The 105,000-nt window shown below is 47.8% G+C and overlaps 1 protein-coding gene and 1 pseudogene across 1 annotated transcript; one reads left to right on the top strand and one right to left on the bottom strand.

Annotated features, from left to right (window-relative positions):
* Positions 1–2,518, bottom strand: part of LOC132208409 (zinc finger CCCH domain-containing protein 13-like) — a 3,048-nt pseudogene extending 530 nt beyond the window's left edge.
* Positions 2,519–42,453: 39,935 nt separating this feature from the next.
* On the top strand, positions 42,454–102,499 carry LOC132208408 (bifunctional heparan sulfate N-deacetylase/N-sulfotransferase 2-like; the record flags this gene model as incomplete). The annotated part of the gene is made up of 5 exons (XM_059643996.1): positions 42,454–43,643; positions 69,089–69,176; positions 88,533–88,687; positions 99,636–99,821; positions 102,371–102,499. Coding segments are annotated over exons 1-5 (1,551 nt in total), but the record flags the coding sequence as incomplete, so codon positions are not given.
* Positions 102,500–105,000: the final 2,501 nt, after the last annotated feature.

Below are 105,000 nucleotides of genomic sequence, written 5' to 3'. Positions count from 1 at the left end.
CTCGCTCTCACGCTCGCGCTCTCACGCTCGCTCTCTCTCTCACGCTCGCTCTCTCTCTCACGCTCGCGCTCTCTCTCGCTCGCGTTCTGTCTCTCTCGCTCGCGCCTCTCTCTCTCGCGCTCTCTCTCTCGCGCGCGCTCTCTCGCGCGCGCTCTCTCGCGCGCGCTCTCTCCGCGCGCGCTCTCTCGCGCGCGCTCTCTCGCGCGCGCTCTCTCGCGTGCGCTCTCTCTCTCTCTCTCGCTCGCGCGCTCTCTCTCGCTCGCGCGCTCGCTCTCGCGCTCTGTCTCTTGCTTGTGCTCTCTCTCTCTCGCGCTCGCGCTCTCTCTCGCGCTCACGCTCTCTCTCTCGCGCTCTGTCTCTTGCTTGCGCTCTCTCTCCTCGCGCTCTGTCTCTTGCTTGCGCTGTCTCGCTCTCTCGCGCTCTCTCTCGCGCTCTCTCTCGCGCTCTCTCTTTCGCTCTCTCTTTCGCTCTCTCTTTCGCTCTCTCTTTCGCTCTCTCTTTCGCTTTCGCTCTCTTTCGCTCGCGCGCTCGCTCTCACTCTCTCTTGCTCGCACTCTCTCTCTCACACGCTCGCGCTCTCTCTCTTGCTCACTCTCTCGCTCTCTCTCTCGCTCTCTCAGTCTCTCTCACGCTCGCGCGCTCTCTCTCTCTGTCGCACGCGCTCTCTCTCTCGCTCTCTCGCTCGCTCTCTCTCGCTCGCTCGCTCGCTCTCTCGCTCGCTCGCTCTCTCTCGCGCTCTCTCTCTGTCGCGCTCTCTCTCTGTCGCGCTCTCTCTCTGTCGCACGCGCTCTCTCTCTCTCTGTCGCACGCGCTCTCTCACTCTCGCTCGCGCTCGCGCTCTCTCTCTCGCTCGCGCTCTCTCTCTCGCTCGCGCTCTCTCTCTCGCTCGCGCTCTCTCTCTCGCTCGCGCGCTCTCGCTCGCGCTCTCTCTCTCGCTCGTGCTCTCTCTCACGCTCGCGCTCGCGCTCTCTCTCTCTCTCTCGCGCTCGCGCACTCGCTCGCGCGCTCTGTCTCTCGCTCGCGCGCTCTCTGTCTCTCGCTCGCGCACAATCTCTCTCGCTCGCGCACGGTCTCAGTCGCGCTCTCTCTCTCTCGCTCGCGCTCTCTCTCGCTCGCGCTCTCTCTGTCTCTCTCGCTCGCGCTGTCTCTGTCTCTCTCGCTCGCGCGCTCTCTCTGTCTCTCTCGCTCACGCACTCTCTCTGTCTCTCTCGCTCGCGCACAATCTCTCTCGCTCGCGCACACTCTCGCTCGCGCACACTCTCGCTCGCGCACACTCTCGCTCGCGCACACTCTCGCTCGCGCTCTCTCTCTCTCGGTCGCGCTCTCTCTCTCTCGGTCGCGCTCTCTCTCTCTCGGTCGCGCTCAGTCTCGCTCGCGCTCTCTCTGTCTCTCTCGCTCGCGCACTCTCTGTCTCTCTCTCTCTCGCTGGCGCACACTCTCTCGCTCACGCGCTCTCTCTCTCTCTCGCTCACGCGCTCACTCTGTCTCTCTCACTCGCGCACACTCTCTCTCACTCGCGCACGCTCTCTCTCACTCGCGCACGCTGTCTCTCTCGCTCGCGCTCTCTCTCTCGCTCGCGCTGTCTCTCTCGCTCGCGCTCTCTCTGTCTCTCGCTCGCGCGCACACTCTCGCTCGCGCACACTCTCGCTCGCGCACACTCTCGCTCGCGCACACTCTCGCTCGCGCTCACACTCTCGCGCGCGCTCCGTCTCTCGCTCGCGCGCTCCGTCTCTCGCTCGCGCGCTCCGTCTCTCGCTCGCGCGCTCCGTCTCTCGCTCGCGCTCTCTCTGTCTCTCTCTCTCGCGCTCTCTCTCTCTCTCGCTGGCGCACACTCTCTCTCTCGCGCTCTCTCTCTCTCTCGCTGGCGCACACTCTCTCTCTCGCTGGCGCACACTCTCTCTCTCGCTGGCGCACACTCTCTCTCGCTCGCGCTCTCTCTGTCTCTCGCTCGCTCGCGCTCTCTCTGTCTCTCGCTCGCGCGCGCTCTCTCTGTCTCTCGCTCGCGCGCGCTCTCTCTGTCTCTCGCTCGCGCGCGCTCTCTCTGTCTCTCGCTCGCGCGCGCTCTCTCTGTCTCTCGCTCGCGCGCGCTCTCTCTGTCTCTCGCTCGCGCGCGCTCTCTCTGTCTCTCGCTCGCGCGCGCTCTCTCTGTCTCTCGCTCGCGCGCGCTCTCTCTGTCTCTGGCTCGCGCGCGCTCTCTCTGTCTCTCGCTCGCGCGCCGTCTCTCGCTCGCGCGCCCTCTCTCGCTCGCGCGCCCTCTCTCGCTCGCGCGCACTCTCTCGCTCGCGCGCACTCTCTCGCTCGCGCGCACTCTCTCGCTCGCGCGCACCCTCTCGCTCGCGCGCACCCTCTCGCTCTCGCTCTCTCTGTCGCTCGCGCTCTCGCTCACGCGCTCTCTCTCTCTCTCGCTCTCGCGCTCTCTCTCTCTCTCTCGCTCACGCGCTCTCTCTCTCTCTCGCTCACGTGCGCACTCTCTCTCTCGCTCGTGCTCACTCTCTCTCTCTCGCTCGTGCTCACTCTCTCTCTCTCACTCGCGCACACTCTCTCTCGCTCGCGCACACTCTCTCTCGCTCGCGCACACTTTCTCTCGCTCGCGCACACTTTCTCTCGCTCGCGCACACTCTCTCTCGCTCGCGCACTCTCTCTCTCGCGCACTCTCTCTCTCGCGCACTCTCTCTCGCTCGCGCACTCTCTCTCTCGCGCTCACTCTCTCTCGCTCGCGCTCACTCTCTCTCTCTCGCTCGCGCTCACTCTCTCTCTCTCGCTCGCGCTCACTCTCTCTCTCTCGCTCGCGCTCACTCTCTCTCTCTCGCTCGCGCTCACTCTCTCTCGCTCGCGCTCTCTCTCTCTCTCGCGCTCTCTCTCTCTCTCGCGCTCTCTCTCTCTCTCGCGCTCTCTCTCTCTCGCTCGCGCTCTCTGTCTCTCGCTCGCGCACACACTCTCGCTCGCGCACACACTCTCGCTCGCGCACACACTCTCGCTCGCGCACACACTCTCACTCGCGCTCTCCCTCTCTCTCTCGCTCGCGCGCTCTCTCTCTCTCGCTCGCGCGCTCTCTGTCTCTCGCTCGCGCGCTCTCTGTCTCTCGCTCGCGCGCTCTCTCTCTCGCTCGCTCTCTCTGTCTCTCTCGCTCGCGCACACTCTCTCTCTCTCTCCCTCGCGCGCTGTCTCCCTCGCGCGCTGTCTCCCTCGCGCGCTGTCTCCCTCGCGCGCTGTCTCCCTCGCGCGCTGTCTCCCTCGCGCGCTCTCTCCCTCGCGCGCTCTCTCCCTCGCGCGCTGTCTCCCTCGCGCGCTGTCTCCCTCGCGCGCTCTCTCCCTCGCGCGCTCTCTCCCTCGCGCGCTCTCTCCCTCGCGCGCTCTCTCCCTCGCGCGCTCTCTCCCTGGCTCGCGCTCTCTCTCTCTCGCTGTCTCTGTCTCTCTCGCACGTGCGCTCTCTCGGTCTCGCTCGCGCTCTGTCGCTCGCGCTCTCTCTGTCTCTCTCGCTCGCGCACTCTCTGTCTCTCTCGCTCGCGCTCTCTCTGTCTCTCTCGCTCGCGCACTCTCTGTCTCTCTCTCTCGCTGGCGCACACAATTTCTCTCGCTGGCGCACGCTCTCTCTCGCTCGCGCGCTCGGTCTCGCTCGCGCTCTCTCGCTTGTGCTCTCTCTGTCTCTCTCGCTCGCGCGCTCTCTCTTTCACTCGCGCTCTCTCTGTCGCGCTCTCTCTGTCACTCTCGCTCGCGCACTCTCTCTTTCTCTCGCTTGCGCACACTCTCTCTCGCTCGCGCGCTCGGTCTCGGTCGCTCTCTCTCTCGGTCGCGCTCTCTCTCTCTCTCTCGGTCGCGCTCTCTCTCTCTCTCTCGGTCGCGCTCTCTCTCTCTCGCTCGCGCTCGGTCTCGCTCGCGCTCTGTCGCTCGCGCACTCTCTCTCTCGCTGGCGCACACTCTCTCTCTCGCTCGCGCTCGGTCTCGCTCGCGCTCGGTCTCGCTCGCGCTCGGTCTCGCTCGCGCTCGGTCTCGCTCGCGCTCTCTCTCTCGCTTGTGCTCTCTCTGTCTCTCTCGCTCGCGCGCTCGCGCGCTCTCTCTCTCGCTCGCGCGCTCTCTCTCTCGCTCGCGCGCTCTCTCTCTCGCTCGCGCGCTCTCTCTCTCGCTCGCGCGCTCTCTCTGTCGCTCGCGCGCTCTCTCTGTCGCGCTCTCTCTGTCACTCTCGCTCGCGCACTCTCTCTCTCGCTTGCGCACACTCTCTCTCGCTCGCGCACTCCGTCTCGGTCGCGCGCTCTCTCTCTCGGTCGCGCTCTCTCTCTCTCTCGGTCGCGCTCTCTCTCTCTCTCGGTCGCGCTCGGTCTCGCTCGCGCTCTGTCGCTCGCGCACTCTCTCTCTCTCTCTCTCTCTCTCGCTGGCACACACTCTTTCTCTCGCTGGCGCACACTCTCTCTCGCTCGCGCGCTCGGTCTCGCTCGCGCGCTCGGTCTCGCTCGCGCGCTCGGTCTCGCTCGCGCGCTCGGTCTCGCTCGCGCTCTCTCTCTCGCTTGTGCTCTCTCTGTCTCTCTCGCTCGCGCGCTCGCGCGCTCTCTCGCGCTCTCTCTGTCTCTCTCGCTCGCGCACTCTCTCTTTCTCTCGCTTGCGCACACTCTCGCTCGCTCGCTCGCTCGGTCTCGGTCGCGCTCTCTCTCTCTCGGTCGCGCGCTCGGTCTCGCTCGTGCTCTCTCTCGCTCGTGCTCTCTCTCTCGCTCGTGCTCTCTCTCTCGCTCGCGCTCTCTCGCGCGCTCTCTTGCGCGCTCTCTTGCGCGCTCTCTCGCGCGCTCTCTTGCGCGCTCTCTCGCGCGCTCTCTCGCGCGCTCTCTCGCGCGCTCTCTCGCGCTCTCTCTCGCGCGCTCTCTCGCGCTCTCTCTCGCGCTCTCTATCGCGCTCTCGCTCGCGCTCTCTCTCGCGATGTCTCTCGCGCTCTCTCTCGTGCTCTCTCTCGCGCTGTCTCTCGCGCTTTCTCTCGCGCTGTCTCTCGCGCTCGCTCGCGCTCTCGCTCGCGCTCTCGCTCGCGCTCTCGCTCGCGCTCTCGCTCGCGCGCTCTCTCTCGCGCTCTCTCTCGCGCTCTCTCTCGCGCTCTCTCTCGCGCTCTCTCTCGCGCTCTCGCTTGCGCTCGTGTTCTCGCGCTCTCTCACGCTCTCTCTCTCTCCCTCGCGCTCATGTTCTCGCTCACTCTCGCTCGTGCTCGTGTTCTCGCTCACTCTCGCTCTCGCTCACTCTCGCTCTCGCTCACTCTCGCTCTCGCTCACTCTCGCTCTCGCTCACTCTCGCTCGCGCTCGTGTTCTCGCTCACTCTCGCTCGCGCTCGTGTTCTCGCTCACTCTCGCTCGCGCTCGTGTTCTCGCTCGCGCTCGTGTTCTCGCTCGCGCTCGTGTTCTCGCTCGCGCTCGTGTTCTCGCTCACTCTCGCGCTCTCTCTCTGGCTCGCGCTCTCTCTCGTGCTCTCTCTCGCTTGCTCGCGCTCTCTCTCCTGAACGCACTGGTGCTCTCTTGCTCTTTCTCTTGCTTTCTTGAACTACTTCACATGTTCTCTCGTTCTCTCTCTCATGCACTCTCTCTTGTTCTTTCTCTCACTTGCTTTCGCACGCCCTTGTTTTCTCTCGCGTTGCCTCTGTCTTGTTCCTTCTCCCTTCCTCTCGTGTTCTGTCCTTCGCTCTCACTCTTGCTCTTTCTCTCTCTCTCACTCACTTCAATTTACACCTATCTCTTTGGCTAGCTTTGACCGCCCAGCAGAGGTTGGGTTTGTTAGGAATACAGTCCAGGACAGCCCCCTGGGGTGGGAGCAGTATCAGTTACTTGAAGCTGTCATCACCATGGTGCAAATAGCACCTGAACGCAACCACACAGGGCATCCTTTAACACCCTCAGTCCCACCAGTACCATGCCACATTAGGGGCATTTAAACAGTCCATGGATAAGCAAATGGATGATGATGGGTTAGTGTAGTGGGAGGGGCTTAGATTAGTTCACAGGTCGGCGCAACATCGAGGGCCGAAGGGCCTGTTCTGCGCTGTATTTTTCTATGTTCTAAACTGAATTACTGACTGTCCTCCCTTTCATTGCTTTATCCCAATTTGCCCCACTCCAGCTAAGCTGGACAGCAGCCATCAAACCTGAGGTGAATTTAACCTGATAGGATGGGAAATGCTCACCAGCCTGGTTGGATATACCCCATGTAAAATGATTTGGTCTTCTCAGTTCCTCATATCTCTCTGGCTGTTTAGTCATAAGCTTGTGATGAATTGGGCACCATCTAGCTATCTCGATGCCAGAGATTGGAGGGGAATTTTGTTGAGGAAAGTCTACATTAAAAGTGAGACTGGTCCACTTTTCAGCTTGAAACTGACACAGGGTCAGTTTGGTAGAATTCAGGAATCTGTCTGTCTGACAATATGGACCTTACCTGGGAACCCTTTGTGCTAAGTGAAGTATTTGAAATGTGCAGCGTTTCACTCTCAGACATTAAACCCTCCCTCCCTGGGTACCTCCTTGCGTTTTCAAGAGTTGACTATCTTACATACTTGAATCCGTAGCTGTGCATTTCAGAAATGACAGGAAAAATTGGCTTTATGTTTGAAAGGTGGAAACATTTCATCAATTAGAACGTCTGGCTCAGAGCCTCACTTGAAAGCCGCTGAGATGTATCCATTCTGACATTATAGCTCTTGCTCTGACCTCTACTCCCATCTCGTGTTGACAGTCCTGCAGGATGTCTGAATTTCCATTTTTAAAAAAGACACCTGTACGTGCAGAGAGAGGCATGTGCACACTTGGGTGTGTGAAAACACTTGTGTACACATGCTTTTCCCTATATTTCGAGTACAGGTACTACCACCTCCGGAATTGTTAATCCTGGAGGCTAAAGTGATTCCACTGTATTATTACTCTAAGTCAGTAACCAACAAAGCCACAAGTCAGAGGTAAACATGAAAGGCAGAGATCATCAAACAGAGCTTGTTTGCCTGGACAATTGATCAATTCTGTCTGTATTTGATCTCTTTTTTTAAAAAAAACTGCTTTTCATTAAAATTTAAACTTGACTTTGTATTCCCTTCCCTCAGCCCTAATGCAAAGGCTTGACATTATCACCCCACTTTACTGATGGCTTGTTTACAATTTTTACTGTTCCTTTTATCTGACACAGCTCAGCTAGAGGCTTGTCACTCTAACCAGGCTGTAATCTTGTCAGCAGTTGGATGTTCAAGTAATGGTTCCTCGTGGTGGAATCCTGGTTCCTTGCAGTCTCTGTACAGTTTTCAACTTCACCCCCTTCTGCGCTGTCAAAATAATCATTGCCTCTTCGTCCATAACTAATTCTTAACCACCACCATACTCTTCCCCCCCCCCCCGCCCCCCACCCCCGACCCCCGCCCTAAATCGTTGCCCTGAGCTGTCGGGATGTGATGTCTTTCAAATACTTCGTCTTTGGGAAGGTGCAGACCCAGAGCTTTTCTTGTTCAGAATAACAGTTTGTAGTGGGTATGGGGAAAGTCGCTAATGTCCTTCCAGACGATGAGGCTGCTGTCGGGTCAGCAAGAGCAGAATGGTGGTTAAACCTGAAGTCTACCACATCTCAGGCCCAGAGCGAGAGAACCCTTGCAACTGGCATCACTCTGCCTCGTAGCTGTCCAGCCAACCGAACTAACTGATACAGGAGCGAGGAATTCTGTGGTGAATAACTCAGCTCCTGACTCCCCAAATCCCCCACCTGAAGTAGAAAATGTGAGGGGGTGGGAGCGGTCTCTCCTTGTCCGGATGGGTGCAGCTCCATTCAGGACAAAAATAAAAATCTGCTTGATCAGCGCTCCATTTGGCGTCTTCAGCATTCCCTCCCTCCATTACCAATGCGCAGCAGCAGCAGTGTGTACTGCCTACCCGACGCACTGCAGCGACATGCCAAGACTCCCCTGGCAGCCCCTTCCAAACGTGTGATCTGAAACACCTAAGAACCCTTGGAGCACCTTCAGGTGCAGGTTCTCCTCCACGTAGACTTAGAAACATGTTGTTGTGCTAGAACTCAACGCTGTAATTGCATGATGGGAGTCACCACGCAGAAAGGACTGCAGTGGTTTAAAAAGGCAACTCAGCACCACCCCCTCGAGGGAAAATCGGGAAGGGAAATGAACACTGGTTTTTCCAGTGATAACCACATACTGCAGATAAGGCAGTAAGTACAGATGAAGTGGATGCAGGAGCCTCCTCGCTCTTGTAATGTAAGATTTCCACGTTCCAAATGGTGAGAGACAGCCTTTGGAAGTGTCATGCTGCAGTCCAGTATTACAGCAAACTGTTCAATTTGCCTGAAATATTATCTTTTGCCTATGCTTCACGACACACAAACAAATCTCGAGTTTCATTCCCACGCAGGACCTATATTTCCCAATGATTCCTAGATGGCTGGATAAAATTTTAATATCGACCTTAACTTGGAACCAATCTACAAGCCAAAAGAAAATGTAAAATCGCATCATCTTCCAGAATTTTTGACAGAATTCTCCAATTAGTTCCTTGGTCCTGCAACATTCTTCACATCAAACATCCACTTCTTATTTTACGGTAACTAAAGTTATGACATGAGCCATGGGCATGATGGGCAAGGCGATAGGCATTTACTGCATGGGGTGCTGACAGGGAGGATTTTGACACTGCAGTGAGGAAGGAGCAGCGATGCAGTCCTGATTGACTGGGTGACTGAGCTTGATGGTGGTGGTCCTCCCATGTGCTTGCTCAGGGGAGGAGATAGCAGGTTTGGGAAGGGGCTGGCACAGCTGACCGGGTGAGTTCCACAGCACAGAGTCATGACTGGCAACTGTTCAATCTCGGGCTAGGACAGAGGTTGAGAATGAGAGTCCTTCATGGTAATCTCAGCTAATTGGACCCCTCACGCACAGTGGACAGGTCACAATAGTGGGTCGGTCATTCTCCTTCTTAATGGAGTCACAGAAGTTTTAATACTCATTACGAGGGCAGGATTTGATTAGTGACACTTGTGACAGGATTTTCAGGAATGCCTCTGAGTATGAGATTTTTCAGATCTGTTTTGCTTGTAACAGTTTTCCAGTAATTAAGCCAAAAATAAATGACTCGTGTATAATCACTGCCATTCTTTGCTCTTCAGTCAGTGTGGGTGTGTTTTCCAATCCAAATATTTAATAACCTTTTTAGAATCACATTGCCAAAATGATTTGAAATATTCAGCTGCAGTTTCTAATACGGTATTTTCCATGGAAATGAAAATGTCTTCATTACTTTAATTGTCCCGAACAAGCAAAGATCAGTCCCTTTCTTGTGGAGCCAATTGCTGTTTGTATGAAATTTGTGGCAGCCACAGTGAGGCAATGGTAGATTGATGAGCTAATTATTTGTGGGTCACATCCTGTCCCATTAAAAATGTCCGAGAGTCTCACGAGTTTAAAATTGGTTCTGCAGGATGACGTTTGCTGGTTGACATGTCACTAGAGCGCTGACAACACTGGCGTTGACCGACTGCCCATTGCCTTGTTACACTGAGATGATGAAAACGCAAAAACAAAACTGGGATTGATGGTTTTATCAAGGCAGGTCAATGGAGCTGAGCTTTAGATCAGTCCTGATCTAGATAAAAGACAGGACAGGCACCGGGGGTTGAGTGGTCTCCTCCTGCTCCTGTGAGGTGACCCTTTGCACATTGGTCACATACTTGAGATGTTCTCAGGGCTCATAATCTCAGCATTGTAATTTGTGTGCTAGTTTTCCAAAAAAGTGCTCTCTCTCCGATCCATCTAAGCCGAAATTGTAACTTCAGTATTTCATGGAGGAAATGTAATAAGGGACAGTAAATGTACAAGTCTAGCAAAACCCACATCCCATGAATTTTTCCAAACAAAGACCTTATACATATTCTCGTAAAGAAATATTGGGTAGGCTGGATACATTGTAGTGTATGTTCTTGTGTGTGTGATATGATAGTGTGGGACTGTGTAGTGATGATAACAAGGTGGACCTCCTACATTATGTGTTCCCTGATTGGGGCTGTTAACCTGGTCCAGTCAGCAAGCACTGGCTGACAGACATAAACAGGAGTGTCAGAGGTTCTGTTCACTCTTGAGTGCTGACCCTGAGGGAGCTGAACCAGTGTCAAGGACTCTCCGCGTGTAAGTAAAGGAGATTCGGTGGCAGGATACCAGCCTCTGTGGAGTTATTTCAGAATCTTTTAGCTGTGATGTTGTTACTTCATGAGTCTGGAGCAAGCTTGATAAAACAAGTAGCCTTTCCTGTTCTGATGACGGGTCACTGGGCCCAAAAGGTTACCTCTCTCTGTACAGTTGCTGCCAGACTTGCTGAGTCTCTAGCGCAATTTGTGTTTGTTTCAGATTTCCAGCATCCACAGTGTGCACCCTTTCCCCACCCGTGTGTTTGTACTTCCCAATTTGACTTTGCTTTTGCTGGTGCTCTGTGTTATGGGTCTCTCCTGTCTCTAGTGGAAGCAGTTTGGAGTGGGGGCGGTGATGGCAAGTAATGGAGACTGGGATGGAGGAAGACTGTAGCCAGAGGATTGTCAGATGCAAACCCGATCCTTCCTATTTGCTTATTCACACTTGTGCTTCTAACAGGAGCCGTAACACGTGATCCCCAAGTCCGATGGTTGCCATTACTTTCACTGATAAGCGTCCTCGTGATTCTAATCCCTAGTGCCCCAGAGCAAAACCTGAGCAGTAGGAGTCTCTTACTTTTCCACCGGAGGGAACCTGATGGGACTTTTGGGATTTGGAATCTCTGCGATGTTTGTTTCCTCCATCTGTTTCCCAGCTGTGTATTGATCAGACATTTCGCCCAATCAGCCCACATCAAAACATCTGCGGCATGAGAGATATTTCAGTAGATTTGAGCGAGCCGCTTTTCTCGTTGGCTTCAGTTAAGGTCTCTGTGGTTTCCAAGCACGTCCCTGCAGCTTGTGGTGAGAATTTGAGGTCATAGTTGGAAAGTGAAATGTAAGCAATTTTGAAACTTCTTCACACATGGATGTTGTGGTATCCAACTTCAAGGGTTAATGGTCAATGTTGTAATTATATCCAGACTGAAGAGGAGAAAGAGCTTGAATTTATTTCGTGACCCGAAGCCATTCAAGAGTGTGGCCACCGTTGTGGGCAACAGACTGCCAATTTGCACGCAGGAACCTTCAATTACCAGCACTGTGGAGATGGTGTTGGTTGAGGGACAACTACAAAGCAGGACACTAGAGAACGTGCACCATCTATTCTTTGATGTGGGGACCTTTCTCAGTCCAATGTGAGAGGGTGGATGGGGCCTCGGTATGACATCACATCAGGAGGAACAAATCCACAGCAGTGCCTCAGGGCTCCACTTGTGCTTCTGAATCAGTTAGTTGTAGGTTCAAGTCTCATTCTGGCCCATAGCCGAGGCTGATATTCGAGTGCAGTATTGAGCAAGTGCTGGTGGCTTGATGAAGTCTGTCTTTTAGACAATCTGTTAAACCACTGCCCCATCTATCATCTCGAGCCAATGTAACTCTGGCACTACCTCAATGAATACCAAAGGCGGGCGTTCACTGTGGTGCCCTGTCCAAAGTTTATCTGTCAACCAATGTCTCAAAAGCAGAAACCAAGCCACGCTAAGCACTACATCACGCACCCAACCAACTTGGCATCATTACCCCTTAATTGGCTACCACCCTAACCTCTCACTTTCTGTAGGAGCTGTCACAGTATCTGGTGGAACTGCTGGGCGTTTCTATCACAGAACGAGATGCACTTACTGCTGCAGGAGGAGGGGTAACTTCAACACCAGTGCCGTCGGCTGCTGGGTTTGCAGATTCCTGGACAGGTTCATAACAGGCGGCCTGCTACCTGGGAATCTTCGGCGCAGAAGTCATCTACAGTTAATGTATAAGTTTTAATCAGATAAGGGACAAATGGGGTTTTCCAACTCCAACCTGAATATCTGGGCACAGCTCCCGGATACAACAAGCAGCTGCCATGTTTCCAACTGAATACACTTGCAAAGTACTTCATTGGTTGTAAAGTGCTTTGGTACACCCAGAGGTTGTGAAAAACTCTTTGCAAATACAAAACTTTCTTTGTCCACCCCCACGATGCTGATGTTAATTTCAACATCGAAACTGAAACTTGTGATTCTCAAACTGCATGTAATTACAAATAGTTTGTTGTGTAATCCACAGTTAATTGTTCCCTTCTGAAGCAAACAAGTACTTTCTACTCCATTTGGACTGTAAGGGAAAAACAGGTGTCTTGTTGCAAAACAGCAGTGAATGCAATGATTCACATTGGATCTGTGAAAGTAGTCTTGTTTGAATACCCAGCAGAATATTTTGCCATTGTGCAGTGACAAAAGCATAGCTGGGTAGTGATTTGATATCATTGAGCACAGACTCTGCTTCAGGGACAAAGGCACTGTGTAAACTGAGTTCTAAAACACACTCAAGTTGGGTAAATTAATTTGAGGTGATCTTTAATATATCTGCAAACAGACATGATTTGCCTCCAGCTTCTCATGCTTTGTTGCGAGGAGGACAAACAAATTGCTCACTAAACAAAGTAATCAATTCAGTTTTGATCCTTATCACAAACTGTTTACTGAGACGGTCTATAAAATGTAGAACTCGGGGTATTTTTCAGAACAATGGTCTCTCACCAGCTCCTTAATTAATCCCAAATCACTCCAGTGATGCATCCGATTACAAGGTCAAAGGACAAGGCATGGCAAAGGAAATTAGGGTTTTCCAGTGTAATTGCCTCTTCATTGTTTGACTCAGTACCTGCATTAGTAAAATTACTATTTCCATGTTGTATCTGGTACATAGTATCAACTGTAATTCGGTCGGTGCTACGCTTGCTTCTGAATCACAAGATTCACAGTTCAAATCCCATTCCTGAATTTCAGGACAAGAACCTGAGTTGGAGGTTCCAATTTTCCAGTGAGACTTCAAACTGAGAGCCCTACTTGCTTTCTCCAGGGGATGCTAAAGCTCACATGATTATGTTCTAGGAAGAGCGGTGGAATTGTCTTCGGTGCCCACGTCCATCAGTCACCCCCCCCCCCCCCCAGCATCGAGGTGCTGACCACTCTTGATTGGCTATGAGGGGCTGGATATGTCGTCTCCATGACCGACGCAAGACTCTCCAGGCAGGCCCTCTAATCCCAACTCTGTAACAGCAGGCAAGCCCCAGGTGGACAGAGGAAGTGTTTCAGTGATACACTCAAGGCCTCACTGGGGAAGTGCGACATTCCCACAGGCACCTTGGAATCACTGGCCCAAGACCATCCAAAGTGGGGGAGGACTATCTGGGAAAGCGACAAGCACCTTAAGACTTGCCGTGGGGGAAGAAAGCAGAAGCCAGACAAAAGCAGCGCCAGAAGCGCACTGCCACACCCACGCCCCACCCACCCCTTCCTGGGATCACCACCTACCCCAAGTGTAACAGCCTGTGGTAGCTGGATCAGCCGGCACTGCTGCGTACTGATTCACCCTGGGAGTGGAAGCGAGTCATCTTCATCTGCAAGGAATGAGGCAACAGTGGCAGCCATTTCAAAATACTTCATTGTGAAGTCTTCTGAGCAATTGTGAAAGGTGGTTTATAAATGCTAGTCAATTTCTTAGAAAGCTTGAGGAGCATTTCCTTGCTCAGCTGGACCCATAATGGTCAGTGTGTCTTCATTTGTCTGGGCTTTAACTTTTGGAGTTCTCAACACAAATCTCACCAACTCTTTGCCCTCTCTGCCTAACTCATTATAGACACACTCATTAAAAACTACCTGTTAATTTGCCCTTTGAGACTTGCTTTTAAACCGTGTCTTTGACGTTCTCTTCCAATATCACCTTTGATGACTTGATGCGGATTTCAATTGGACCTACCCAGGAAATACGCGGGGGTATTTTATGTAATCCAGGCAGTATATAAAGGTAAGATGGTGTTGAAATAGAATTCTTCTAACACTGAACTTGCTTGCCTCTTGAACAAGAACAGCCAGGGACACTGAACACAAGTGATAACATGGGATTAGCTGTAGAGAAGGACTTGCATGTAAACATACTGAGTGGAACAGCCTCTTTCTGTGATTGTCAACAGTCAGTGATTTTACACTGATTCCTGGAATGTCAACACATGACAAGCAATGTTGACTGGAAAGTGAATGCACAGACAGTTTAGACAGATATTTCTACCGACTTGTCATTAGCTTTCTATACTTCAAGTCGTAGAACATGGAAACAGACCTGTCAGTCTAACTCATCCATGCTGACCAGATATCCTAAATTAATCTAGTCCCATTTGCCAGCATTTGGCCCATATTGCTCTAAACCCTTCCTATTCATGTACCCATCCGGATGCCTTTTAAATGTTGTAATTGTACCAGCCTCCACCACTTCCTCTGGCTGCTCATTCCATACATGCCTCCCCTCTGTATGAAAAAGTTGCCCCTTAGGTTACGTTTAAATCTTTCTCCTCTCACCTTACACCCATGCCTTCTCGTTTTGGTCTCTGCTACCCTGGGGAAAAGACCTTGTCAATTCACCCTATCCATGCTGCTCATGATTTTATAAACCTCTATAAGGTGACCCCTCAGCTTCTGATGCTCCAGGGAAAATAGCCCCAAACTCTTCAGCCTCTCCCTATAGCTCAAACCCTCCAACCCTGGCAACATCCTTCTGAATCTTTTCTGAACCCTTTCTACCCTAAAAGGTATCTGGATGGCTGTATGAATAGGAAGGATTTAGAGTGATATGGGCTAAATGCTGGCAAATGGGACTAATTTAGGATATCTGGCCCGCATGGACAAGTTAGACTGACAGGTCTGTTTTCATGTTCTATGACTTGAAGTATAGAAAGCTGATGACAAGTCGGTAGAAATATCTGTCTAAACTGTCTGTTCACAACATCTTTCCGACAGCAGGGAGACCAGTATTCCAAAAGTGGCCTGACCAATGTCAGCCTCAACTCCTATACTCAATGCAATGACCAATAAAAGCAAGCACAACAAATGCTTTATTCATTATCCTATCTACCTGTGACTCCACTTTCAAGGAACTATGAACCTGAACTCCAAGGTCTCTTTGTTCAGCGACACTCCCCAGGTCCTTAACTTTACTTGCTCTGATTTGCCTTTCCAAAATGCAGCACCTCACACCTATATAAATTATTGTCGAACTGTTACTCCTCGGCCCATCTGACTGAGGTCCTGTTGTACTCTGAGGTAACCTTCTTTGCTGTCCACTACACCTCCAATTTTGGTGACGCGTGCAAACTTACTCACCATGCCGCCTATGTTCACATCCAAATCATTCATATAAATGACGAAAAGCAGTGGACCCAGCACCGATCCTTACGGCACACCGCTGGGGATCACAAGCCTCCAGTCCGAAAAGCAACCCTCCATCCCCACTCCCTGTTTCCTACCCTGCAGCCAGTTCTCTATCCGAATGGCTAGTTCTCCCTTTATTCTGTGTGATCTAACCTTGCTAACCAGTCGGCCTTGTGGAGATTTTTTGATCGCTTGCTGACTTGCTGAAGCAGCAACTGCTTTCAGATAGCAATGAAATGGTTAGTTACTTGCTTCTTTCTCTCTAGGATTTTGGTGAAGTTGCTCAAAGGAAGAATGATGACCTAAATACCTTTAACAGCACAGCACTGCTTTGGTATACTCAGCTAAGCTGCAATAAATTATTGCCCAATTTCACCTCCGTCAAAGTTAATGAATTTTGGATGAGCTAAAATTCGACATTTTTGACACTGGACTAAAACACCAGGGGGTGCAATGTTCAAATTTCATCACACTAAGATTGGCCCACCATTCAAGGAAAAGGGTTGTATTCTTGCTTGGTTAATATTAACTAGAGTAGATTTGTAGCTCAGGTTGTGGATGCTGTGGTTGGTTCGTTAGTTCGCAGACGTTTCATTACCATGCTGGGTATCATCATCAGTGCAGCTTCCGATGAAGCGCTGTTGCGTTTTCCCATTTGTTATTTAAACACTGGGGTCTGTTGGAATTGGTTGCCTCGTTTCCGATCTTTCTTCGCAGTGGTGTACAGATAGGATCTAATTCCATGTGTGTATCGATGGCCTTCTTGGTGGAGAACCAGGACCTTAGAAATTCCGATGGACCCCAGAGTCTAAACACCAGGCAGAAAAACACAATGGTGCTTCATCAGAGGCCACACTGATGATGTTACCCAACAGGTAATGAAATGTCTGTGAACTAACGAACCAGCTCCGTGAGCCAACCAACCACAGAATATCAACTGTTGGTCATCTCAGTTTGGTTATAAGTCAGTTCTTTAGGAGATTGTGGCTGTTTCTCATCAATAATAGCACTTACAGCATCTACTTGCCTGGATGAGTGTAGCTCCAACAACACTCAATACTCCTCCTGGTACCATCCAGATCAAAGCAACTTGCAGGATTGGCACTCCATCCACGACTTTCAACATTTGCTGTCCTCACCATACAACAGTGGCAAGCAATGTGTAACTTCAACAAGATCCACTGCAGAAAATCACCAAGGCTCCTTACACAGCACCTTCCAAACCCACGACCACTACCCATCGAGAAGGACAAAGGTAGCAGATGCATGGGAACACCAAGTTCTCCTCTATGCCACTGAGCATTCTGACTTGGAAATAAATCAATGTTCTTTCCAGGGACCCGGGTTCAATTCCAGCCTTGGACAACTGTGTGCAGTTTGCACATTCTCCCCGTGTCTGCGTGGGTTTCCTCCGGGGGCTCCGGTTTCCTCCCACAGTCCAAAGATGTGCAGGCTAGGTGGATTGGCCATACTAAATTGCCCATAGTGTTCAGGGGTGTGTGGGTTATAGGGGGATGGGTCTGGGTGGGATGCTCCAAGAGGCGGTGTGGTCTTGTTGGGCCGAAGGGCCTGTTTCCACACTGTAGGGAATCTAATCTAATCTAATCTAATCTAATCAGTGTCAATGGGTCAAAATCCCGGAACCTCCCTCATAACGGTGCTGTCACGGCACCAATGAGGTGGTCAAATACACTTTCTTTAAGGAAACTAGGAATGGGCCATAAATGCTGGCCTAGCCAGTAACACCAACATCCCTTAGAACAGATCTAAAAAAAATCATTGGCAAGGGATTCCAAACTGGAGGAATCTTGAAAGAGATAATGGGAACTGCAGATGCTGGAGAATTCCAAGATAATAAAATGTGAGGCTAGATGAACACAGCAGGCCAAGCATGTGCTCCTGAGATGCTGTTTGGCCTGCTGTGTTCATCCAGCCTCACATTTTATTATCTTGGAATCTTGAAAGAAATCTGTTTCAGACAAAAATTCAATAAATGTGGAGCTTGACATACACAGCGGGCCAGGCAGCGTTGGAGGAGCAATATTTTACTGCTCCTGTTTGTGCCTTTCATAAAATTAAATTGAATATGGAATATTTAATAATTATCTTCTTTAATCTCTGCAACAAGTCTCTGGATAGCACCTTTAAAATCGGTGACAGATACTGTCATTGCAGAATAGCTACATATAATCAACTAGCTGTCTTCAACTGTTTTCTCCATCCCAAACACCTCAACAGTCAGTGAAATGTTATTGCATTAGGCAAAATAAGTTTTCTATTCACTTTCCAGTCAACATTGCTTGTCATGTGTTGACATTCCAGGAATGTAAAATCATTGACTGTTGACAATCACAGAAAGGCTGTTCCACTCAGTATGTTTACATGCAAGTCCTTCTCTACAGCTAATCCCATGTTATCACTTGTGTTCAGTGTCCCTGGCTGTTCTTGTTCAAGAGGCAAGCAAGTTCAGTGTTAGAAGAATTCTATTTCAACACTATCTTATCTTTATATACTGCCTGGATTACATAAAATACCCCCGCGTATTTCCTGGGTAGGTCCAACTGAAATCCGCATCAAGTCATCAAAGGTGATATTGGAAGAGAACGTCAAAGACACGGTTTAAAAGCAAGTCTTAAAGGGCAAATTAACAGGTAGTTTTTAATGAGTTTGCACATTCTCCCCATGCCTGCGTGGGTTTCCTTCACATGCTCCGATTTCCTCCCACAGTCCAAAGATGTGCAGGCTAGGTGGATCGGCCATGCTAAGTTGCCCGTAGTGTTCAGGGGTGTGTGGGTTATGGGGGATGGGTCTGGGTGGGATGCTTCAAGGGGCAGTGTGGACTTGTTGGGCCAAAGGTCCTGTTTCCATACTGTAGGGAATCAAATCTAATCTAATAACCTTAGGCATCCCTGTGATCTCCTAACACTTAATGTCTGGAGACTTCTGTTTGGATACCTTGTGATTGAATCAGTTGAGCCCTTTTCAGATTTATCATTGTGCATCCCCTATCTCCCAAGAACCTTTGCTGCATCCCTTCATGGCCTTTCTTCAGCTGCTCCCCTCAGCTGGCTAAAACCTCGAAAGTAGAGAAGCTTGGAATCTGTGAACGGGAGTAGGCCACTAGGTGAGAGATAATGGGAACTGCAGATGCTGGAGAATTCCAAGATAATAAAATGTGAGGCTGGATGAACACAGCAGGCCAAGCAGCATCTCAGGAGCACAAAAGCTGACGTTTCGGGCCTAGACCCTTCATCAGAGAGGGGGATGGGGAGAGGGAACTGGAATAAATCGGGAGAGAGGGGGAGGCGGACCGAAGATGGAGAGTAAAGAAGATAGGTGGAGAGGAGAGTATAGGTGGGGAGGTAGGGAGGGGATAGGTCAGTCCAGGGAAGACGGACAGGTCAAGGAGGTGGGATGAGGTTAGTAGGTAGCTGGGGGTGTGGCTTGGGGTGGGAGGAAGGGATGGGTGAGAGGAAGAACCGGTTAGGGAGGCAGAGACAGGTTGGACTGGTTTTGGGATGCAGTGGGTGGGGGGGGGAGAAGAGCTGGGCTGGTTGTGTGGTGCAGTGGGGGGAGGGGACGAACTGGGCTGGTTTAGGGATGCAGTAGGGGAAGGGGAGATTTTGAAACTGGTGAAGTCCACATTGATACCATTAGGCTGCAGGGTTCCCAGGCGGAATATGAGTCGCTGTTCTTGCAACCTTCGGGTGGCATCATTGTGGCAGTGCAGGAGGCCCATGATGGACATGTCATCTAGAGAATGGGAGGGGGAGTGGAAATGGTTTGCGACTGGGAGGTGCAGTTGTTTGTTGCGAGCTGAGCTGGGGAAACCAAGCGGAGGCTTGGGGACCGCTTTGCAGAACACCTCCGCTCAGCTCGCAACAAACAACTGCACCTCCCAGTCGCAAACCATTTCCACTCCCCCTCCCATTCTCTAGATGACATGTCCATCATGGGCCTCCTGCACTGCCACAATGATGCCACCCGAAGGTTGCAGGAACAGCGACTCATATTCCGCCTGGGAACACTGCAGCCTCATGGTATCAATGTGGACTTCACCAGTTTCAAAATCTCCCCTTCCCCTACTGCATCCCTAAACCAGCCCAGTTCGTCCCCTCCCCCCACTGCACCACACAACCAACCCAGCTCTTCCCCCCCCCCCCCACCCACTGCATCCCAAAACCAGTCCAACCTGTCTCTGCCTCCCTAACCGGTTCTTCCTCTCACCCATCCCTTCCTCCCACCCCAAGCCGCACCCCCAGCTACCTACTAACCTCATCCCACCTCCTTGACCTGTCCGTCTTCCCTGGACTGACCTATCCCCTCCCTACCTCCCCACCTATACTCTCCTCTCCACCTATCTTCTTTTCTCTCCATCTTCGGTCTGCCTCCCCCTCTCTCCCTATTTATTCCAGCTCCCTCACCCCATCCCCCTCTCTGATGAAGGGTCTAGGCCCGAAACGTCAGCTTTTGTGCTCCTGAGATGCTGCTTGGCCTGCTGTGTTCATCCAGCCTCACATTTTATTATCTAGGCCACTAGGTGCTTCAAACCTGTTCCATCCTTCAGGATGGTCTCGGCGGGTCAGTTAGCTGGACGGCTGTGTTTGTGATGCAGAGTGACGCCAACGTTGCGTGGGTTCCGTTCCCAGCCCGGCTGAGGAGGTTACCATGAAGGGCTCCCCTCCTCAACATCTTCTCCCTCCCCTGAGGCGTGATGAACCTCAGGCTAAGCCATCAATAGTTGTCTTTATCTCCTTAATGAGAGAGCAGCCCTGTGATCTGGCTGGACCTTTACCTTTGCTTATGTGGCTGAGTGACCCATTTTGTCTGATTTAATGCTTCAGTGAAAGACCTTGAAGCCCTTTTTTTAACTGGAAAGCTGAACAGAGAGTTGCTGTTTCCCTAATTGCTGTTGACCTCACCAGAACCTGGACGTTGTGAACAAAACAGGGAAGGCTACAGCTGAGAAGAGACTGGGATTTCTGTTTCCGTGGGACAGTTCAGGTTTCACACAGATGCCTGCGAGATTGGAGAATTTTCTTCTTGCACCAGCTCCTAGTAAATAGATCTCGTCGAGCAGATTGTCGCACAGCAATTTGATCCTGACATGTGTTCCTGGTTCTTTATAACAAATAAGACTTGTTTTGGTGCTCAACCCTGGAATGAATGGATCTATTGTCTTGGGAAAACACTGGGTGAATTCAGCAGGCCGATGGATTGTGGCCATATCCTCGGACTGAATATCGGATGGAAGCCGGCAGGTACAACAGAAGCTGGAATCAGTGACCCTGGCGTTCTATACTGTGCATTGGTGAGTCCGAGCTCCATTTCCGTTCCTTTGTGGGGCTGACACAAGGAGGAGGAAGGGATAAAGAAAGAGGGGGAGGTCAAACCTCAGATGGGCAGCGTGCTGAGTCGCCGAGGGGTGAGAGTTCAATTCCACTGTGCTGCAGTTCGATTTCAAGTTTTCTGTAAAGGCCCTTCTATTGCAAAAGACTGGCTGGCGTAAAAGGTAAGGCCCACAGTTTCCAAGAAAACAAATTCACGGGGATTGGAGCTTTCTTTGATCGAGGCAAAAAGTTGTTTGCCCCTGGCCTCACGGCAAAGAAAGAAGCACCTTGCGTGAAATTTGTATCTTGATTGAGCAGAGGAAGGAGCAAAGTGTTTCACAGGCAACAAAGCACTTTTTGAAGTATGGTTTCTGTTGTAAGCTAGAGAGACCAGCAGCCAGTTTGCAAACAGCAAGCTCCCGCGAACAACCCTGAGCGAATGACCAGACCATCTACTTTAGCAATGTGGATAACTGTGGACAGGAGACCGGGGCAGGGGGAAGCTCCCCAAATTTGCAATAGCGTGTTGGGATCTTTACAATTAGGTGTGCTCAAGTACAGAAGCACAGCGAGTGGGGATTCAGCCCTGGAGCAGCGAGTGCGAATCGAATCCTGGGAGAGGTGGGGGAGGCAGTCCTGGAACTTAGCTTGAAGCAGCTGAGCGACAGGATGGAGTGGGCTGGAGGCTTGGAGCGGGGACGAATCTCGGACTGTGGTTCGGCACAGGTGCTCAGATCATGTGCGGATGCCCTGCACTGAACTGCTGCAATGAAATGTTTGTTTGGAATTATTTTTCCCGACTGTAATGTCATTCTTTTAACTATATCTTACTTCTAACTTATTTTTTAAACTCTGTAAAGTAATGCAACTACTTTTTCTTTTTATGCCTCTTTTGTATCCAAGATTCTACCCAGGTACCTGTACCTAAGGTAGTGCCCTAAGAGGCAGACTTTAGAACATAGAACATAGAACATAGAACAGTACAGCACAGAACAGGCCCTTCAGCCCACAATGTTGTGCCGACCATTGATCCTCATGGATGCACCCTCAAATTTCTGTGACCATATGCATGTCCAGCAGTCTCTTAAATGACCCCAATGACCTTGCTTCCACAACTGCTGCTGGCAACTTTGTAAAAACTTTTCACTGTACTCCTACAATGGAGTACACATGACCATAAAAGGACCATATTCTAGAAGTGCAGTGAAAAGTATACACTGTCATTGCACATAACGTCATCTTAGGTACAAAGTATAAATTTAGTTACAAATCTTTGGTTCCAAAATATGTTAGGTACAAAAATAGAGAAATAAAGGGAAAAAGCTGAAAGTTCTATGTTACAGTTCTTAATAGTATAAGTTAAGAAAATTGGGAATTAAAGTTAAAAGATAAATATTATTGCACTCCCTGAGAGGACAGATAGATTTCATAGTTCAGCACATTGCCCAAAGGACAGTACCTTCAACTGTGCAGCATTCTCATTCTATTGCAGTCTGCTGTCATCATAGGTTGTATGCTCAAGGATCCGTGGACGCTAGTTGGTGTCCACTGGCATCCAGCACTGGTATCTCATTGTGGCAAACCATTGGCGAAGGTTTGGGCATGTTACCTGTCGATCTGCATGGGCGGCCTGTGCACTGAAAAGTGCAGGTGGTGAGCACTTTGATACTCGACACTTGTATGCGGGCCTAAGAGCTTGAAATGTGTTTATAGTGCCTTCAACAACTGGCGAATCTATTGTACCGGCAGATGTAAGGAATCCAGGCGTATTAATGTGATGGAGCGTATCGGACAGAGAAACATCAGACTCACCAAATTTGAAACATTGTAGGAGCAAATTATTGCCTGTGCTGGAATCTGTACAAAAACCAAATAATGCTGGAGATCAGAGCAGGTCAGGCGGCATCCATTGAGCTAATGCTTCGAGTCCAAATGACTGTTCATCAGGGCTGATGTGAAGTGTGGAGGGGGCAGCAGAAGATGTGAGAGTGAACTTTGTTGACTGCACAAATGTAGGCCCCTCCACACTTCACATCAGCTCTGATGAAGGGTCGTCTCAACTCGAAACCTTAGCTTGCAGTCTCTCCATGGATGCTGCCTGACCTGCTGTGATCTCCAGCATTTTTCTTTGTTTTTAATACATCAAGATGTATTGCTGAAGGATGGAATCAGTATTTCTAATAACGTAGCGACTGATCAGAGTGTGAGCACGACCAGTGAGAGACAAGGCAACTCGAGAACTGGAAAACCAACCAAAGTGCAAAATTATGTCACTAAGCGTGCACAATCGTAACCGAAAGATGGACATCGAATGCGCTTAACCCATGAGTTTTGACCCCCGAGTAAGGGAGTATGAGTGTTTCACACCGATGCTAAAAATTGTGTGGAGCAAATCAGATATCCGCGCCCCTGACGAGAGTGACATGGACTGAGACTTTAAGGAATCTCGCTCTGGGTGGCCCCTGATTCCTGGCTCAGTTTGTTTCTTCTTGTGAAGTTGGTTTGCACTAACGCCCTCAAGTTGCAACATGAATGAGCTATGAAGCAACTACAATTTGTCTATCTTTGGTGAGATGGTCATTTAATCACGGAAAAAGTAAGTCCACAATGTTACTTTGAATTGAAGAGCCTTCAGCTGTATTAATAAAAAAGGTGATCGTTCTTACCTTTTATGCCACCGATATGTTCCTCTGGCTGTGGTTGATGTATGTGGGCAGTACTGGAAATATTCCTGAATTTCCAGACGAGCTCCTTATCAGGGTTAAACAGACAGACATTGCTTGAAGACAAATGCCCAGTTTTAAGTTGTATCGAAACGGTTGCCTTATAAGAGCAAAATGCATTAGTTTTGAAACAAAAATTTGTGCCAACCCAGTGCAAGTGGAAAATAAGATATTGAAGTGGTGTAGCAATGCTGGACAAAAAGCAACATATTGAGAACACAGATTTATATTTATGCACTGTTTTGAAAAGTTGGAAGATGTGAAACTGGATTAAGAAGGATTTAGCACATGTTTTCTTGCAAATGAAATCAACAGTTCAATGTGTGTATTGTGGTTTACCCTGGTCTCTTAAAGAAAAGGCACGCAAATGCTTTTTAGGAGATAGGGGGGTTTTTGGCCTTGATACCTGGAAACCTGGCTTTAAGGAGAGTGTTGGGTCTTTGTGCTAAAAAAAAACCATAAGATGTAGGAGCAGAACTGGGTCATTCAGCCCAACAATCTGCTCCACCACTTGATAGTGGTTGATGTATTTCTCAATTCCATTTTCCCCATCTTCTCCCCATGATCTTTGATCCCTTACCTATCTATCCCTGTCTTAAATACACACAGTGACTTGGCCCCCACAGCCTTCTGTAGCAATGCATTCCACAGATTCACCACCCTCTGGCTAAAGAAATTCCTCTTCATGTCACTTCTAAAGTCCCTTCAATTCTGAGGTTGTGACCTCAATTGAAACATCCTTTCCATGTCTGCTTTATCTGGACTTTGCAACTCTTTCTGGAGAGTGTTTTCTGTTTCAGAGGCCTAATTAGTCATTAAAGATGAAATATCTCTCTCCCTGTAGAACTTTCTGGAAGCCTGATAAAGTTTCCATATTTCAGTATTTCTGACTACCTTCATAAACTCTGAACTGTGCCCATGTAGATACAGCTTGATGACAGTTTGAACTGCTGATATTCAATGGCTCTTGGCTATTCGATTTCACCAACAAGAAACCTGGTGGACCCGTGAGATTCATTAAATTCTGGCCTTCGTATGACCTAGTGGTATTATTGCTGGACTATAAATGCTGGAACTTGAGAAATCTTCTCAGGACCTGGGTTCAAATCCCACTGTGGGAGATGGTATATTTTGAATTAGAAGTCTGAAATTGAAAGCCTACTGATGAACACGGAAGCATTGTTCGAGAAAAAATCCATCTGGTTCATTAATGGCCTTTAGAGAAGGAAACTGCTCTCCTTACCTGGCCTGGCCTGCACGTGACTCCAGACCCACAGCAATGAAATTTGACTTTAAACTGCCCCCTGGGCAATTAAGGATGAGCAATAAATGCTGGCCCAGCCAGCAGAGCTTTGGTTTCATGAACAAATAAAAACAAATTGACCAAAAGAAATGTTTATGTTTGTCCCTTTTTCAAAAAAAAATTCTCCCTGTCTGTTGACTTTGAGCCGTATGAGTGCAGTAGTGTTTTGCATTAAGGGGATGGATTCAAATTCCTGATTGTAGTCGATACTTAAACCTGTGTTTGACATTTGTTTTAAGAATGAGATTGGTGTTATAATAAATAGGTTGGAAACAATGCAGAACTTAAGGAGAACTGAAACAAAATGCATTTTTTTTTAAGCTTTTCATCTTGCACTCTTCACGACAATTCATAAGAAGACCAATTCTCGGGCTGAAGTAGCATTTATACTGCATGAGAGGAGAGTGCTGATTGGTTAGTAAGTGGACTCTGGTAGAGAATGCACCTATCAATGCTATTTGCAATTTAACTGCCAAGCTATCTTTAAATTTTTAACCAGGCTGTTTGGTTTATTTCGTTGGTGTATTTCTGAGGGCAATGCACTGACTGATCAATGTCAACTTGCACGGTTTAAAATTGAAACAAAGATTGGCAGTTAACTGTCAGTTGTCATTAACTATTGAATTATGTATGGCAATGCCTCTCAGTCAGTATCTACTTGTCAACCTCCTCTAATATAGTTTAATGTTGCATTTCCCCTTGAATTGGTCTTCTAGTGAATTGCCCTGATGAGTGGCAGGAGAAAATGCTTTAACAAAATGCCCCTTTATCAGCAATATATAAATGAATTCTATAGAGTTTTTTTTCGGGAAGTGTTATGGACCAGACCAACTCCCTCAAGATATTCAGCAGATAGTCTAGACCCTAGCATTCTTTCATTTTAAAGGTAAATGTAAGGTGTTGTATTCCAGATGCAATTTGATTGGTCAAACTATTGGATATAAAGCAAAACCCACTTTGTTTATCCACTGTAGTTAAAATACAACAAAAGAAAGAAGGAATTGGAATAACATAACTCTATTGTCAATCTTAACAGAATAATGGAACGATTAATTAGTAATAGTTACTGTATCTAATATAGTAACACGCAGTAAACACACCCTTGGCAAAAGAAAAATTCAGAAAACAGATTGTCGCACATGTGACTCCAATAGCAGGGGAAAGAACCCCCAGATTTTGGCTGTAACCAAGAGGGAGAAAAAAATAGCTTGTACCTTTTCAAGACCCCAACAGCAACTGCTGAAAACGAAAATTACAAATGCTGGTTCTTGATCCCACCCATTCAGGCTGCTTCTGTTTTTCCAGCTTTCAAAAGAAACCCAAAGCGCCTCAAACTGTTTACTCGAGTGATTCTGATAGACTGCTTGTCTACCTCTGCCTTGCCTCCCTTTTAAAAAAAAGGCAAAAATAACATCTTAAAGCCACAGTGTCATGAGGAGTGTAAATGTTCCCTGAATCAGCCCTTGAGTCTGCTTACGTTCTCCCCCATAAATAGAAGATACCATTGGGAGCGCCAGATACAGTAGATCAGGTCCAACCTGCATGCACCAACAAATGCGACCTTCTGCTTGCTGTCCATTTTAATTCCCCCTCCCACTTCCCTGGTGACACATCCTTTCTTGGCCTCCTCAACTGTCAGAGTGAGACTTTGTCTTTTGCAAATTGGAGGAACAACAGCTGATATTTCGCCTTGGGAGCTTACAGCCCAATGGCTTCAATATTGACTTCATCTTCAAAATCTCTCCTCCCTTAACCTGTCCATCTTCTGACTCACCTACCTGTCCTACCCTTCCCACCGACCAAACACAATAACCCCCTACCTGCATCCACCCATCACCATCTCTTCTACCCTTCCCCAGGCCCTAACACCTCACTCTATATTTACTTCTGGACTCCCTCCCCAGACCTGACGAGGGTTTTTGTCCCGAAACGTTGACCTTCTTGCTCCTCGGATGCTGTGTGACCAGTTGTGCTTTTCCAGCTTCACATCTATTGACTCTGGCTTCCAGCATCTGCGGTTCTTACTGCCTCCACGGTACAAGATATATACCCTGATAGTTGTATTCATCAAGCAAAAATGCTGGCAGTGAAGGGAATGATGACTTGTGCCTAAGGCAATACAGCAATATTTTTGTCAAATGCAGCAAACAATTAATAGTGGAACTTGATGTATGACTGCCACAACACTAAACATGGGACCTGAACATTCTGTTCCTTCACAGTGAGAAAAGACTTTCAGAAATTAAAAACACACAGGCCAAGGCTTGAGCAATGAGAGGAGTGACGTCGCTAAAAGCAAACACACCTCTGGCCAAAACATTGACTGCGCAGTCGTCTGTCATGTTGGGTTCTCTCTTATTCTGGGGAAAAAGCCAATTTCACAAGGCTTTCAAACATTAGAGGTATGTGGGATATTTTTAGTCCATCATTGCAAGTAGTGGATTTGTGTGTTTGGGGCTCAATGGTTAACACTGCTGTCTCTCAGCGCCAGGGACCCGGGTTCGATTCCACCCTGTGTGGAGTTTGCACATTTTCCCCGTGTCCAACTGGGAATCCTCAGGATACTCCGGTTTCCTCCCACAGTCTAAAGATATGCAGGTTCAGTGGATTGGTCATGCTAAATTACCCCATCGTGCCCAGGGATGTGCAGGTTAGGTGGATTGTCCAAGGTAAATGCAGGCTTACAGGGATAGGGAAGGGGATGGGTCTGGGTGGGATGTTCTTTGGAAGGTCATTGTGGACTCGATGGGCCAAATGGCCTATTTCCACACTATAGGGATTCTGTGAGGTAGGACTTTCCAGTGGCTAGTTAAATGACAGGAGAAATTAAATACAAGTTTATTCTTTTGTGAAGTCAGGGATTGTGTTCCTTGAAGAGGTTTCAGTGAAGAAATCACAGCGAGGGTAGAAATGTCTCATTCTCTGTGAGCACCTTTTGTATGAAATGAGCAGTTAGCAGCATGAAATCCATTAATGGAGTCAGAATACTTAATGTCCCCTCTCCAGAAGATTATCAGGGAGTTTCTTCCAATAAATCGTCGTTTCTATAAGGTTTTGCATTTTGCTGGCTTTGCTACAGGAATATCTTTTAAAATAAGGAAGTATTCAGTGTTGAACAATTAATTTATGAATGTACATTGGCAAAAGATAGAACAGAAGACCAACATTGAAATAGTACCTTTAATGAACATGGAGGCCTCAAAATGTTTGATAATGGAGTAGCCGCTGTGTAATGTAAAAAATGCATTTGCAATTGATCTTGGAAGGGTTTGGCTTGAATTGCGAGCTCCTGAGATCGTCGTGAATTCAGTAACTAAGCCCTTAAACCCTTAAATTGCACCAAAACTAACAGGCCCACGCAAAGTGTGTAATTTTTAATATGTTGCAATAACTTTTATCTCCAAATGTCTCTTCTCTGTCCCGATGAAGACACATTTTAGTTTGTTGATAAAATTCTTGCTTTCTGATAAGACCCTCCGGTTCAGTGAGGTTGTAGGTGGGTATAAAAAGTATTTGAAGACCTGAGGAGCTCATCCTTACAAGCTGGCCAATACGTAACTCACGTTCTCTGTGACCAATTCCAGAAAAGGTATTAGCTGCGCATTGAATTTGTTGCTGTATGTGGGATCTTGCTGTGCTGTCTGCCAATGCATCCTACATTGCAAAAGTTTTTACATTTAAAAGTACTTTATTGGTTATAAAGCTCTGTGGGACATCCTGACATCAATGCAAGTCTTTATTTAGTCAACAAATAAAACATTGATGCACAAAATGGCTTCCATGTTTGCATACATTACTGTTGTGACCAAATCACAAAACTTACTCCCGTGGCCACATGGGACGTGCTGCGGATGTGAAAAATGCTATATAAATGTAACTGCTCTTACAGTCCTTTCTTTAATTTGCTGCCAGTTGCCTGGCCAGCCTCGACACGCCTTGAGCATAAATCAAGATTTGATGTCATGCCCTGTAACATTTGATGACTAACGTGGGCCTTATGAAAATATGAGATGTATCCAATAGTCTGAGCAATTACTGGACAGAATCCCACTGTTTGTTCCCCTATTGCATTACTGAAAGGTTTACTCGATCCTTAGGGCAAAGGCAGAGGCTGCTAAACCCTGGTGAATGGGAACCGGCCGTGGAAGCAGAAGTAGTTTTGAGGTAGTTTATATAGGTTTTATTCAGGTTTATACAGGCGCTTTAGAAATGCAAATATTCTTTCTCTTTATTTCTCTCTCTGGTACATTTTCACATTCTTTCTCTCTCTCTCTCTCTCTCATGCTTGCATTCTCGTTTCTCTTTTTAATTCGTGTGTGCGTCCTTTCACTCTCTCTTTTTCACTGTCTCTTATGTCTCACTCACTGTCATCTCTCTTTGTCACATCTTTCACCCTCTCGCTCTCACTCCCTCCCTCTCGCTCTCCCTCCCTCTCGCTCTCCCTCCCTCTCGCTCTCCCTCCCTCTCGCTCTCCCTCCCTCTCGCTCTCCCTCCCTCTCGCTCTCCCTCCCTCTCGCTCTCCCTCCCTCTCGCTCGCTCTCCCCTCTCGCTCTCTCTCCCCTCTCGCTCTCCCTCCCTCTCGCTCTCCCTCCCTCTCGCTCTCCCTCCCTCTCGCTCTCCCTCCCTCTCGCTCTCCCTCCCTCTCGCTCTCACTCTCACTCTGTGTCTCCCTCTCTGTCACTCTCCCTCTCATTCATTCACTTGTGCACACTCTCTCTTTTTCGCTCTCTCTCTGTCACTCTCTATCGCGCACTCGCTCTCAGCCAGTATTGGTTATCTGACTTTTCCCAATCATTGCTTTCGTGTAAGGTTACTTATATTGAAACATTCTACCCCAAACACTTCCACTCGACGATTCACATCTATAGTTAACTAGTAGATTTGGCAAAAATCAATGAGTTGTTGCTGCTCCTTGGTATCCTATTTTCTGCTTGAGTTTGAATAAGCTTGAGTTTATTTAGGACTCTGCAACCCGCATCTTGAGCTGTAGCAAATGCTAATCCCCTCTCAGCTCTCTGTTCTCACTGACCAGCGTTGGATCTTAAATTACAAATTCTCATCCTTGTTTTCAGATCCCATCAGGTCATCAGCCCTGTTTAAACCACGCCCACTCCCCACCCAGCGTCCTAGACGCCTGCATTCCTAGAATCTCATTTATAATTACTGCAACATTGGTGAATGTGTCTTGCCCAGCCCTAAGCCCTGCATTTGCCACCGCATACCTCACCACCTCGCTTTATTCCTGTAAGACATTCCCCAAGATCTGCATCTTGAATCAACCCCTTCTGACCTTTATATGTGACTCAGTATCATCCTTTGTTTTATAATGCTCCTTCAGCAACTTAGTATGTCTCAGTCAGTTGAAGGTCCAGTGTAACTAAGTTATTCTAGTTGCTGCGTTGCCTCCTTATTTAATCGAGGTATTCTCAGGTATGACAGCACCAGTACTTGCTGACGTCAGTGATGATGCTGCCAGGTTAGAGCCAAAGAAATTACTAATAGGTACAAATGGACGGAATTGCACTTGTAAGACGACAGTGTGTTATTGGTAAATGCTGACTTCATGGCCTTTGCAAACATAACAGACCTTGTGTAACAGTGTGTTCCAAAGCCTGTTGTGTAATGTGGGCTGGTAATAATGAATAAATGCTCATAATTAGACCCAATTCTCACTTAATTTCACAGCAGCAAAATATGAGAATGCAATCCAATGTGAATGAGAATCTTTCGGTGCGTTTAACATTTCGCATTCAGATGGTGTCATCCTTATCATCCAGAGGAGATCCTGACGTGTTCCTTTCAAAGACATTTGTTCCCCAACTGATATTCTAAAATTACTTTGTAATTTGTGTGACTATTGATGTTCTTGCAGCTGACAGGTTGATTAAAAATGTCTAGCTGTTCAGGGATGCTTGGACACCCCTCAGGAGCAAGAAGAACTTTAACTGGGGCCTCCAAGTTCAGAGGAAGGGACACTGCCACTGTGCCAGCAGAGCCATATGCAGCTGTCTGATATATTGATGAAAATATGTTGATCAGTTTTCTTCCATGAGCAGAGCAAGTCCACTCGACAAACCTTCGAACATCTACCCATCCAAATGAAAGTGTAATACTTTAGTCGTAAAGTATATCTGTGTCATAATTTCAAGTAATTTTCACTTTGTAACTTTGGTTTCCTTGGGCCAGTTTCCTTTACGCATGCTGAGGTAGTTCAAATTGTTAAGGCTTGTTCACCATTCCCTGTTTTGTTGAGTCATGGGACTAAATGTTTGGAACAGGCTGTTTGTGGTGCTTTGTTAGGAGGTAACTTTGAAACTGGAATATGAGGAGCTGTTGGAATCAGCCAGTTGTGATATACAAGTAGTTGCTCAGCAGTACAGAAGTTGAACATTGCCAAAAAAACAGAGGCACGTGGTCAAAACTTTTCATCATCAGGACAAATGCAAGAAGGCCAATTTTCAAATGATCACTGCAATTCAAACAGCAGGAAGAGAAGGTGTTGATTGGTTGGCAATTCAACTCTAATTGGCTGATGTTTTGCCATTGTGACTTTCCAAGTCTCCAAGTAACTCTTTCTTAAACTTTGGGCCCCATATTTGAGGAAGGATATACTGGCCCTGCAGTGGGTTCAGAGGAGATTCACGAGAATGGTGCCAGGAATGAAAAGCTTAACATATGAGGAACGTCTGAGGACTCTGGGACTATACTCATTGGAGTTCAGAAGGATGAGGGGGGATCTAATTGAAACCCTCCAAATATTGAATGGTCTGGATGGAGTGGATGTTAGAAAGATGCCTCCATTGGAGGGAGAGACTAGGACCCAAGGTACAGCCTTAGAGTAAAGGGAAGACCTTTTAGAATAGAGATAAGGCGCAATGTTTTTAGCCAGAGAGCGGTGAATCTATGGAATTCACTGCCACAAAAGGCTGTGCAGGCCGGGTCATTGAGTATATTTAAAACTGAGATAGATTAGGTTCTAGATTATCAAGGGTTTCAGGCAGAAAGCGGGAGAATGGGGTTGAGGAACTTAGAAGGAATGTTCGAAAGGCGGAACAGACACGATGGGCCAAATGGCCTAATTTCTGCTCCTGTGCCTTATGGTCTAAACTTGAAATATCCACAAGTGAGCACTTGGGTTGATTTCAACTTTATACCGTCTTAACTGGACTCAGGGTTGATTATCTCACAAAGCTAAAAGGCTGTGATTCTTTTTTAAAATCTACTGATAGCAACTAACATTTGCTCAGCATCTTTAAGTTGGCAAAATGTCTGAAGGCTTTTTGTGTAATTTTCACCATGAAAATTTGACTCCCAGCCACACAGAAGGTAAGAGACAGCTTGGCTGCCACAATAGGTAGGATTGAGAAAGGGGAGATGGAAATAGAAGGAAAAAAATACAAAGCACTTGCTTGAAATTGTAACAAAACACAGAAAATAGAGATGGTGGTCTGGTGGTATTGTCACTAGCAGAGAGGTGCAAGCTAAGGCTCTGGGTTCAAATCCCATCATCAAATTGAAGTTCACTAATGGTTCTGGAGTTGGAAACTGGCATCAGTAATTGTACCAACCAACTAAAACTCTTCTGGGTCACTACTAACCTTTCGGGAAAGCAATCTGTCATCCTCATTTGGTCTAACCTACATATGACTCCAGACCTAGTGAATCATAGAACCCCTGTGGAAAGAGGACATTCAGCCCATTGAGTCTGCTTGACCCTCAGAAGAGAATGCCATCCAGACCCATGCCCCCATCCTACCTCATAACCCTGCATTTCCCTTGGGGAAAACATGACACGGGGAGAACATGCAAACTCCACACAGACAGTCCCCCGAGGCTGGAATCGAACCCTGGTCCCTGGTGCTGTGAGGCAGTAGTGCTGGTCACTGAGCCACTGTGCCGCCCGAACTACATTGAGAGCAACAGTTTGGAAACAGCTTGCAATTACCTAGTTACACCTGACTAATATGAAATGATGAGCACTTGCCAGTTTGTTTGGGTGACAATCTGCACAGACCTGAGAGCCTTCATTCCTTTTCTCGTTGTTTATTCACTGGAGGCAATAATGAGGCTTGGTCTACCTGAACAAAATGTCCCGTTTTCCCAGACGCTGGCAGCTTTCCAAGCCCGAACAGGATTAGCAACCTTATTTATGTGGCAGATTAGGAGCGATAGTTTCAAATGCGGCCCACGTTTCGGGAAAAGTTTCCAACAGCTGCCCTCAAGAGATATTTGAATCTGCCTTATTGAATTTCAAAGCTGTTTGCTTCCTCCTTGCCCCTTACCAGGGTGTAGTACCATTGGCCATTATGTAACTCAATGGCGCTGCATGAGTGGTGTGCTGCACAGATCTGTGCGGGGGACCTCAACTAATTGCCCTGTTCATTAATGATTTAGATGGTGGAATACAAAGCAACATATCCAAGTTTGCCAGTGGCAGAAAGATAAGCAGCGTTGTTAGTATTGAGGGGAGCATAACATTACTACAGAAATAGCGATCCATTCAGTGAATGGGCAAAACTGTGAAAGATGGATCTTCATTTGGGCAGCTATGAGGGGGGTCCACTTTGAACATAAAAATGGCGAGAACAGGGTGCTTACTGAATGGTAACTCAGTGTGGAGCTGGGTGAACACAGCAGGCTAGGCAGCATCAGAGGAGCAGGAAAGCTGACATTTCGGGTCAGGACCCTTCTTCAGGACTGGGACATTTCCGAACCCAAAACGTCAGCTTTCCTCCACCTCTGATGCTTCCTGGCCTGCTGTGTTCCTCCAGGTCCACACGCAGACTCCAGCATTGGCAGATCTTACTATCTCCACTTACTGAGTGGGGCTGTGTTAAAAATGGCAGAGGTCTAAGGCGACTCCTGGGTCTTCTTACTGCAGGGCAGCCAGACACTGGCGACCAATGGAATTCAATGGAAACCGAAGCAGAGGAGCCAGTTCCCGGGAACTGATTGGTGCTGTTTTACAACAGCAAGAAAAAAAAGACTCTCCAAATTGAGCAGGTGTTTAAATTTCAAACTGCTATGTCCGTGATTCCAAAGCAAAAATTTCAGGCAAGGACAAGGCTGCAAGGTTGAACCAGTTTGTCTCCAACAGTGATGGACTCTCATTTATGCAGCGTTTGTCATAGCTATTGGACATCTTATGGCACTTTTCAAGATGGACCACCCTTTAAAAATATACTTCATTGACGGTGTTGGAGGAGATGTGGCAGTCAATTTGCACGTAGCAAGCTCCCACAAATAATGGTGGAATCTTTTACATTGACCAGAAGGAGCACAGAAGGATTTGGTTTGGCCTTTTGAATGAAAGTCACCACCCCCCCACCCCCCCCCCCCCAACCCCCCGACAGTGCGGCAGTACTACAGTGTGTTATTGACCTTGATGGTTGTGTTCGAGTCTCTGAGGTGGGGCGTGACCCTGCAGGGCTTTGATTCAGTGGTGAGTGGGTATGGAGGCATATCCTGAGCAAGATTAGACCCGACACTACAGTGGATTCACCCTCTGCCAGGACAACACTAGAATTAGCCACTGGCATAGACAAGGTGAAGTTGCCTATCGATTCCATCCTCTTGGAAATGCATGTGTGCAAGGGAAGCTTTGGAATTGTCTTTAATGGCAGCAGTCTGGCTGTTCTCCTGGACATTGGCCACCTTGAAATCTGAGCGCAATTTCCTCTCCTTCCAAGGTGAAACAAGCAGCAGTTCAATGTGACTAGAGATGCTCAGGCTTTTGAGGTATGGAAAGATCACGTGATCCATCTTCAGGGTTTGATTACAAGCAAGAAAAAATCGCATTCTGAAAGGTGCAAGCTTGTTTGTTGGCATTGGAAAGTGAAGCCAGCAGAGATTCGTAATGGCATGATTTATGAAGAAATCAGGAAATCCAGCTTTACCCCGTTTGAGTGAAACCAGCCAACGTGCACTCCTCTTGAAAATTCGTGAAACAGGTCCTCTGAGCAAACGGATTCTGGAAAATGCCCACAAAGCCCTGAGTGAGGAAATTCTCTGGTACCTCGGTCCAGATTAAACCATTCACGTTCATCACAGAGGATTAATTTAACCAATCAATGTGCAGGGGAGCTTGCTATGTGCAAATTAACTGCTACCTCTGCCCACAGAACAAGTTTTAAACAACAAATTGACATTTGTGAAGAAAGCGTATCACAAGTTGTTATCTGCAGTGCTGTGAACGATGGCAAACTAAGAATATTCAATGGTTTTCAGAGGAATCCAAATTGTATTGTGGGAATATCTAAAATGAGATGAAGAGCTGCAAGACAATACGGCATTGTGTAACAGTGGTTGATGTTCCTCCTGCATTACTGGTTCAAAAACATGTTTTAGAAATTGCGTCAAACTACACAATTTCAAGCAAGTTAGTGCCAAATCTATTTATTAGGTTTCTAAAGAAAAATTAATTATTAGTAAAGTGTAATTAGCTGTTTGACCTTCATAAGAGTATTGTTTCAAACTGTTTGCAAAGCCCAAACTCTGTACTGTGTGGTATTATTGTTGGGTGTATTTAGAAGCATTGTCAAAACGGCTCCATTTAATGTGGAAAATTGCTTTCTGAAACTGCAGTCTGACCAGCTGTAACAGTTTGGGTTTGCTGCTTACTGATGGATAGATCAGTCTATCTTTCTTATCCATTCACTCTTGGGATGAGGTCGTAGCCAGCTGGCCAGCATTTATTGCCTGTCCCTAGCTGCCCTTGAACTGAGTGCCTCGCTAAACCATTTCAGAGGGCGTGTGAGAGTCAACCACATTGCGGAGAATCTGGAGTCACGTGTAGGTTAGACCAGGTGAGGATGGCAGTTTCCTTCCTTGAAGGACGTTAGTGAATCAGATGGGATTTTCCCAACAGTTGACAATGGTTTCATAATCATTAGTAGGTTATAAATTCCAGATTTTCTTTTGTTGAATTCAAATTACATGACTTGCCTTGGCAGGATTCAAACCCGGTCCTCAGAAGGTTAGCTGAGTTTCTGGATTAATAGCTAGCGGTAATGCCTCTAGGCCATCGCCTCCCCTTTTCACCCTCTCCTTGGTATTGGAAGAAAAGGGATAGCACTTGTGTTGATATGGCGGCTGGAGCATGTTGCACCTGATTTTGCAGAGACAGCTTGAAGAAGACGATACTGAAGCAAAAGGAGGAGATACCCAGGAGACTTGGTGAACGAGGGTTGACAAGGAGTAGAGAACCCCCCTTCCTCCCCCAAACCGCTGAGGGGCCAGTGACAAAGGGAACCACTGTTCAGGATTGGGATGAAACCTGCAGGAGCTTGAGAGAATTAGAGACATGGGGAGGTTACAAGGGTGTGATCCTGAGGATGGGGAACGTGAAGAGCGATCACTGTGGGCCATTGAGTGAGCTTAGCACTGGCAGCAGAGCTGCGAATAGGCAGGTAGCCAGGAGAGCGGTTTAATATCGCAGTCTCTGTGTGGGTGTTTGAGCAGGTGAAATCTCCATCCCTCGCACAACTGCCATGACAATTTAGCCAAATCCTTCTGACTGTGCTGAAGCTGACTTTCCAAACCTTCAGATTCTATCGTGCTTTCAGTGCTGTTCCCCAAAGCTTGCCAAACTGCAGGGTTTGAGCGGTTTGCTGAACACATTGCATTTGGTTGAGATGTTAAATCAGGGCCTGTTCTGGTGGGCACTGCAGGTACCAAGATTCCTTCTGCAGTCCCAGCCAGCATTCCTGATTTCCCCAAAATCTTCCCAGAGCAAAGTAGATGAAGTGCTAATTGGGTGCTGGAGAGTGGGCTGCAGTGTCCAGCCATTGTACATCGCAGAGTCAGAAAGCATTTGAAATAACTCCCATATTAACAGCTTGCCTTGTAGTAAGTTATGAAAACTAAATGCCTGAACTTATTTTCATAATTCCAACTCCTCATGACCTGCTCAAAATACGTGATCCATACCAAATACAAAAATAATTCTTTATACAAAACAATTCAAAAATATTATTCTATCAAAATAATATTCCAAACAAACAATGCTAAAATATCCAAACTGAAAAAAGAAATACTCGATACAGTAACACTCTTTGATAAGAAGAGGAACATTGTCCAAAACTACATTCAAATGTCTGGTGCCTGTAATGTTTTCAACAACTGTTTTAAGTGAATTTGCTTTAAATGAATGCTTGTCTTGGAAACCATCTGTGGTTGGAACTGTCAATATTGGGGAAGCAACAGTAAAACTACAATATAGATAAGTCTACATTGTGGGGCTCAGGGAGAAGGGCAGGGGTTAGGACTAATTAGAAGACTAGTACAGTCATTAAGGGACAAATGACCTCAACTTGTGATGTGTGATTGGGAAGTTCCCCTCATTTGCTGTTCACATGAGTTTTAGTGTTCGGAAATGATTTGACTCAGTCCCTACAATACATTCTTTGAGATTGTAGGAAGTTGTGTTTCTGAGGGGTTAATGTTCATGTTACCCTGATTGCACCCTTGTCACTGATAATTCCCACAGTCTTGGAAGGGAGACGAGTTCTCTTTTAGCTTTCGGAGAGAGCAAATATATCTCAAATAGAGCTCACCACCTTTCCCAGGGCAGTTAAGGCTGCCCAGGTCCAGTAGCTATGCCTGACCAAATGTTGTTCTTTCTGCATCATGCAATAAACTGTTGTTTTTTAAGAGCAGCACTTCTTCTATATCATCATAGAATCCCTACAGTGTGGAGCCAGGCCCTTCACCCCAACAAGTCCACACCAACCCTCAGAGCAGCCCACCTCGACCCATCCCCATTACCCACCTAATCCACAAATCCCTGGAGACAATGGGGCAATTTAGCACCTAACCTGCACATCTTTGGACTGTGGGAGGAAACCGAAGCACCCGGAGGAATCCCGCGCAGACACGGGGAGAATGTGCACACACCACACAGACAGTCACCTGAGAGTGGAATCAAACCTGGAATTGAATTGAGGCAACAGTGCAAACCACAGAGCCACCGTTTCTGTAAATAGTCTACATTAGTGTAAGCTCTGCTACTAATTGTGAGATTAGAAGATTGAAGATGAAGCAAAGCTCAAAGTGGATTGATGGCAATGAACTGCCTCATACAACCCTTTCCCAGTGCCATATTTTGCCAGAATTATCAAGCAAAGTCATTTGGGAAAATGCCTCACTGATGTTGTGTCACTATAGTCTTACCAGACCATGACCCCACTTTTTCATTACAGAGAGATGACTGGTGCTGGTTTAATCTGAGGGTCACCCCACCTCAGACGAGGGCAGACATTGAGAAGGAGAGTCCTTCATGGTAACCGGTGAGGGGAATTGAACCCACAGTGTTGGCATCTCACTCAACCGTACAGCCAACTGAGCTAGACCAGCCCTGCTGCACTGATACAGTGCTTTTGAATTGCAGGGTCTATCTTTAGGTGTTATCAGCAATCATTCACAAATGGACCAAAAGTTATGAGCACTTCTAATTGTACTGCTTTAGAAAAAACTCTGAACATTAGTGGCAATGGAAACTGGAGAATGAGAGAAGATAATTGCAATTCCATAGCACCGTCTGCCACCTCAGGATATGTCGAAGAGCTTTACAGCCTGTGAATTTTTGTTTTTGAAATGCATTCATTGCTATAACGTGGGTCATGTGTGCAGCTAACTCCCGTAAACAGCACTGTGATAATGAATAGATGGTCTGCTTTGGAGATGCTGATAGAGGGTGAATATTGTCCAGGACTCGGAAGAACTTGTCAGTTCTTCGTCAAAATCGTGGCAGTGGGATCTTTGGCTGTAGCTGTGACCCCAGCTCAGTGTTTCATCAAACGACGGCACCTTCGATAATGCTGCAGTCCCTCAGCCCCTCGCTCCTTTGGCCCTTTGGCCCCCCACTCCCTCGGACCCGTACTGGAAGGAACAGGGGATGTGTGGTTACTGAACACACTTACACGACAGATAAGACCACTTAGGCAAATTACACAGACTGTTTGTTCTATATTTGTCCTCAAGAGAGCAAATTGTGGAGGGAAGAGTTTTATGATAGATACAAAAAGGAGCACTCTATGGGCTATGATACACGGGACTAGATGATTCTCATAATCTGACAAAATATTTTTGCTATGATGTTATCCCATGGTGGTAATGGTTTCACTGCCTCTCAAGGCCACAATTTAGAGAAGGACACATCTGGAGCAACACTTAGCAACTATCACCAGGCATTTATTGGATATAGTGTGAGACTGAATCGACAAGTACTGTTGATTATTTGGATCACCTTGTCTAGTAACGTCTCCAAGCCCCAGAATCAAAGCAGAAAATAGTGATCAGGTCAGGCAGCTTCTTTGGAGAGAGAAATCAGTTTCAGGTCAATGATTTTCTGTTCGAACTGGAAGGTGTGGATCGATGAACGACTTCCAGCTCTAAAGGCAGCTCACAGACGCGAACTATTGACTCTCTCTGTCTTTTGTGCATAGTGCTGAGTACTTCCCAACCTTTCCCATTTTAATTTCCTACTTCCCTAGTGATTCCTGCAGTGTTCTCCTCCCAGCAGTGTTGATGGTGAGGGCGATAGAGAAATCAGTAGGTCTGAGCGGGGCAGGAATAATTAAATGAGAAAAATGATTAGTAGTGAAAGTCAAAAGTAGGTGATAAGCCAAGTAAAATGACAAAAGATGCCTCCTGTGGAGTAAAAATGGCTTCAGCAGAACAGCATTTGTATGTATTATAGTTGACAATACAGGTTATGTTGTGACGGTGTTCCTTTGAGATGAGTCAGTTGACCTTTTGTGAGTCATCAGCCAGTGCTCATGGCTTTCTTCAGACTGGCTTTGAGCTCTACAGAGTGCACAGCTTCAGAATGAAACCTTCCTGCTGGGGGTTCAAGGGAAACAATGATTTTGCATGTTCTTTAGTTCTGAGTGGCCAGTACAGATCAAGCATGGGATTGTGCTCTTCTCCCTCTGTGTCTTATGAGCAAACAATGTCAACCACAACCAGTCCCCTCGCCCTGGCTGGGTCCACAAGAGCGGCACGGTGGCTCAGTGATTAGCACTGCTGCCTCACAGCACCAGGGATCTGGGTTCAATTCCACCCTCGGGCGACTGTGTGGAGTTTGCATATTCTCCCCGTGTCTGTGTGGGTTTGCTCTGGGTTCCTCCCACTGTCCAAAGATGCGTTGGCTAGGTGGATTGGTCGTGCTGAATTGCCCCATAGTGTCCAGGGATGTGTAGCTTCGGTCGGTTACAGGGTCTCGGTCTGGGTGGGCTGCTCTGAGGGTCACTGTAGACTTGTTGGGCTGAAGGGCCTGTTTCCACACTGTAGGGATTCTGTATCCAGCTGGTCGAGTGTATTTGAGGAATACTGTTGGGTGGAACAACAAGAGAAAGCCCTTGTCTGAAGCAAGATGTGTGTTATCGAATGATAGCAGTCAGGTCCACGATACACTGGTGCTGTAGACAATGCTACTTCAATGGTAGGTCTGTCTCCTTCAAGATGCAAAGCTGTTCTGCCTTTCCCAACCCAAGTCCTCATGATGGTTTCTGATTGGGTGGCGTTTGATGAAGCCATCGGAATTAACCCTTCATAACCATTACCTTACAGCTGCACTTACCGAAGAGCACATTGGCAGCAATATACCTTCCTTTGAAAACCAAGTGTGGAGCTGGATGAACACAGCAGGTCAAGCAGCATCTTAGCAGCACAAAAGCTGATGTTTTGGACCTAGACCCTTCTGTTATCTTGGATTCCCCACATCTGCAGTTCCCATTATCTCTACCTTCCTTTGATATTCTTTTGACCGTGCGGGGAATTGCACCTGCCCTCATTGAAGAAAAAGCTTTAGAATTGACCTTAAGGACTAACCCTCCATCTCAGCTGCTGCAATGGAGCTATCTCTGCCGTGCCCGTTGTGTGTTTGAGTATGATTTCAACTTGCTGTTGTCACGTGTTGCCTCAGCTGTTGAGTATTTACAGCAATGCCTGTAACTCGGATAAATATTCCCTACGCTGTTGCCAGCCCCGTCCCTCACAACCCCCCCCCACTCCGCTGCTCTTTGTGGTTTCGCGTTTGTGTGCCTTGCTGCGTTTGAGATAAAATGCCACTGTCTGAGGCCAGTGTTGTTTACACTGCTTTAAACTTTGGACCCTGGAATGTGGCCAGACAGGTGCCTGGGGTGTATGTCAGTGTGCTGAGAACACGTCAGCAGCCTGCTGCTTCTACAAGCCCTGAGTGCACAGAGCTCGTGCAAGAGTCAGCCTCTTAGAGCGGCCCAGTCCTTACTGCTAGGCATTGGCACGCAGATTGTACCAGGATGTGAGACACACGAGAGAAGAGGGGCACCAGCCCCGACATCAGGAGAGAGGCAGGGTGAGAACTGAAGACAAACAGCAATTCAAAATCACGCAGGTCTGGTTTTGCTGCGAGCACAGATGATTGACTTGGCTGGAGCTCAGTAAAACTGGTTAAAGTCAACGGAAGAAGATTTGTAAGGGACTTGAAAAAAGTTAACTCTGTTTTTCGCTCCACAGATGCTGCCAGATCTGCTGAGTTTTTCCAGCAATTTCTGTTTTTGTTTGTTTTAAAAACTGTTCCTGAACAAGTTAGCTGAGGCAGGTTAAAGCCAATGGTTAAAGCAACAGTTTGACATCACACATTTTGTTCCCATTATTCCATGTTATGTACTCACATGAAAAGGTCCCAACAGCAAAGGTTCCATCTCTTGAACCTTGCACTTCTTTTAAGATATTTAGGGTCTATGATAGAGCCTTTGATCTTAGGTCTGTATTTGCTAGTCACCCCTGAGAGATGCAGTGGGATGGTTTGCTCTTATGGTGTATTATAAATGCAATTGGTAATGTGTACATGCTCGACATGTGAGGCCAGTGAATTCAGAAATGGTTTCTACTGCCTCCTTCAGGTGGACTGTGGGTGGTACCCTGAGTGGCAAACCATTGGACTCAGCGCTCAACATGAGGCACAACGTTAAATTGTGTGTTGTATCCCCAATGGTGAAAGTGAGCTGGCATTAGCAACCCTAACGCTGGCCCTAACCCTGATCCTAACACACATCCTAAATGTAACACTAAACCTAATCCTACTACTAACCCTAATCCTATCCCTAAAGCTAACCCTAATGCTGAGCCTAACCCTAACCCTGAACCTAACCCTAATGCTGAGCCTAACCCTAACCCTGAACCTAACCCTAGTCCTAAATATAACACTGAACCTAATCCTATCCCTTAAGCCTGACCCTAACCCTATTGCTGACCCTAACCGTGTTGCCGAGCCTAACCCTAACCGTGTTGCTGAGCCTGAGCCTAACCCTAACCCTGTTGCTGAGCCTAACTCTAATGCAATCCCTGTTGCTAAACCTAACCCTAACCCTGAACCTAACCCTAATCCTAAATGTAACACTAAACCTAATCCTACTACTAACCCTAATCCTATCCCTAAAGCTAACCCTAATGCTGACCCTGAGCCCGACGCTATCGCTGAGCCTGACCCTGACCCTGACCCTAACACTGACCCTAACGCTAACCTGAGCCTTAATGCTATCTCATCAATCTGTTCATTTGTGCCTGTTTATTTGTGTGTTGCAGGTTCCTGCGGCGTAACCCCGGCGGAAATTGTCTGATGCTCTCAGCTGGCGAGGAACTCGAGTGGTCATCTTTTCAGGCAGGGCACCGCCTTCGGTTTTGCCAGGATGTCAGATGCCCCCTCGGGTGTGTGAGCTCCAGGCCAGTGCCGGTCGAAGCCTGAAAGTGGAGGGGCTGGAGGGGGGTGGTGGGGGGGGTGGTGGTGGTTTGGAAGCAGCGTGGGGGTTCGGTAAGGAGTGAGGACGAGAGCCAGCTGGAGAGCGATGGGATTGTTCTGCCATGGTCACATAGGATAAATGGCAGTTAATGAGGAGTGGATTACTGTTTGCTGCTGCTACTTATTGCTGCTGTTGTGCGGACCTCTCTCAGACTCGCTGCCCCCACTCTCCACGCCTCGAGCTGGCCAGCGCTCACGATGGTTAGCGTTTGGAAGTTTGTACGCAATTGCCGTCAGCTGGAGCTGCACCGTTTGATCTTGTTGCTGATTGCATTCAGTCTGATCTCTATGTGCTTCTTGGCCTACTACGTGACAAACAGCCCAAAGATTAAGGAGGCTCTGCCGCTGCCAATTAGCGATTGCAACAACCAGCACAGGACATCGCTGCCATCACAGTCTCTCAGGCGATTCGTGCCTGCAGTCGACACGTCAAGGACCGACCCCGTGGTCCTGGTTTTCGCTGAAAGTATTTATTCCCAACTAGGTCAAGAAATAGTGGCTATTTTGGAGTCTAGCCGCTTCAAATATAGGATAGAAATAGCCCCTGGGAAAGGGGATGTGCCAACCTTAACAGACAAAGATCGGGGTCGCTATGCCCTCATTGTTTATGAAAATGTACTCAAGTATGTGAACCTGGATGCCTGGAATAGGGAGCTGCTGGATAAATACTGTATAGAGTACAGCGTTGGAATCATTGGCTTCTTCAAGGCCAACGAGAACAGCTTGCTTAGCGCTCAGCTCAAGGGTTTCCCTCTGTACCTGCACTCCAACCTCGGACTAAAGGACTATCACATCAACCCCAACGCCCCGCTGCTTTATGTGACACGGGCCAATGAGGTGGAGCAGGGGCCATTGCCCGGAGACGACTGGACGGTCTTCCAGTCCAATCACAGCACCTACGAGCCAGTTCTCCTGGCCAGCACGAAGTCAGCAGAGTTTATCCCCCACCTGAGCACGCACAAAGCACTGCACGCAACCGTGGTCCAGGACCTCGGGTTGCACGATGGCATCCAGCGAGTCTTCTTTGGCAACAACCTCAACTTCTGGCTCCACAAGCTGATTTTCGTGGACGCGATTGCCTACCTTACAGGCAAGCGCCTGTGCTTGCCCCTGGACCGTTATCTCCTCGTGGACATTGACGACATCTTTGTGGGGAAGGAAGGGACCAGGATGAAAGTTGCGGATGTTGAGGTAAGCAACTGTGCTGTCTCTTCACGCGATCGAGGAGTGAGGTAACACAGGAGGAGGCCATTCAGCTCCCATCCCTGTGCTGGTTTTGCAAATGAGCTTTCAAAATTGTCTTCTCCTCATTGTCGTACCTGTAACTTTCTTCTTCAAATATTTGTCCAATCCTGTGTCCAAATGTTGTTGTTGGATTTGCCTCCAGCTTATTTTCATACAGTGTACTCCAGGTTGAAACAATTTGCTGAGATTTTAAAAAAGCATTCTCCTCTGATTTTGTGCATCTTTTGCCAACTACCTTTAATAGTTAAAACTGATTTTGAGTTGTCATTTGGTAGCACAGGGCTTGACCAATGCTGAGAAAGACACATTTTGTGGTGCACTTACAAATACTGGAAGCTACATGTATTAAAGGGCTTGTTTATGCTCACAAAAAGAATGTCCACAAAGTGTACCATTTTCAATTCAACAAAACAAGTGACAGTGATTCGTTAGTTCATTGCTCAGTGTAATACCCTATTCAGAGTCAACTTGCCCGGTTTGCAATTTAAACAAAGTCTGGCTGTTAACTGTCACTTGTCATTAACTTGTGCATTTTCCATGGCAGTGGCTCTCAAATTGGAGTTCACTTGTCATCCAATCAGCAATCTCCTCTCATTCGGTGTAAATGTTGTTTCAGTATTTCTTCTGAATTGAACTGACAAGCGTATGGAGAAAATCTCCATGTGAGTGCAACATTTTTATCAGCACTGCTTATTTCAGCTTCTTAGTCTGCTGAAATAGAATTTGTACTCTCGCTCTCATGGTATTGGCCAAAGAGCAATGCCAGTCAGGTTAGCAGACCCATTCTCGATATGGTTTGCAGGAATTTCCAAACTGTTGCTTTTTTTCAGGAATATGGAATTATACATTGAACACGTTTTAGATTCAGCTTAAGTTATTATGTTTATTGAAAATGTAACTCTGCGCATTAAAAACCTGTCATATTGTTATGTGATCATTTTAAATAAGTTTTTTGAAAGGAGATTCTTTGCAAGAGCATTGAGTGAGTGTGTATTATCTTCCTTTCAGTGGGCTGGCACGGTGGCCTTATTGGTTAGCACTGCTGCCTCACAGCACCAGAGACCTGGGTTCTAGCCTCAGGCAACTGAATGTGTGGAGTTGGCACATTCTCCCAGTGTCCGCATGGGTTTCCTCAGGGAGCTCTGGTTTCCTCCTACAGTCCAAAGATGTGCAGGGTAGGGTGGATTGGCCATGCTAAATTGTCCCGTAATGTCCAAGGATGTGCAGGCTTACATGGGTTATCCATGGGAAATGTAAGGTCACAGGGATAGCTTGGAGGGACTGAGTCTGAGTTGGATGTTCTTCAGAGGATTGGTGCCAACTTGACAGGCCAAAGGGCCTCTTTCTGCCCTGTGTAAGGATTCTAGCATGCTTAGTTTTTTAGAATTTGTGTTGCATTTAAGTTGATGGATGCAGATATACTTTGAATTGCAATGGTGCAGAAGGCAGGCTCATACCAAATGAACACTTCTTGCAGTCATTAGACTTAATATGGAAGAGTTCCTGTTACATAGCTTTTCTTCTCATAATGTCATGGTCAAAAATTGAAGGGAATTGATATCACGACAGTTGGCTTGGAATAACGTTCAGCTTGTCACCTGCCAATGTTCTCCTCCAACTCCTTGGTACCCTCTATAGACCTGAAGAATATTAACCCCTTAAATAATTGCAGAAAGTCCAGAACTGCTACAGGGAATGGAAAGGTTAACAAGATTGGCTTTTAGCAAATTATTTGTCATGGCTCGGTAGGAAGAGCCATCTGCAACTTAGACTATCGGCAGCCATCATTTTTAAATGTTTGATCTTGGGTTCATGCATTCCAATTGTAAGTAACAGTAGGAGTTGCTGGATCCTGAGAACCTTCAGTCACTCTTCAGTTGTGGACTTGTTCAGAGTTTGATGCATATGAGCCTGCTTACTGTTGTTGCCCACTGTGTTTGTTTGGCCAAGGTTCCAGAAAAGTAAACAAAGCTGTGAGAAGAGCTGGGGGCCAGGATTGCATCATGGAACAGGCCCTTTAAAACTTTGGGAATGAAATCTGCTACACACATAGGAAGTAGTGTCAGAGAGCTCTACAGACAGCTGTGATGCAAAATTTACATCTTTGAGACAGTGGCCAGTGATGGCCCTCAATGTGAGTGGCATTTTCTGAAGTGTGGACAGGCTGTCACAGTTCACAATATTGAGTACACACTAGTAGCTGACACTTTTATCCCAGTATTCTTGCATGTTTGTCTAAAATGGAAGCAATTCTCATTTGTCATAGAATTTTTTTTCAACATCCCATCTTTGTCGAACATAAAAGCAACCAGTGAAGTATTTCTCATTGGAAGAAGACATATTTTTCAGAGGAGCAGATGTGGCTTCCAATCTTAGAATCATACAGCACAGAAGGGAGGGCATTTGGCCCATCTGTCTCTGTTGTCACTTCCTATGAGCCATTCAATTAGTACCATTACCCTGCTCTTCCCAACAGCACTTCTCATTTTATATGTGTATTGCTGTATCCTCCTCAATCTTCTTCACCCCCAATCCCTAAGGCCAGATTACAAAATTTGTTTTGTGTTTAAAAGACAATTATTTGAAACAATTAGATTAAGGTGCAGTAGCATATGGATATTGGGAAAGTTCCTACTTCTATTGAAAAGCATTGTTTGACACAAAATTCCTGTTTAGAATTGATTTTAAAAAATAATGACTTGGAACTATGAATATAAATACCAGGCATTGTCCCAGTGGAACCCGCCCTCAGGCTGCCTTCCCAGAGAATTCTTTAATGTACAACTCATTTAAGATTATTGTCAACATCGTGCTCTGCAGAATGGATGCTGATGGCAAAGTCAATAAAAAAACAAGCTGGAATATGAAGCTGACCTATTGGTGACTGTGTAACTGCATGAAAAGACCTTTCTAATGTTTTTTAGGAAGGGAAATCTGTTATTCCTACCTGGTCTGACCTACAGCAATGTGGTCGACTCCTAACAGCCCTGTGGGCAATCAGGGATGGATATGAAATGTTGCCCAGCAAATGATAAAAACACACTGGAAGCACAGGTTTGGCTGGGAACCTTTTGCAACCACGTTTTGAAACTACAAATAGAGGCGATATAACTTCTTGGAAAATGGAAAGTGGATGTGAAAAGCTGGTGTAGAGGGACATTCCATGAAATGTTAATTGTTTGCAGCAGCTGCTGCCTTTTCTGCTACTTCTCTGTTTGTTGGTCTGTCTTCACCTCTCTTCACTTTTTTTAAAGTTTCTTTAATTTCTGTCTTTTTTGATTGCTCCCTTTCAACAGAGCGTTTGTTCACCTAATGTTCTCTTCTTTCTATACAATGCTAATTTAACAAAAGTGTGTAATAATTTTTTTCAAGAACAGAGATACTGCTTATAATTACACTGATGTTTGCAGTGATCAGGAGCTTCCCTTCCTGGTGAATTCTAGATATTGCTGGCACGCTGCTAACTCTAACAGAGCAGCTGGAATGGTCTTTCTAAAACCCCAATTTTGATTTTAAACAGCAAGGAAACCTTAACACCAGATTAGCATAATGTTGGAGATAGGATGCTTTCAGGGCAATGGAGTAGGATTTGATTGAATAGAGGATGAGGATTGGGCCGTCAGGCCGTCAGTTTCACGTAGAGGAACGGACAAAGTGAGCACCCCAAGATGAACAGTCAGCATCGCCAAGAGGAACGGGTGAGGTCGGGACTCTGAGACAGGCAGTCAGCATCGTGTATATAGTTGTATGTGTGCGTGGCTGTGCTGCACTATAGGTTGCTTCATACACTGCAGTTTACACTGAAATCTGTCTGTTGGCCTCAGCTATACCTTGTGGCTGCAAATGTGAAGTAAGCTCAAGGGGCCAAATGATCCACTCGTGCTCTTGTCTCTTGCTTACTTGCCACTTTCTTTGACCCAATACTGTCAGTCTGATGGAGAGGGTTGGATGTGGGACTCAGAGAAAGAAAGAGGCTGCTTTAGGAAGAAAGGTCTGTGAGACTTAACATAACTGAGTTGTCCCGACACCTGGTTGACCAGCAGCCTGAGCCCCTTGTAGCTGTGACAAGTCTGCAGGGTAGATCTGGTGCAGAATCGCAGTCAGAGGGCTTGACAACAATGATTAAGCATGATGAAAGTTCGGATGACATTCGCTGTGTAGTTGTCACCTGTGCTTGGATTTCTGTCTTTGCACGCTATTGCTAATGTGGCTTAAATGAGTGAAGAAAAAGACTGTGGAAGTTTGTTGTGTGAGGTTGAATTGCTCTTTCCCTCTGTGAGAAATGAAATGACAAACTCTTGAATGAATCCTGTATTTACATTAGCAGCAACTGCAAATGTGCTGACCATTTGTAATTCACTTTTGCAGACTTTTGCTAATTAAGTTAAATTGTATCCCACCCCTCCCCCCATCCCAGCTACATACACGCACATATATGCACATGTATACACACAGGTATACATGCGCACGTATACACACAAATACACATACACACTCGTGCATGTACACACATGCTCACATAACCACACATGCACATGTATGCATGCACACGTGCACACACAAAAAAATCATTGGGCTGTTATTGATTGCGTTAACAGGCCGAAGTAGGTTGCATTGTTTTGCAGTTTCCTTGCCTTTTTTCCAAGCCTCTGTCAGCCCGTGTCCCCCGCGACCCACCCATCTGATTATTCCTTCTTCCTCTTCAGTTTTTACCCTTCAGTTGTTGCTGCGATAAAGCTGTCGTGTGGTTCCTGTCACGTAGATAGTCATCATGGACTCGAAACCTGAACTCTGTTTCTGTCTCCACAAATGCTGTCAGACTAGTGCTTCTAATGCCTTCTCGCTGAGTTTCAGACCTGCTCGAATCTGCAGTCATTTTGTTCATTTTAGGGTCTTCCTTTCCTGGGTGTGTCTGTCTGTCTCTCTCTGTTTCTGGGAACTCTTTCATTCCTGAATTCAACTCTTTGATCTAACCCACTCATTTTTCTTAAAAATCGAAAGAACTGCGGATGCTGCAAATCAGGAACAAAGTTCTGACGAAGGGTCACCGGACCCGAAACATTAGCTCTGTTTTCTCCTTCACAGATGCTGCCAGACCTGCTGAGCTTTTCCAGCAACTTTGTCTTTGTTCTCTTATTTTTCTTTCTACCTGTTCAGTTGATTTTAAGCAGTTATCCTCTCTTCACTGACTTTGTTAACATTTAACCTTCACATTTGGGATGGCACGGTGGCTCAGTGGTTAGCACTGCTGCCTCACAGCACTAGGGACCCGGGTTCGATTCCAGCCTCGGGCAACTGTCTCTGTGGAGTTTGGACCTTCTCCCTGTGTCTGTGTGGGTTTTCTCCAGGTGCTCTGGTTTCCTCCCACAGCCCAGAGATGTGCAGGCTAGGTGGATTGGCCATGCTAAATTGCCCTTAGTGCTCAGGGATGTTTAGGTTAAGTGGGTTAGACATGGGAAATTAGGAGAATGGGTCTGGTGGGATGCTGTTCAGAGGGGTGGTGTGGACTTGTTGGGCTGAATGGCCTGTTTCCCCACTGTAGCGATTCTATGATCACACTCATAACTGGATGAGGTGCTCACTTGGCTTTGTACTGATGCTGCTGGATTCCGGATCCTTCTTGCCCCCGAATTTAAGAAAACCAGAAGTAACTCAGCTGTTCAAAAGACTGCACACAATTTACAGAGGGCTCTTATACATGGGTAATGTCCCTACCTCTGAAGCAGGAGGCCCTGCCTGCTCCAGAGTTGTGTAATAACATAGTCAAACAGGTTGCTTAGAGTCTATCTACAATTTACAGCACAAAACTGAAGCCATTTGGCCCATTTTGCCAGTGCTCGCATTTGTCCATCCTCCCTCCCTCCCTCCCTCCCTCCCTCCCTCTTATAGGGTGGCACGGTAGCTCAGTGGTTAGCACTGCAGCCTCACAGCACCAGGGACCTGGGTTCGATTTCAGCCTCTGAACTGTCTGTGTGGAGTTTGCACATTCTCCCTGTATCTGTGTGGGTTTCTGCCGGGTGCTCCGGTTTCCTCCCACAGTCCAAAGATGTGCGTGCTATGTGGATTGGCAATGCTAAATTCCCATAGTGTTCAGGGGTGTTAGTGTTATAAGGGGATGGGTCTGGGAGAGATGCTTCAAGGGGCAGTGCGGACTTGTTGGGCCGAAGGGCCTTTTTCACACTGTAGGGAATCTAATCTAATCTAATCTAATCACCCCATGAGATTGGTGAGCACTCCGTAAGGGAGAGAGTTTGAGAGTATTGCAGTGTGAGGGAGAAAGGCATTGCTGTTAGGTGGGAGGAAAAGAGCTGGGGTGGAGCATAAACATTGTCCAGATGGGCAGAATGGCCTATTTCTGCTATGTAAAAGTGTTGTCATTTCTGGTAAGCCACCGTGCATTTGCTTTAAACCTTGCATCGAATTAGTGTGGAAACAGGCCATTCGGCCTGCTTGAGTCGACACCAGCCACCCAAAGAGCATCCCACCCAGACCCATCCCATCCCTGTAACCTGACATCCCCATTGGCCAACCCACCTAACCTGCACATCCCTGCACACTACGGACAATTTAGCATGGCCGGTTGACAGAACCTGCATAGCTTTGGACTGTGGGAGGAAACTCACGCAGACACAGGGAGAAGGTGCAAACTCCACACAGACAGTCACCCGAAGGTGGGGTCACACCTGGGCCCCCTGGTGCTGTGAGGCAGCAGCGTTAACCGCTGAGCCACTGCCCTGCATGGTAGGGAGTTGGAAATCTGTTTGTAGCTGTGGGATACTGCATCCTATGTAATTGAAGTTAGGCTGGAAGGATTTATGCATTTGATTTAATAAAGAATTAGTGGGATTTGTGATTTTCTGAAATTTTTGAATGTGAACCTTCAGTTTTCCTTTTATCTGTTTGAGTTGGACGTGAAATGCTTGTGCTGGCACTGCGTTCAGATAGCACCAAAACCATGGGCATTCTGTCGGGAGCTCTGCTGTGACAGTGGGCTGCTCTGATGAAGGGTCTAGGCCCGAAACGTCAGCTTTTGTGCTCCTGAGATGCTGCTTGGCCTGCTGTGTTCATCCAGCTTCACACTTTGTTATCTCTGTTCTCACAAGGTTGGTCAAACAGGAGCTAAGAAATGCTTCCCATTCGTGATTCATGAAGGTGTACTATTCGACTGCATTGACAAATGGCTATGATAGTGAAAGCAGGATTCAGAACCACAAATCTCAAATCATTTCTGAGCCTTCTCCAGTTCCTTGGAGTAAGCGACATGTAGATGAAATATCCTTTTATGGAACTATTTAGGTGCAAATGGAGTCAACATGGGATTGATATTGATTGCCATGAAATATGCAATTTCTTTCAAATGAGTCTGCACCTAACCTTTGTCTAACCCTATTGGCATAATCCTCTGTCAGTTTACATGTCCATTGGGCCTCTCAATTTAACCCCCAGGCCGTAGACAGCCCCCACCCCACATGCTACAGATGCTGTAGAGCCCCAGACATCCTGTTATTTAGGCCCTAATCCTACACAATAGTAAAAAAAGACATACGGTGTAGTTGGTTAGCTTTAGCACTGACTTTCATTTTTGTTGCAATGCCAACGATTCCTCCTCAAGAAATCCGCAAGCCCTGTTTACTGCCTATGGGAGCTCATTGTGCCAATCGTTCAGCGAGTCTCCTCCAATACAGCAAGGATGGCTATTCAAATGCATTTGATTGGCAGTAAACCATTTTCTGACATCCTTACACTGTGGAAGAAATTGAACAAATATAAGCCCTGGAGAACCTGAGCTCTGACACTTTGCAGATCAATGTGTAAGGCATGGCGTTGCTTCGCCTGAGGATATTATGATGACAGAGACAGCGTAGAATCATAGAATCCCTACGGTGTGGAAACGGGCCATTCGGCCCAACAAGTCCATGCCGCCCCTCCAAAGAGCATCCGACCCAGAACCATTTTCTCACCCCTGATTTCCCATGTTTAACCCATCCACCCCTGGGCACTATGGACAACTTAGCACGGCCAATCCACCTACTCTGCACATCTTTGGACTGTGGGAGGAAACCGGAGCACCCGGAAGAAACCCACGCAGACATGGGGAGAATGTGCAAACTCCACTCAGACAGTCGCCCGAGGGTGGAATCGAACCCGAGTTCCTGGCACTGAGAGGCAGCAGTGCTAACCACTGAGCCACTTAACACCAAGGATTTACAGATGGGTGGTGTACACTCTTGCAAAGCCAACTTTGACGGTCGGAGGTGGAGTCCAGCATGGCAGTGAAGGGGGTCCCGGGTATCTGCGAGAGCAGGCAGCCTGTGGCCTCCCAGAGAGTGAGCACAAGCAGAGGAGATCGAGCCCTTGTAGGGAGTGCGAGCCCAGCATGGCTAAGCACTCAACACAGGCAGTTCAACTTTTAACAGCAGTTGCTGGAAAAGCACAGCAGGTCTGGCAACATCTGTGAGGAAAAGATCAGAGTTAATGTTTCAGGCCAAGTGACCCTTCCTCAGAACTCAAAGCTCCTTTGGGTCTGGTGACCCTCCCTCAAACTCAGTTCTGAAGAAGGGTCACTGAACCGGAAATGTTAACCCTGATTTTTTTTCTTCACAGATACTACCAGACCTGCTGAGCTTTTCCAGCAACTTCTGTTTTTGTTCCTGCTTTACAGCACCCGCAGTTCTTCCAGTTCTTGTTCAAGAAGGACTGCAGTGTTCAACTTTTAACTTAATTTCTTTACTCTTCTACTTTATAGAATGGTTTTGTATCTGGGTACCTAAGATGACACTGGGGGTGGTAACATTGTAAATTTTTCGCCATGCTGTTGTACTTGAGTATGTGTGACAATAAAACCGAATTCTAATTCTTACAAAAAAAAGCCAGATGAGGACAGGAATAGTCCACTTGAACATTGAGTCTGAACCAAACTTTAACTCCTTCCTGCTCATTTTCTGCGGTCCCACACAGCGACCTGCATCATTTTGATAGGATTTATGGATCTGGCTCTAACACCAGCTTTAATATTTCATTTTTAATCATCTTATTTGGATGTGTTAAGTCAACCCTCCCTGAAAAGGGACTTGAAGCTGAGGTCATAGGTCAGCAAAGATTTAATGAGCCAAAGGGTGCTATGAGACTCCTTGACTCGATCTACTCTAATCCCAATTTGCAGTTCTTGGCTCACAGCTGTAACTATTATGTTGTTTTGAGCGCTCACTCGTGTACTTTATAAAGATAATCAGGTTACGTGCCTCTACCACACTCCCAGGCAGTGCATTCCAGACTGGGTCACGACCCCTGCGCCACGAGACACTTTGGATTCGATAACAATGTCATGTTGGCACGGTGGCTCAGTGGTTAGCACTGCTGCCTCAGCGCCAGGGACCCGGGTTCGATTCCTGCCTCAGGCGACTGTCTGTGTGGAGTTTGCACGTTCTCCCTGTGTCTGCATGGGTTTTCGCCAGGTGCTCCGGTTTCCTCCCACAGTCCAAAGGTGTGCAGGCTAGGTGGACTGGCCATGCTAAATTGCCCGTAGTGTTCAGGGGTGTGTAGATTAGGTGGATTGTATGGGGATGGGTCTGGGTGGGATGCTCCCTAAGGGTTGGTATGGACTTGTTGGGCCGAATGGCCTGTTTCCACACTGTAGGGATTCTATGATCATCCTACATCCAAAGATGTGCGGGTTAGGTCAGTTGGCCATGCTAAATTGCCCATAGTGTCAGGAATGTGTAGGTAGGTGCATTAACCGTGGGAAATACAGGGATGGGGTAGTGGGATGGGTGGATGTGGATGTGTTGAGGAAAATTCCCTGCTTCCTCACTGCAGGGATTCTAAGCATTTGTCCCAAATCATCCATTATAGCTGTGATCCATGAGAACCAAAATAATACATTTTCAAATCCAAAACTGTCAGGATCCTGCCTGAACTGATGTTGTTGACAGCTTGGAGATTAGCTGTCGGTTCTTTGTGGTATGCTCGTTTGAGTAAAACCAATTGTACTGTTACCCAAGACTGGAACAGCACTCAGCGAGAATGAATGGCAGCAACTGATCTTCTTTGACTCTGTGTATGCGGGCTGCCTGGATTTTGTTGGAATGCTGTTTACAATAAGTTATGTAGATGTTGCCTTGTTTGAGAAGGTGGAGGAAAGATTAACATCGATCTGAGATTTATTGTAAACACATTACTGCTCTCTGTTCCATTTCACTCGTGAGCGAAACCCTGAACCTATTCTCGTACCTTGTTCCCGTTTGGAAGGGACTAGGTTACATTTGACCAACTGTCCTTCCCTCTGTCCCCCACTTTCTCTCTCTTGCTCTCTCTCTCCCCCCTCCCCCCCCTTCCTCGCTCTCTCTCTCGCGCTCTCTCTCTCTCGCTGTCCACCCCCCCCACCCCGTCCTCTCTCCCCTCTCCCTCTCCCCCACCCCTGTCCTCTCTCTCCCCCACCCTGGTCCTCTCTCTCCCTCCCTCCATCCTCTCTCTCCCTCCCTCCATCCTCTCTCTCCCTCCCCCTCTGTCCGTCCGTCCGTCTGTCTGTCTGCCTGTCTCTCTCGCGCTCTCTCCCTTTCTGTCAACCCCTCCCTTTCCCTTTACCCCCCGCTGTCCCTCTCCCTCTCTCTTCACTGTCCCTCTCCCTCCCTCCCTCCTTATGATCTGTTGCCCCCCCCCCAACTTGCTCTCTCTCTTCCCCTCAACACTCTCTCTCTCCCCCTCCTTGCTCTCTCTCAAGCCCTCTCTCTCACTCTGTCTCTATTCCCCCTCCCCTCAGTCACTCCAGTTACCCCCAGTTGCTATCTCTAGCTATACACATTTCATAGAGCCTTCAGCACATAACCAAACAACCTGTTTCCTTGCCTCTTGGATCTCCAATAAATCATTTAAACAATGCCATTGAAAGACAAAGGGGGTTAATCTTTCATTGCGTGTATGATTTGTTTTCCTCAGATTTGCTTGCTAATGATTAACCTTTAGTTCCTGAGGATTACAGGAGAGTTGGAGCAAATTGGATTCTTTAAGGTATTGGGAACTTTAATTTTCAACATCACCATGGTAACGAGATGGGGAGGTCAATTCCAAGCAGTAGAAATGTTTCCAACAATTCGGTGCATGATTGTCATTTTTGCAATTGAACATTACATAAATTTAATTTTAAATAGCCATTCTGATGATATACTTAGGGCACCTTGTTAGCAACTGGCTGATGTTTACGGTGATAGGAGCCTCAGAGAAATAATTAGGAAGCCCTGGATGAACGAGCTGGAATAGAAAGCTGCTTCGTGTTTTTCTGATCATTAAGGCATCCAATATTTGGACTGTCAGGGTGGGGGTGGTGGTGGTGTGGAATATGTATTGTCTCAATGTATTTGGAGCCTTATTTCTCGGATTACGTTGCCTTATTCTTTGAACTCTGTGTCCTAGTTTTGTAGCTCAGTTAATACTGAAGGGTCACCACAGTTCTCAGCCTGGGGGAATGTAAAAATATGGCATGAAAAATAAAATGTGAAGCTTGGAGTGCAGATGTTGGGAATAGGTCGCGCTTGGCTGGATGGTTGGGGAGACACACTGTTTATTACTCCTGGTTACCAATGTGCTTAAGGTCTGCTTTCAAACCCTATGCTAGTCCAGCAACAGTGTCTTAACATGCTGTGGTGTCAGGCAGTAGTAGAAGCAGAATAGTCCCCTTGATGACCACGTCGTTTCTCAAAAACACTGCCCCAGGGAAGGGGGTTTGAGCTCAAGCATCCGCGATGTCCTCATGCGTTAAATGCTTCATCCTGGAGTCGAATCGCTGGAGATGGATGTTACAAAGAGATTTTCTTTTCAATCTTTTGTGCCATCTTCCTTGCCAAGCCCAAGCATTGATTGCCCACTTCTAATTCATGGAATCCCTTCGCAGTGCGAGAGCAGGCCATTCAACCCATCGGGTCCACAACAACTGTCCAAAGAGCATCCCGCCCAGAACCCCCCCCCTCCCCCCCACCGCGCCGTAATCCTGCATTCCCCATGGCTAACTTAGCTAGCCTAAACAAACCTGGACCCTTCAGGCAATTTAGCATGGCCAAACTACCCTAGCCTACACATCTTTGGACAGTGGGGGAAAACCAGAGCACTCTGAGGAAACCCACACAGACACGGGGAGAATGTGCAAACTCCACGCAGACAGCCATCCGAGGATGGAATCGAGGATGGAATCGAGCCTGGGTCCCTGGCGCTATGAGGCTGCGGTGCTAACCACTGAGCTGCCGTGCCACGCCATTGTCCTTGAGAATGTGATGATGGGCACAACTCCCATGATGCTGTTGGATAGAGAATTCCAGAATTTCATATCAGTGATAGTGAAGGACGCGAGCTCCAACATAGGCTGATGTGTGGTTTGAAGAGGAACTTGCAAACAGTGATGTTCCCATATACGCCCTGGCTTTGCCCTTCTAAGTGCTTGGTGTGTGGAAAGAGCCGTGCTGAGCTGCTGCAGCTATCTTATGGATAATGCACAGTGCAGCCACTGTGGCCTGGAAGTCAATGTTTATGTTGGCTAATGTGATGCAGATCAAGCAGGACCTTTGTGTTATTCTTTCTCTGGATGTGGATATTGCTGGCAAGGCATTTGTTATTCTTCAATTGGCCTTCAACTGAGTTGCATTCTACACGCCTTTTCAGAAGCCAGCCAAGAGTCAATTACTTTACCATGAGTCTGGAGTCGCATGTGTTTTAGACCAGACCAAATCCCCTCAAAACGTGCCAAGGAGAGAGCCGAGACTGTAACATTTCCTTATTTTAGCGGCAAGTACCAGGCGTTGCATTCTGGACGCAATTGGATTGGTCAAACAATCAGACGTGAAACAAAATACAATTTATACATACCTTATAGGTACAGACAAAATAAAATGAAAAAGGAAAGAATTGGCTTAACTGTAACTCTATCAAAATACTTCGCAAAACGATAAACTACAAATTAACTGTTCCAATATAGCAACATCCCATAAACACACCCTTGGCAAACGCAAATTCAGTAAAGTAGATTGTCTCACTTGCAATTCTAAGAGTAGGAAGAGAACCCCAGCTTTTAGCTGGAGCAGAGAGAGAGAGAGACAGAGTGCTACAGCTGCTTTCACAACTTCCACAGCTACTGAAAGCTAAAGCTAAAAATCCGAGTTCTATGCGACCTTAACCACACCCATTCAGGCTGCTTCTGTTGTTCCAACTTGTATTGATGATAAAAGGTCCAAGGCTTAACAAGCTGTTTACTTTATTAGCTTAAAGCAGACCACTTTGTACCTCTGTCTCAATCAATCTTCGTTTAAAAAAAAAACTAGGACAAAATAACCCTCTTAAAGTTATAGTGTCATTTCACCATTCTGGATAAAGATAGCAAAACCACTTCCGAAAGGACGTGAATGAATTGGTTTTTCTTTAAGACAATCGGTAATAATTTTTCATGGTCACTATCACAGAAATGTTCCACTCTTCTAAATTGGAATATTAGTTCCATCACTCTGCCATTGTTGGGATTTCAACCCACGTTCTTGGGACATTTGCCTGGGCCTGTGGATTACTAGTCAAAAATAAATCTTGAAAGGACTCGGACATAAATGCTAAGAATCTAAATTTTAAAAAAAAGAACTGCAGATGCTGAAAATCTGGAATAAAAACAGAAATTGCTGACAAAACTCAGTAGGTTTAGTGGCACCTGTGGAGAGAAAGCAGAGTTGATGTTTCTGATCCAGTGACCCTTCCTCAGAATAGATGCTTAGAGGCTGTTTCCCTCCTAGCTGGAGAATCTAGATCTAGGCATTCCCTCTTCGGGATAAAGGGTCCGGACTGAGATGAGGAGAACTTTCTGAACTCAGAAGCTTGAGAATCTCTGGGAATTGTCTAACCCAGAGACCTGCAGATGCACAGTCCTTGAGATCGCTATGAGTTTTGTACAGAGAGAAACTGTGGTGGGGGGCGGGGGTGCAGTTGTTAGTGAAGTTCAAGCCAAGATTTTATTGAGGGGCCTTGGATCCTACGTTTAGGATGTTCTTAACTTCTTAAACCTTCACACCTGAGACTGGGACTGAACGTCGAGAGAGTTGAGGGAGTATGAGTGGGAATGAAGCAGCCTTCCTGAAAGACTGGTAGGAAAGATCTTGCCCACGCAAGAGCCAGGGACAGTCGCCTGTGATGGTTTTTCTTTTTAAACTACTGCCTCCGAATACCAGACCAAAAAAAAATTAAAAAGTGCTGAGGCCTCATCGTGTTAATGGCTTCACCCACTTGCAAAGTCAGCGAGCTGATTTCCAGAAATCCCCCACACCATTTGGAGAAATAAAAAGATTGCAACATGCAGTGAAAATACCAGAAAGTTCATGTCCTCTCCCAGGTCATCAGTTGAGTCAACACTGGTTGGCAAATGCCCTTCTACTACAGCATTAATGAAGACGATTGCTTTCATCCAGTGAAACACTGTCTCAGCAGAAGCGAATATCTGATGGATGCCTCACTTATTAAACCCAGGAGCAGGATCCAAGGATTACATGGAAATGTTTTGGGACTGGTCGCTTCACAAGATATTTTGGCAACTGCTGATTTTAATGAACGTCTGGGTGTCAAGGTGCCTGTTAACCTACAGCAAACATTCTCCATTATAGTTCTCAGCTGAGAGCTCAAGAGCCGGTGCTCGGAAACAAGCCTCAGTTCTTCAATGAATGTGAATGAAATAATTGTCAGAGGTTAAGGGACTTCTTCTACACATTCCAAGGCAGAATAACCTTGGGTGCAGGGGGTTGAGGCGTCCTCTTGAGGTTGTACAGCACGTTGGTCAGCCGTCTTCTGCAGCGTTGTGTCCAGTTCTGGTCACTGGAATAGGATCAATATTATTAAGTTAGAGAGGATTCAGAAAAAGCTCTACCAAGATATTGCGGGGAATGGAGCGTTTGAGTAATGGGGATAGGCTGGGACTTTTTTTCACTGGAGCGTAGGAGGTTGAGGTGTGACCTTAAAGAGGTTCATAAAATCTTGTGGGGTGTAGAAAAGGTGAAAGTCAAAGGTCCTTTCCCTAAGGTTGGGGGGATGGTTGTCAGAATGGATTTGTTCGGCCAAATGGCCTCTTTCAAACACATTTGTGCCACATCATCCATAAGAACAAGATTATACAACAGTATAAAAGTTACTATATCGATTATCCTGTTAAAGTTTTCCAGTAGAGCTAAGTTATTCTAAATTCGTCTTTCTTTGGTTATATTTTAACTCGTGTTTAGACAAGTTGCGTTTTGCTTAACGTTGAGAAGTTTGACCAGTGGCATTGTATCTGGAACACAGTATTTTGCTTTTGCCTTAAAAATAAGACGAAGTTAGGGAGTGGGCTACCTTCTTAAAATATTTTGAGGGATTCTGGTCTGGTCTGTAACAGTGACGATGGCATTGGCTCCAAGTGCAGCGTTTGTTTTATAGAATCGCCCCGTTTCTGCCATTGACCCTGTTCCCACCAGCTACCGCGTGGGGTTGAGTGTGACGCTACTACACTTGGTCGTGCCTTCAGCCCCTTTTCTGTCCTGCTGTACCGTAGCATTACAGACCCCCCCACCCCCCCACCCCCAACTCACCTCGCCCACACAGGACCTGAAACACGCAGGAACTGCAGGTGGAGCATTTGAGGGAAATAAACTTCCGCCTCTACGGTATGGAGCGTGAAAAGGGCAACTTAGAGATGAGGAGTAGGCCACTCGGGCTTTGAGCACTACTTTACCGTATCCCATATCCCTTATAATATCTAGTGAGTCAGGCTTTGTAGAGAGCTGGCATGTGCAAGGGAGGCTGAATGGCCTCCTCCTGATCCTTAACCTTTGTAGGAATGATGGCATCATGGTTATGTTAGTGGATGAATATTCAGGAGAACATATCCCACCATGGCAGCTGAAGAATTTGAATTCGATCACTGATGTAAATGTGAAATAAAAAATTGTTGCTGAGCATTAAAAGCCCATCTGGACAAGTAATGATAGTTTTGAGTTGGAAATCTGCCAACATTATCCAGAATGGCCTAGATTTGACAGTCGACCCATTGGAATACTTTCAGTTACCAATAACATGGCTCCTCCTTTAGCTGTGTGCTTGGTAACAAATGCTGTTTGAAGTCTGTGTGGACACCTGCCCTCTTGGTAGATCATTGCTCGAAGGCACAAATACCTGTTTCTGGCAATTTCTCCCCCCGCCCAACCCTGTTCCCCTGATTCATTCCATATTCTGTTTAAAGTGCTCAGTTCCTTTGGTATCATGAATCCCATTCCAAACCATGGATCAAAGGTGTGACTCCAATGTGTTTCCGGGTGTGGAATTAGCAGCACGTCCTTCAACCTTGCCTTACATCTCCCACTATGTCAGGATCCCTCAAACAATGTGCATACAATCTGGAATTGGGCAAGCAAATGCTTGGTAGGCTGTAAGTCTGCCATTTTTGTTACAATATCAAAGGTTCTTGCTGAGAAATCCAAGAACCTTGGTTGCGTTGGATGTTACCTGCTAAATGTGCAGTCCCCACCGAAGACTGTTTCTGAGATAAACCCACGAGTACCAACCAGCTGGAGAATTTGATTACAGAACTTAAAAGTGGAGATCCCATTTGTGGTATGTCCAAGCACTTTTGGCCACTGGCCACCATCTTCCAGTGGCCTACTTTTTTGTAGCTCCAGAGGTTTCACACCAGCATGGGTGTAGTTCGAGATGGCCAATTAATTCTAGCCTTGGCAGTGTTGCCTAAGTCCCATGAATGTGTCAGTTTAAAAACAATTCTCTTGGTTGTAAAGTGATAATGGGAACTGCAGATAAATCCGTGACACCACCCACGTCCTCCACCTCCTCCAGAACCTCCAATTTCCTAGCCCCCAACACCTCATTTTCACCATGGACATCCAGTCCCTTTCCACCTGTATTCCTCATGCAGATAGCCTCAAGGCCCTCCGCTTCTTCCTGTCCCGCCGGCACGTCCAATCTGCCTCCACCGACACCCTCATCCGCCTAGCCGAACTCGTCCTCACCCTCAACAACTTCTCTTTCGATTCCTCCCACTTCCTACAGACAAAGGGGGTGGCCATGGGCACCTGCATGGGCCTAAGCTATGCCTGCCTCTTTGTAGGTTACGTGGAACAGTCCCTCTTCCGCACCTACACAGGCCCCAAACCCCACCTCTTCCTCCGTTACATGGATGACTGTATCGGCGCTGCCTCTTGTTCCCCAGAGGAGCTCCAACAGTTCATCCACTTCAACACCTTCCACCCCAACCTCAAGTTCACCTGGGCCATCTCCAACAGATCCCTCACCTTCCTGGACCTCTCAGTCTCCATCTCAGGTAACCAGCTAGAAACTGATGTCCATTTCAAGCCCACTGACTCCCACAGCTACCCAGAATACACCACCTCCCACCCACCCTCCTGCAAAAATTCCATCCCCCATTCCCAATTCCTCCGCCTCCGCCGCATCTGCTCCTAGTATGAGGTATTCTACTCCCGCACGTCCCAGGTGTCCACGTTCTTCAAGAACCGCAACTTGCCCCCCGCAGTGGCCAAGAACGCCCTTGACCACGTCTCCCGCATTTCCCGCAATACATCCCTCACACCCCGCCCCCGCCACAACGGCCCCAAGAGGATCCCCCTCATTCTCACACACCACCCCACCAACCTCCGGATACAACGCATCATCCTCCGACACTTCTGCCATCTGCAATCCGACCCCACCACCCAAGACATTTTTCCATCCCCACCCTTGTCTGCCTTCCGGAGAGACCACTCTCTCCGTGACTCCCTTGTTTGCTCCACACTCCCCTCCAACCCCACCACACCTGGCACCTTCCCCTGCAACCGCAGGAAGTGCTACACTTGCCCCCACACCTCCTCCCTCACACCCATCCCAGGCCCCAAGATGACCTTCCATATCAAGCAGATGTTCACCTGCACATCTGCCAATGTGGTATACTGCATCCATTTGTACCCGTTGTGGCTTCCTCTACATTGGGGAAACCAAGTGGAGGCTTGGGGACCGCTTTGCAGAACACCTCTGCTCAGTTCGCAATAAACAACTGCACCTCCCAGTCACGAACCATTTTAACTCCCCCTCCCATTCCTCAGACGACATATGTCCATCATGGGCCTCCTGCAGTGCCATAATGATGCCACCCGAAGGTTGCAGGAACAGCAATTCATATTCCGCTTGGGAACCCTGCAGCCCAATGGTATCAATGTGGACTTCACCAGCTTCAAAATCTCCCCTTCCCCCACTGCATCCCAAAACCAGCCCAGCTCCTCCCCTCCCCCCACTGCATCCCAAAACCAGCCCAGCCTGTCTCCGCTTCCCTAACCTGTTCTTTTCCTCATCCACCCCTTCCTCCCACCTCAAGCCGCACCTCCATTTCCTACCTACTACCTCATCCCGCCTCCTTGACCTGTCCATCTTCCCGGACTGACCTATCCCCTCCCTACCTCCCCACCTATAGTCTCCTCTCCACCTATCTTCTTTTCTCTCTGTCTTCAGTCCGCCTCCCCCTCTCTCCCTATTTATTCCAGACCCCTCTCCCCATCCCCCTCTCTGATGAAGGGTCTAGGCCCGAAATGTCAGCTTTTGTGCTCCTGAGATGCTGCTTGGTCTGCTGTGTTCATCCAGCTTCACACTTTGTTCTCTTGGTTGTAAATCTTTTTTCAATTGATTCCTTGCCTTAGTGTTCTTTTGGAGGAGCATTTCAACTGTTGCTTCTGTTTCCTGATGTCACTCCTGAATGGCCCAGCTCTAATTTTGAGGACATGTCTATGTGAACCTTACCACGCAGTGGAAATATTTTCAGTCTGACTAGTCCATCAATCAGAAATGCCTCAGCTAAATCCTAATCCTCTATAAACAGAGGGATACGAGCTTAGATCGTGCAATCTGACCTCATAATCAAATTCTTTCAGTCCTGGTACAATTCCAATGAGATAACAAGATGTAGAGCTAAATGCACACAGCAAGTTAAGCAGCATCAGAGGAGCGGGAAAGCTGACGTTTTGGGCCAAGACCCTGCTTCAGAAATGTGGAAGGAGAAGAGGGTTCTGAAATAAATAGGGAGAGAGGGGGAGGTGGATAGAAGATGGATAGAAGAGAAGATAGGTGGAGAGGAGACAGACCGGTCAAAGAGGCGAGGATGGAGCGAGTAAAGGTGAGTGTGGGTGGGGAGGTAGGGAGGGGATAGGTCAGCCCAGGGAGGATGGACAGGCCAAGGGGGTGGGATCAGGTTAGTAGGTAGGAGATGGGGGAGGGGATAGGCGGGAGGAAGGACAGCTTAGGGAGGCATGGATGAGCTCGGCTGGTTTTTGGATGTGGAAGGGGGAGGGGAGATTTTGAAGCTATCTCCTCCCTACCTTCCCACCTACACGCACCTTTATTGGCTCCATCCCAGCCTCTTTGACCGGTCTGTCTCCTCTCCACTTATCCTTCCCCTTCCCCTCCCCCATTTCTGAAGAAGGGTTTAGGCCCAAAACGTTAGCTTTCCTGCTCCTCTGATGCTGCTTGGCCTGCTGTGTTCATCCAGCTCTGCACCTTGTTATCTCAGATTCTCCAGCATCTGCAGTTCCTACTATCTCTGAAACCATTCCAATGAGTCTTGTGTTCGAAGCCTGACCTATCTATAAGCATAATCGTAGAACCCCTACAGTGTGAAAGCCCCGGACACTATGGGGCAATTTAGCATGGCCAGACCACCCAACCTGCACGTCCTTGGACTGTGGGAGGAAGCTGAACACACTCACATGCAGGGAGATTGTGTCAATTCCACACAGACAGTTGCCTAAGGGTGGATTCAAACTCAGGTTCCTGGCGCTGTGAGGCAGCACTGCTTACGCCTGAGCCAGCATGCCCATCCACCTTGCCATCCATCTTTAGCACAGTTGCGATGGAAAGGAGGGATCTTGAAACCTGTTTACGGTGCTGTTCCTGAGCTCCTTTGGCATCCCTCCTCCTTGCGTGACATCTGCTAAAAGGCTTTCTGAATCATTTCAATCTTGTAAGTTATTGTGCAAAAGGCTATGTTCAGACCACTCATGGGAACCATTTTCAGGTCTGTAGCCTTTAGAGGGAAGTGTAATTAAGCATGGCGCCAGGAATCAATGTTTGCTACAAGTTAAATATTAAGACAAATAATGATGCCATTGTCAATAGCTAACCTGGATAATTACCTTTGGGTTTTCAGCTCCAGTGGCTTTGGGATGTATTTTGTCCCACCTGCATCTCATTTTCCACAAGAGCAGTCCAGCTATAATTGTGAGGTGAAACATGGAAAATTGATAGCGTAATAAATAGCGCTTTCTTTCAAAAGTGGTTCTTCAAAGCACACTGCTGAAATTTGCCTTTAATAATTTGCATCTAAATTGACATTAACTGTTAAAGCAGCATGCCGGTAGTTTCAGTGGCTTTTATTGTGTAAATGTGGTGCTCCTGCCTTGTGATGGGAAGGTTGACCTTGGCCAATTGCTTGCCACTAGAGGCTGTTACAAACTTGGCTTTCAGAGAATATTCAGCCTGCATTACAGTGTTTTAGACTGGGGCACAAACAAAACTGTCTCCTTTGAGCGAAGGGTAAAATGGATTTGGGAATAAAAACAGGAGGTGCTGGTAAATGCTTAGCAGGACAGGCCAACAATGAAACATTCTTCATGTATTTTGAACAATTTGGATCAATGAAGTCTGGTCACAACTGGGAGCTTTCAAAAGTTTTATGCAGGAGCAGCGAGCTGACACTGGAATGGAATCAGAAAGGCAAGAGGCTGATAGAAGATGTTGAAAGAGCCAAATGGGAACCCTGTTGGGAGCAAGAACTGCAGATGCTGGAGTCCGAGATAACACTGTGCGGAGCTGGAGGAACACAGCAGGCCAGGCAGCATCAGAGGAGCAGGAAAACTGACGTTTTGGGTCGGGATCCAGTGGACAAGAGTCCTGACCTGAACCGTCAACATTCCTGCCCCTCTGATCTTGCCTGGCTTGCTGTGTTTCTCCAGCTCCACACTGTGTTAACCCTGTTGGGAGCTCAGTGAAGAACTTCAAACTGGACATTCCTGGAGGAATAATGAGTTCACCAATAAAGCAGGGGCAAAATTGCAGCCTATAAATCATCAGTGGTAGCGTTCAGCTTGTTTTTCTCCGATCCTGACTGACCACAATCACGCTAGGCCCGAAACGTCAGCTTTTGTGCTCCTGAGACGCTGCTTGGCCTGCTGTGTTCATCCAGCTTCACACCGTGTTATCTCGGATTCTCCAGCACCTGCAGTTCCCATTATCTCTGATACAGTCTCCAACATGTTGCACGTTTGCCATTCATGTTCTCGTCCTGGCCGATTTGTGCAGGAAATCAGTTTGAACCTCGAATGAGGCTGACTGGTGTGTTTCACTAGACAGCAAACTGACAGCTGTGTTAGAGCCTGACTCAGTCAAGCAAAAATAGGAGTTTGCATTAATATTGTGTCTGACCACTTCCTGAGAATTTTGCAGTCAAATTAGTTACTTTTTCAATTTTGGGTTCTTGTGGGTTTCTTTTTTAGGTGTGAACCATGACTTCACCAGTCAGCCAGTCACAAAAGACAAATTGGATAATTGGCCACTTGATCTGTTCTCTGATGTTGGTTCATGAGGCTCAACTGTTCCTCTGAGTGGAATGCCACTGCAAGAGACTGTAGACAGCTGCAGTACAGAGGGATTCGGGAGACCTCGTGCATAATTCACAAAACATTAGCATCCAAGTTCAATGGCCAATAGGGAAAGCAATTTAAATATTAGGCCTTTCCTTCAAAGGGAATGGAGCATAAAAAATAGGGACAGCTTCCTGAAACTGTGCATGGCACGAGTTGGATCACAGCGAGAATACTGCGAACAGTCTTGGTCTCCTACTCGAATGAAAGACACACCGGATTTGGAGGCAGTACAGAGAACATTCACTAGTTTGATACCAGGAGAGTCTGACTTGTGGTGTTAAGTAGGTTGGGCCTGTACTCATTGGAATTTGGAAGAACAAGATACAACCTTACTGAAACAAACAAGATTCTTAAGGAGTTTTGACGGGATAGATACAGACAGGTTGTTTCCCCTTGCTGGAGACTCTAAACCAAAGGCATAACCTCAGAATAAGGGGTCATCCATTTAAAATAAAGACTAGGAGAAACTTTATCACTGAAGCTAATGAACCTATCCAATTCTTTAGCATGGACGGCAGTTGAGACTGGGCTATTAAGTAAGTTGTTTCCTCAGACTCTAGTAAAGCCTTTGACAAGGCTCCACATGGTAGACTCATGATAAAGTTGGATCACATGGGATTCAGGGTGACTTGCCAACTGGATACAAAATTGGCTTAATGGCAGGAGAGAGAGTGGGTGGTGTTGGAGAGTTGTTTTTCAGACTGGAGACCTGTGACCAGTGCTGTTCCACAGGGTTTGGTACTAAGTCGACCTTTATTTGTAATTTATATAAACGGTATGGATGGGCTTGGCACGGTGGCTCAGTGGTTAGCACTGTTGCCTCATAGCACCAGGGACCCGGGTTCAATTCCACCCTCAAGTCACTGTCTGTGTGGAGTTTGCACATTCTCCCCGTGTCTGTGCGGGTTTCTTCCGGGTGCTCCGGTTTCCTCCCACAGTCCAAAGATGTGCAGGTTAGGGTGGATTGGCCATTCTGAATTACCCCATAGTGTTCAGGGATGTGTAGATTAGATGGGTTATAGGGATGTTGGTCTGGGTGGGATGCTCCAAGTGTCAGAGTGGACATGTTGGGCCAAAGGGCCTGTTTCCACACTGTAGGGATTCCATGATTCTATTGATGTATAGGAGGCATAGTTGATAAGTTTGCTGCTGACATCAAGATCGATGATATGGTGGACAGTGAGGTAGGTTATCTCAGTGTAAAAAGAGGTCTTAATCAACTGAGTCAATAGGCTGAGGAGTGGCAGATGGAGATCATTTGGATAAATGCGAGTTATTCATTTTGGTAAACCAAACAAGGACAGGACTTACACAATTAATGGTAGAAACCTGGGTTGTGTTGTAGAACAGAGAGACCGAAGGATTCAGGTACATATTACTTTGAAGTTTGCATCATATATAGACAGGTGGTTAAGAAGCTGTTTAGCATGCTTGCCTTCATTGCTCAGGCCTCTGAGTATTGGAATTAGGACGTTGTGTTGAGAATCTACAGGATATTGGTGAGCCGTCTATTGGAGTTCTGTGTGTAGTTCTGGTCACCCTGTTTTAGGAAAGCTATTATTAAACTGGAGTGGGTTCAGAAAAGATTTACCAGGACATTGATGGGAATAGAGGGATTGAGATATAAAAATAGACTGTAAAGGCTGAGACCACCTTCAGTGGGGTGTGCGAGGTTGAGGAGTTAGAGTTATAGAGGTTTATAAAATCATGAGGGACTTCGATAAAGTGAATGATGAGTGTCTTTTCCCTAGGGTGGGGGAGTTCACAACTCGGGGGCATATTTTGAAGAGAAGAAAGATTTAAAAAGAACATACGGGACATCTGATGAGCAGTGCAGTTAAGTACGTAGAATGAACTTTCAGAGAAAGTGGTGGATGCAGGTACAGTTATGTTTAAAAGACATTTGGAGAAGTTCATGAATAGGAAGGATTTGGTGGGAAATGGGCCAAGTGCAGACAAGTAACACTGATTTTGTTTGGAAACATGATCGATGTGGAATGGTTGAACCAAGGGGTCTGTTTCCTTGCTGTGTGACTATATGATTCTAAGTATATTTTTAATCAGTAAGATCATCAAGGGCAATGAGGACATAGGCAGGAAAATGGCACCGAATATTATCAGATCAGCTATGATCTCATTGATTGGTGGAGCAGACCAGATGGACTGAATGGTCTGTGTCTACAGCAATGTCTTATGGTCTTGTAGGTTGAAACGCTGTTCCAGAGACTTCAGAACATGTCAAGTGTGTCACATGGCTGAACTATTGCAATGACAGAGAGATGGACTCTGAGGGAAAAGTGCAGGAGTTTGGGGCTAATTGGAGGACAGCAGAGTGGAACCTGTATGAATAGTACCCTCCTGTGCTGACTGGAAGGGAAGATGAATTTGAGAGTACCGTCACATCACTGATTCATTTGAAATAGTTTATTGAGGCACTGGCGGCTTCACAACCCCAACTGAGTTCCCAAGTGGTGACGCACAGAGCAGATAGTGCTACATGTTACTGTTCATTTCTAGTGCTCAACCTTCACGTTGCTAATGTACTGCATTCAGACCTCTGCTCCTGTGACTGCACAATGTCCTCTCCACCATAAGCCCATGGACATTTTGTGAATGGGACCTGCAAGACACTTGGTGCTGAAGGTACACCTGGCTCTCGTGATCTGGGAAGGGCCTGAGCAGAAGTGGAAGAAATGTTCGCAATCTCCTCTACATTGGGGAGAGCAAAATTCAGACTGGGTGACTACTTTGCGGACCACCTACATGCTGTCCTTAAAAATGACCCTCAGCTTCCCATTGCCTGCACACTCAATACTTCCACCCTGTTCCCTGGTCAGCGTCTCTCTCTCAGACTTGCTGCGGTGCTCCAGTGAAGCTCAGCGCAAACTGGAAGAACAGCACCGCCGCTTGGGGACCCTGCAGCCTCAGGACTTAATATCGAGTTCAACAATTTTAGAGTCTGAACACCTCCTTCCATGCCCTTTATCCGCCCCCACATCCCCAGGCCCTGTCATGACGTGGCCTGCTTTCAGTACAACCAAACCATTGTCACCTACTCAGTGTCCCCAGTATCAGCTTTTCCCTTCCCTGACTTAGCATCAACTAGAAGCAAAAAACAAATTGTTGGAGAATCCAACAGGTCTGGCAGTGTTTGTGGAGAAAAATCAGAAATTAATGTTTTGAGTCCAGTGACCCTTATTCTGAAGCCACTCGACCAGAAACGTTAACTCTGATTTCTCTCCACAAATGCTACCAGACCTGCTGAGCTTGTCCAGCAATTTCTGTTTTTGCTTCCGATTTTACAGTATCTGCTTCTTCAGGTTTTTATTTCCTATCAACCATCCCTTTGCCTAACTTTCTCTCACGTGCGCTCTCTCTCTCTCGCACGCGCTCCCTCTCTCTATCTCTCTCTCTCTCTAACTCTCTCTCTCTCTCTCTCTCTCTCTCTCTCTCTCCCTCCCTGGGCTCCATTTCCACCTATTCACTCACTTCTCCCAGTCCCCAGTCTAAACACTGTCATTTCCTAGCTGCTATCGGTTCAGAAGAAAGGCTACTGGACTCTAAACATTAACTCCTATTTTCACTGTCCACAGATGCTGCCAGACCTACTGAGTTTCTCCTGCAATTTCTGTTTTGTTAATTAGCTTCTTGGATTGCTTTGTCCGATATTAAATGTTTTGTTCTGTTCTCTATCTCTCTCTGTCTCTTTCTCAGGCATTACTGAACACCCAAAACAAGCTGAAAACTCTGGTTCCAAATTTCACGTTCAACCTCGGATTCTCTGGGAAGTTCTACCACACAGGTAAGGAGTTTTGTTTTTAAAATTGATCAGTATTATCCCTTGCAACCTGTTTTGGCCAATACTTCCCTCAAATTCCCGGTGCAAGCAGCTCCTGGTTCTACGACTAGTTTCTGACTTTGGGTGATTCCCTTGTTGAACGAGAAGCAGGGGACATCTTTTTTGCATCCCGCTCCCTCCCTGGATGCCCTATGAGAGTTCGGCACGGGAAACACCTGATTCATTCTTTCCCGCTATCGGAAGGGAACGCATTCAGAGAGAGGCATTCACAGCCATGGAATGCCGATGCATCAAGATCTTCTACAGCCAAAAAAAATGCATTTGAAGTGTTGTTATTGTAGGAAACAAGCAGCTGATGTTTGCGCACAACAAGATTCTGCAAATGTGTTGATCATTTTTAATTTGTTTACCTGGTGATAGCTAACTGCCATAGTTTGAATCTTTGCAGACCATATTCAGTTTGTTTGGGTGACAATCTGCACGGACCTGAGAGCCTTCATTCCTTTTCTCGTTGTTTATTCACTGGAGGCAATAATGAGGCTTGCACTGCCTGAACAAATGTCCCGTTTTCCCAGACGCTGGCAGCTTTCCAAGCCCGAACAGGATTAGCAACCTTATTTATGTGGCAGATTAAGAGCGACAGTTTCAAATGCGGCCCACGTTTCGGGAAAAGTTTCCAACAGCTGCCCACAAGAGATATTTGAATCTGCCTTATTGAATTTCAAAGCTGTTTGCTTCCTCCTTGCCCCTTACCAGGGTGTAGTACCATTGGCCATTATGTAACTCAATGGGGCTGCATGAGTGGTGTGCTGCACAGATCTGTGCGGGGGACCTCAACTAATTACAGGGAGGCAATGGCCTAGTGGTATTATCCCCAGTCAACGTTCTAGGGACCTGGGTTCCAATCCTACCATTGCCTACCTGCACTCACCTATCACTATCCCCTGCTCCACTCTGCGTCATCCCCCCCCGCCCCTCCACTCTGCGTCGTTCCCCCCCCGCCCCTCCACTCTGCGTCGTTCCCCCCCCGCCCCTCCACTCTGCATCGTTCCCCCCCCCGCGCTCCACTCTGCGTCGTTTCCCCCCCCATGCTCCACTCTGCGTCATCCCCCCCCGCCCCTCCACTCTGCGTCGTCGCCCCCCGCGCTCCACTCTGCGTCGCCCCCCCCGCGCTCCACTCTGCGTCGTTTCCCCCCCCATGCTCCACTCTGCGTCATCCCCCCCCGCCCCTCCACTCTGCGTCGTCGCCCCCCGCGCTCCACTCTGCGTCGCCCCCCCCGCGCTCCACTCTGCGTCGCCCCCCCCGCGCTCCACTCTGCGTCGCCCCCCCCGCGCTCCACTCTGCGTCGCCCCCCCCGCGCTCCACTCTGCGTCGCCCCCCCCGCGCTCCACTCTGCGTCGTCCCCCCCCGCCCCTCCACTCTGCGTCGTCCCCCCCCGCCCCTCCACTCTGCGTCGTCCCCCCCCGCGCGCTCCACTCTGCGTCGCCCCCCCGCGCTCCACTCTGCGTCGCTCCCCCCCCCGCGCTCCACTCTGCGTCGTCCCCCCCCCGCCCCTCCACTCTGCGTCGTCGCCCCCCGTGCTCCACTCTGCGTCGCCCCCCCCGCGCTCCACTCTGCGTCGCCCCCCCAGCGCTCCACTCTGCGTCGCCCCCCCCGCGCTCCACTCTGCGTCGCCCCCCCCGCGCTCCACTCTGCGTCGCCCCCCCCGCGCTCCACTCTGCGTCGCCCCCCCCGCGCTCCACTCTGCGTCGCCCCCCCCGCGCTCCACTCTGCGTCGCCCCCCCCGCCCCTCCACTCTGCGTCGTTCCCCCCGCCCCTCCACTCTGCGTCGTTTCCCCCCCCGCGCTCCACTCTGCGTCATCCCCCCCCGCCCCTCCACTCTGCGTCGTCGCCCCCCGCGCTCCACTCTGCGTCGCCCCCCCCGCGCTCCACTCTGCGTCGCCCCCCCCGAGCTCCACTCTGCGTCGCCCCCCCCGCGCTCCACTCTGCGTCGCCCCCCCCGCGCTCCACTCTGCGTCGCCCCCCCCGCGCTCCACTCTGCGTCGCCCCCCCCGCGCTCCACTCTGCGCCGCCCCCCCCGCGCTCCACTCTGCGTCGTCCCCCCCGCCCCTCCACTCTGCGTCGTCCCCCCCCGCCCCTCCACTCTGCGTCGTCCCCCCCCGCGCGCTCCACTCTGCGTCGCCCCCCCGCGCTCCACTCTGCGTCGTTCCCCCCCCCGCGCTCCACTCTGCGTCGTCCCCCCCCCGCCCCTCCACTCTGCGTCGTCCCCCCCCCGCGCTCCACTCTGCGTCGTCCCCCCCCGCGCTCCACTCTGCGTCGTCCCCCCCCCCGCGCTCCACTCTGCGTCGTCCCCCCCGCCCCTCCACTCTGCGTCGTCCCCCCCGCCCCTCCACTCTGCGTCGTCCCCCCCGCCCCTCCACTCTGCGTCCCCCCCCCGCCCCTCCACTCTGCGTCGTCCCCCCCCGCGCTCCACTCTGCGTCGTCCCCCCCCCGCCCCTCCACTCTGCGTCGTTCCCCCCCCGCCCCTCCACTCTGCGTCGTTCCCCCCCCGCCCCTCCACTCTGCGTCGTTCCCCCCCCCGCGCTCCACTCTGCGTCGTTCCCCCCCCGCCCCTCCACTCTGCGTTCCCCCCCCGCGCTCCACTCTGCGTCGTTCCCCCCCCCGCGCTCCACTCTGCGTCATTCCCCCCCCCGCGCTCCACTCTGCGTCGTTCCCCCCCCCCGCGCTCCACTCTGCGTCGTCCCCCCCCCGCGCTCCACTCTGCGTCGTCCCCCCCCCCGCGCTCCACTCTGCGTCGTCCTCCCCCCCGTGCTCCACACTGTGTTATCTTTAAAAGAAAATGGTACAACTTGAGGGAGTCAGGGAGAGGTAACATGGGTCCTGGCAGTAATGTAGACCTTCTCTGGCTGCAGGTGAGGGTGTCCCCATTATTCCCAAAGAGAAGAAAGGATAGACCAGGAAGTTTTAGGTCATTCAGTCTGGCCTTGGTATTGGGGAAGCCATGAGAGAGGATTCTGCGGGGCACAATATATCTGCATTCAAATGTCACTGATTTTTCAGGGATTAATGTGAGGTTATTCACTTAGGAAGCAAGAAGGCAGATTACTCCCTGAGTGGCCGTAAATTGGGAGAGGGGAGTGTGAGTGGGACCTGGGTGTCCTTGTGTACCAGTCGCTGAAGGTAAGCATGCAGGTGCAGCAGGCGGTAAAGAAGGCAAATGGTATGTGGCCTTCATTGTGAGAGGCTTTAAGTACAGCAGCAGGGATGTGTTGTTAGATTTGTACAGGGCCTCGGTGAGACCACACCTAGAATATTGTGTGCAGTTTTGGTCGCTTTTTTTGGAGGAAGGATGCTCCTGCTCTTGAGGGAGGGCAGCAAAGCTTTACCAGGCTGACTTGTTTTTTTTTTGTGGTGTACGTCAATGATTTGAATTTTAAATGTGAGAGGTATGACTAAGAAATGACACAAAGATCACTAGGAGTGGTAAATAGTGAGGAGCATAGCTGTAAACCACAGGAAGAAGCCAGCTGGGCGGGGCAGAGGCAAACAGAATCCAATCTGGAAAATCGTGAGGCGATGAACTTTGTAAAGGGCTGACAAGACAAGGGGTTTCACCGTGAATGATAGGACCCTGGAAAATTGTGACTTTGTGCATATCCACAGAGTCATAGAGATGCACAGCATGGAAACCCTAGAAGTAGTAGGGCAGGGAGACAAGGCGGTTCAGAAAACATCTGCGATACTCGCCTTTATTAGGCATGAATGAAGCATGAATGTAAGAGCTGGGAGGATGTGTCAGGGTTGTACAAAATGCTGGTTAGGCCACAACTGGATTACTGGATGCAATTCTCATTTCTGTATTATAGGCAGGATTCAGATTTAGATTTTATTGTCACGTAAAATGTACAGGGTGTAAGAGTACCGTGAGAATAGACAATAGGTGCAGGAGTCGGCCATTCGGCCCTTCGAGCCAGCACCACCATTCATTATGATCATGGCTGATCATCCACAATCAGAAGTATACAATGTTGGCACGCACAGTGCTGTCTCAGATATAAAACACCTAGGTACAAGCTCTTAGTTTCAGAAGTAGAAAAAGAAAGATATAAGTATAGGTGATAATTTCACAACTTCAATCTGGTTTCAACAAAAAAGGCATTTTCTAAACATGAAAGGAAAACGATTTGCATTCCCATTAAGGCTATGAAGGTATCTCGAAACATAACAGGTAAGGTAACAAGTTTATTTTTTATTTTTTTAAAGTCTTTGGGAATTTAGAATAATGGGAACGGAGGTCAGGGCAGTTGAATGTTCCTCCTGCAGAATGTGGGAGGTAAGGGTCACCACTAGTGTCCCTGCTGACTACATCTGCGGGAAGTGCACCCAACTCCAGCTCCTTGAAAACCGCGTTAGGGAACTGGAGCTGGAGCTGGATGAACTTCAGATCATTCGGAAGGCAGAGGGGGTTATTGAGAGGAGTTACAGGGAGGTAGTCACTCCTCAGGTACAGGAAAAAGGCAGATGGGTTACGGTCAGGGGATGGAAAGGGAACCGGCAGGCAGTGCAGGGATCCCCTGCGGCCATTCCCCTCAACAATAAGTATACCGTTTTGGATACTGTTGGGGGGGGGGGAAACGACTTACCAGGGAAAAGCAGTGGGGTACAGGTCTCTGGCACAGAGTCTGTCCCTGCTCCTCAGAAGGGAAGGGGGAAGAGGAGCAGAGCATTAGTCATTGGGGACTCCATAGTTAGGGGGACAGATAGGAGGTTCCGTGGGGACGAGAGAGACTCACGGTTGGTGTGTTGCCTCCCAGGTGCCAGGGTGCGTGATGTCTCTGATCATGTTTTTGGGATCCTTAAGGGGGAGGGGGAGCAGCCCCAAGTCGTGGTCCACATTGGCACCAACGACATAGGTAGGAAGAGAGATGGGGATTTAAGGCAGAAATTCAGGGAGCTAGGATGGAAGCTGAGAGCTAGGACGAACAGAGTTGTTGTCTCTGGTTTGTTGCCCGTGCTAGTGAGGTGAGGAATAGGGAGAGAGAGGAGTTGAGCACGTGGCTATAGGGATGGTGCAGGAGGGAGGGTTTTGGATTCTTGGATAATTCGGGCTCTTTCTGGGGTAGGTGGGACCTCTACAAGCAAGATGGTCTTCACCTGAACCAGAGGGGTACCGATATCCTGGAGGGGGGGAGATTTGCTAAGGCTGTTCGGGTGGGTTTAAACTAATTCAGCAGGGGGGTGGGCACCAAAATTGTAGTTCGACTATAGAAAAGGTTGAGAGCAGGGTGGTCCGAAATAAAGTTTCAGGGAAGCAAGATGGCACCGGCAAGCAAGAAGTTGGATTGAAGTGTGTCTACATCAATGCCAGGAGCGTCCGGAATAAGGTGGGTGAACTTGCAGCATGGGTTAGCACCTGGGACTTCGATGTTGTGGCCATTTCGGAGACATGGACAGAGCAGGGACAGGAATGGTTGTTGCAGATTCCGGGATTTAGATGTTTCAGTAAGAACAGAGAAGATGGTAAAAGGGGCGGAGGTGTGGCATTGTTGGTCAAGGACAGCATTACAGTTGCAGAAAGGATGTTTGGGGACTCGTCAACTGAGGTAGTATGGGCTGAGGTTAGAAACAGGAAAGGAGAGGTCACCCTGTTGGGAGTTTTCTATAGGCCTCCGAATAGTTCCAGAGATGTAGAGGAAAGGATAGCAAAGATGATTCTCGATAGGAGTGAGAGAGACAGGGTAGTTCTCATGGGGGACTTCAATTTCCAAATATTGACTGGGAACACTATAGTTCGAGTACTATAGATGGGTCAGTTTTGTCCAGTGTGTGCAGGAGGGCTTCCTGACACAGTATGTAGATAGGCCAATAAGGGGCGAAGCCACATTAGATTTGTTACTGGGTAATGAGCCCGGCCAGGTGTTAGATTTGGAAGTAGGTGAGCACTTTGGTGATAGCAATCACAATTCTGTTATGTTTACTTTAGTGTTGGAAAGGGATAGATGTATACCACTGGGCAAGAGTTATAGCTGGGGGAAAGGCAATTACGATAAGATTAGGCAAGATTTAGGGAGCATAGAATGGGGAAGGAAACTGCAGGGGATGGGCACATTAGAAATGTGGAGCTTATTCAAGGAAAAGCTCCTGTGTGTCCTAGATAAGTATGTACCTGTCAGGCAGGGAGGAAGCTGTAGAGTGCGGGAGCTGTGGTTTACAAAGGAGGTGGAATCTCTGGTCAAGAGGAAGAAGAAGGCTTATGTTAGGATGAGATGTGAAGGCTCAGTTAGGGCACTTGAGGGCTACAAGGTAGCCAGGAAAGACCTAAAGGGAGAGCTCAGAAGAGCCAGGAGGAGACATGAGAATTTGTTGGCGGATAGGATCAGGGTAAACCCTAAGGCTTTCTATAGGTATTTAAGGAATAAAAGAATGACGAAAGTAAGATTAGGCCCAGTCAAGGATAGTAGTCGTAAGTTGTGTGTGGAGTCAGATGAGATAGGGGAAGCGCTAAATGAATATTTTTCAGCAGTATTCACTCTAGAAAACGACAGCGTTGTCGAGGAGAATACTGAGATACAGGCTACTAGACTAGGTGGGATTGAGGTTCACAAGGAAGAGGTATTAGAAATCCTACAGAGGGTGAAGATAGATAAGTCCCCTGGGCCGGATGGGATTTATCCTCGGATCCTCTTGGAAGCCAGGGACGAGATTGCCAAGCCTTTGGCATTGATATTTAACTCGTCATTGTCTACAGGAATAGTGCCAGATGACTGGAGGATAGCAAATGTGGTTCCCCTGTTCAAGAAGGGGAGTAGAGACAACCCTGGTAATTATAGGCCAGTGAGCCTTACCTCAGTTGTTGGTAAATTGTTGGAAAAGGTTATAAGGGATAGGATTTATAATCATCTAGAAAATAATAAATTGATTAGGGATAGTCAGCACGGTTTTGTGAAGGGAAGGTCGTGCCTCACAAACCTTATTGAGTTCTTTGAGAAGGTGACCAAACAGGTAGATGAGAGTAAACCGGTTGATGTGGTGTATATGGATTTCAGCAAGGCGTTCGATAATGTTCCCCACAGTAGGCTATTGTACAAAATGCGGAGGAATGGAATTGTGGGAGACATAGCAGTTTGGATCGGAAATTGGCTTGCTGAAAGAAGACAGAGGGTGGTAGTTGATGGGAAATGTTCATCCTGGAGACCAGTTACTAGTGGTGTACCGCAAGGGTCGGTGTTGGGTCCGCTGCTGTTTGTCATTTTTATAAATGACCTGGATGAGGGCATAGAAGGATGGGTTAGTAAATTTGCAGACAACACTAAGGTCGGTGGAGTTGTGGATAGTGATGAAGGATGCTGTAGGTTGCAGAGAGACATAGATAAGCTGCAGAGCTGGGCTGAGAGGTGGCAAATGGAGTTTAATGCAGACAAGTGTGAGGTGATGCACTTTGGTAGGAGTAACCAGAAGGCAAAGTACCGGGCTCATGGTAAGATTCTTTGTAGTGTAGATGAGCAGAGAGATCTCGGTGTCCATGTACACAGATCCTTGAAAGTTGCCACCCAGGTTGACAGGGCTGTTAAGAAGGCATAGTGTTTTAGCTTTCATTAATAGAGGGATCGCGTTCCGGAACCAAGAGGTTATGGTGAAGCTGTACAAAACTCTGGTGCGGCCGCACTTGGAGTATTGTGTACAGTTCTGGTCACGGCATTATAAGAAGGATGTGGAAGCTTTGGAAAGGGTGCAGAGGAGATTTATTAGGATGTTGTCTGGTATGGAGGAAAGGTCTTACGAGGAAAGGCTGAGGGACTTGAGGCTGTTTTCATTAGAGAGAAGAAGGTTGAGAGGTGACTTAATTGAAACATATAAAATAATCAGAGGGTTGGATAGGGTAGATAGGGAGAGCCTTTTTCCTAGGATGGTGACGGCAAGCACGAGGGGGCATAGCTTTAAATTGAGGGGTGAAAGATTTAAGACAGATGTCAGAGGTAGTTTCTTTACTCAGAGAGTAGTAAGGGAATGGAACGCTTTGCCTGCAACTGTAGTAGATTCGCCAACTTTAGGTACATTTAAGTCGTCATTGGATAAGCATATGGACGTACATGGAATAGTGTAGGTTAGATGGGCTTGAGATCAGTATGACAGGTCGGCACAACATCGAGGGCCGAAGGGCCTGTACTGTGCTGTAATGTTCTATGTCTATGTCTAAGTTTGGCACTATAGTCTGAAAGGAGAGTTGAATTTATTTCACGAAGGGTGCTGGGAGTCTCAAACTCACTGTCTGAAAAGGTCTTTGATTCATAAACCCTCCTAATGTTTATAAAGTATTTAGATGCTCACTTGCAATGCCAGGGTCACCAGGGCAGTGGAGCAAGAGTTGGAAGATTAGAACATTGTCATCAGATCTTTGTTGACCGGCATGGACATGATGGACAGAATGCCCTCCCGCACTGTAAATGTCTCTGACTCTCTGCAATTCTCAGTTTATTGCAGTGTGCATCAAAAGCTTATTTACCATGCAGCTGCCAAGTATCAAGGAACCATGATGTGTTTAAAAATGAGTTTTGGGCAAAGAAATGTGCCCAGTGCATGCTCTTCGAATTCAGATTTATGATTATTTAATTTCTGGTACTGTTTGTGAGGCATTTATTCATGTCAATGCCTTGGAGCTATTGGTCAGAAGAAAGTCAAAGGATATTTTCTCAGGCTCTGACACTGAGCTTACTGTTGTTGACATTTGGACCTCACATTATCAAAGCCCATTAGTCTGCTGGAAGGAACGAGCCCTGCATTTAGATGGTGCCTTGTCACAATGTCAGAAACTCTCAACGTTCATCATTGAGTGGGTTTATTTCAGGTCATGCTCTGGGACTATTCAGGAATAAATGGTCGGCATAAGGGAGGTAGTCTGCCTTTTCTCTCTAGCCTGCAATTTGAGCTTTACTCCACTGCATTCTGAAATAAATGCAGCTGTGTGTCTCTGAAGTAAACTGTGATTTTACGACTGTACAGAATCATCTTGGGAATTGTTGTTAACACAGACAGTTAACAGTAACTATTTTCTGACCAAAAGTAAGAGATTGTCCATTTTTCAAGGGATGAGGATTGAATTTGAGATGGCAGGCTGTAAAAGGATTTGGGAATACAGCGCGGAAATGGGATTAAACTGGATTAAGGTTTGCAGCCTGTGAAATGTAAAAGCTTCACTTGTGTTTTAAAGTTTTAAGTGCAGAGAGGGTAGGGAGAGAGAAACCATTTTTGTTGTTGGGCAGTTTAAGGCTAAATGGCATGGTCTGAAACCTCGATCCAACCTTTTCAGGGTGAGGTTGGGCAATGTTTGACCTCTAAAGGATGGAGAAATGTTGAACTTGCACCTGCAAAAATCACTTGGTTCCAGATGAACTGTTTATCTTTAAACTTGTGTTTGTTTGTGAAATTTATCAAAGGGACATAGAGCAAAGGAAAGGTTGGGGAGTTAGGTTTCAAAATTGTAGAACTCTGTTGTGATTATATAATAGCCTTGAAGGGCTACTTAGAATCACAGAACTCCAAAAGTGCACATTCAGCCTATTGAGTCTGCACCAACAGTCTGAAAACCAGACACCCCTCCCCCTCTATAAGCCCACATTTACCATGGCTGATACCCCAAGCCCTACTGGACAGTATGGGGCAATTTAGCATGGCCAGCCTATCTTAAACTAGACATGTACAGGCTGTGGGAGGAAACTAGAACTCCCGGAGGAAGCCCACACAGACACAGGGTGAACGTGCAAACTCCACACAGACAACTGCCTGAGGGTGGAATCGAACCCGAGTCCCTGGCACTGTGAGGCAGCAACGCTAACCACCGAGCCCCTGTGCCAGCCAACAGTACTCTTCTAGTACGGCACCATAGGAGGGAGTGGGCGATCTACTCTGCACTACTGAGACTGTGCACAGGAAGTATTACTGAGCACCTGAATCAAATGTAACCTGAAGAGGAAGGTGTTTTGACACAGGATGCTTAAATTGGGAAGATGCTGTAGTCCTTAAAGCTGATCCATACAAACATCACTTCACAGAATCTAACTGTAATTGTAACTGTGCGGAAAGTGGCCATTCAGCCCATCAAGTCTGCACTGCCACCATGGCCTAGTGCCAATCTCCTGCCTTTTCCTAACATCCCTGCACACCATTGCAGTCGCCGGAGGGTGGAATCGAACCGGGGTTCCTGGCGCTGTGAGGCAGCAGTGCTAACCACTGAGCCACCGCGCTGCCCTTCTGTCTCTTTCCTTCATGGTTGCTTTAATAAAGCAGTATCGGAAGCCCGGCCATGATAGATGGATTTGTTGCTGCATGATCTGGCTTTCCCAGGTGAAGGAGAAAGTGGATGTCACTGCCAACAGAGAAGCTGTAATTTTAATAAGAATTCCTGCAAAGGAAGCAAGTTACATCAGCGTAGTCACACTGCCTCTCCTTAATAATTGACCCTGTGTCATTTTGTTTTAATCCTAATTGATGAATGCAGCAGACTTTGGTAGGAGCCAAGTAACAAGGTCATTGGAGACTTCTGAGTGTTTGTGCGTCCAGCAGATGGCGGATTCACATTAGCTGGGGAATGCCTTCCTGGAGGTGAGCAATGAGAGGAATGGCAATGGGCAGACTAGAAAAATATGTCAGCAAATGAGGAGGAAGTGGGGCTGACAGATGGGAAAATTGTTGCCGTTGACACACAGCATGTGAAATGATTTACAAGGCTGGGAATCCGGAGCTGCTCGGCGTACTATTTCAATTTGCAGGATTCATCAGTTGCAGGTTTTCAGATTTCACGACACAGTGAGCGCAGCCAAACCAAAATGATCGTTTTACCTGACAGAGGTGCAAGTTGTGTGCACAGATAAACAGTGTTTGTTGAGTTATAAGGTGGCACGGTGGTGATGTTACTAGGCTAGTCATCCAGGAGCCATACTAATGTCTTTGAGATAAATCATAGAATCTGTACAGTGCAGAAGCAGGCCATTTGGCCCATCGAGTCCACACCAATGCTCTAAAATTGCTGGAAAACCTCAGTAGGGCTGGCAACAACCCGTTTTGAGGAAAGGTCACCAAACCCAAAACATTAACTTTGATTACTGTTCATAGATGCTGCTGAGCTTTACCTGCTTGTGTCTCTGATTTACAACATCTCTACTCCTTTCAGTTAGCATTCCTTCGAAGAGCATCCCACCCAGACCTGCTCCTGCCTTCCCTATCCCGATAATCCCGCATTTTCCATGGATAACCCATCTAGCCTGCATATCCATTGACACTATGGGCAATTAAACATGGCCAATTCACATAACCCGCACATCCTTGGACTGTGGGAGGAAACCCATGCAGACACAGAGAGAACATGTAAACTCCACACATGCAGTCACCTGAGGATGGAATCGAACCCGGGTCCCTGGCGCTGTGAGGCAGTAGTGTTAACCACTGAGCCACCGTACCACAGAATACTGCAGATGCTTCAAATCTGAAAGAAACAAAGAATGTTGAAGAAATACAATAGGTCTGGCAACATCTGTGGACACAGAAAAGTATAAATGTTTCAAGCCTAGTATGACATTTCTTCAGAATTAGCGTTGTTAAAGTTCTCAGACATGGGTTTGAATCCCATCATTGGCAGATGGCTTATTCCATAAAAATCTGGAGCGAACAGCCTGCATCTAGTGCAAGAATGTAAAAAGGTGATTTTTGAGACACAGTTTGGCTACGGTGCTGGTGGGCAGTTGGGGAAAGGAATGTTGGGAAATATTGCATTGCAGCAGCTCTTTTGCCATTGCAATTGTCCTCTTGGTTCGTTCTGTCCAGAAATTTAATCTTTTTATTTGGCTACATTGTGAAGATCCTTAGAAGTCGTCCGTCAAAATTACCAAGGCCATAGCATGGTTACTCAGTGGTTAGCACTTCAGCCTCACAGTGCCTGGGGCTCCAGGTTCGATTCCACCCTCACATCATTCACATACCTGTGTGGATTTCCTCCGGGTGCTCCGGTTTCCTCCCACAGTCCAAAGGAGGTTAGATGGATTGGCCGTGCTAGATCGCCTCCTAAGATCCAGGTTTGTGCAGGCTGGGTGGGTTAGCCATGGGGAATCCACTGGCCTCGGTGGGCTGAATGGCCTGCTCGTGCACTGCAGGGATTTTATGAATTAGAAGTGGGCAATCAATGCTTGGGCTTGGCAAGGAACGTGGCACAAAAGATTGAAAAGAAAATCTCTTTGTAACATCCATCTCCAGCAATTCTACTCCAGAATGAAGAGTTAACTCACAACGACATCACTGATGTTTGAGCTCAAACCCCTGGGGCCCTGGGTTCGATTCCACCCTCACATCATTCTCACAGCTGCATGGGTTTCCACCGGGTGCGCTGCTCTCCTCCCACAGTCTAAAGATGTGAGGTTAGAGCGGATTGGCCACAGTGTCCATGGGAAGTGCAGGTCTATGGAGATAAGATTGGGGGATAGTGGGTTGTGGGGACTGGATGGGCTGCTCATTAGAGGGTCAGTGTGGACATGATGGGCCGATTGGCCTGCTTCCACACTGTACGGATTCAATGATTCTATGATCATGACTTGGTGTGAAAATTTCAATGTCTTTTATGAAAATTGCCATTTTTAACAGTATGCGTGGTTCCAGATCCATCCAGTGTCGTTGAAAGTCTTAAACACCAGCTGAAATAATCTAACCCTCCACTCAGCTGGGGGTTGGCAGCAAAGACACCCCCATCCAAAGGGAAAATGAAAAGAAATCAAACAGAGCCTTTTGGTGATCTGAGCATGTTTCAAAGTGTTTTACAGCAAGAGCACTTTTTAATGAGTATATCTTCCAGCCATGCAGGAAACCCAGCCATCAATTTGTGCACAGCAAGCTCCCACAAGCAACAGTGAAATCTTCCGTTTTAGGCGTGGTTATAAGACAATTGTTCGAATTGACTTTGCAGAAACCGTTCAGGGTTGTGTTGACTTTCTAAGATTGTTTATGTGGTTGTGATGCGTTACGTTTGAGGGCTACTTCTGCTCCCGTTTTCTGTGTCTTTATTCTTTGGGCTGCAGTCCAGCAGAAAGAAGATGGAATGACCGCTCCTCCAGTCAGCTTTTCTCGTCGTGCAGTTGTGGATCAAAGGATTTCACAGGAGGGAGAGCAATGCATGGAGCTTGATAACTGTGCACAGTTAAACTGCACAGCCTAATAGCACAATTATACTTGCGCTCACTGCAGCTTGTGCCATAAGCAGGAGAGAGATTATACGTTTGTTTAAGGGATGTGGGCATCGCTGGCCGGGCCAGCATTTACTGCCTGTTCCTTTGTATCCTTGAGCTGAGAGGCTTTCTTGGCTATTTCAGAGGGCAATTACCTGTCACTTTATGGGTTTAAAGTCACAGGAGGCCAGACTGTGTAAGGGCAGCAGATTTCCTCCCCAAAGGACATGAGTTACAAAGATTGACGATGGTCACGTGGCCATCTTTAGATGAGCACTTCTTAAAATTCCAGGTATTTACTGAATTTTAGGTTTCTCTATCTGCCCTGGTGGGATGCAAACCCATTTTCAGAATAATAGGGACTGTAGATTGTGAGCCCAGTGAAACTGATACTGCGCCACAGTCTCCTCTTACATAACACACCGTACAACGCACTCCCAGCAGTCTCGAGGGGAGGCCCGGCGCGGACTCCCGTCCTCACGGGGAGGCCCAGCTCGGATCCCCAGCCTTGCGGGGAGGCCCAGCACGGCCTCAGGGTGAAGTCCGGTGCGGACCCCTGGCCTCGAGCGGCGGCCCATTGCGGACCCCCAGGCTCAAGAGGAGGCCCCGCGTGGGCTCCCTGCTTTCGAACCGGAGGATTGTAATGCCGAACTCTTACCTTTTATTTCTTCATTTTTCTAATTTATACCGAAGATTTCGAACCTTCGATTCTCTGTGCCCAGTTCACAAGGACTGCAAGTGCTGATCTTTCAATTTATTTCTTCACTTTTTTGAAACTTATATCTCAGATTTTTTTTTTTAACCCAGGTATTTTTGCACCTAACATGGTGCTGGAAAAGGACACTGTAGGTTTTTTGGTCAGTTGGTGTTCCCCTGTATTTGAGTACACCTGACAATCAAACCTAATTCTAGTGAAATCAACTTTCAGTTTGAACAGGGTGACCTGGAATTGGAGAGCACAGCCCTGGAGTCCTCAATCACAAGCCAGCAATCCCATGTAATAAAACTGGGATTTAGCTTCTTTTACTGAAGTAAGCTTGTGACCCAGGGGATGAGTTGTGAGCATCACTGAAATTGCATTCTGGCTTAAACCCCTGATTCCACTCATCTGCTGTATTGGCATCACTGTACTAAGGAAAAAAAAAGCTCAGTGTTTAAACCAGACAGTAATGTCAAGGTGAAGAGAGGATCAGGCTTTTTGTGACCAGCTCAGCTGTTGGTTATATTGCCTTGGCGTAGAATTTTTCTGAAAGTGGTATCAGATAATACAAAATTCATGGATTTTAACTTCTGACCTGAACACAAGCTTTTCTGCTGGGACCTTACGCAATGTATTTGTTCTTGCAGTGTTTGCCTTTATAGGTCTGTCAGAAAAGTACAGCACTGCCGCTACTGAAAATCTCTGGGCAAGGCAGGGATTGCTGCAAGATCGTTGGTGGAGAGATGAACAAAGGTTGAACGTTTCAGATTGATGGCCACTCAGCAGAAGTGGGAAAAGTTGGAGGCACGATTGTTTGTTCTTATCATGTGTGGAGACAGGGGAAAGTAATAAATAAGGAAGGTCTGCGGAAGGCAGGGCTCAATAAGTGTCGGTAGGAATGATGCTGCAAAGCAGAAGGAGACTGTCCTGAGATGCACGGAGGAACAACGTGTGGGTGTAGAAGGGCTGTGAATGGCACCCACGGCCTCATAACCACCAGCTGCTGAACTGAAGATGGGATCAGGCCTGTAGAGGGGGAGGGGAGAAAGAACCAAGTAACTGTGGGTGCTGGAAATCAGAAACCAAAGCAGAAATTGCTGGAGAAACTCAGCAGTATCTGTGGAAAGAAAGCAGAGTCAACGTTTCTGGTCCAGTATGACTCTTCTTCCATTCCAAACCAAAACGTTAACTCTGCTTTCTCTCCACTGATGCTGCCAGACCTGTTGAGTTTCTCCAACGATCTTTGTTTTGGTTTCAGAACTGTAGACACTTCGTGACTCTCCCATTCATGTTAGGAATGTTTGCCAAAAGCAGCCATTAGCTTTGGATCGCTTGTCTGGGTTAGATCTCCAATGTTAGATTTATTTATTTGTACTAAGTATAGGAGGACATAAGTACAGCGAAAAGTGCACAGTCGCCATTCACTGGCGCTCACCAGGTTACAAAAACCCAAATTAAAGTAAGCAAGATAAACAAAGTTCACATCTGAGTCCCAAGACCCATCTCCATCATGGTACAGACAGCACTCCAATCACTAGGCTGCTGTTGTTGTCTCAATGCTGTCACCGCCTCACTGTCCCCGCTCTCGCCGCCGTCACCGCCTCACCGTCCCTGCTGTCGCACCTGTCGCCCTCTCACTGCCATCGCTGTCTCACCGGCCCGGTCTCACTGTCACCACCGACATCACTGCAGTCCACACTCGATCAGTTGTTGTTGCAGGACACGGTCTGCATGTTCAGATCCCGCCACATGGTTCCTGGTCACGACCCGACTCCTTCAGTGGGCACTTTAAAGGGCAGAAGGTGCTGTGGGAGCTGGGAGATAGAATCACTGCGGAGAGGAGAGAGAAAAAGAAGGAAAAGGAAAGGGAGAAGGCGAGGAGAGTGCACCTCCCAATGGAGCACCTTACCCTGCTGCCATCTTGCTGGATTTTACCTGATGGTCAATTGGGTTTTCACAATAACCCTAGTGAATCATCCCGGGGAGACTGTACACCGGTGCTATACAAATGAACATTGTTGGTACGTGTTGGGTGAGGAAGGGCAGAGACCGAGGACTGACGTGAACCATTTGGTAAAGCTTTGGAATGCGGAGAGAGTATTTATTTTAAAAAAAGAGGAGAGACAGAAGGTGAAATGTGATGAAGGTAGGAGATTGAAAAGAAAGATTTGAGTAGGAAGGTTAAAAGGACCCTGAAGTCAGACAAATGGATCCAGCATAATGTGATCCATTGTGAAGAGAAGAATTGGATGGTGACCTTAGCTTGAGCACAGCTAAACCTGGATGAAGCAAAGCACTTTGTGGGAATCCCTTGGGTGTCTGCTTAGTGCTGCCTTTACTGTGTGATAGATGTTGTAAACTGATCCAGAGCTGGGGTTTCAGAACAACAAGCCCCAACCCCTTTGTTTCCTTGCAGAAACCAAACCAGTGGTTCGTGTTTTCGTCAAGCCCACATGTCCTTGTGGCTGTGGGTTATCGGATTGAAAAGGGAGGAAGTGCACCAAGGGAATTCGTTGCAATATTAAAGTGTGATCACAAAGATAAGTCCTGAGGACACAGACTGTTTGTCATGTGGTGTATCTATCTGTGGCACCTTTTATTTCTGTTGCCATTCTGTTCAGTATATAAATCAGCAAATCTATATGATGTATTAGTTGGACCGTACCTAGGATACAGTGAACTGTTTTGGTCACCTTTTGTAAGGAGCGATATACTGGCATTATTTCTCATTGAAGAATTCTCAACTCCACTTAACTGCATCTACCAAAATCTTTCGATTCCTTCACTGATTAAAAATCTATCGCTGCCTTGAATATACTTAATGACAGAGCCTCGACAGCCCACGGAGGAGAGAAAAGATACCACAGTTTTCCTATTCTCTGACAGAAGAGACTCCCCCTCATTGCTGTCTTAAATGTGTAACTGTTACTCTTAGAGTAACATGTCCTCTGTGCTTAGACTGCCCCACAAGGGGCATTCTGTCAAGTCCTGTAAGAATCTTGTATGTTTCAATAAGGTCTCCTCTCATTTTCCTAAACTCTAACGAGTACAAGCCCAAATTACTCAACCTCTCCCTATAAAACAATCCCTCCATACCCTGGATAAACCAAGTGAACCTTCTCTGGACTGCCTCCAATGCCAGTATATCTCTCCTTCCAGAAGGTGACCAAAACAGTTCACTATATGGTTTGGTCCAACTAATACGTCATATAGATTTAGTGACATTTTCTGATTTATATGCTCCCAGTGCAGTTGAACAGAATGGTAACAGAAATAAAAGGTGCTATAGATAGGTACATCACATGACAAATAGTCTGTGTCCTCAGGACTTATCTCTGTGATCACACTGGAGGAAGAGGGATGAAGCAAAATTGAACCGCTGTAGTCCTCCTGTGGTGGCTTGACCCACAATGTTATTAGGGAGGGAATTCCAGGATTTTGACCCAGCGACAGTGTAGGAACGGCAATATGTCACATGATATGTGAGTGCAAATGGTCAAACAGCCTGGTTTTACGGGACATCTTAAACAAGGAACAATACAGAAAGGTTGAATGAGGGAGTTTCAGGCTCAGGTATCTAAAGGTACAGCCACCAATGTTGGAGGGAAGTTGAAGAGGATGGAATCGGAGGAGCACAGATATCTCAGAGGGTTAAGGATTGGAGAAAGCTACAGAAATAGAGAGGAGCAAGGATGCACTAGAACTTGGAAATAAGTATGAGAGAGTTTTGAAATCTGTCGTGTTTAACCAGCAGAAAATGCAGGTCAGCATGCATGTGGTTAAGAGGTGAACAGGATTTGACAGGAGCAAGTAAAATGTGACCCTATAATTGGAGAAATTTGAAACTTTAAAAGAGAAGGTTAGGATTAACTCGAACCCCTTGCAGTTGACCACAAGATTAAATTTGGATACCTTGCGTTGGCTTAGCAATGTGTGTCTCTTCTAAGTCCAGGGACATTGTTTCAGGTCCACCGTCAGGTAAACTAGCAGACATACTGATAGAGGGCAACATTGTCAGAGGCAACACTTTAAGTTGAGATCTTTAACCAAAGCGCCTCCTCTCCAGCCAAATGAGTGGGTGTGAAAGACCCCATCGTTCTTGGGCTGGGTTTTTATTTTCTCCTCTGTCATTCTTCCCGTTCTTGTGATGTCGTTTTCACCTCAGCTACAGACCCATTAGCTGGGACCACTCTCTCTCAGTACTGAATGGGTGCTGAGCCTATGGCCATCTGTATTTGTAAGGCTAAGGTTCACACTGCCTTTCCAGGCCATTATATTTGGAGGACACATGTGCAGTCCATACAGAAAAATTTGTGTGGGTTACATGAACAATCTCTACAGTAATGTAGACTCAGTTGGTGGTTTGAGCGTCACTGTTGAAACTGCTTTCACCAGCCTCATAGACAGAGCATTCCAGGTCATGACAACTCTCCGTATTTGAATTAAAGAACTCATTTTGTCTCCGTCCTGCCAGTTAAGACTATAAACCATAGGAGCAGAAATAGGCCATTCAATCCATTGAGTCTGCTGCACCAATCATTGAGATTGGTCAACTTCAATTGTCAACTTCAATTTCCTGCCATTTTCTCAGAACCCGTAATCTTCCTGTTTCAATCTTAACGCCCAGCCATGGCAGTCTTCTGCAAAAAGGAAGGTTACAGATTCACAACCCTCTTAGAGAAGAAATTCCTCCTCATCTCTGGTTTGAATGTACCAGTTCTTATTCTGAGATTAAGCCCTTCAGTTCTAGACAGTAGAACTTCACCAAAGATCCTCAGACAGCATCTTCCAAACCTACTTCCATCTGGAAGGACAAGGGCAGCATGGGAACACCACCTCCTCCAAGTCACTCACCATCCTGACTTGGAAATATATCGCTGTTCCTTCCCTGTTGCTGGGTGAAAATCCTGCAATTTCCTCCCTAATGGCATTGTGGGTCAACCCACAGCACGTGGACTGCAGCAGTTCAAGAAGGCAGGTCAGCCCCACTTTCTCAAGGGGCAACTAGGGACGGGCAAGAAATGCTGGGCCCAGTCAATGAATCCCACATCCCACAAATGAATAGAAAAAAAACTCTCTCCCAAGCGGAAATAACTTCTCTGTGTCTACCCTTTCAAGCCCTCCAAGAATCTTGTTTAGTAGCCAGCTTTAATCAAACTGTATCTCAACACAGTGCATGGTTTCAGATTTGTTTCAGGGTGTTCTGAAAAAGAGTCACCTGGAAAAACAAAACTCTGCCCTCTCAACAAATGCTGCCAGACCTGTTGAGTTTCTCCAGCATTTAGTTTTATTTATTTTACAATCGCCCAGTCTTTTTTTTTTGCTTTTAGATCTAGCCCTTTCGGTGAATGGTCACATCACAGAGCCTTACAGGTCAGAAGCCACTCGCTGGGCTTGGTGGTTGTGTTCGGTCATTCTGCTAAAACTCTGCCCTCTTGACTGTTTCGTTGCAGGAGCCAATGAGGAAGATGAAGGTGACGACATGCTGCTGAAACACAGGAAGGAGTTCTGGTGGTTCCCCCACATGTGGAGTCACATGCAACCGCATCTGTTCCACAACGAGACGGTTTTGGCTGAGCAGATGAAGCTGAACAAGCAGTTTGCACTGGTAGGTTACAGTTTGGATTTATGTTCCCTTCAGGAGAGGGCAGTGAAGACTCTGTGAGACCGGCTCACTTGAGAGATCACTGGAATCTCAGAACCTGCCCAGTGTCTAACTCAGAATAATGCGTTCAACAAAAACACTCGAATTTGTAGAATTTGAAAGTCACTGCCCATAGAAGCCCACACGGCATTTAAGAAATATTTAGATGTGCACTTGCAATGAAAAGGCATATGAGGCTGTGGGCCAAGTGCTGGAAAATAAAATTTGAATAGATAGGTGCGTTGTTTTCCTGTACTGCACACCTCTATGACTAATTGTGGAATGGCACATACCATTTGTCTATCAGAGCGGTTTGGGAGAGATTTTTATTTCGACCCACATCATTGTCCTTTCCCCACAGTCTTGCAACTCCTGTCCATTCAAGTCTTTCTCCAATTCCCTCATGAATGTTACCATCAAATCCGCTTCCATAGCCCCTCCAGGCAACGTATTTCAGATCATTGTTAACTTGCTTTGTTAACAATAAACTTTCCTCAATTTGTCCAAGGTCCTTTCGCCTACGTTATTTCCCCTTCTCCCACAGGAAACATTTTCTCCTTACTTACTTGATTAAAAACCCCTTCAAGATCTTGAAGGAACCTCCTTTCAACCTTCTCTGCTCCTGGGATAGCAACTCCAATGCCTCTACATTCTTTGCGTAACTGAGGGCTCTCATCCCCAACATGATGTTGGTTGACTCTTCTGGAACCTCATGGAGATTGAGGAGGACCGTAGAGGCACCTGTTCATAGCCTGTGGGGGTGTTGCTAGTCTTCCTGGTGGTATTTCCAGGGTGGCACTTATTCGCTGATATGTCCCCGTCTGGAAAGCTGGGTAGAAGTAACATCTACCCACCTCGGGCAACATGTGTTTGAGCTTTAAACAGTAGCCAACATTAAATTATGTTTAGGATTCAGTGTTTCCTCCAACAAAGAATCCCTACAGTATGGGGACAGGCCATTCAGCCCATACCAACCCTCCCAAGAGCATCCCACCCAGACCATCCACCCACTATCGCTGCATATCCCATGGCTAATCCACCCTAACCAGCACATCTTTGGACTCTGGGAGGAAACCAGAGCACCTGGAGGAAACCCACACAGACACGGGGAGAATGTGCAAACTCCACACAGACAGTCACCCGAGGGTGGAATTGAACCTGGGTCCAATGAGCTGTGAGGCGGCACCGCTAACCACTGAGCCACTGTGCCAGCCAACAGTACTATTCTAGTATGGCACCATGGGAGGGAATGGGCTATCTACTCTGCACTACTGAGACTGTGCACCGCAAGTTTTACTGAGCACCTGAATCAAATGTAAACGGAAGACAAAGGTGTTTTAACGCAGGATGCTTAAATTGGTAAGATGCCGTAGTCCTTAAAGCTGATCCATGCAAACATCACTTCGCAGAATCTTTTGAATTGTAATAGTTCAGGAGGCCATTCAGCCCATAATGTGTCTAGTCCCCAGTGACAATCTCCTGCCTTTTCCCAATATCCCTGCACATCACTGCAATATAAATCATCTTTCACTGATCTCCTGAATGCCTCAGTTTAACCTGCCTCCACAACAGTTACAGGCAACTTGGAAAACATATTGCCATTAGAAACATAAGGTGGCCATTCAGCTTCTTGGGGTGTTCTGCCATTCAGTTGGATCCACAGCTGACCCATAACTCTACTCCATTCTCCTCTCTTGGTTCATCGCTAGTCAATGGATCAGGATGCTGGATTGCCCTCCTGATACCTCACAGATTGCAGCAGTTCAAGGAAGTGGCTCACCGTCACCTTCTCAGTGTGAAATCACCACGGACTCTCCCACTGCCTTGAACAAGTTAATCAAAAACATGTACAACAGAAATCTAATCTCAATTTTGAAGCCTCAAGGGGTTTCTGAGGGAGAGTGTTTGCAGATTTCCAGTGGCATCTGTGTGGAAAAGTGTTTCCTGACATTATCCCAGGATAGTCTTGCTCTAATTGAAAGGTTATACTCCTTGTTCTGCACTTGCCCAGAAGAAAAAAAAATTCTCTCTTTTGACCTCATCAATTCCTTCAAACATCTTAAACAGCTCAATTAAATCGCCCACTTAACCTTGTAAACTGAAATGAACACTATCTTTTGGGGCTGTCAGTGTCCTTCCCCTAGATCAGAAGGTCTGGGGTTCAAGTCCCACCTGTGTCAGAACATTACTGAACAGGTTGATTTGGAAAAATAGGTTAATTTTTAAAAAAATCTGTAGTGAATACAAGCTTCACCTTTGGGGGCTCTCTTGTGGTGCAGTGGCATGTCCCAATCCCTAGACCAGGAAGTCCATGTTCATTTCAGAAGGAAGTTCAGAAGCACACACAATGGTCTGGAGTTCCATGTAGCTGAGACCTGGTAAGGACAGCAGAACTTCTTCTCTAAAGGACATTAGTGAGCCAGAAGCTGGTTATGACAATAGTTATAGTCACCATTACAGTGATGAGCTTCACTTTATTCATTGAATTTAAATCCCACTAGATGCTGTAATGGGATTCAGACCTGTATCCTCCGAGACCAATCTGGTGATGTGACCATCATCTCTTTCTAATGAGAGAGCAGCCCTCTCGTCCAATAGGACTATGCATCACCATTTCCCATTCCACCATCGTCTATTATTATTGAATTCAATCAACCCTTTGCCATCCATGACAATGTTTCCTGATTGAAATGGTTGAAAGAACGTCATAAACAAGCGAAGGGGTCAAAGGTGGTTTGAAGATGGTGATTTTCTGGGGAGAATTTTGCCTCTTTTGTAGCTCTTCAATGTAACAGCATGGAATTTTGAAAAGAAAAGTCCTGAATGATTGCTGTTCTGCTCCTTTTGATGCATTTTCTGGTAGGCATTTGATCTCGACCTGGGCTGCAGATCAGGCTAAATCACAGGTTGAATTACTCTCAAGTCCTTCTCAAAAGACAGTCCATGAACAGGAGAATGTACAGTGACCGATATCAGAACCAGATGGTTTATGCAGTAGGTACATACAAAGTAGGATTTTTTTTAATATAACAATCCTAGGCTCTTTTATTTTGATGGAATGTCTCGGGTATTTGATTTTTTTGTAATGGATTTTGCAGTAGATTATTTACGTTCTAAGATGTTGTTTGCAGAGGCACTCAATGGAGTTTGCCATTGTCTGACCATAGGAGGCTCAAAGGAACAAGTGGATATCAGCGGGCAGTGTAGGGCACACCGGGGAAGATACCTGCTAGACCACCGCCACCACCCACACGGGTCAAAGGGCCATGGGAGCAGATCTCAGTTCAGCCTTGCAACAGGGTTTGCTGTGCTCAGACGCAACAGATACATGCCAAACCTCCAACAATGTTCATGCAAATGAGCTAGTAGGAACTGCAGATGCTGGAGAATCTGCAATAACAAGGTGTAGAGTTGGATGAACACAGCAGGTCAAGCAGCAATGGAGGAGCAGGAGAGGTGACGTTTCATGTCTGGACCCTTCTTCAGAAATGTTGAATTTAAAAAATTTCTGGGCGGCACGATGCCTCGGTGGTTAGCACTGCAGCCTCACAGCGCCAGGGACCCAGGTTCGATTCCAGCCTCGGGTGACTGTCTGTGTGGAGTTTGCATATTCTCCCCGTGTCTGTGTGGGTTTCCTCTGGGTGCTCCGGTTTCCTCCCACAGTCCAAAGATGTGCAGGCTAGGTGGAATGGCCATGGTAAATTGCCCATAGTGTTCACGGGTGTGTGGGTTATAGGGGGATGGGGATGGGTCTGGGTGGGATGCTTCAAAAAGGGGTGGTGTGGACTTGCTGGGCCAAAGGGCCTGTTTCCACACTGTAGGGAATCTAATCTACACCTTGTTATCTGATGTTCATGCAAATTGCTGGCTGGCATGTTTTAAAATCATTGGCAGAGGGAACCCAAGGTGGGATAGAGAGAACATTTCTCTTGCTGATGCAACAGCTTGCAGTGAGACAGAGTTCCCTATCTGCAAGGAAACTGTCTCAGTCACAACTCTCAGAAAGGAATTGTGGGGGCACCTGACCAACGGAGGAAAAGATTATTGCAGAACTCTGGAGAAAGAGTAGAGGCAATGGCTCAAATCAAATAGCTGTGTCGAAGGCATGGCCTGCTGAGTGTCCTTCCTCGAAACTAAATAGATTTCACGTAGAACTGCGTTCAGTTATCGTCTAAAAGGTAGGAGACAGAGTACAGTAGTGGAGGCTGTTTTTCGGACTGACGGCCTATGACCAGCAGTAGGCCACAAGGATTGGTATTGGGTCCACTGCTTTTTGTCATTTATATAAAATGATTTGGGGATGAATATAGCAGGTATAGTTAGTAAATTTGCAGATGACACCAAAACTGGTGGTGAAGTGGACATTGAAGGAGGTTATCTGAGACATAATAGGAACTGGATCTGATGGGCCAAGGAATAGCAGATGGATTTAAATTAGATAAATTTAGATAAAAGCTAAATGTTGCATTTTTGGTAAGGCGACCCAGGGCAGGATTTACTGGTCAGGTCCTGGGCAGTATTGCCGAACAAAGACCTTGGAGTTCCTTGAAAGTGGAGTCACAGGTAGACAGGGCAGTGAAGACGGTGTTCGGTACACTTGCCTTTACTGGTCAGTGCATTGAGTGTAGGAGTTGGGAGGTCGTGTTGTGGTTGTATAGGACATTGGTTAGGCCACTTTTGGAATACTGTGTTCAATTCTGGTCTTCCCTGCTATGGGAAGATGTTGCTGGGGTTGGAGGGTTTGAGCTAATGGAGGGGCTGAATAGGCTTGGGTTAATTTCCCTGGAACATCAGAGGCTGAGGGATAATCTTATAGAGGTTTATAAAATCATGAGGGGCATGGATAGGGTGAATAGCCAAGGTCTTTTTCCCAAGGTAGGGGAGAACTCAACTAGAGGGTGTAGGTGTAAGGTGAGAGGGGAAAGATTTAAAAGGGATCGAAGAGGCAACTTTTGCACACAGAGGGTGGTGCGTGCATGGAGAAGAGGAAGTGGCGGAGGCTGGTACAATTACATTGAAAAGGCATCTGGATGGGAATATGAAAAGGAAGGATTATGGAGGAAGATGAGCCAAACACGGGAAAATGGGACCAGATTAATTTAGGATATCTAGTCGGCGTGGACGAGTTGGACTGAAGGGTCTGTTTCCATGCTATACAACTCTATGCACCATAATCTCGAGAAGGAGGAGGATAAATTGAGTACTAAATAAGAACAGTATCACCTTTTTGCAGTACTGTTTATGATTTTGGATTTTGCCTCTGATGTGTAGGTCAAGAAGAAAAGCCAAATGCTGTTATGTCTGCCCTTAGCTTGGGCTGGGATACAGGTTGCTTGTTTTCGAGCTTTGCTGGATCAGCTTTATGTCCACAGATTCGAATAGGATTTCCTTCTTCAGCCAATCACAATGGTTTTGGACTTGAATCTGCTTCTCCTTTGCTCCAATGCACCCACAAGCGCACAGTGGCTTTGTAATGACAGACCATGGGGAGGTCCATTCTGACCTTCTGTCAATGAAAATCTTTCACTAACCCCAACCCCAGCCCCAGTCCGTTTGCTTCAAAGCAAATAATTTATCTTTTGCTCAAGTTTTCTGTTCCAGGCAATCAATTGCACTGGGGGAACCAAGGCTGTCTTTCTCCTAATCCATTCATTCTCACAAAGTGGATGTCATCAGCAAAGCCAGTGTTTGCTGCCCATCTTCAATAATCCTTGAGATGTAGGCGTTGAGTCACTTTCTTGATGCGCTGCAGTCCATGTTGTGAAGGCGCGCTCTACGTGTTTTGCACGGACAATGTCTCAGGACTTTGACTAAATGATCCTGAGGGGAGGGCAGTGTCACCCTGAGTCAGTGAGGCTTGCAACCTGGAGGGGAGCTTGCAGGTCCCTCACTCCCCTCTCCCCCGTCCCGCCAGATGTTAGACATCATGGGTTTGAAGGGCAGTGTTGAAGCTGCCTTCTTTTTCGGAGATCTCAGAAGATGGGATGAGCCACTTCAAACATTGGTTAAATACTCTCGGATCTTAGGGCTCTTGTGGCACCGTGGCAGTGTCCATGCTCTGAGTCAGGAGGTCCAGGTTCAAGTCCCATCTGCTCCAGAGGTGCATCATAATATTTCTGAACAGGTTGGAGAGCACTCTAGGATCTTTTTGGAGCAATTCTAGCAGGCAATTAAATTTTAGCACTACAGCCATTCCATAATTGTTTTGGAGTCAGCAAGACTATAGTAACATGAGAGTTAGAGGCAGGACTAGTCAACTGGGAGAAAATCTTAAGCAACAAGAGAAACCAGTTGCCTTGCTTGAACACTTTTTGTTGATTATGATTTCTACATATTTTGGAGGTGGGTAGGAAGACTGACAATGTTTGTCCATCTAATTGATGGGGAGAAGGTGTTATTATGGTGAAGTTATTGGCCTACAAAGCCAGAGGCCCAGGCTATGTTTTGGGGGCACAGGTTCAAATCCCTCCATGGAAGCTGGTGTAATTTGAATTCCATAGTGACAACTATAGTTGCAAAAAAAACCCACCTGCTTCACCTTTTAGGAAAGAAAATCTGGTGTCCCTATGTGTGACTCCAGGCCCAAACAAATGTGGTTGACTCTTCCCTCTGAAATGACCGAGCAAGCCACTCTGCTCAAGGGCAATTAAGGATGGCCAAGAAAGGTTTTCAGGGTTAGCCAGTGATGCTCAGTTCCCATGAAACAATAACAATGTAAGAAAGAGTGAGGATTGATATGTTTGTAGACCAGTGGCAGCATTGTGGGGCTAGAAGTGGAGGAGGAGATCACATCTCCTGGAATACATTCAAGCAGATTTGGTAATGCTGAGTAGCAAGGCTGGAAGAATATTAGTTCACAGGAACCAGCTACCAAGGACTTTATGCTGTAATTAATATCTGGAGACTAAGCCTTTATGAGTACCTTGTTACTTTATATTCTAATTTGTTTCATTCGGAGAGCCTGATAGTCCATTGTGGACATTCAGGAAATCTCCCTATCTAGTTCTCTATTTGCTGACCTGTGCTAATTTCTGCTCAGGCAATGCCTTCGTTTTAACAATTCTCATCCTTCTGTTTTCAATCACTCCATCACCTTGCCCTTCCATACCTCAGTAACCATCCCAAGCCCAGCTACAACCCTCTGTGCTCCTTCAATTCTGGTCTTTGTGCATTCATGGTTTTCATCAGTCGACCACTGGTGCCCATTCTTATGTGAATGGTGGACTCTAAACCACTAAATCTCCTCCTTGAACCTCTCCACCAGTACACCTCCTCCTCTAACTCAATCCTGAAAACCTACCTTTGGTCAATCTTTTACCAATCTGGTAATTGTAATATCTCCTTACATGTTTCAGTGTTAAATATCATACATTATTCCTACTATGAATGACCCTGGGTAGATTTTATTGCGTCTGTGCTGCTGTATAAATCCAAAGCATTTTTGTGAGCCCATTTATTTTAAACGATTAAGGCAGAATTTCGCGTGGAAGTCTTCAGTCTTCACAGGCCAGCATTCCAGTGCAATTCCGAGAAAATGGTGTTTGTTTTTAATGCATGGGTCATTTCCTGCTAAATTGGGCTGAAATCGCCGTCCCAGTTAGTCCTTTTCTCATTCACAGAATGACTAAGATCCTGAAGAACATTCCTTATCTGAACAAAACTTCCTGGCAAACTGTTTTGTTCACTGAACATTTGGGGAATGCATTACCTAAAATCGATTATAATGAGACTAATTTGCATTAATTTTGGCAAGAGTATACTATTTGTGCAGTGTGCTGCAGTTCACTCTAAGTCTAAATGCACATTGACATCTGCCCTGCAATCCAGAGCTATGGGTGGTGACAGTAGAGTGTCCATCTTCCTTTCCGTCACTTGGTTCATCAGAAATCTCTTGGATTCTAACTCCTTGCTGTTTGTATGTGGAAAGAATTTGAAACACAACCTTTTTGGCTGCAGTGTAAACATGTCTTCCTTGGCCATGATTTCCTGGATTGGGTCTTGAACTGAGAGCTTCCGGCTCAGAGGCAGAGACATAGCCCATTTCACCTCGAGAAGTCCTCTGTGTTATTATCCTGCTCGTTTGTAGACTCCATGAGATTAGATGGAATTAAGCATCGTTGGCTTCCGCAGATACGTGGCCCAGCATTTTGAGGAGGTATTCCTCAACCCTGAGATTGGAGATTTAACTCCACGCCAGACCTGATTTATAGATACTGACACTGAATCCTCTCATCCGAACAAACACTGCTGATGCTTCTTCTAGAAAGAGTTCAGGACAGAAAGCAGCTCAGACTTCCTTGTCGATGGTCGATGCATTCAACAGTCCAGTCAAATTGTAGCTTCCTACTCCCTTATTCCCTGCTGTCTGTCCGTTCGACTGTGAACAGTTTATTCAGGGGAGGAGTTGGAATCACTGCACTCTCAGTGGCACTGTGATTTGTCTTCAGCAGTTGGAGTAGGCCAGCGAAATGAGAATTTATCTGAATGGATCTGATGGAGTCTAATGAAGATGTAGCACTGTGTCAGAAACATGGAGCTGTGGCGTGGCTTCACGTTATTCCCCCCGCCGACTCTCTCGGCCATGCAAACAGCAGTGAACATGAGACTGGGCTCCAGGTCAGTGCTATCAGTGATCATCTCCCCACAGAATGCACTGTATCCCACTGGTCTCCTCCAGAAGTCCCGTTGTCAGATCAGGCAACAGCTGAAGCCTTGACAAGATCTTCCTCTTTCGCCTCCCTTCCTCGTTGACTGAGCCCAGCTGAATAAAGAGAGCTGTCTTTTTCTTGATCCGCACAGCTCTGCGATGTGACCACTTTTATCTGTTTACTGAACATAGCTTCAATACTGTTGACTGTAATACAATTCATTATATTGATGGCTGTTCAACTTGTGCTGAGCCATCCATTTCTGCTTTCAGCAACTATGTCCTGGCATTTCTTTGCACTTCTTGATGCCTGATTTTAATAGAACAAATAGATAAAACTAGAAATAATAAAATAAATTGCATATCTGAAGCACATTATGTGACCTCAGCGTAACCCCAAGTCCCTTTTTCGCCAATGAAGTGTTTCTATAAAACGTAGTTTCTGTTAACTTTGTGCCAAATAGATGTGACTGGGAATGTAGTCCAGACAGCATTGCGGGAATGTTTCAGCACCTTGCTAACTGAAATCTGGGATTTAAACCATTCCTTCCCGATCTGTGTCTCACCATGACCCCATTCTGCTGCTACAAAACAGACATGGCTTTGTAGTAAGGAGGGCGGAGGGAAATGTAAGCGTTCAGTCAACTGGGGAGGGTCTGTGGAGGGGCAGTTGAGGGGAGGAGGGTACATGAATGTTGGCATCTTGTTTTGAAAGCTACAAACTTTGACCAATGTGATCCCTACAAACTGAGAGAATTTCTCACAGACTCCCTGAGTCCCAACACCCCTCACCCTCGCCTCTAGCCCCAACACCCTTGCCCCCTCATTGACCTCTTTGTCACAGATCACCTGATGGCCAACACTCTCCAACCCTCACTCCTGCCCCGTCACCTCCTCGCTGACCTCTCTCTCAGTTTCGTTTTATTTAAGGGCACAATGTGAAGAAAAAAAAATCCATTCTTCCATTATGGATGTGAAGAAATTAGGGGATAGGCTGTCCTCTCCATTACCTGGAAAGTGAATTGGAGAGTTGATGGTTTAGTGTTATAATCACTGGACTGTTAATCCAGGGAAAGTCCTGGGACCCAGGTTTTGAACCCTGCTGTCGCAGCTGGTGGAATTTGAATTCAATAAAAAAAATCTGGAATTAAGCATCTAATGATAACAGTGAAATCATTGTCGATTGTTGGGGAAAAATCTATCTGGTTCACCAGTGTCCTTTAGCGAAGGACACTACTATCTTCAAATGGTCTGGTCTACATGTGACTGCAGGCCCACAGCAATGTGGTCGACTCATAACTGACCTCTTGGCAATTAGAGATGGGTAATAAATGCTGGTTTAGTCCTCATCCTGTGAATGAATTGAATAAAGCCCATTTGATCCATTGTGGATGTCCTAGCTCTCTGAAGGAGTAAATTCTCTACCCGACTTCTAGGCCGTTTCTCTCCAGCTATTGATCCAATTTCTTTTGTACGTTAGTGTCAAATCTGCTTCCAGCATCTTCAGCGGTATGTTCCAGAACGTTGTAACTCACTGTTATATAAAAATAATTCTCCTAATCTTCCCTCTGATACCTTTGCCAATCAGTTTACATCTGGCCACAAACATTCTTCCACTAGGAATACTTTTACCTGACCTACTCTGACAGAACGCCTCATAACTTTGACCAACCTCGTTAAATCTATACTTAACCTTGTTAATGTTCGAGTCCGGTGACCTTGGTCAGAGAGGTTGCCAGTTTAAGACTGAGATGAGGAGGAGTTTATTCTCTGAGAGGGTTGAAAGTCTTTGGAACTCCATGCCACAGAGACCTTGTGTCTATTCAAGGCTGAGATGCTTGATTGATAGGGGAATCAGGAGTTCCAGAGAAAATGCTGGAAAGTGAACATGAGGAATGCCAAATCAGCCTTGATTCTATTGAATGACTCAGGAGGCTCAGGGCGAACAGCCTACTCCTCCTCCTATTTCTTATCATCTAATGGACTCAGCACATTAACTCGGTTTCTGTCTCTACAGGAGCTGCCAGACCTGCTGAGTGTCTCCAGCATTTTCTGGTTTGTGTTTCAGATTTGCCACATCTGCAGTTCTTTGCTTTATAGCAATGCACTTAACTTTTGCTGTACTAGAACTCTCTGCTTGTATTGTGTTGCAGTCAGTGGAATGGTGGTTAAGGCCATGTTCCTTGAGTGTATAAATGAAGGGCTGCATGCGCTGAATTGTCTTTCAGAATAATCCTTTCTAATCAAAGCCTTGAACTCTTGCAGGATCACGGTATCCCGATCGACATGGGCTATGCAGTGGCACCACATCACTCAGGGGTATATCCAGTTCACAAGCAGCTATATGAAGCCTGGAAATCCATCTGGGGAATTCGAGTCACCAGTACTGAGGAGTATCCCCACTTGAAGCCAGCTCGATATCGCAGAGGGTTCATTCACAATGGTATCATGGTGAGTACCCTATCTCTGAGAGTTCAATGTGGTTGTGGCTTCCACCCACAGATACCTGAGTCGTTTGCGGAGTGCTGTGGATCAACTGCTACACGGTGGCTCAGTGGTTAGCACTGCAGCCTCACAGCGCCAGGGACCTGGGTTCGATTCCGCCCTTGGGCGAATGTCTGTGTGGAGTTTGCACCACATTCTCCCTTTGTCCGTGTGGGTTTGCTCCGGTTTCCTCCCGCAGTCAAAAGGTGTGCAGGTTAGGGTGGATTGGCCATGCTGTAGTGCCCTGGGATGTATATATGGGATATAGGGGTCTGGGTGGGATGCTCTAAGGGTCAGTATGGACTGGTTGGGCCGAAGGGCCTGTTTCCACACTGTAGGGATTCTAAGATCCGCTGTCTTTTAAAACTCTCTCTTCCCCTTTCAACGAGAGATTTTTGTCTATTATTGTTACCCCAGCGGCTGCACTTGGAATTGCTCAATCTTAGAAATGAAGTGAAAAAGAGACTTGCATTTGGAAAACCAATGACAGGACATCTCCCAAATGCTTTACAGCCGATGTGTAACTGCTGTTGTCGTGCACAGAGCGAGTTGCCACAATATGAAGTTGTGAGGGGTATAGATAAGATGAATGGTAGGTGCCTTTTCCCTGGGTTGGGGGATTTCAAGACGAGGGGACATACTTATAAGGTGAGAGGAGAAAGATTGAGAAATAACCCAAGGGGCAAGTATTTTTTACATAGAGTGGTCATGTGTGGAAGATACTACCAGAGGAAGCGGTGGATGCAGGTATAGTTACAACATTTAAAAGACATTTGGATAAGTGCATGAGGAGGAAATGTTTAGAGGGATATGGGCCAGGAGCAGGCAGGTGGGACTAGTTTAGTTTGGGATTATAGTTGGCATGGACTGGTTGGACAAAAGGGTCTGTTTCCATGCTGTATGGCTCTGTGATGGGTTAATCTGTTTCATAGAAGTTAGTTCAGAGGAGAATGTCGATGAGGTCACCACCTCAACTCATCTTCAGTTTCATGGCTCAGCTGAAAGACTGCACCTCCTTCAATTGTGCAGCACTCCAGTATTGCAGTGAAATTCAGGCCAAATCTCTAGAGTGGGACTTGAACACTATCCTCCTCATTCAGGGTTTAAAGCAAACACAGAAAACGGTGGATGAACTCAATAGGCCTGTCAGCACCATTGGGGGGAGGGGGGGTGCGGGGGTAGAGGGGAAAGAGAGAGAAATGGCTCCTCTTCTGAACAGACTCTCTCTCTCTCTCTCTCTCTGTCCCTCTCTTTCTGCACCACACCTCTCCAATATTTTTCTAGACAGACACACTGCAGAAGCTTCCTTAACGTCTTCTAAACCCACAACCACTTCCATCTAAAAGGACAAGGACAGCAGATATGTGGGAACACTGCCCCCACAAGTTCCTGACTTGGAAATAGTTCCAGTGTTGGATCAGAGTCTTGAAATTCCCTCCCTCAGGGCATGTGGATCAACCTCCAGCACATGGGCTCTGGTGGTTCACAATGGCAACTCACAACCACCTTCTCAAGGGCAACTAGGGCAATAAATGCTGATGGGTTCGTGATAGCCATGTCCCACAAGTGAATACAAAAGGCAAAAAAAGGATAGAAATAGCATGCAAGGGTATGGGAAAAAAGAGGGAGATTGGTACAAAGTAATGATGCTGATTTGCAGAACTGTTGCAGACATGGCGTCCTGTGCACAGACTTGATGGGCTGAGCTGGGCAGCGTCAGCGTCATATCATTCTGTGACTGCGCTTATTGAGAAACCATAAATGATAGCTACGCATAGCAGAATGAATTCCGTTTTAGAGTCAGGCCCTTTGGCCCACTGTGTCTGCAGCCCGAGGTTATTGGCCTCTCTCCACTCAGGGGAAATGTTTTTCCTATCTACACTATCTGTGCCCCTCAGTACTTTGGATATCATCACCAGCCTTCTCTGCTCGAAGGAAAATAACACTAGCCTTTTGAGCCTTGTCTGACTTGCCCCTGGCCGGGTAACATCCTGGTGAATCTTCTTTACACCATCCCCTGTACAATCACATCCATTATCAATCACAGTGAGGCAGTTAGAACTGTACACAGTCCTCCAACTCTTGATGTTATTTTCAACTCTAATCCTGTTGATTTATAATCTGAAGTGTAGAAGGGAATAATTGAATGTTTGCCAAGAGATTTTAATCTCAATCCTTTTTTGGGGGGTTATGGATAATGTCGTCAAACATTTAGGAGCTTTTCACATTTTCAATTTCAAAATTGACAGTCTTTCACAGGTGCTCATAGACAGCAAAACTGAAAAATGTCACTCATCAAGTAACCTGGACTGTTGTAATATGAATTTCCTCAAGACATCTGACCTCTTGAAAGGTCTTCTCCAGTCTGGATTCCACGATGGAAAATGGGCTGCACGTTCAGTGCTTTCTTGCACAATGGAAAACATGCCACAACTTTCTGTACGCAGAAACAAACTGATATTAATGCTAACTTGACAAATGATTTTTCTGTCTCCCACCCTCACCACATCATCCAGGTTCTGCCTCGTCAAACCTGTGGACTGTTCACACACACGATCTTTTATAACGAGTATCCAGGAGGATCCAAGGAGCTGGACAAAAGTATTCGAGGCGGTGAGCTCTTCCTTACGGTGCTCCTGAATCCGGTAAGTGAGATTTCAAGCAGACATCACTTTGGGAATGCTTCCAGACACAGCAGTGAGATACAATTAGAACAGACTGTCACTTGAATTAAAATGACAACAGCAGCCTGCGACTTTGAAATAAAAGGAGAATACTGCAGAACTCTGAGACCAACACAGAAAGTGCTGGATGAACTCAAAGGTCTGGCGGCATCTGTGGGTGGGTGGGGGAGAGAGGGAGAGAGATAACATTTCGAATCTGAAATGGCTTTTCTTCCAAACAGACGGTGGTAGAACTTGAGAACTGGCAGTCCTGAGGAAGAATGAGACAGGAAGTTGAAACATTAACACTCTCTCTATCTCTCCCCCCCTTTCTCCACTCTCCCTCTCCCTTTCTCCACTCCCCCCCCCCTCTCTCTCTCTCTCTCTCTCTCTCTCTCCCCCCCCCCCTTCTCTTCCCCTTCTCTTCCCCTTCTTTCTCTCTCCTCCCCTCCCCTCTGTCTCTCCCCTCCCCTCTGTCTCTCCCCTCCCCTCTGTCTCTCCCCCCCCCACTGTCTCTGTTCCCCCCTCTCTGTCTCTCTCCCCCCAATTCCCGCCTCTCCACGCCTCTCTCTCTCTCCCTCCCCTCCCCGCCTCTCTCTCTCCCTCCCCTCCCCGCCTCTCTCTCTCCCCCGCCTCCCCGCCTCTCTCTCTCCCCCGCCTCCCCGCCTCTCTCTCCCCCCCCGCCTCTCTCTCCCCCCCCGCCTCTCTCTCCCCCCCCGCCTCTCTCTCCCCCCCCCGCCTCTCTCTCCCCCCCGCCTCTCTCTCCCCCCCCGCCTCTCTCTCCCCCCCCTGCCTCTCTCTCCCCCCCCTGCCTCTCTCTCCCCTCCCTGCCTCTCTCCCCCCCTCCCCTCCTCTCTCTCCCCCCCCTCCCCGCCTCTCTCTCCCCCCCCTCCCCGCCTCTCTCTCTCTCCCCCCCTCCCCGCCTCTCTCTCTCTCCCCCCCTCCCCGCCTCTCTCTCCCCCCCCGCCTCTCTCTCTCCCCCCCCGCCTCTCTCTCTCCCCCCCTCCCCGCCTCTCTCTCTCCCCCCCTCCCCGCCTCTCTCTCTCCCCCCCTCCCCGCCTCTCTCTCTCCCCCCCTCCCCGCCTCTCTCTCTCCCCCCCCTCCCCGCCTCTCTCTCTCCCCCCCTCCCCCCCTCCCCGCCTCTCTCTCTCCCCCCCTCCCCGCCTCTCTCTCTCCCCCCCCCCCGCCTCTCTCTCTTCCCCCTCCCCGCCTCTCTCTCCCCCTCCCCGCCTCTCTCTCCCCCTCCCCGCCTCTCTCTCCCCCTCCCCGCCTCTCTCTCCCCCTCCCCGCCTCTCTCTCCCCCTCCCCGCCTCTCTCTCCCCCTCCCTGCCTCTCTCTCCCCCACTCACACTCTCCCCACCCCTCTCTCCCCTCCCCCCCTCTCTCCCTCCCTCCCCGCTCTCCCTCCCTCCCCACTCCGCCCCTCTCTCTCTCCCGCCCCTGCCCCCTCTCTCTCTCGCCCTCGCCCCCCCCTCGCCCCCCCCTCGCCCCCCCCTCGCCCCCCCCCTCGCCCCCCCTCGCCCCCCCTCGCCCCCCCTCGCCCCCCTCGCCCCCCCCTTGCCCCCCCCCTCGCCCCCCCCTGCCCCTCTCTCCCCCACTCTGCCCCTCTCTCTCCCCCACTCTGCCCCTCTCTCTCCCCCACTCTGCCCCTCTCTCTCCACCCTCTCTCTCCCCCCCGCCCCTCTCTCTCCCCCCCGCCCCTCTCTCTCCCCCCCGCCCCTCTCTCTCCCCCACCGCCCCTCTCTCTCCCCCACCGCCCCTCTCTCTCCCCCACCGCCCCCCTCTCTCTCCCCCCCCGCCCCTCTCTCTCCCCCCCCGCCCCTCTCTCTCCCCCCCCCGCCCCTCTCTCTCCCCCCCCGCCCCTCTCTCTCCCCCCCCGCCCCTCTCTCTCCCCCCCCGCCCCTCTCTCTCCCCCCCCGCCCCTCTCTCTCCCCCCCCCGCCCCTCTCTCTCCCCCCCCGCCCCTCTCTCTCCCCCCCCGCCCCTCTCTCTCCCCCCCCGCCCCTCTCTCTCCCCCCCCGCCCCTCTCTCTCCCCCCCCGCCCCTCTCTCTCCCCCCCCGCCCCTCTCTCTCCCCCCCCGCCCCTCTCTGTCCCCCCCCGCCCCTCTCTCTCGCCCCCCGCCCCTCTCTCTCCCCCTCCGCCCCTCTCTCTCCCCCTCCGCCCCTCTCTCTCCCCCTCCGCCCCTCTCTCTCCCCCTCCCCGCCTCTCTCTCCCCCTCCCCGCCTCTCTCTCCCCCTCCCCGCCTCTCTCTCCCCCCCCTCACTCTCTCCCCTCCCCCCCTCTCTCCCTCCCTCCCTCTCTCCCTCCCTCCCTCTCTCCCTCCCTCCCCACTCCGCCCCTCTCTCTCTCCCGCCCCTGCCCCCTCTCTCTCTCGCCCCCCCCTCGCCCCCCCCTCGCCCCCCCCTCGCCGCCCCCCTCGCCGCCCCCCTCGCCGCCCCCCTCGCCCCCCCCCCCTCGCCCCCCCCCCTCGCCCCCCCCCCTCG

This window comes from Stegostoma tigrinum, unplaced genomic scaffold (assembly GCF_030684315.1).
Source record: "Stegostoma tigrinum isolate sSteTig4 unplaced genomic scaffold, sSteTig4.hap1 scaffold_386, whole genome shotgun sequence".
Lineage (NCBI taxonomy): Eukaryota > Metazoa > Chordata > Chondrichthyes > Orectolobiformes > Stegostomatidae > Stegostoma > Stegostoma tigrinum.
This window is presented reverse-complemented; position numbering and strand designations above follow the sequence as displayed.